Here is a 142,138-nt window from a genome sequence, read left to right on the forward strand (position 1 = left end):
GAGGCAGAAGTTCCCACATAGACACGCACAGCACAGGGGCCTGAGAGGCCTGACGGGCCCCCTAGGGCCACGCGGCAGGAGTGTTGTGTGGGGAAGATGATGGGGGCAGAGGCCAAAGGAGGGAGAGGCCCACAGTGGAAAAACAGATGATTTGAGGTTTAAGGAGATGGGATGGAAGAAGTCAGAAGCCTCTCTGGCTTCTTTCTTTCCCTTTGGGCAAACTGAGGAATCAGGAGTGAAAATTAGACCGTTGTTGCCTGAGGTCTCACATGGTGAGAGGATGTGGCAGACAGAAGAGTGAGAAGCAGACATGACTTAGAAAAGCCATTTCCCCCTTTCAGTCCCTTTCCCCCAGAGTTATTTTTAAATCCATTTCCCTTTTTCTCGGCCAGGGAAAGTAGTCAGGTGCTTCCTCTTTCTCTATTCCCCCATCCTGCTCTCCCCACTGCCCCTCTTTTTTATTTTTCTTTCTCTTCTTTCTCCCTCACACAGTTATGAATTACCTACTTGGTGGCAGGCACTGTAGAAGGCACCAAGGATACAGAGGTCAGAGAACTCTGACCAGCAGATAGACGTTAACAAATACAAGTTTTGAGTAGACTTAGACATATGGACAAGTCTTAGATGTATGCGCAAGTCTTGTGAGAGCCCATAGGATGGAGCAGTGAACTCTGCCCAGGAAGGCTTCTGTTAGGGAAGGTGTCATCCAATGGGTATATTTTGAACCAGATCTTAAAGGCTGCCTAGAGTCTCACCCACTAGAGAAGGGGGAATGCATTTGAAACAGAAAGAAGTGGGGCATGCCATGCCCTGTTTCTCCATAGCAAAGGGGAAGTGGGTATTCCAGAGGTTCTCCAGATAATTCTGTTGCTCTTGCCACCTACCCTCTTCTCTGGAGCCTTCCTGAGGATAATGGCTTTCACTTAATGATTGTATATTCCCACCCTCTACGACTCATCTCTGTCCTTCCTGTCTGCTCTTTCCATTTCTGCTGACTGGACAGCTGAGAGCAAAAAAGGGTCAGTGTGTGTGTGTGTGTGTGTGTGTAGGTCAATTTTCTTTTTCTTTTTTTTTTGAGATGGAGTTTCACTCTGTTGCCCAGGCTGGAGTACAATGGCATGATCTCAGCTCACTGCAACCTCCGCCTCCTGAGTTCAAGTGATTCTCCTGCCTCAGCCTCCCTGAGTAACTGGGATTACAGCTATTACATCTGACTAATTTTGTATTTTTAGTAGAGATGGGGTTTCTCCATGTTGGTCAGGCTGGTCTTGAACTCCTGACCTCAGGTGATCCACCCATCTCAGGTGATCCACCCACCTCGGCCTCCCAAAGTGCTGGGATTACAGGTGTGAGCCACAGTGCCCGGCCTGTGTAGGTCAGTTTTCTATTACCATTGTTTATTAAGATTTTCATGTTTCTAAGGGTGATGATGGAGTCTCCCTTGCACCCTTCTTCATTCTGGCCCCAGAAGTACTTGGCATGTATTTTATTTATTTATTTTTAGATTTTGTTATTTTAGTAAGGTTTTCTCTGTATCTCTATTTAAGATAGACTAGGAATGTAACTGAAAATGAGAAGGGGTAAGTAGGACATATAAGAGATAAGAGAAGGAAGAATAAAGAAAGGGAAGAAGGAAATTGAAGGAGATGAGAAGCTATAAAAATTGGATGAACTTCTATGAACATTTTTTGTGATTTGTATCCAAAGACAGGCTTAAATAAAGACTTCATAGTGACTGAATCTTTCTTATCTGAGTTTCTCTACTATAAAAAGCATTCAAAATAAAATTCCCTGTAATCTGCCTTCTAGGTCTACCACATGATTGAAATCATCTCCCTCCACTGTTACTGTGACCTGCCTCTTACCAAATCTAACAATCTGTGGCCATCTTCATTCTCTTTCATCTTTCTGCAGGAACTGATTGGCTTGAAAACTGGCTCTTACCCTAAAAGTTTCTCTTCTCCTGGCTTTAGAAATAGCACACTGTCCTGGATGGACCTTTTCTTATTTCTCCAATCCAAAATCCAGTAAGCCAGATCAAAGTGTCCAAGGGGGTGTGGCTTCGTCTCTAGTGGAGCTAATAGCCAAGGATCCACAGGTATGTGGATGAGGGTGGTTCATTGCAGAAAGTTCTGACTTTCATTATTTATCTTTAAAATTGAGGGTAGAGTGAGGAGAGAGGAGATCTCTGACTTGAAGGAGGACCCTATTCAATAGTGCATTTGTCAGTGAGAAGGGACTGAATATAGGCAACATAACAGCCTGGGGCCTCAGCCAGGCGGACTAAGAATAAAATAATATCAGGGTAACATTTCAACCCCAGAAGGGAAGTGGAATGAGAAGTAGGAACTGGGATAGAAACCATGCATACAGATTGGGCAACCATGGTGGGGACCTGGCAAGGCTAGTTTGATGACTGTAGAGGCCTGGGGGATTCTTACCTTTGGTGAATCAGAAAATAAGCCAACGTGTTCTAGATGCTCTCTAATAGCTCCCTCAACACTCTTCCCTCAACCCCCTTTGTTGGTGAGGGTGAAATTTCTGATATCTCTCTTATCTTTTCAAGGTTGACTCAGGTACTGGGTAGGACTGGACATGTAGGTTAATATTTAGTACAAGTAAGTGTGTGGGATTCTATGTATCACTTGTCTCCTGTGCCTAGTCCTAGGTTGCTTACATTCTTCCTTTCCTTTGCTTTAAGCTCCCTGTCGGGAAGCTCACCTCTCCTCTATCTCCAACCTTGATGGTTCACCTGGGTTCTAGTCTGTTTTTTTTTCAGTGATTCTCACCTCCATTTAGACGTACCAGCATCATTAGTTCAGATTCATTATGTTTTATTCACACTATCATTTCCCCTGTTTCCTGGACCTGAAGCTTTGGAATCATCTTGAGCTTATTCTCCCTTATCTTTTTTTCTTCACTTGACTCATCATGTAATACTGGACTACTGAAATAAAAACCGACTTAGTGTCTTCTCCCAATCTTTTCTATGTTGAATATAATATATATGGAAAAGTTTTAGCCAGGTATGGTGACACACACCTGTAATCCCAGCTACTTGGGAGGCTGAGGCACGAGAATTGTTTGAACCCGGGAGACGTAGGTTGCAGTGAGCTGAGATCGCGCCACTGCACTCCAGCCTGGTTGACAGAGTGAGACTCTGTCTCAAATTAATAATAATAATAATAATAATGATATATGGAAATTTGATAGCAAGGAAGATTTTAAAAAATAGAAGAGTAAATTTATATGAAAATTTCACTAGCTCTGAAACCAAAAATTACTACTTACCCAGACAGACACTGTGGGTTGTAGCAGCAACAATGTCCAATCAAAAGAATGAAAAACTGCCAGGCACTGTGCTACATGCCCATAGTTCCAGCTGCTCAGAGGGCTGAGGTGAGAGGATCACTTGAGCTCAGGAGTTCGAGTCCAGCCTGGATCACATAGTGAGACCCCTATCTCAAAAAAAAAAAAAAAGAATAAAAGAAAAATTGCATAGAAAGATTATTTAATAGAATTATAGAATGGAGCGGTTTCAGATATCATGTAATTCAAACCTTTTGTTACACAGCTTAGGAAATAAAGGTACGTGGTACACAGTCTAGATAATGAAGAGGAAGGCTTTTCATGAAACTAGTCTCTCATATACATTAGGACCAACAGGCAGGCTAAGACAAACATCGCAGGTGAGGTCTGTAGACAGGACAGTCACAATTACTCTTTCAGGATCACAGACTATATTCTAAATCCTGTCTAGCCCTTGAGATCAAGAAGCCCTAAGTGAAAAAGTGTGAATTTATCACAGCTCCTGGTAAAACACCTACCAAAAAATTTATAGATGGACAGGTACTTATGTGTATATACATACATACATTTATATCATTAGTGGTGAGATTATAGTCTTTTTTCTCTGAGAGAGAAATGATCATGGTATTATTACTATAGCTGATTCAGAATATAATAATCTATATTTCCTATTTGATATGTTTTGGATCTGAGTCCCTGCACATATCTCATGTCAAATTGTAATCCCCAGTGTCAGAGGTAGGGCCTGGTGGGAGGTGATGGGTCATGGGAGTGGTTTCCATGAAGGGTTGAGCCCCATTCCCTTGGTGGTGTTCTTCTGGTAGTGAGTTTTCGTGAGATCTTGTTGTTTAGAAGTGTGTAGCACCTCCCGCCTTGCTCTCTCTCTTACTCTTGCTCCTGCCATGTAAGACGTTTCACGCCTCCTTTGCCTTCTGCCATAATTGGAAACTTCCTGAGGCCTCAGGCCTCCCCAGAAGCAGATCCTGCCATGCTTCCCGTATAGCCTGCAGAACCATGAGCCAATCAAACCTCTTTTCTTTATAAATTACCCAGTCTCGGGTATTTCTTTATAGTAATGTGAGCACAAATACAGTATTAGAAGAATGACAAAAAAAAAAAAAAAAAAAAAAAACCCAAAAAGTATAGCCTTGAAAGTGTACTGAGCTAGATTCAGTAACTTGGCTTCAAGTTTCAATTCAATTGTTGCTTTGGTAATGATGAGTAAGTCCTTTAACCAGTTTGAATTCCAAGTTTTACCCCATAAAATAAGCACCATAACGGTATTGTAAACACCACAGTGTTATTATAGCTCATGAACCCCAGAGCTTGGGATAGTCCTAAGGACCTCTAGGCACATTTGGAAAAGTGTGCCTTGGTTATCTATAAATCAAGGTCCTAGGACACATCCTTTTAGATCAGAGAGCTAAATGATGCCAAACAAGGAGGCCAGTGTACTGTAGTGATAGGCTCCGAGACCATGAGTACCGTACAGAAGGTTATCAGCTACTCCAGCCTGATGTACTCCTGAGACAGGGAAGTAGATTTATCTGGATTCCAACTGAGGCCAAGGCATATAGTTAGAGAGCTATGTATCAGTTAGTTGGTGTTTTGTTTTGTTTTGTTTTGTTTTGTTTGAGACAGAGTCTTGCTCTGTCTCCCAGGCTGGAGTGCAGTGGCTCTGTCTGTGCTCACTGCAACCTCCACCTGCCGGGTTCAAGTGATACTCCAACCTCAGCCTCCCGAGTAGCTGGGATTATAGGCACATGCCTGGCTAATCTTTGTATTTTTAGTAGAGACAGGGTTTCACCGTGTTGCCCAGGCTGGTCTTGAACTCCTGACCTCAAGTGATCCGCCCACCTCAGCCTCCCAAAGTGCTAGGATTACAGGAGTGAGCCACCACGCCCAGCCTATATATCAGTTTGACTAATTGCCAGGTAGACAGTCTAAACCCCAATAGAGACTTTTCAAGCAAACTGTCACTGATGAAAGCCAACCTTTTCATTACAGAGTAAGAACTGCTTGTTTTATTTTTTATTTTTTTTGAGACAGAGTCTTACTCTGTCACCCAGGATGGAATGCAGTGGTGCGATCTCGGCTCACTGCAACCTCTGCCTCCCGGATTCAAGTGATTCTCCTGCCTCAGCCTCCAGAGTAGCTGGGATTACAGGAGTCTGCCACTATGCCTGGCTAATTTTTGTATTTTTAGTAGAGACGGGATTTTACCATCTTGTCCAAGCCAGTCTTGAACTCCTGACCTCAGGTGATCCACCTGCCTCAGCCTCCCAAAGTGCTGGGATTACAGGTGTGAACCACTGTGCCCAGCCTAGAACTGCTTGTTTTAGATGATAGTTATTGTTTGTGCTAGCTATATGCCAGGTGGTATGCTAAGTGCTTTACGTATATTATCTAATTTGAATGACAATGCAGCCCATAAAAAGTGGGTGCTATTATTATTCCCACATTATAGATGAGAAAACTAGAAGATTAGAGGAGTTAACTCACCCAAACTCACACAACAGTTTGTAAATGTTCAGCATGTATTTAAACTGGTAGAAGGACTTTATTATGCCCCTCTCTGATGTAGCTCCATCTCCACTTGAGTGGCAAGCTTTATCCATGAAACTCATACATGGACTCTACAAGTGGGAGCAATGAGTGCGTATAAGTGCCACTGGAGTTTTGGAGACATGGTCTTCAAAAATTAACATCCAATTGCTGTAACGCAAATAGCTGTGAATTTAAAAGACGCTCAGCCAGAGCAAGGGATAGTGGATTCTTCCTTCCAACAGTTTTTTTCACTTATTAGGATGTATTGAGCTGCAGATTGTTATGAAAATGAGACAGGAGGTGAGACTTTTCAAATGGAGAACCTAACCTGGCCCCTTTGCCACATCAGCATCATGTGATCTTACTGCAGACTCAAGGACCACTCTCTGGCCCCAATGAGGGTTGATGAGATTATTAACCTTATTTTCTTCTACAGCTTAGGTCACACTGCTAGTCAGTAGCAGAGGAGGATTTAAACATTGATCCATTGGACCAGGTGTGGTGGCACATATTTCAAGACCCTTGTCTCAAAAAAAAAAATAAAAAAAAATAAAAAATAAACACAGATCTGTTGGACTCCAGAATGCATGTTTAAACAACCGTATTTAATATATAATATATTATCTGGCCTGGTATGGTGGCTCACTCCTGTAACCCCAACACTTTGGGAGGCAGAGGCGGGCGGATCACCTGAGGTCAGGAGTTCAAGGCTAGCCAGGACAACATGGTGAAACCTTGTCTCTACTAAAAAGACAAAAAATTAGCCAACCGTGGTGGCAGCTGCCTGTAATTCCAGCTACTCGGGAGGCTGAGGCAGGAGAATTCTCGAACCCGGGAGGCAGAGGTTGCAGTGAGCAGAGATCATGCCACTGCACTCTAGCCTGGGCAACAAAAGCGAAATTCCATCTCAAAAAAAAAAAAAAAAAAAAAAAAAAATATATATATATATATATATAAATCTATCTTCATCCATATCTTGTATTGCAGCCAAGTATTCCAGTTCTTCCTTGAGTATTTGAATTCCCATATTTTTTACATTCTTCCTACAAAGGCATTAAAATGTTCTAAGTTCACTATTTTTTTTTCTTTTTTGAGATGGAGTCTCTTTCTGTCACCAGGCTGGAGTGCAGTGGCGCGATCTCAGCTCACTGCAACCTCTGCCTTCCCAGGTTCAAGCAAGTCTCCTGTCTCAGCCTCCCGAGTAGGTGGGACTACAGGTACATGCCACCATGCCCAGCTAGTTTTTGTATTTTTAGTAGAGACGGGGTTTCACCATGTTGGCCAGGATGGTCTTGATCTCTTGACCTCGTGATCCGCCCACCTTGGCCTCCCAAAGTGTTGGGATTACAGGCGTGAGCCACCATGCCTGGACTTTTTTTTTTTTTTTTTGACACGGAGTTTCACTCTTGTTGCCTAGGCTGGAGTGCAGTGGCATGATCTCGGCTCACTGCAACCTCCGCCTCCCAGTTTCAAGTGATTCTCCTGTCTCAGCCTCCCAAGTAGCTGGGATTACAGGCACGCACCCCCACATCTGGCTAATTTTGTATTTTTATTACAGACGGGGTTTTACCATGTTGGCCAGGCTGATCTCAAACTCCTGACCTCAGGTGATCTGCCTGCCTCTGCCTTCCAAAGTGCTGGGATTACAGGTATGAGCCACTGCACCCAGCTCCAAGTTCACTATTTTGAAATCCAAATTTTACTTCCAATTACCCCTGCCTCATCCCATCCAAAAGCAGGACTCAAATCCTTTTTGAGATCAGGTGTCCTGTTTTTGTCACCAAAAAAAAAAAAAAAAAAAAAAAAAAAAATGGGATGATGACAGAGTACCCTGATGTAAACTGTCTTATATTTCGCAGGCCTAGTGTACCAGTTATCATTTACTGCTCAAAACTCTGTGACTTAAAACAACAACCATTTAATCATATCTCACAATTTTATGTGTAACTGACTTCACTAAATTTAGGCAGGGTTCCACTGGATGATTCTTCTGTTTCATGTGTCATTAGTGGAAGTTGATAGACAATTGGTAGATGAACTGATCTGAAGGGCTTAAGACAGCTTCTTTCTCCACCATGGCACCAGACAGGGCACATATCTGGTGTCCTGGTGTAGATGGCTAAAAGGCTGAGCTCAGTTGAGTGTGTTAATTGAAACACCTTCATGTGGCCTCTTTAGAGTGGCAGTCTTAGGGTAGTTGGATTCACGTGGCAGCTCAGGGGTTCCCAAGGGAGAGTTCCAGAGTCCTGGAGGAAGTTCAAGATTCCTTTGACCTAGCCTCAGAAGTCCCAGAATGCAACTGCTGCCACATTATATTGGTCAAGCAAGTGACCAGGTCAGCTCAGTTTCAAGAAGTAAGAAATTAGACTCTGCCTCTCAATGGGAGGGGAAGCAAAGAATTTGTGGCCTATTTTAACCTACCGTACCTGATTAGGGAGACTAGTCAGTGAGGAATATCCTTGAAGAAAGATGAAGAAAGAGGCCAGGCATGGTGGCTCATGCCTATAATCCCAGCACATTGGGAAGTTGAGGCGGGCGGATCACCTGAGGTCAGAAGTTCGAGACCAGCCTGGCCAAGATGGTGAAACCCCATCTCTACTAAAAATACAAAAAATAAGCCGGGCGTGGTTGTGGGTACCTGTAATCCCAGCTACTTGGGAGGCTGAGGCAGAAGAACTGCTTGAACCCAGGAGGCAGAGGTTGTAGTGAACCAAGATTGTGCCACTGCACTCCAGAGTGGGCGACACAGCAAGACTCTGTCTCAAAAAAAAAAAAAAAAAAAAGAAGAAGAAATACATTGGCGAATATCAACAGACCAGAGGCCAAATGCAGGGTTGTTTTGATTCAGAAGAGTCAGAAGGGAGAAGATACTGAGGTTCTTGTAATCTGCTTTCAGATGGCCCAGAGGGGCTTGTCTGAGGTGACAAGTGGCTATCCAGTAAGTGTGTTCTTGTCCACATATCATGGCTTGTGTGATGCTTTAAGTTGTGGTGGTTTGGTCAAACAAACACATACTGTGAATCCAAAGGTAATCATTCACAAAAAAGAAAAACATCAGGTAAAACCAATGGCTTTTCCACTTCCCACTGGTCACTCCCCTCCCAGTTTATCAGAGGCCTGCCCTTCCCAGTTCAAAGTCCATCTCTCCAGGGAGTTGCTCCAGATCCTTGCCCTCACCTGTAATACCCTATAGTTTGTTTCTGAGTCCATTATAGCACTTCTCATTATCTGCCTTGTATTTTTGTGACTTCTACATGTGTCTATCTCTACAAGATGATGAAGCCTTGAGAAGAAGGCATGTTGTATACATTTTACCCATGTACTAGCACTATTCTTTGACAGGGGATTAGCAGATGTTTGTTGATCAAAGTAGAGGAGGTCAATGAGCGTGCAAGAAAACTGACCACAAGTGAGCAATTTTAATAGGTGGTAGGACCCTTCCCAAAAGGGAAGACTGAGGAGGTGGCACTCCTTGGTCCCAGAGACAAATCAGTCTGGATACTACCCTCATCAGTTGGCCATTGCAGCTCAATGCTACTGATCAACAGGAAGGTGGTGTAGGCGTATATGCAGGAGAAAGTGAATGGTCCTTTAAGAACTTGCAAATAGGGAAAGCAAGACAGTTCTGTGAGTGAAGTGAATTCATTCCAGTGGGAAGTGGCACATCTTCCCTGCCCTGGTATAGTTATCCGATTGGCAAAACTCCTGATTTGTTCGAATGACAGCAATCTGAAGAAAGATTGCTTCAACTCAAGGGAATGGCTAACTTAGGAAAGCATGATTCAAAGAAGCAAATATTGGCAATATGACTAGCGCTTCCTACGGGTATGAAAAGCTGAATGTGAACATTGTGAACATCTTGCCAATTGGAAGGTTTTCTCTGTTGCAAGGCAGAGATGGTTCATCTGGCTCCTCAAAACACAGCTGAAATGTCCTTTAGGGATCATTCAGTGGCTGTGTGATTGGAACAGAATATCTGGGAATTGGGCCAAATTTTTAATTTATATATGCAATTCAAGTGTGACAGGTGCATTATTTACTACCCACCTCTGCCATGTGGTAGGTAGTAACTATCTCTCCCATTTAGGTAATCATCCTAGATTAATAGTTTTTAAAATGTTTACCTCAGATCAGAGATAAGAGTCACGATTACCTGAGAAACTGCTGGAAATGCAAATTTTCAGGTTCCATCTCAGACCTACCTACTAAATCAGAAATTTTCAAAAGAGATGAGCAACAATATTTGTTTCAATCAGAGCTTTTTTTTTTTTTTTTTTTTTTGGAGACAGGGTCTTGCTTTGTCACCCAGGTTGCAGTGGCACGAACACAGCTTACTGCTGCCTTGACTTCCTAAACTCAAGCAATCCTCTTGCCTCAGCTCCACAAGTAACTAGGACTACAGGTGTGCGCCACCATGCCTAGCTAAATATTTTTTTTCTTTTGGCATTTTTTGTAGAGACAGGGTTTCACCATTTTGCCCAGGCTGTTCTCAAACTCCTGAGCTCAAGTGATCTGCCCACTCGGCCTCCCAGAGTGCTGGGATTATAGGCATGAGCCACCACGCCCTGCCTAATCAGGGGTTCTTAAATTTAAGCATGTACCAAAACCAACTGGAGAGCTTGTTAAAAATACAAATCACTGGGCCCTGACCTCAGTGTCTGGAAATATAGATTCTCAGGTTCCACTTCACTTGTCTGGATCAGTGTTTCTCAAACTTCAATGTGAGTGGAAATCACCTGGAAATATTGTTAAAAGATTGATTCAGTTGATCTGGGGTAAAGCCTGGGAGTCTGCATTTCTAACAAGGTGATGTTGGTGTTGTGGTCCACAATTCCATACTTCGATCAGTGAGACCCTCGAGCACAAGTTCCTAAACTTTTCTGCACATTAGTATCACCTGATGTGTCCATCCATTTGTGCTACTATACCAAAATACCTGAGACTGGGTAATTTTATAGATAATATAAATTTATTTCTCATAATTCTGGAGGCTGGGAAGTCCAAGATCAAGGCACTAGCATTTGGTGTCTGGTGAGAACATACCTTCTTGCTGCATCTTCTCATGGCAGAAAGTGGAAGGGCAAACAAAGGAGTGATTGCTGGTTTCTTCTAGCCCTTCTATAAGGCTGCAAATTCCATTCGTAAGGGCTCTGCTCTCATGACTTAATCTCTCCTAAAGACCCCAACCCTTAATATTATCACATTGCAGATCGAGTTTCAACGTGAATTTTGGGGGACACAATCAGACCGTAGCACCTAGAAAACTTCAAAAACTACTGATGCCTGGGTCCTGCTCTGGGTGATTGTGATTTAATTGGTCTGGGGTGTGGCCCAGACTTTGGAATTTATAAAAGATCTCCAGGTAGTTCCAATGTACAGGCCTTGCTGGCCTTGAATCTCTTTGCTGCTTCAGGAAACCAGAAAGTAAATCTAGATCCTCAAAGCCAATCAGGAAGCCATCACCAACTGCCTTCCCTCCTGTATCGCCAGTCTTCTCAGGTCTGATATTTATGGGAATATGATGGAAGGACTTGCATATGCTGTTCTTTCACTGGTGGGGCAGGTGTTTCCCATGGAGAGTCACAGACTATGAGGCGTTGAGGTTGGGATTATTATCTAAGGTATATTCTATGGGAAGAGGCCTTATAAAGTTGGCCTTCAGAAGAAAGGCCCTATATGGACTCCTCCAATCCCTCCCCTCACTTCCTTCTCCTCAATATGCTCCCACTGTAGTCACCTCACATAACCCTTTCTTTCAGGTTTCCTAGCTCTTGTGTTCCCTCACCAAACTCCTCTCTTTCTCCTATAAACAAATCGCTAGTGATGGTTTTTTATGTGAGTGGCACTGCTCTTTAGGGGGTGTTTTTGGCTTTCACAATAATTAGGATGATTTTACACATGTAAATGAGTAGGGCCCAGGATAGCTCAACATTCAGGAACTGTTTAGGACACTACCACACAATGAGTGACATTTCTGCATCTTTAACTTTGAATAACTTGCTAGTCATTCATGTAGTTGAAAACTTGTTTTAATTAGGATCTAACTTAATTTTTTTTTTTTTTGAGTTGCAGTTTTGCTCGTCACCCAGGCTGGAATGCAGTGGTGTGCTCTCGGTTCACTGCAACCTCCACCTCTTGGGTTCAAGCGATTCTCCTGCCTCAGTCTCCCGAGTAGCTGGGATTACAGGTGCCTGCCACCACGCCCGGCTAGTTTTTGTATTTTTAGTGGAGATGAGGTTTCACCATGTTGGCCAGGCTGGTCTCAAACTCCTGACCTCAGGTAATCTGCCCACCTTGGCCTCCCAAAGTGCTGGGATTACAGGCGTGAGCCACCGTGCCCAGCCATACTTTAATTTTAAATATAAACACAAGGCATTTTATGCATAGTTTTAAAAAATACACACTAAACTTTCCAGGGATGCAACTGCCATGAAAATCATGGGTAGATCATATCATGTTTTGTTTGAAAATCTGCCAAAAGTTATTTAGTATTTTGGAAAATCATACCACATCAGTAATTCTGTTCATGGTATTTGAATCACCATTATAATGCCTGTATCATTTTGCATTTGTAGCTGTTACATTCCAGGTGATTTTATATAGAGATGCATATATCCGAGTACCACATTGTGTCTTCTTGAATGTTATGCACAAGCAGTTATGTATCTAAACACATAGTATTTGATTATAAGTCATATTCCTTCTACTATTCATTTTATCTCCCATCCAAGTACTAACCAAGCCTGACCCTGCTTAGCTTCCAAGATCAGACAAGATCGGGTGCGTTCAGGGTGGTATGGCTGTAGATTCCTTTGTATCTCTTTAAGAGATTTTATTAATCTTTTAGGCCAGGCATGGTGGCTCATGCCTGTAATCCCAGCACTTTGGGAGGCCAAGGTAGGAGGACTGTTTGAGCCCTGGAGGTTGAGACCAGACTGGGCAACATAGCAAAACCCTGTCTCTATTTTTTGTCTTTAAATTTTTGTTTAAAATTGTGTGTGGAGATAAGTTACATTTTTTTATGATTATGTTTCAGGAAAATAAAAGGAGCATTAAAATATGTGTTATAAAAAGGAAATGTTTTAGTTCAGGTTGCTATAACAAATTATCATAGACTGGGTGGTTTAAACAACAAATATTATTTCTCACAGTTCTAGAGAATGGAAGTCCAAGATCAGATTGCCAGCTTGGTCTGCTTCTGAAGATGAGAGCCTTCCTTGGGATTGCAGATGGCTGTTTTCTTGTATCCTCATATCGTGGAAAAAGAGCTAGCTAGCTCTTCCGTCTTTCCTTATAAGGCCACCAATTCCATTTATGAGTATTCTAAACTCCATGACCTAATGACCTCCCAGAGATCACACCCTAAAGACCATCGCATTGGGATTAGCGTTTCAATATATAAATTTTGGGGAGACACAAACATAAAGACCATTGCAGGGAGTGTTGGGACTGATGGGGTGGGTGGCAATGGAGGTTTCTAAGGAAGGAAAGTGGTACTGGCTCAGTTAACAGAGGATAGAATATCCTCAATTCTGAGCCGAAGCTCAGCTGTTACCTTAGACTCAAGGGTACCTCTCTAAGGAAAGCAATGATATTTTCCAGAAGACAGCTAATCTGCTTTATAGGCAGAAAGCATATTTCTCCTGCTACTATGTTTGGTCCTGTCTTTATGAAGCTAGCATTATTAACCTAAGGGTCACTTGTCTCTTTCCTAAGCCTGGTTCCATCTTCCCGGAAAGGGTTCAGCATTAATCATTCAGGATGGCTCCAGATAGATTCTGTGTGATCCACCTATCTCTCTTCTAATCAACAGGAGGGGAGGGACTTGCTCTCAGTTCAGCGAACTTGGATTGACTGACGTCTACACTTGGTTACAGGCGGTTGCTTTGGACTTTCCCTCTCCTTTTAAGGAGTTCCTCAAAGGAACTTTAGGATGAATTGAGTCTGACCGTCTTTGATGCTAGGAAGGAGAAGTGTACAGATAGGCAGCGAACATGCTAAAATCTTTTCCAAGAAACGGTGGTTGAAGAGATAATAGGAGAAAAAAGACGAAAATTAGCCAAAGGAGACGAATTTGGTAGGGAGGAAGCCCTAGGGACAGGAGAAAACAGCACCAGAAAGGGAAAAGAAGAGAAACAACAACAAACTAAACTCGGGTCCCAGAAAAGGCTGCAGGGGTCCTGGGCATTCGCGTCGCCGTCCTGGCATGTCGTCGGGCCCGGCCCTCGGCTCGCTGCCCCTCCAGCAGCTACCGCGCCCCGCCGGGGCCCGAGAGTCTCCGCCCGCACTGTCTCTTCCAAGATCCGCATCCGGCTCCTCCCCCGGCTGCCACCCTTCCCACTGGCAGAACCCAGAGCGAAGTTTCTGCTTCCTGCTGCGGGAATTGGACGCCCCAGGTCAGGCACCCAGGGTCTCCAGCCCCAGTCTAAGGTAGGGCCCGAGCGCAGGCAGAATTTGCCCTGGCCCTGGGTCTAGGGCTCTGGGCTCTGAGGCTGAGAGCCGGGTGGGAAGGGCCTGGCGGGGCCGGTTAGGAACCACCCGAGACTCAGCTAGGGGTGCATCCACCCTGCTCCTCCCGGCCCCGGCGGCTCCGGGAAGGGGAGGGAGTGTACACTGCGTGAAAGGGGAGGTGAGAAAGGAGGACAAGGCTGAAGGAGAGGGAGGGACAGGAAGAGAGACCACGTGACAATCATCCCCTCTTACTTCGTTGCTCTGTGTGCCCACTGAAAGGGGACAGTGGCTGTCACCAACAAATGGTAGTATGAGAACCGTTTGTAATAATAGAAACCCAGACTGTGCTTAAATGTGCTAGACTACCATACAGCCACTTGAAGACTGAGGTGGAGGCCGGGCGCGGTGGTTCACGCCTGTAATCCCAGCACTTTGGGGGTGCGGAGGTGGGGGATCACCTGAGGTCAGGAGTTTGAGACCAGCCTGGCCAACATGGTGAAACCACTCTCTACTGAAAATACAAAAAATTAGCCGGGCATGGCGGTGGGCGCCTGTAATCCCAGTTACTCGGGAGGCTAAGGCAGGAGAATCGCTTGAACTCGGGAGGCAGAGATTGCAGTGAGCTGAACCACAGAGCCAGACTCCACCTCAAAAAAAAAAAAAAAAAAAAAAAAAAAAATGGAGTGAGGTGGGTATTAATGTGTTAACACGGCAAGGTCTCTGAGATATACTAAGCGCAGAATGGAGTCTAACTTATGATCCTGTTTAAAGCAAAAGCAGAAGCAGCGGTGATGGTGAAGGCATATATTTGTATAGTCATAGAAACTGTGAAACTGTTAGTATAAAACTGTTAGCAATGTTTACTTCCAGAGAAGGGAACTAGAGATGGAAGTGGGGATGGAACTTTTATTTTCATTTGTGGTTCAGCTGAATCTCCTTTCAAAAACTCCAGGGTGGCAAAAAAATAAATAAATAAATAAAATGAGCAACATAGTGAGACTGCCCTTTTTAGGATAGGACAGTCTCACTATGTTGCTCAAATAAACTGTCCTTATTTTTCTGTTATTTTTGGTTTGAGATCTCTTTAAAAAAAATCTGAGTCAATTCTGAGATTCCCCACTCCTTTCCTTGGGGGCTCATGTAGGGCAACGACATGAGCAAAATGTACAGGGCATAGAAACCATCGTTTTGTATGTGTTTGTCACATTGACGTCCAGTGAGATATTGTTGTCCTTTTTGGCCCTGGATTGTTAGTCATTCAGGTCTTCTTGAAGTGTTCTATACTCCTGTCCCTAAGCTTTTTCACACTAAGTTTAAGTGGTTGACTTAACAATATTATTCCCAAAATATTTACGTATGAATGAGAGATTAGCCTTTGTCCAAATAAATAAGAAAATACATTCTTTTTTTTTTTTTTTTTTTTTTTTAAAAATAGAGGTCTCACTATGTTGCCCAGGCTGGTCCTGAACTCCTGACCTCAAGTGATCCTCCCACCTTAGCCTTCCAAAGTGCTAGGATTATAGGTGTGAGCCACCACACCCGGCCAGAAAATAGGTTCCTGATGGTATAATTCAAGCATTCTGTTAGGCAGAGGTTTCTAATTTGCAGTTTATGGAGATCCTGGGAGGTCCATAAATGGGCTTCATAGACACTCTGAAAATTGAGCACAAAACAGTATATACTCTTATTTTTTCTGTGAAAATCTCCATAGCTTTCACCAGATTCTCAAAAGCCTCTGAATCCCACTGACTAGCAATTGTGGGAACAACGGTTAACAAGGCTAAAAGGGTCTCTCTCCTTAGGAACTTAATGGTCTATTGGGAAGAAAGGCAAACAGGTGATGTGCTGTATGATAGGGGAAGTATGGGTGTTGTGAAAACAAGGAGAAGGCCACCTAAACCAGACTGGGGCTTGGTGTCAGCACAGGCTTTTTGGAGGAATTGATGATGAAACTGAAGCCTGTAGAGTGAGAGGAAAGTAGCATTTGGCCTTGTAAAGGAGGGGTGGTGTTGGTAGAAGAAAGAGTGTTGCAGGGATCTGCCTGTGCAAAGGCCCAGAGTCAAGAGATATCTTGGCAATTAATAAACTAAATAAAATTGGTATGACTGAAGCTTAGAGTGCTGAGAGTTAGATTGGGGTGTTAGTGAGAGATGATGCTGAGAGGTGACCAGAAGTTGGGTTTTGTGTGTGATGCTAAGGATGCAGAGGGGAGCGAGACAAAGGAGCCCTTACCTTAAGGAGTTTTATTTCAGTAAGGAGAAACAATTAGGCTGGGTACGGTGGCTCATGTCTGTAATCCCAGCACTTTGGGAGGCCGAGGTGAATAGATCATGAGGTCAGGAGATCGAGACCATCCTGACCAACATGGTGAAACCCCGTCTCTACTACAAATACAAAAATTAGCTGGGCATGGTGGCCCATACCTGTAATCCCAGCTACCTGGGAGGCTGAGGCAGGAGAATTGCTTGAACCTGGGAAGTCGAGGTTGCAGTGAGCCGAGACTGCGCCACTGCACTCCAGCCTGGCAACAGAGTGAGAATCAGTCTCAAAAAACAAAAAAACAAAAAAACAAAAACAAAGGGGAAACAATTAGCAAGTGGGCTACTAAGAAGCAAACATGCTTTTAAAAAAAAAAAAAAAAAAAGGAGTCGGCCAGGTGCAGTGGCTCATGCCTGTAATCCCAGCACTTTGGGAGGCCGAGGTGGGCAGGTCACAAGGTCAGGAGTTCGAGACCAGCCTGGCCAACATAGTGAAACCCTGTCTTTACTAAAAATACAAAAAAAAAAAAAAACAAAATAAACAAAAACAGCTGGGCGTGGTGGCAGGCACCTGTAATCTCAGCTACTTGGGAGTCTGAGGTAGGAGAATGGCTTGAACCCGGGAGGCAGAGGTTACAGTGAGCCAAGATCATGCCATTGCACTCCAGCCTGGGTGACAGAGCAAGACTCTGTCTCAAAAAAAAAAAAAAAAAAAAAATTGGAGTCTCACTACGTAGCTCAGCCTGGTTTTAAACTCCTGGGCTCAAGTGATCCTCCTGTCTCAGACTTCGAGATTTGCTGGGGTTATAGGCTACCACATCTGGCTCTAGCAGGGAGGTCCTTTAGACATATCTATATACAGTGTGTCACCACATGGATTAGAGGGTTTCAACAAAGGTGGTGGTAGGAGGAATGGAGAGAATTGGATAGATTTGAGAGACACCGAGGGAGTGGAATCAATAGGATTTGGTAGTTTACTGGATAATAATAACAAATAATAATAACTTCTATGTTGAACACTTAGTGCCAGGCAATGCTCAAAGTGCCTAATATTTTTTTCTCATTTATTTCTATAACAACTCTGTGAGGTAAGCATTTTCTTAAGTTTATAAATGTGAAAACCCTAGAGATACAGAGAATTTAAGAATCTTACCCAACCAAGATCCCAGGGTAAAGAAGGATTCAAACTAAAGTCTGTCTCACTTCAAACTCCAGTAGGCAGAGGGGGCAAAGGAAGGGGAATGGATTTGGGGCAGAGATAAGAGAAGGAGAAAGATGATGCATTTAAGATCTGTGGAATCTGGAGCACCTTTGAATCATCCAGAGGGGATGCCCAAGAGGCAAATGGATGAAAGAATATGAAGCTTAGGAGGGAGACCTAGGTCCAGGAATAGATCTGTGAGTCGCCAGCATAGAAATGTTATTTGGAGCCACTTAGTGGGTGAGACTAACCCAGGAAAGTATGTAAAAGGATTAGAATAGAACTCTTTGGAGCATTGATGTTAAGAAATGGCAGAGAAAGAATCCCCAAGAAGATCTAGCCAGAATAGTTTTAAGAAGAAAATCAGGACAGTAGCATCATAGAAAACAAAGGAAGAGAGAGTTTTAACGAGAGAGTAATCAACAATGTCATATTCTACTTGAGGGGTGAAATGAGATAAGGGCTAAGATGTATTTATTTATGGGAGTAACAAAAAGTTCCTTGGTTCCCAAGAGGACTTGTGGACTGGTGGGGACAGAATCCCATTTAGTTGGTTGAAGAGTGAATAGGAGGCAAGGAAGCTGAGGTGGTAAGTATTGACAGCTTGATGAAAGTACCCGTTTCTCTGGAGCTAAGAACCCACAGTCCAGATTATATTGCGAGGCCCCTCTACTAAGTAGGGATTAAACTGATAGTCCTGTAGCGGGGGTCGCGGGGAGGGGGTGGAGTCTCCTTTATCTTCTTATGAGAAGGCATGTCCCTTCTTCTCCAGTCATTCCTTTTTGTTTCTTTTTTAAGAAATATATTTTATTTTTTAAAACTTTGTAGAGATGGGGTTTCACTGTGTTGCCCAGGCTTGCCTCGAACTCCTGGACTCAAGCAATCCTCTTGGCTTAGCTCCCAAAGTGTTGGGATTATAGGCATGAGCCACTGCACCGGCCTTTTCTTAATATCTCTGCTCTTAAGCCTCTGCCTTACCTTTTCCCTACCCCTCTCTCTTAGAATATTCTCTGGATGAACCCAGTCCTAAGAAAAACAACATTCGTTGTTTTCCACTTGCAAATCACTGGCATTATCGGGAGGGCTGTGGCGAAGATATGCTCTCCTACAAATACATGCTCAGTGCAGCCAGGTGCTCATCTCCTGTCTTTCTCTCCTTCTAGGCATATACAAACTGAGTTTCAGCCATGGAAAAACCCCATGGGCATGTGTCTGCCCATCCAGACATCCTCTCCTTGGAGAACCGGTGCCTGGCTATGCTCCCTGACTTACAGCCCATGGAGAAACTACATCAGCATATATCTGCCCACTCAGATATCCTCTCCTTGAAGAATCAGTGCCTAGCCACGCTTCCTGACCTGAAGACCGTAGAAAAACCACATGGGCATGTGTCTGCCCACCCAGACATCCTCTCTTTGGAGAACCGGTGCCTGGCCACGCTTTCTGACCTGAAGACCATGGAGAAACCACATGGACATGTTTCTGCCCACCCAGACATCCTCTCCTTGGAGAACCGGTGCCTGGCCACCGTCCCTAGTCTAAAGAGCACTGTGTCTGCCAGCCACTTGTTCCAGAGTCTACAGATATCTCACATGATGCAAGCTGATTTGTACTGTGTGAACAACAGCAATTGCCTGCTCTCTGAGCCTCCAAGTTGGAGGGCTCAGCATTTCTCTAAGGGACTAGACCTTTCAACCTGCCCTATAGCCCTGAAATCTCTCTCTGCCACAGGAACAGTTCAGGAAGCAACTTTGGTAATAGCTCCAGGCACGCATCTTGACTCCAGCCATGTCTGTTGTGCTCTCTTGTCTCTAGCTTTCAGTGTCTCAGTTTCCCTCTGTGCTGCTCTGTGTCTGGCTATCTTCTCTCCTCAGAGCCTCTCCTAAGATACCCTTTGTTGCAGGACCATCTTCACTGGCATCATTACTTTTATTGCATATCTACTTTGGAGATTTTGTGCAATAGATCAAAAACAATTCCTGTCCTGGCTGGGCGCAGTGGCTCATGCCTGTAATCCCAGCACTTTGGGAGGCCAAGGCAGGTGGAGTCCAGGAGTTCGAGACCAGCCTGGGCAACATGGTGAAACCCCATCTCTACCAAAAATACAAAAATTAGTTGGGTGTGGTGGTGTGCACCTGTAATCCCAGCTACTTGGGAGACTGAGGCACGAAAATTGCTTAAACCCGGGAGGCGAGATCGCATCACTGCACTCCAGCCTGGGCAACAGAGCGAGACTGTCTCAAAAAGATGAAAGCCCAAAAGACCATAACAGAAAACAGTCCCTGTCCTTAGGAAGCCTCTGCTCGGGAGAGCCAGCGTAATGTCACTATAGCAGAGTCAGTTAGGTGCTTTTGAGATCAGGCATGAGATACATCTACTAATTAATTTTCCAACAGCCCTATCAGGGCCTATACCAGAGACCACTTAATTGTGTGTGCATGTGCAAACACATATCCACTTTTACACATCTACATGCCTACATTTAGTATACAATTCAGAATCACTAGATAGACACACATTGCTTCTGTATATACTTGTGTTTCGGGTTGAGGGACAAGGCTAATCTGAACTTTTTCTGTCTCTGCCAATTACAAACTATGTAATCTTGGGCAACCTCTTTAGAGCTTTAATTTCCTCACCTTTAAAATGAATTTAATGAAAATCTACTTCATTACAACTACTGCCATCTTAACATTCATTTAGGGCTTTGCATTTTGCAGAGTCACACATACATGTATCACTCCATTTAATTTCCCAGAGGCCCTATCAGATAGGTGGTAGTGAATGAGAGAAAGCTGAGGTTCAGAGAGGCTAAGCAGCCCAAGACTGCTGGGGGATTAATATAGGGCTTTGCCCTTTTTCTTCTGACCCCCAAAACATCTTACTAATATCCTAAAAGGTGTGTGAAGAGCCCCATGCTCCCAGATTGTGACATCAATGAAGAGATGAAAGCAGGGGCAGATTATGAAGCATGTGGGCGAAGGCTCTGAAGGTTGAGTAGAGCAAGGTGGTGTGTGAGAGCAGTAAGTCAGGACACATCAGTGCTGGCGTGTGAAGGGAGAGGGAGAGGAGATTAGAGGTGCTATTAATGGAGATTTAGACTTTTCCCATGTCCTGGTGCTGCCTTCAGATCCATCTGGGTTTGAGGGTCTGTGGATACATGCTGTGATTCATAACTGCCACTACTATCCCCAGGGTCGTTGGTTTGATTCAGAAGAGAAGAAAGGGGCAGAGACCCAAATGCCTTCTTACAGTCTGAGCTTGGGAGAGGAGGAGGAGGAGGTGGAGGATCTGGCCTTGAAGCTCACCTCTGGAGACTCTGAATCTCATCCAGAGCCTACTGACCAGGTCCTTCAGGAAAAGAAGGTAAAAGTTCGAGAGTTGGGGAAAGGTTAATGGTGTGGAGGGGAGGTTGGGGGTGGAGTACTTGAACCAGGTCCCCTCCCCAGTTGGAAGGGGAAGGTAGGGATACAACCCAGCTCTTATTTCTCACTTCCTAATGCCCTTTTCTTTCTTTTCTTTTTTCTTTTCCTTTCCTTTCCTTTCCTTTCCCTTTCTCCCTCTCTCTCTCTCTCTGTCTCTGTCTCTCTCTCTCTCCCTCTCCCTCTCTCTTTCTCTCTCTCTCTCCTTCTTTCCTTTTTGAGATGGAGTCTCGCTGTGTCGCCTAGGCTGGAGTGCAATGGCACGATCTCAGCTCATTGCAACCTCTGCCTCCTGGCTTCAAGTTATTCTCCTGCCTCAGCCTCCAGGGTAGCTGGAATTACAGGCATGCGCCGCCGTGCCTGGCTAATTTTTGGGTCTTCAGTAGAGATGGGGTTTCGCCATGTTGGCCAGGCTGCTCTTGAGCTCCTGACCTCAGGTGATCTGCCTGCCTCGGTCTCCCAGAGTGCTGGGATTACAGACGTGAGCCACCATGCCTGGTCCTAGTCCCCTTTTCTAAGTTCTCAATTGGACTCCACATCTCGGGTCCATTCTCTCTGTCCTTGATTTTGTAAGTTAGTCTGCATGGATGCTTAAGTTGGTCCTTATTACCTGTCTTCTCATTTCTTCCCTCTCTTTCTCAATTCCAAGATGGCTCTATTGAGTTTGCTGTGCTCTACTCTGGTCTCAGAAGTAAACATGAAAGATGCATCTGACCCCACCCTGGCTGCCATTTTTGAAAACTGTCGTGAACTTGCACCCCTGGAGCCTGAGTTTATCCTCAAGGTATTGTGATGTGAAGGAGGGGATGGGGGTGTAAAGCTAGCAGACAGGGAGTGTGGTTACGGTGTGTGGAGGGATGGTGACTAGCCTCATGCTGAGGATGGGAGGAGCTTCTCTGAGGAAGAATTTCTGGGTGAGTCTGAGGCCTAGTCCCTGTGGTTCAGTGAAGAGTGGGGAAAGAGTATACTAGGCTTGGTTTGTTAGTAAGTGTCCATTCTCTCAAGGAGCTTATAGTATTGTTAGGGAAGCAAAATACTTTTCCAAATATCATACAAATACAGCTGGAATATTACATAGTGAACATTTCTGAAGCAGAGAAGAGCGGTGTGAGAAATATCTTCTATGATGCTTTAGAAAATGGCAGGTTTAATGAATGATTTGAACCCTGGATAACTTTTTGGTAGATATTGATGCAGGAGGTCTTCCAAAGAAGGAAAAGGCCTGGTTGACTTGCAAGGCAGTCAGTAGACTCAGAAGAAGACATGCTGGAAAGGTGGGTAAGGGACAGAATATGGAGGACTTAGAATGCCAAGTCAGGCAGCCTGGGCTTCGTATTTTGTGGACAATGTGGAGGGCTCAGGAAAGGTTTTATACAGGCACACTCGATCAGCAAGTAAGTTCAGGGCAGAAAGCTACGGGAGGAGTGGCTGAGATTCTAGTCCTCTTACGTTGTGTCCTAGGCATCTTTGTATGCCAGGCAGCAGCTGAACGTCCGGAATGTGGCCAATAAAATCTTGGCCATTGCTGCCTTCTTACCGGCGTGCCGCCCCCACCTGCGACGATATTTCTGTGCCATTGTCCAGCTGCCTTCTGACTGGATCCAGGTGGCTGAGCTTTACCAGGTATGGTGCTCATTTCCCTGAGCTTGGGCCTTCCCTTGGTTCCTTCTCTTATGCTCACTGCATCCTTGGAGAAAATTCTCAGGCAGTTTGGCTTCCCCTCATTTTCCTCAGCATTGGTGCCCAGACAGGACAGCTTCTCCCTCTACTAGGCTGGGTTGCCCAACATGGAGAAGATGATTGAGAAGGACTGGATCAAAGTTTGAGGAAAAAAATGGTCTTATTTTGGACCTCATGCTTTTTTTTTTTTTTTTTTTTTTTTTTCGAGTTTCACTCTTGTTGCCCAGGCTGGAGTACAATGGTGTGATCTTGGCTCACTGCAACCTCCGTCTCCCGGGTTCAAGTGATTCTCCTGCCTCAGCCTCCTGAGTAGCTGGGATTACAGGTGTGCACTACCACGCCTGGCTAGGTTTTGTGTTGTTAGTAGAGATGGGGTTTCACCATCATGGCCAGGCTGATCTTGAACTCCTGACCTCAGGTGATCCACTGGCCTTGGCCTCCCTAAGTGCTGGGATTACAGGTGTAAAGGCGAGCCACCCCGCCCAGCCTGGACCTCATGTTTCTAATGAAGAAATGAAAATCAGTACCACAGAAATTGTGATTTTGGAGCTAGGGCTGGGAAGTTGCTCGCTTTTCTGTGCTCTCATATATCTCCATGAAGTGGCCTCGTTTTGTTTTGGAGGCTTGATTTGGGTCTTGCTTCTAATGGTCTCCTCTCTCTTTGACAGAGCCTGGCTGAGGGAGATGAGAATAAGCTGGTGCCCCTGCCCGCCTGTCTCCGTGCTGCTATGACGGACAAATTTGCCCAGTTTGACGAGTACCAGCTGGCTAAGTATAACCCTCGGAAGCACCGGGCCAAGAGACACCCCCGCAGGCCACCCCGCTCTCCAGTCAGTCACTGCCCCAGCCCTTGACCCACGCCCCTTTTCTCCGGGAAGGGCAGGACAAGGGAGTATGCTGATGCTGGGGAGTCCTACACCAGGAGCAAAGAGAGTCAGAGAAACTCAGGGCAGCGGGGTAGAGCTCGGGTGCATACGGTGCAGGGCAGGCTTCTTTTCTAGCTGGCTTCCTTTTTGGTAGAGATGCACCTTCAGGGCTACTGACTGGGTTTCTTCAGGGACAGCCTCCATTTCCCTTTTTGAAACTGCTTCTCCTGTCCCTACAGAGGATGGAGCCTCCATTTTCTCGCAGACCTTTTCCAAGGTACATGGTGTTTCTTAGAGATGAGCAGAAAAAGGTGAGTTCCTTCTTCGGGGGTTGTATATGTGCATGTACAATCTTTTCTGGAATAATATTTAGGAACAAAATTCCATTGGGATTAAAAATACTTTCTGCCTTGGAATTCTTGGCTGTGATTGTGGGTAAGGTTCTGAGAGCACTGGGAAAGGCATGTGGTTTTATGTTTTTTCACTTCACTCTCCTTGGTATTGTACTTTTTCTTTTTGAAACAGAGCACACACTGTTGCCCAGACTGAAGTGCTGCAATGGCGCGGTCTTGGCTCACTACAACCTCCACCTCCCAGGCTCAAGCGATTCTCCTGCCTCAGCCTCCTGAGTAGCTGGGACTACAGGCGTGTGCCACCAAGCCCAGCTAATTTTTGTATTTTTAGTAGAGACGGGGTTTCACCATGTTGACCAGGCTGGTCTCGAACTCCTGACCTCGTGATCCACCCGCCTTGACCTCCCAAAGTGCTGGGATTACAGACGTGAACCACTGCGCCCAGCCAGTATTGTACTTTACTGCCAGGTGACATGTCAGTAAAGTTGGATAAGTGAGTTAAAAACATTATGAAATATTTACCTTTCACAGGACGTTTTAAAAACAAACCAAACAAAATCTTTTTTTACTTTCATACAAATAAGGTATTGTACTTAGCAGTTAAGAGCATAGAATCTAGATTCAGGTCACCTGGGTTTGCATCTTCCGTCCACCCCTTACTGGCTATGAGACTTTGGTCAAATGATTTAACCTCTCTTGCCTCAGTTTTCTCATGTATTAGATGAGAATAAAGCAAAACCTACATTGTTGGATTGTTATAAAGATTAAATAAGTTAGTATATTTAAAGTATTTCTAGCAATTCCTGGCAGTAAATAAGTGTTAGCTATCACTACCATCATCATTATTAAAACAGAGGATTAGGAAAATATATATTAGCGTTACAAGAAAGAACACATTCTCCATTGGTCAACTCGTCTTTTCATCCCATTAACATATCCTAAATTTAGTTCTTTTACCATAGAAGATTCTGAAAGCTACCTACTTTTAGTTTTTATTTATTTATTTGTTTTTGAGACAGAGTCTCGCTCTATAGCCCAGGCTGGAATGCAGTGGTGCTATCTTGGCTTACTGCAATCTCTACCTCCTGGGTTCAAGCAATTCTCTTGCCTCAGCCTCCCAAGTAGTTGGGAGTACAGATGTGCACCACCACACCCAGCTAATTTTTTTTTTTTTTTTTTAGTAGAGAGGGCGTTTCACCATGTTGGTCAGACTGGTCTCGAACTCCTGACCTCCTACTCCTCCCTCCCGAGTAGCTGGGATTCAAATGATCCACCTGCCTGGGCCTCCCAAAGTGCTAGGGTTACAGGCATGAGCCACCACACCCGGCCTACTTTTAGTTTTTAAACTCCTCGTAACCTGCATTGTGCTTGTTTCTTCATTTATCTATTAGAGTCTCCGTGATTTAAATCGGAGCTGATTTTCTCTTTCCCCTCCTCTACAAACAAAGCTGTCCTATGTTCATTCTATCCCCACCTTGTTTCTCACAAGCCAGTCATCCCATGTTGACCGCTTGTGTGAATGAAACGGTGACCCCAAAGAGCTGCCATCCTGTACTCACCATGGGAACTCTTGTTGCCAGAGATTTGTATCCTCTATTCCTACTCCTTGGCCAAATCTATTTTGAGGAAAGAAATTACCACATAGGGATAGGATGGTTTTACAATCTGTTTTACTGAAGAAAGTTCCCATGGTCATGGATGAAAGGACCCCTGTGGGACTTGGGGATGTTTCCACAGTTTGAGAAGGCCTATGATACAGTGTCAGAGAAAAAGAATCCTCCAAGGTTCACCCTGAAGAAGCTGGTTCAGCGACTGCACATCCACGAGCCTGCGCAGCACGTTCAAGCCCTGCTGGGTTACAGGTGAGGAGCTCCACCCTGAGCATGCATTCCGTCTAAATTCCGTAACTTTTCAACATCCATGGCCCCTATCCCAGTGGTTCTGAAACCCAGCAACATGACTTTAGGCAGATATGCCCTGTAGACATGACTGGCTTTCCAATTGCTGGCTTTCATTTTCTGACTCACCTGTAAACATGACTCACCTTTCTTTTCTGAGTTCTTTTCTTGCCGACTCTGAAATGATAGACCTCTTTCTTGCCTGTCCTCAGATACCCCTCCAACCTACAGCTCTTTTCTCGAAGTCGCCTTCCCGGGCCTTGGGATTCTAGCAGAGCTGGGAAGAGGATGAAGCTGTCTAGGCCAGAGACCTGGGAGCGGGAGCTGAGCCTACGGGGGAACAAAGCGTCGGTCTGGGAGGAACTCATTGGTAGAGTGACCTTGACCATCACATTCCCTCTTCTTCCCCATTTATGCCTCCACATTTTAGAGCCTCACTAGAATGAGGCTGTGGAATGATGAAGTTATTGTTTTGCCTGGTAGTTGTATTACTGAAAATGACTTGATTTATAAGGTCTGCCATTGACTACACCAAAGTAAACAGTGGTACCTGCTTTGAGTAATGTTGGCATCATCCATCATTGTACCAGATGTAGTTAGGTGATGCACAAGTTTTTATCAACATACGACAAAAGTACCTTCTCTCTGATTGTGCTTGTATCAATATCTCTGTAACTCATTCCAAAAAAGGTAGGACTGGCACATGGCATGTTGGAATCTGTACAGAAACTCTTATTGCATTTAGGACATGGAAGTTTTAGGTAATTTGCCCACACTGATACAGGAAAAAAAAAAATTCAGATAAAGGAGGACCAAGTTATCTTTCTCTGTTTTTTTTTTTTTTTTTTGGTCTACTTTTAACGATAGCAGGCTGTTTCTTTCATTTTTTACTTTATAAAATTTTTACTTTTTTTAAAAAAAATTTTAGAGACAAGGTCTTTCTAATGTTGCCCAGGCTGGTCTCAAACTCATGGCCTCAAGCAATTCTCCTACCTTGGCCTCCCAAAGTGTTGGAATTACAGGCATGAGCCACTGCACCCACACACACACCCACACACACTCACACACACACACCTGCCCCCAATTGACAGCCTCTTCCCTGATAGTTGAAACCACATGGGGTGGAGTAGAATAAAGGGGCCTGGATAGAAGCTGATATATATAGATAATTCTTTTTTTTTTTTCTTTTTGAGATGGAGTTTTGCTCTTTTTGCCCAGGCCGGAATGCAATGGTGCAATCTTGGCTCACTGCAACCTCCACGCCCTGCCTCAGCCTCCTGAGTAGCTGGGATTACAGGTGCACGCCAACACGCCCAGCTAATTTTGTATTTTTAGTAAAGACGGGGTTTCACCATGTTGGCTCAGCTGGTCTTGAACTCCTGACCTCCAGTAATCCACCTGCCTCGGCCTCCCAAAGTGCTGGGATTATAGGCGTGAGCCACTGCGCCCGGCCATATGAAGATAATTCTATATGCACCCATCTCCACTTCCTCCCTCTGGTTGAGAACCATTGTCCCTGAATATGTAAGGACCTGTAAATTTATTCTTTTAATATCATTTATCCTGGTTGAGGCAGATGCCCATAGTCTAATCCCATGGTGGCTAGAGTCTCTTTTTTTAATCATATACTACAAAAACAATTTTTACGATACACCAGAATATATGTATATGTACCTTTTTTTTTTTTTTTAGAAACAGGGCCTCACTTTGTTGCTAAGGCTGGTCTTCAATTGCTGGGATTACAGATGTAAGCCACTGTGCCCAGCCAAAAATAAATATAAATAAATAAAAGGAAATATAAAAAAAAAGATGTAAGTATGAAATATAAGATAAAAATGTGATTGGGTATACAGAACCCTTTTTGGAGACCACAGATCTCATTAATAACTCATTAACATTTTTTGGAATGAAATTAGTGAATTTTGCAATCTGAAGGATAAATGTCCAGTTTATTTTCTAATATCACCAGTATGATATTGGACTTACTTTCTCATCAGAAATGATCTAGAAAACCTTTTATACATAGTAACAGTTGAAAAAACTTGAGTCGACAATGGATGCAATAGTTCATTTACAGTACATATACAACCTAATTGTTCTGTACAGTTTGTGAATCAGAATTATGACCGGAGGCCAGGCACCATGGCTCACGCCTGTAATCCCAGCACTTTGGGAGGCTGGGGCGGGCAAATCGCTTGAGCTCAGGAGTTCGAGATCAGCCTGAGCAACATGGTGAAACCCCGCCTCTACCAAAAATACAAAAATTAGCTGAGCATGGTGGTTGATGTCTGTGGTCCCAGCTGCTTGGTAGGTTGAGGCAGGAGGATTGCTTGAGCCTGGGAGGTGGAGGTTGCAGTGAGCCAAGGTTGTGCCACTGGGTGACAGAGTGAGACTCCATCTCAAAAATAAGAAAAAGAATTATGACTGGAGAATCCCAAGACTTCCAGAGGGCTAAAAGCTTCCAGCTATAATTCAAATGAGACTTAGATCCCCTTTACAAAGGGAACACCGTTTACGTGATGGAAGCTGCTGATGGTGTGGGCTGGTGCACCAGCACAGTGTGGGACTGACAGACCTGGCCTCTAAAGTGGTTCGAATGCACCTCTGTCCAGGAAAAGAAAATCACACTTCCTATTTATGTTTACTTTTATCTAAAAGAAAAAAAATTTCCCAATATTTAGCATGCAGATTGAACCCACATAGTCACTCAGTCCATATGATACAGTGTTACCTGTTATGTGTAATAGTTGAGGTTTTCTGAGCATCCACAATCTGAGGGCATTAATGGCACCCCTTCACTCTTTTTTTTTTTTTTAATTTTGGTTTCTACATAATTTGATCTATAGCAATTTTTCTTTCAATTGTAGATGGATTTGGAATTATATTATTCAGTATTAACCGAACTAACCCTTTAAAATTGATATAACCCTTAAAAATATTATTATTAAGAAATGATGGCCTGGGCATGGTGGCTCACGCCTATAATTCCAGCACTTTGGGAGGCCGAGGCAGGCAGATCACTCGAGATCAGGAGTTCAAGACCAGCCTGGCCAACATGGTGAAACCCCATCTCTACTAAAAATACAAAATTAGCCAGGTGTGGTGGTGGGCACCTGTAATCCCAGCTACTTGGGAGGCTGAGGCAGGACAATTACTTGAATCCAGGAAGCAGAGGTTGCAGTGAGCTGAGATCGTGCCACTGCACTCCAGCCTGGGTGACAGAGTGAGACTCCGTCTCAAAAAAAAAAAAAAAAGAGAAAAGAAACTATGGCTTGAAGATAATAATAACACAGGGACAAGTGAACAATAAGAAAGTGACAGAGATCAGAGGTGAAATTCTATCTCCAGTGCAAATCTTTTTCACCTATATTTAAGCAAAAAAGTAATGACTAATCAAATATAAGAAATTGGTTAAAAAACTTAAAAATTATGAAGACTATTTGAAATATAGATTTACATTCATATAAATGGTGAACTTTGTTTTTTTTTCCCGAGACAGAGTCTTGCTTTGTCACCCAGGCTGCGGTGCAGTGGCATGATCTCAGTTCACTGCAACCTTCGCCTTTTGGTTTCAAGCAATTCTCCTGACGCAGCCTTCCAAGTGGCTGGGATTAAAGGCACCTGACACCACGCCTGGCTAATTTTTGTGTTTTTGTAGAGATGGGGTTTCATAAATGGTGAACCTTCTTTTAAGTGGATATTGTGCCTTGAAATATTAACTAATGAATGTACTACATTATGTTAGTATATACTTCATAAATCAACTTACACTATGAAATTTCTCTTTTGGCCATCTAAAAAGTTTAGAAACCTTTGCTCTAGACTAGAGAATACATTTTGCCAGTTGAACCCAATCTTAGGGCTAGAGCCAACAGATACAGTGGTAACATAAGTTGTTTATTGAAACAGCCATCCCATAAACAGTGTTGCATAAATTTTGTTCCAAACTTCAGGCCAACCCTGTTTTTAATCTTTCTAAGCCTTTAAAACATTTTGAGTAGAGGAGATTGTATGTGAATTCCTCACTTCCTCTATCTTGGACTTTCTACATGCCTGGTCTCTGAACTTCTTGCTCTGGTCTCTGACCTCTCTCTAATTATCCCTCATTTGCTTTTTTTTTTTTTTTTTGAGACAGTCTTGCTATGTTGCCCAGCCTGGACTCCAATTCCAGGGTCCTGGGCTCAAGTGATCCTTCTGTCTCAGCCTCCTTGGCAGCTGAGATTATAGGTGCATGCCACTGTGCCTGGCCTCTTTATTTGTTTTTCTCACTCTGTGCCCCACATTCCACAGAAAATGGGAAGCTTCCCTTCATGGCCATGCTTCGGAACCTGTGCAACCTGCTGCGGGTTGGAATCAGTGCCCGCCACCATGAGCTCATTCTGCAGAGACTCCAGCATGCGGTATGTGTGAGGGGCTGGTAGCCATGGGGCCCAGCAACTAGATGTGCATGTGGACAGGCCACTGCTGCTTTGGAGGCCAGGCTTTTTCACGTGGCAGAGGAAGGTATGGCCACCAAGTTGTTTCCATGTGGGCTGTAAGTAGGTCTGGAAATACAGATAGGTTGAGGGAGATAAGTTTGGGGGTTCAGTACATCCTTTGAGAAGTTACAATAGAGTATAAGAACTTTCATTTTAATTTTCTGAGCTCCGTGACTTACCAGGAAGAGACGCTTCTGTGATGTAACTGATTTCAGAAGGAGTCTTTATTTTTTATTTATAGAGATGGAGTTTTGCCATGTTGGCAAGGCTGGTCTCGAACTCGTGAGCCCAGACAGTCCACCGGTCTCAGGCTCCCAAAGTGCTGGGATTACAGGCGTGAGCCACCACACCCCGCCCAGAGGGAGTCTTAAAAGAAACAGGGCTCTTTCTGTTACTTTCTCTTCTTTTGTTACCTCTTCTCACACCCTAAAATGATGACTTTTTTCTTTCTTCTTCTTATCCCTTTTCTATATCTCTTGTCTAAGTTCATTTTGTCCTTCTGTGCCTTCTCATAAAGCTAATAGAGTGGACCCCTGAAGCCCCCCATACTCCCGGCTCCTCTGCTCATGACCCCTCCCTCCCTTGCTTTCTAGAAGTCGGTGATCCACAGTCGGCAGTTTCCATTCAGATTTCTTAATGCCCATGATTCCATTGATGCCCTTGAGGCTCAACTCAGAAACCAAGGTATTCTCCCCCTTCTTCCAACTCCTGTTTGCCTCTCATATCTGACAATAAATGAAGCAGCAGCACCAATATTTTCAGCCTCTTGCCTTGCAGTCTCAGGGTGTGTTGGGGTAGGGGGCAGAAGTCAGGCACTTGCGAGCCCCAAGGGTTGGGGCTCAGGCCACATTACTGGTAGGAAAAGATGAGGGAATGGAAGCTGCCTAACTGAGAAATTTACCTGTCATACAGCATTGCCCTTTCCTTCTAATACAACACTGATGAGGCGGATACTGACTAGAAGTGACAAGAACCGTCCCAGGCGGAGGTTTCTTTGCCACCTAAGCTGTCAGCAGCTTCGGACAGTAATGAGGGTACCTGTGATGTATGAGAAGCTTAAGAGGGAGAAGCTGAGAGTACACAAGGCCAGGTATGTATGCACTATCTGGGAGCCAAGGGTGGGCAATCGGGGCTACCCTGGTACAGGCTAGAAGTCATCTGGGAAGCCCAGCTGTTTTTCTGTAAAGATTTGCTTGTCAGTCATCGCAATGGCTCAGAACTGCCTGGTTTTTTGCACAGCACACCTTGTCTTTAACATTGTCCGAAAGAGAGATCATGAAACGAAATCTACTCCTGGACCTCCACTCTATTATCTGTGATTGTTGTATTGGTTTATGTGGATTCCTTTTAGTTATGCTGATCTATGGTGGTGTATGCTGGTGTCCTCTCTACTTCTGCTCTGATTCATGATTTTCTTTCTTTTTCTTTTCTGTGACATGTTTGTTTTTCTTTCTGTTTCTATCTCTTTCTGTATTTTTTGACCCATTCATCTTTTTTGTTTTTGTTGTGTGTGTGTGCGTGTGTGTGTGTGTGTGTGTGTATTTTGACATCCACACAAAGATAGTTACCATCAGCAGGCTCAGACAGATGTACAATCTGTTTTGTAGGCGTGATGAAGTCTCAGCTGTCTTTTTAAGTGGTTCATCAGTATCTTTCACTTTTTTTTTTATTATTATTATACTTTGAGTTCTAGGGTACATGTGCATAACGTGCAGGTTTGTTACATATGTATACTTGTGCCATGTTGGTCTGCTGCACCCATCAACTCGTCATTTACATCAGGTATAACTCCCAATGCGATCCCTCCCCCCTCCCCCCTCCCCATGATAGGCCCCGGTGTGTGATGTTCCCCTTCCCGAGTCCAAGTGATCTCATTGTTCAGTTCCCACCTATGAGTGAGAACATGCGGTGTTTGGTTTTCTGTTCTTGTGATAGTTTGCTAAGAATGATGGTTTCCAGCTGCATCCGTGTCCCTACAAAGGACACGAGCTCATCCTTTTTTATGGCTGCATAGTATTCCATGGTGTATATGTGCCACATTTTCTTAATCCAGTCTGTCACTGATGGACATTTGGGTTGATTCCAAGTCTTTGCTATTGTCTTTCACTTATTTTTATTCAAAACAAACACAGGACTCACTTAATCTTCTAGAGGGCTCAGTAACCGGGAATCTCCTGAAACAGTAGCTGAACAGAGGGCCATTTAAGAGTCAAGCCTGGCCAGGTGTGGTGGCTCACGCCTGTAATCCCAGCACTTTGGGAGGCCGAGGCAGGTGGATCACGAGGCAGGCGGATCATGAGGTCAGGAGTTTGAGACCAGCCTGGCCAACATGGTGAAACCCCCTCTCTACTAAAAATACAAAAATTAGCCAGGCGTGGTGGCGGGTGCCCGTAATCCCAGCTACTTGGGAGACTAAGGCAGGAGAATCACTTGAACCTGGGAGGCGGAGGTTGCTGTGAGCCGAGATCGTGCCACTGCACTCCAGCCTGGGCAGCAAGAGCGAGACTGTGTCTCAAAAAAAAAAAAAAAAAAAAAAAGCCCAAGGGGCCAGTCCAAATGATATTCTTGTACTGACCAATGTGGTAGCCACTAGCCACATGTGGCTGTTTAGCAGTTGAATATGCTAGTGAAGTCTGAGTTGAGATATGCTAGGTTTTGAAGGCAGTCTGAAAAAAGAATATGAAATAGTCATAATTTTTGTATTAATTACAGGCTGACATGAAAATATTTTCATATATTGGGTTAAATAAAAAGCAGTATTAAATTAATTTTAGCCAGGTGCAGGTGCTTGCACCTGTAGTCCCACCTACTTGGGAGGCTGAGGTGGCAGGATCTCTTGAGCTCAGGAATTTGAGGCTGCAGTGAGCTATGATCATGCCACTGCACAGACTAGGCAACAGAGGAAAACCCTGTCCCCCCTTTTTTTTTTTGAGATAGGATTTTATACCCATCTCCCAGGCTGGAGTGCAGTGGCACAATCTCAGCTCACTGCAACCTCTACCTCTCGGCTCAAGTGATTCTCCTGCCTCAGCCTCTCAAGTAGCTGGGATTATAGGCACACACCACTGTACCCAGCTATTTTTTATATTTTTTGTAGAGTTGGGGTTTTACCATGTTGCCTAGGCTGGTTTCAAACCCCTGAACTCAAGCAATCCAACCACCTTGGCCTCCCAAACCAAAGTGCTGAGATTATAGGCATAAGCCAAGGACCCTGTCTCTCTTTTTTTTTTTAATTGAGGCAGAGTCTCACTTCGTCACCCAGGCTGGTGTGATCTCGGCTCACTGCAACCTCTGCCTCCCCTGTTCAAGTGATTCTCGTGCCTCAGACTCCCAAGTAGCTGGGATTACAGGCACATGCCACCACACCCCACTAATTTTTGTATTTTCAGTCGAGACAGGGTTTCATCATGTTGGCCAGGCTGCTGTCAAACTCCTGACCTCAAGTGATCCATCCGCCTCGGCCTCCCAAAGTACTGGGATTACAGGTGTGAGCCACCATGCCCATCTTGTCTCTTAAAGAAAAGAAAAATTAATTTCACCAGTTTATTTTTACTGTTTAAAATGTGACTATTAGAAAATTATATGTGTATAATTGAAGTTTAATTTGATTTAATTGTAATTTAATTCTATTGGATAGCGCTGGGAAGACTACTGATTTTGCTAGATTAAAAAACTAGTATAAAAAACTTTATGCGCACAAGTAATAAAAATAAAATAGACTTACATAAAACTGTTTGTCAGATTCAGTGATTATCTAGATTTTATTAAATTTTCTTTCTTTTTTTTTTTTTCCCCGAGACGGAGTCTTGCTCTGTCGCCCAGGTGACAGAGATCGCAGTGGCGCGACCTCGGCTCACCGCAAGCTCCACCTCCCGGGTTCACGGCATCCTCCTGCCTCAGCCTCCGGAGTAGCTGGGACTGCAGGCGCCCGCCACCACGCCCAGCTAATTTTTTTGTATATTTTTTTAGTAGAGATGGGGTTTCACCGTGTTAGCCAGGATGGTCTCGATCTCTGGACCTTGTAATCTGCCCACCTTGGCCTCCCAAAGTACTGGGATTATAGGCGTGAGCCACCGTGCCCGGCCTACATTTACTTTACTGATCTTTTTTCCTTTTTCTTTTCTTTTGAAGATATTTTTAAAACAAATGTCAAATAATAAGACACATTTTATTTCACCTTTCCTTATTTCGTGTGTGTTTCTTTAAAAAGGGACATTTTTAATACAATAAGAATGTCGTTAATATACCTGACAAAACTAAAAATAATTCCCTGGTAAAATCATCTGTTATTTAGTCCATATTCAAATTTTCCAATTGTTTAAAAATATCATTTCACAGTTTTATTCAAATCAAGATCTAAACAAGGTATACACATTACATTTGGTTGTTAAGTCTCTTATGTCACTTTTAATCTTTTATTGTTCTTATGCCATTGAGCTACTATGAAAACCAGGTTCAGGGACCCCACAGAATATCCCATATTCTGGATTTCCCTCCTTCTTCATGATGTCATCTAACTTGTTTTTCTATTTCATGTTCACTGGGCATTAGCTCTAAAGGCTTGAACAGATTTAGATTTTTTTTTTTTCAAGTAGTTCATAGGTGATCCTATATATGTACTATTTAAGTGGGACTACTACTCAGTAATGCTGATATTGATCAGCGCTTTTAGGTAGTAATAGCCTCATCTCTCAACAGTCGTTAATGGCTCATCCTTTGGTGATCTTTGCATGAACCAATTGTTTCATTGGTGGTTGCAGAATGAGGGTTTTATCATTCCTCAATATTTTTTAACTGGAATTTAAAAAAAACAGCCTCCCAGGGTAACTAAACAACTATATTTATTTAGTTACCCTGAAATAGATTGTATGGGAAAGGTGGGATGAATATTCAATTTATTCTCCTTAAAATGTCAGTTTTCAGAGTAAGGAGTTAGCATTTGTTTTTTAAAATGCTATTTAAAACTATGTAGCCGTTAAATCTTGCTTCATGAAGTAAGAATGGATTCATGTGGTAAGTGTAGCTAGTTGCTCCACAGGTGACTTCCCCTCTCCTACCATGAGTGTGGATTAGAAGAATCCCATAGAACGGGGGCTTAGGGAAGCTCTGTCTCAGTCCTCTACACCAGAAATGGAGTGGGCTGTGGAAGGGGGTGTGGTGCTTGAGGGAGGGAGAAGACTCAATACTTAGTGGCAAGTTCTCATCTCCCCGTCTGCCTCTAAGGGGCAGATAAGTCCCTGAGCCCCTGTGTCTGTGTCTTTCTTGCCTGTAGACAGTGGAAATATGATGGTGAGATGCTGAACAGGTACCGACAGGCCCTGGAGACGGCTGTGAACCTCTCTGTGAAGCACAGCCTGCCCCTGCTGCCAGGCCGCACCATCTTGGTCTATCTGACAGATGCTAATGCAGACAGGCTCTGTCCAAAGAGCAACCCACAAGGGGTAAGAAAGTAAAAAGCATCCTCCAAGGGGTTGGGTTGGCAGGATGCTGGGGATCCTGAGTGGTATCCTGTTCCCAGAGCTGGTTTTCCCAGGCAAGCACTCCGACTGAAATAAATGATAAGAATTTGCTTCCAAGTATCAGTCCTCAGTTCCTAGGGACAATTCCTAGGATGCTGTTTCAACCAGGTTTATGGATTATAATACTAACATTTCCCCTTTGGCTGGTACTTGGTACTCTCTAAATTTCCATCCACCAAAATATGTCTCACTTTCATCTCACTACATCCCAGGGTTGAACTTGGGCAGGGATCCTGGCTCCTCTCTTCCTCCCTCCACAGTCAGCTCTTCCTGAGGGCTGCTGAAGCTGCCCCCTCCTAACTTGGGATTTTACACCTTTTCTTATTCCCTCAAACTAGTGGAAGGGTTTGGCCTCCAGGGCTGGCTGGGCAAGGGTGAATTCCAAAGCAGAGGAGCTTTATTTCCCCTGACACTTGTCCAATCAGCCTCCACTGAACTATGCGCTGCTGTTGATTGGGATGATGATCACGAGGGCCGAGCAGATGGATGTCATGCTGTGTGGAGGTGACACTCTGAAGACTGCAGTGCTTAAGGCAGATGAAGGCATCCTGAAGACTGCCATCAGGCTCCAGGCTCAAGTCCAGGTCAGATACTCAACACCCACCGTCCAAAAATACATGAAGAACACAGGCCTGGGAATAGCCCAGATATTTGGTAAAGGCACAGATCTACACAGTTCTGAGGATTTCCCAAGCAGACTGCAAGACTGCAGTGTTTGTTGCTTACTGTGCAACCACATAACATGAAGTCTCTTTCCTTCAGGAGTTCGATGAAAATGGTGAATGGTCCCTGAATACTTTTGGGAAATACCTGCTGTCTCTGGCTGGCCAAAGGGTTCCTGTGAGTATTAATCCCTGAGAAACCCTCTCCCTCCCCCACATTTTCCTCTACAACTGATATATTTCATTTCTTGACCTTTAAAGCTGACTTCTCCAACCACATAAAATAGTCAGATCAGCTCTCTACTGGCTACAACCCCCTACTCAGTGGTGTGCTGGTAAATATTCAACAACCAGCTGCCTAGAAAAATAAGCCTCGGTTAATAGCATCTGCTAAATTTCCATGGTGTGAACAGTCCTACCATGGCTGATTTCAAGCTACCAACATGATGCTACTGAACACAGAGTTGGGAAAAGATGCTCAGGAGCACACTGCTGTGTGGTATTCTCACAATCCTGATACAGTAGATGTAAATAAGCACGAGCAGATAGTAGTAAAATGTAGTAAAATTATTAGGAAGTTATGCATTTTGAGTATTTATTACATTTGTTTTATTTTCTTATTTTTATTTTTTGAGACAGGATCTCACTCCGTTGCCCAGGCTGGAGTGAAGTGGCTCGATTATAGCTCACTGCAAAAAACTTCTGGGCTCAAGTGATTCTCCTGCCTCAGCCGCCCAAGTAGCTGGGACTACTGGTGTGTGTCAACATGCCCAGCCACATTTGTTTTAAATATAACTTATTTAATTTTTTAAATGTATACAATTTAATGTTTAATAATGTCCATCTTTAACAACTGCCCACAAAATTCCTAAAAACTTAACAATCAGCTCTCTTGAGCCTGAATGAGCCAGCTACAGTATACCAGTGCCCCACTCCAACCTCCACTTTGATGTCCCCTGATGTCCCCTGTAAGTTAAAATGTAGTGGCTTCCCGCATTCTATGTGCTCTCAGGGGAGGTACTCCTCTCAGAGTTCTCCTAATCCTCCTGTCCTCAGAAAGCTCGTATCTTAATGTCCTGGGTTCTCTAGCATCCCTTCTCTAGCATCTTCTCCCCTTTCATCTTACAGGTGGACAGGGTCATCCTCTTTGGCCAAAGCATGGATGAAGGAATGATAAATGTGGCCAAACAGCTTTACTGGCAGCATGTGAATTCCAAGTGCCTCTTTGTTGGTATCCTCCTGAGAAGAGTACAATACCTGTAAGGGTGCTTATACTTCCTGCCCAGTGTCAGAAATTAGTGGTCTACATTTCCTCTCTACGCCTGCCAAAGCATAGGACACTCCCACTTGACAGGGATCTCCCCAACTCTGCCTTCTTACCTCTGTTGCACTTCGGGTGGACATTTTAGCCTAACTCTGTACCCCTCCGTGAGAGTCTACCCTAGCCCTAGCCTACCACATACCCCTATTAAAGGTGTAGAAGTGGGGTTTTCATCTTGGGATGTTAGTGGGCAGTGACTGTGTTCCAGGTATTGTTTGTGATGGTTAGTGACTGCTTCTTCCTCTGCCAGGTCACCAGATTTGAATCCCAATGATGTGACACTCTCAGGCTGCACTGATGGGATACTGAAGTGAGTATAGAATGGATACTAAAGGGTTGGAGACTTTGGTAGGAAGTTTTTAGGGGATTATCTCTACTCCAGTCACTTTTTTTTTGAGAGAGTTTCACTCTGTCGCTCAGGCTGGAGTACAGTGGTACAATCTCGGCTCACTGCAACCTCCATCTCCCGGGTTCAAGCGATCCTCCTGCCTCAGCCTCCCAAGTAACTGGAACTACAGGCATGTGCCACCATGCCCAGCTAATTTTTGTATTTTAGTAGAGATGGGGTTTCACCATGTTGGCCAGGCTTGTCCTGAATTCCTGACCTCATGATCCACCCACCTCCGCCTCCCAAAGTGTTGGGATTACAGGTGTGAGCCACCGTGCCTGGCTCTAGTCACTTCTTTTTTAAAGTAAGATAGTTCACTCCTCTTTTACAGCCATCCAGGCATAGCAGCAACACAGTGTCAAAGGGACCTGGGCACTTTCTCTCTTACTGCTGCATGATCCTCAAATACTCAACTTCTACCACATGATTCAATATGTCAGCTTCAGCTCCAGCCATCTTGGTATTCAGCCAAGTTTGTATTATATTATATCCAGTAGGAAAGAAGAAAATGGACATAGGAGATTTCACTATCAAGAGATGGCCATGTCACTGCGGCTTCTGTTCAATTCTTGATCCACAGAAAATTACATTTATTTAAGCTAAATTATAGAAATCTTTTCACATTTTGTTTTTCTCTTTCCATCCTTGCCTTCTTATGTACTTGTTTTCTCCCCTGCCTTTTCCTTTGGATACCATCCATTTCCCTCAACTCCTATTAGGAAGCCTCAGACACATTCCTCCTTCTCCAGGGAGCCTTTATGACTGGCACAGAGCTGCTCAAGCCCAGACTGGGATGGCTTTAAGTTTTACACCTTACCCTAGCCCATTGCCCCTGGCCCAACAGCAAGTTTATGATTACCATGCACAGCAGGAGGTGCTAGAGTTGGGTTTCTTTTTTCCTTCATTCCTATGGTTCTGCATCCTCATTTATTTTAAGTCTGTGTAAACTGCTTATGGTCATCTTCTTAAGGAGCTTCACTTAACTGGTGACCAAACCTAGACGTATCTTTTTCCCCCTGCCCTTTTTGGGAGACCTCACTGATTTTGACTCTTGTTATTTATGTCAGGTTCATCGCAGAGCATGGGGCCTCCCATCTTTTGGAACATGTGGGCCAAATGGACAAAATATTCAAGATTCCACCACCCCCAGGAAAGACAGGGGTCCAGTCTCTCCGGCCACTGGAAGAGGACACTCCAAGCCCCTTGGCTCCTATTTCCCAGCAAGGGTCAGTCTGTGTTTCTATGCCTTTGTGAATTGGGAGAGGCTGCAGTCAAACCCGGAGAAACTCTGGGGCTGAAATTCTAGCTGGTGAGGCGCCGCTTGTTCTCTTCATGAAGGTACGCTTCCTCTTTCTCAGGCAGGGGTTTCTCTACCACAGGGAGTTGTCAGGTTGTGAGCAAGCCCTTCCTTTCTCTACTGAGGAAAGGAAGTCAGATTACAAAGACGACGGCAGACATCATGGCCATATGGCCAGGGTGTAGGCAGAGGGCTTAGGAGTACAGGTTCTGGCTTTTTCATTGTGGCTTTGCCAAATAGTAGTTTGAATCTGGCCTAGTTGCTTAATCTCTTAAAGCTATAGTTTCTTGCCGGGCGCGGTGGCTCATGCCTGTAATCCCAGCACTTTGGGAGGTCGAGGCGGGAGGATCACCTGAGGTCGGGAGTTCAAGACCAGTCTGACCAACATGGAGAAACCCCCGTCTCTACTAAAAATACAAAATTAGCTGGGTGTGGTGGCACATGCCTGTAACCCCAGCTACTGGGGAGGCTGAGGCGGGAGAATCACTTGAACCCTGGAGGCAGAGGTTGTGGTGAGCTGAGATTGTGCCATAGTACTCCAGCCTGGGCAACAAGAGCAAAACTCTGTCTTAAACAAACAACAACAAAAAACCAAAACCTAGTTTCTTGATTGCTAAAATGGAGATAATGATAGTGCTTACCTCACAGTGTTGTCATGAACAAACAGTAAATACATAATAATGATTACAAGAAAAAGGAGAGGTATACAAGAAATAGCAAGTGGGCTTTAAATTCCAGGGGCCTGCAGTTGAGACCACTAGCACGTGCTTCTCTGAAGGCCTGCTGGGCGCCTGTCTGCTGTCTGTCGTACCTGGCTCATGCTCAGTGCTAAAGGGTGATCACAGCAGTGTCTGGATTAGGTGATGGGGCTCATCCCTAGACTGAGCCCAACCCTCTGCTTATCCCCAGATGGCGCAGCATCCGGCTTTTTATTTCATCCACTTTCCGAGACATGCATGGGGAGCGGGACCTGCTGCTGAGGTCTGTGCTGCCAGCACTGCAGGCCCGAGCGGCCCCTCACCGTATCAGCCTTCACGGAATTGACCTCCGCTGGGGCGTCACTGAGGAGGAGACCCGAAGGAACAGGTGTGGGGGCTGCAGAGAAGAGGGGCTGGGTTGGGGATGAGGGGCTTGAGTGGTGGACCTGAGGTGGGCAGGGTTGGGGCTGCAAGAATGGATGAGGGTGAAGGCGGGAGTCACTCCTTGGATAGTAACAAGAGCAGCCTACCTTCTCTTTTCTCAGTTGTGAGCCAGGGCCCTGTCTCCCTATTTGTGCCTATGTTCCCTGATACCACGCCCCCAGTGACTCCCACATGTCCCTATAACCATGCCTACAGACAACTGGAAGTGTGCCTTGGGGAGGTGGAGAACGCACAGCTGTTTGTGGGGATTCTGGGCTCCCGTTATGGATACATTCCCCCCAGCTACAACCTTCCTGACCATCCACACTTCCACTGGGTAAGGCAGACAGGTTTGGAGGAGGGCTGGGGAGGAAGCAAAGGTTGGGGCAGAGGCCGTGAGAAGCCACATTCTGTCAGAAACCCTGGGACTATGAACAGGCAGGTCCTTGAGACTTGAAGAGAAATATAGGCTGAAGATACTGCAAGTGACCATGCTCTAGATGAGAAAAGTCCTTTAAGAAGTGCCTCTGGGGTTGGCCAAGAGCAAAAGTAAGAGGGTAGGTCTGTTTAGGTGTTGCCATCAGATAGATCTGGGTACTGATCTCCCTTCTGTCATCTACAAGTTGTGTGGCTTTGTGGAATGCAGCTTACTCTCACCTAGCCTCAATTTCCCTATATTAAAGAGAAGCAATGACATTTACATTGGAGGGTGACTATGAGAATTAAAAGTCTGTAACAGGGCCTGGTGCGGTGGCTCATGCCTGTAATCCCAGCACTTTGGGAGACCAAGGCAGGTGGATCACCTGAGGTCAGGAGTTCGAGACCAGCCTGGCCAACATGGCAAAACCCCGTCTCTACTAAAAATACAAAAATTAGCTGGGCGTGGTGGTGGGTGCCTGTAATCCCAGCTACTCGGGAGGCTGAGGCAGGAGAATTGCTTGAACCCAGGAGGCGGAGGTTGCAGTGAGCCGAGATTACGCCATTGCACTCCAACCTGGGTGACAAGAACAAAACTCAGTCTCAAAAAACCAAAAAAACAAAAACAAAAGTCTGTAACAGAATACTCAATACATGACAGGCATTCAATGAATGTTAGCTAATAGTGCCTTGTTCCAGAAAATAAAATTAAATAAATAAAAAACATTAGCTATTAGCTATATTTTATTGCTTGCGCCTGGAGGAAGGGAGAGAGGAACATCACAGATTCAGGAGGCCTGGGGCCTTGGCAGGTCTGGAGGGAGGGTCATTGTGGCCTAGGACTAAACCCACGGTCTCTGCCCTCCCCACAGGCCCAGCAGTACCCTTCAGGGCGCTCTGTCACAGAGATGGAGGTGATGCAGTTCCTGAACCGGAGCCAACGTCTGCAGCCCTCTGCCCAAGCTCTCATCTACTTCCGGGATTCCAGCTTCCTCAGGTACTCTCTGTTGCCTGCAGGTTGGGGCTCCTTCCCCAGAAGGTCAGACAGGCTAGTCTTCTCTCCTCAGTATTCAGAGTATAGAAGGGGAGTGCTATGAGGCAGAAACAGGACTCAGCATGCCTTTGCAGCCCCACATCAGCCTTGGTGCTGGAGTCAGGAGATCTCTACTTGAGGAGCTTCAGGAAATTCCAGCTATGTCTGGTGGTTGGTGGAGGGAGGCTGGCTGGGGTCTGAGTCTGTTCCAACTTTTGGGGTCTTTGGTGGTCAGCTCTGTGCCAGATGCCTGGAAATCTGACTTTGTTTCTGAGTCTGAAGAGGCCGCATGTCGGATCTCAGAACTGAAGAGCTGCTTAAGCAGACAGAAAGGGATTACCTGCCGCAGGTGAGCTGAGGGAGGTAGGGCGCACCTGTACAGAGATGTGGTGAGAGGAGCCAGGCCTGCTCTGACCTGGTTGTGCTTGATTTGCCCACAGGTACCGCTGTGAGTGGGGGGGTGTGGCAGCTGGCAGGCCCTATGTTGGCGGGCTGGAGGAGTTTGGTCAGTTGGTTCTGCAGGATGTGTGGAATACGATCCAGAAGCTCTACCTGCAGGTCAGCAGAAGCACTGGTGACCCGAGGCGTGCAGAGGGACATGGGGTGGTCTGGGTTGTCGTGGGTAGGAAGTAACTTGGTGGGGCCTCTGTGAGTTTTAGCCTGGGGGTCCTGAGGAGCATGGCACCATGGATAGTCACTGACCCATTTACCCTCAGCCTGGGGCTCTGCTGGAGCAGCCAGTATCCATCCCAGACGATGACTTGGTCCAGGCCACCTTCCAGCAGCTGCAGAAGCCACCCAGTACTGCCCGGCCACGCCTTCTTCAGGACACAGTGCAGCAGCTGATGCTGCACCATGGGAGGCTGAGCCTGGTGACGGGGCAGTCAGGACAGGGCAAGACAGCCTTCCTGGTACAGAGTCTCAGGGGCCTGGGCAGGAGGGAGGGAAGGCTATGTGGGCTAAGGAGGTAAGGCACAGGGAACTCAAGCATGTAAAATGTGACCATGTTTTCTGTTCCTGTCACATGCAGGCATCTCTTGTGTCAGCCCTGCAGGCTCCTGATGGGGCCAAGGTGGCACCATTAGTCTTCTTCCACTTTTCCGGGGCTCGTCCTGACCAGGGTCTTGCCCTCACTCTGCTCAGACGCCTCTGTACCTATCTGCGTGGCCAACTAAAAGAGCCAGGTGCCCTCCCCAACACCTACCGGTGGGTATCCCCCAATGAGCCCAGCCTTGTTGACGTCCACGGTGCCACCCCTGCTTTTCTCTCTCTCCCACTGACCCTGACTTCATCTCCATGTACAGAAGCCTGGTGTGGGAGCTGCAGCAGAGACTGCTGCCCAAGTCTGCTGAGTCCCTGCATCCTGGCCAGACGCTGGTCCTGATCATCGATGGGGCTGATAGGTTGGTGGACCAGAATGGGCAGCTGATTTCAGACTGGATCCCAAAGAAGCTTCCCCGGGTGAGTGTGAGAAGGAGGTGGGTGTGGGGAGGCAGGCTGGGGAGAAGGAGGGGTACAGCAGGGAGGAGAGGGGCCTCTCCAATGTGGTTCTCCTTTTCTTTCTACCTTCCTTTCCTTTTGCCCAAATATCACAGTGTGTACACCTGGTGCTGAGTGTGTCTAGGGATGCAGGCCTAGGGGAGACCCTTGAGCAGAGCCAGGGTGCCCACGTGGTGGCCTTGGGGCCTCTGGAGGCCTCTGCTCGGGCCCGGCTGGTGAGAGAGGAACTGGCCCTGTATGGGAAGCGGCTGGAGGAGTCACCGTTTAACAACCAGGTTGGGTTCTAGGCCAGGGCTGGTGGGTGTGTGGGGTGAATCTGGGAACTATGAGGACCTGAGCTGCTGAGGCTGCTAGCTGCCTTGAACAGACCTGCTCCTTTGTTTTCTCAGAAATTCTGTCCATGGGAAGTTGTTAATAAGAAAATTGTGGTTCCTGATAATGTCCCCCAGCCCTCTTCCCCTGGTGAATGGCCTTCCCGGGGTCTCTTGGGGTGAGGGGATGAGTGAAGTGGTTTTTGTGGGGTGGGCTGAGCCACAGGGATTTTCTGGCAGGGCTGGCTGGGCAGAGCAGTGTAGGAGGGGGATGGTTATGTCCTGGGGTGATGCCATGGACCTGGTGCCTGCTGGGGACTCTCAGAGGAGGAGCTGCCTGGCAGAGGGGCTGGTGCTTGGGCAGAGGGCTGGCTGTGGGCAGCCCTCCTGGACCCCACCCTGAGTCCTGAGTCTTGTCAGATGCGACTGCTGCTGGTGAAGCGAGAATCAGGCCGGCCGCTCTACCTGCGCTTGGTCACCGATCATCTGAGGCTCTTCACACTGTATGAGCAGGTCGGTTCTTCTCACCTTCCAAGTCCCAGTCACCACTTCCCATTCTCTCTTCAGCTGCTTTGTCTCATCCCTATCCCATGTCCTTTGCTGTCTTGTGATCACCTACTCCCCATCCTCACCTCACACCTCGCCTCACCTCTCTCCCACCGTTTTCTTTACTTTTTCATTCCTCCCCACTGTCCTCATGCTGCCCCTTCCCTATCCCACAACCCAAGCTGCTTCTCCTCCCGCCACACTGAACGAGGCTGTCCTCCCGCCATCCTAGGTGTCTGAGAGACTCCGGACTCTGCCTGCCACTGTCCCCTTGCTGCTGCAGCACATCCTGAGCACACTGGAACAGGAACACGGGCCTGATGTCCTTCCCCAGGCGTTGACCACCCTAGAGGTCACACGGAGTGGTCAGTGCTTGGGGTGGGTGGGTTGGGATGTTGAGGGCCAAGGTTTGGATTACATTGGTTCTACTGGGTTCTCAGCAGGCAGTGCAAGGAGAGACTGGGTGGGGTGGGGGGTGGGGGACACTCTGTGGTTAGGTGAGGGCCTCAGAGAGCTTGAGTTTTCAGGTTTGACTGTGGACCAGCTGCATGGAGTGCTGAGTGTGTGGCGGACACTACCCAAGGGGACTAAGAGCTGGGAAGAAGCAGTGGCTGCTGGTAACAGTGGAGACCCCTACCCCATGGGCCCGTTTGCCTACCTCGTCCAGAGTCTGCGCAGGTACAGGTGCCCCGCTGAGCTCCTGCTGACCTCTCTATGCCTTCCCTTCTTTGAGCCAGGGCCCTGTGTATAGCTTCAACGTCTGGCTCCCAGACCATGAATGGGCTACTGCTCCAGCTGCTCCAGTTTCCACTATTCGAGAGGGGCATAGGAGCCCACTGCTGTGCCAGGGTGCTCACTGACAGGCCTCTTCCTTCTCCTCTCTCTCTTCCTCACATGAGGACAGTTTGCTAGGGGAGGGCCCTCTGGAGCACCCTGGTGCCCGGCTATGCCTCCCTGATGGGCCCCTGAGAACAGCAGCTAAACGTCGTTATGGGAAGAGGCCAGGGCAAGCGGACACGGCACACATCCTCATTGCAGGTGATTGCAGCCCAAGTCAGCCTGGGCACTGAGTGTGGAGCTTGGGCTTGGAGGCCAGGACCACCCACTGTGCTCCCATCTGCTGGCCAGCTCACCTACTGCCCTTGGGAATGATGCAAGGCTGAGCCTTTCTCAATATCTGTTCATGCAGCTCAGCTCTGGAAGACATGTGACGCTGATGCCTCAGGCACCTTCCGAAGTTGCCCTCCTGAGGCTCTAGTAGACCTGCCTTACCACCTGGTTAGTTCCTAGACCCCATAGACACCTTTCCCAAAGTGAGTGCTTTGGCTGTTCTGAGACCCCTCTCCCCCTTACCATCTCCACCATCACTGCTGCCATTACCCCTCCCAAACTCCCTTGACCTCTTTCCTTTCAGTTTTCCTGCCCTTCTTCTTCAAGTCCTTTGTCCCAGCTCAGATCCTATCTCTGTATTCAGGTTCTGAGACTAAACTCTCCCTTCTCACCAGCCCTTTCACATCCCTAATGAATCCAATCTGACCTTCTCAGCTCCAGAGCGGGAACCGTGGACTTCTTTCGAAGTTTCTTACCAACATCCATGTGGTGGCTGCACACTTGGAATTGGGTCTGGTCTCTCGGCTCTTGGAGACCCATGCCCTCTATGGTGAGACGATTCACTGGCTGGATTCTTTCCTGAGATATGGGACTCCTGGGTGTGCTTATGGGGGCCCTGCTCAGGGTTGGGGCGGGGGTGTGGGTGTCAGGGAAAAAAGATTCAAATTTCCATTTCAAGTTGAAAATGCCAAGAGGGTGAGCATGTGACTCTCAGGAGACCTTTCACCTCGGTCTCTTGGACCAGAGATTCTTCAATTTTATTTAGTTAGCATCAAACTATCTAGGAAACTGTTCAAATTACAGATCCTTGGGTCTCCATATTCTGGTTCCCTAGGTTTGGAGTGGGGCCCGAAGCTTTGTACTTTTAACAGATATTCCTGATATAGGGCCAGAGGGCCACACTTGGAGACTTACTATTGTAGACACACCATATGGTTTTATTTGGTGCTGGGGTTAATGGGGTCTAGCTGGCTCCCCGGTGAGATTCTGCCACTCTTTTATAGCTTCTTCAGTCCCCAAAGAGGAACAAAAGCTCCCCGAGGCTGATGTTGCAGTGTTTCGCACCTTCCTGAGGCAGCAGGCTTCAATCCTCAGCCAGTACCCCCAGCTCCTGCCCCAGCAAGCAGCCAACCAGCCCCTGGACTCACCTCTTTGCCAGCAAGCCCCGCTGCTCTCCCAGAGATGGCACCTCCAACACACACTACGATGGCTTAATAAACCCCAGACCATGAAAAATCAGCAAAGGTAAGACCTTGACCCCAGACCCTAGTAAGCCCACCAGAGATCTAGCTGCAGCTCTTTCTGAAACTGAAGAATAAGGATGACCAGAAACACTGGGAGAGGGGGATCCAGGCACAGAAGCACAGAAATCAACTCCTGTTTGCATTCCCTCTTTTATTTCCTCCCTTTCTTCCTACTCTTTCTCTAGCTCCAGCCTGTCTCTGGCAGTTTCCTCATCCCCTACTGCTGTGGCTTTCTCCACCAATGGGCAAAGAGCAGCTGTTGGCACTGCCAATGGGACAGTTTACCTGTTGGACCTGAGAACTTGGCAGGTATGACAATCAAGGACGGGCAGAATTTACCCTCTGAAAATCTGTGCAGACTGCCCTGAAGCCCTAGATGAGCCACACACCTGTTATCACTCTGATTGATTCAGCAACTTTACTGCCTGCACATCAGCTCAAAGGGCTTCATCAAGAAATCAATCACACAGCGAATATTTGCTGCACACCTTCCATTTAAGGCACTGTACTAAGCGTGGCAAGAAACACAGGACTTGGGACATTGTCATTGCCCACCAAGTGGTCAGTTTTGTTGGGAGATAAGACATACAAGGTGAAAAAAGGAACCAAAACATAGCCATGTAATATAATTAAGACCTGAGTGACCTGTGCAGTTATGGGAGGGCATAGGGTAGAGAAGGGCAAGCATTCTTGTTTGAACAAGGAACCTGAGCAAAGACACAGGGGGAGAATGTTCGCTGTAAATTGCTGGGAATTATGGCAGCACAAAGTGCTTATGGGAGGCTAATAGTACATTGGGCTGGAGAGGTGAGTCCTAGAACCATGGCCTCTTTCTATCCTCTTTCCAACCATATCATCCCCTACCCCATGTAATCCCATTTTCTCAAGTCCATCAAAATCTTCTGTAACTTGGGGAATAGGTATGGGGTTTGGAGTGGGGGAGAAAATGTGGCCCTACTTGGATCATGAGGCCCCCACTTGAACGTGTGCTTGACTTGCAACATAGAGAGCCAAGGACTCATGGCCTTTGTGTCTTGGCCTTCTTTTTGGGTGGGGCCTGGAGTGGTGGGACTTGAAGGGTCAAGGGGATGGCCGGAGCCGACTTTCTCACCCACTGTCACAGGAGGAGAAGTCTCTGGTGAGTGGCTGTGATGGAATCTCTGCTTGTTTGTTCCTCTCCGATGATACACTCTTTCTTACTGCCTTTGACGGACTCCTGGAGCTCTGGGACCTGCAGCATGGTTGTCGGTAGGGGGTCCTCTCCGTTTGTCTTGGAGTGAGGGCCTTCCCCATTTGTTGGAAGCCCCAGGAGAAGGAAATGAGGAGGGAGCTGATGGCCAGGGGGCCCAGAGGACTGACTTCATCTTCCTGGGATAGGGTGCTGCAGACCAAGGCCCACCAGTACCAAATCACTGGCTGTTGCCTGAGCCCAGACCGCCGGCAGCTAGCCACTGTGTGCTTGGGAGGATGCCTAAAGGTAAGACTTGGGGACTGCAGTGGTCAGAGTGGCCCTGAGCCATGACTCACCCTCGTGAGGTTGTTCTCTCAGTGTGGCAGAGGCTGCTGACTGCTTGGCCAGAGAAGGCCTTCCTTGCTGAAGGCAGGGGAACTGGACAAGGTTGCTCTTGGAGGTCTGGAACTGAGAAGTTCAGGCATCTCTGTTCAGCATCCTGATTCCTCCTCTCTCTCCCTCAGCTGTGGGACACAGTCCGTGGGCAGCTGGCCTTCCAGCACACCTACCCCAAGCCCCTGAACTGTGTTGCCTTTCACCCAGAGGGGCAGGTAATAGCCACAGGCAGCTGGGCTGGCAGCATCAGCTTCTTCCAGGTGGATGGGCTCAAAGTCACCAAGGTAAGAAGGTCCAGTGTGGCTCTGGGGCGAAGCACAGGAGGACAGGAGTGGAGGGTGGCAGACGACAGACAACAGCATACTGGGTGACTTTAGGATTGTGCTGAGAGCAGGTCTTCAAGTTTCCATTTCTACCTCCGTGTGTAGGACCTGGGGGCACCTGGAGCCTCTGTCCGTACCTTGGCCTTCAATGTGCCTGGTGGGGTTGTGGCTGTGGGCCGGCTGGACAGTATGGTGGAGCTGTGGGCCTGGAGAGAAGGGGCACGGCTGGCTACCTTCCCTGCCCACCATGGCTTTGTTGCTGCTGCGCTTTTCCTGCATGCGGGTTGCCAGTTACTGACGGCTGGAGAGGATGGCAAGGTCAGCTTGCAGAGAGGAGGAGTAGCAAAGGCAAAGAATATCTGGGTGGGGGTGGGGGTCCTTTGTTGAGGAGGCTGTGGAGGAGCTTGGATGGCAGGAGCCACAGGGAGAGGGGTGCCACTGTGTGCAGGGGCAGCTCTCATGAGAGGAGTCTCTGGAAGGAGGACTTTAATGGGGGTGGCTATAACTCAAAGCAGGGAGGAGGACCGGGTGGTGGAGGTGGTATCCTTAAGCCCTTTTCTTGGTTCCCAGGTTCAGGTATGGTCAGGGTCTCTGGGTCGGCCCCATGGGGACCTGGGTTCCCTTCCTCTCTCTCCTGCCCTCTCCGTGGCACTCAGCCCAGATGGTGATCAGGTGGCTGTTGGGTATCGAGCAGATGGCATTAGGATCTACAAAATCTCTTCAGGTACTGACGGGGGAATGGGTGGGTTTTTGAACCTTTAGAAAGAGCACAGCCCCTGCCCCCCAACCCTTCCCAAGTATCTTACTCCCTTGTTCTCTCTCATTCTCTAGGTTCCCAGGGGGCTCAGGGTCAGGCACTGGATGTGGCAGTATCCGCCCTGGCCTGGCTAAGCCCCAAGGTGTTGGTGAGTGGAGCAGAAGACGGGTCCTTGCAGGGCTGGGCACTCAAGGAATGCTCCCTTCAGTCCCTCTGGCTCCTGTCCAGATTCCAGAAGCCTGTGCTAGGACTGGCCACTTCCCAGGAGCTCTTGGCTTCTGCCTCAGGTACTACTGGACAGTGGGCAGGGTTAACAAATCACTGTTCTTTTTATTTTTATTTATTTTTATTTTTTTTAAGATAGAGCTTCACTCTTGTTGCCCAGGCTAGAGTGCAGTGGTGCAATCTCGGCTCACTGCAACTTCTGCCTCCTGGGTTCAAGCAATTCTCCCATCTCAGCCTCCCGAGTAGCTGGGTTTATAGCCATGCACCACCATGCCCAGCTAATTTTGTATTTTTAGTAAAGACGGAGTTTCACCTTGTTGGTCATGCTGGTCTTGAACTCCTGACCTTAGGTGATCCACCCACCTCGGCCTCCCAAAGTGCTGGGATTACAGGCATGAGCCGTCACGCCTGGCCCACAAATCACTGTTCCTTTTAAAGACACTAATACCTTTCTCCAAGTTGTATGTATATGTGTATGAAAATACACATGTGCGATTTTGTTTTACAACTTTTAAAGTGCTTTTGAATGCACTTATCTTGCATAATCTGTTTAGACTGTTTGTACTCGTTCCTTCACCCTCATTCTGGGACCTCTAAACTCCCAGTAATCCTTTGAGTTTCTGCCCCTTGGGAGAGTGTGCTGTGTAAAGGGATAGGTTTCCCTTAGAAGGAGAGAGAGAGAGATGTTGAGGTGAAAATGTAGAAAGGCCTAGGCCCTCTCTACGTGGGAGAACTGGGCCTCACAGGTCGTGAGGTGGAAGTGACACTGGACACTTGAGAAGAGGAGGGGTCTGGAGCGGCTGCTGTGGGAGTACAGTTAGAGAAGCAGAGACAAGGAACCATGTTCCTGGCCTGAGCTGTGGAGCTGGAGCTGGGAGTGCCGGGCATTCCTGTCCTATGTACACACTTGCTGATGACCCTTGTCCAGGGCCTCTCTGCAGCCTTATGACTCCCTGCATCTCTCCCATGGAGCTGTGCCTTGGGCGTCACCCTTAGCCCACAAGGCTGCTCCTGTCTTTGGCCTCCCAGGGCCTGTCTGGCTTCCTCTTTCAGGAAGCTGTTCCCTCTCTCTTTTTCCAATGCAGAGGATTTCACAGTGCGGCTGTGGCCAAGGCAGCTGCTGACGCTGCCGCACAAGGCAGAAGACTTTCCCGGTGGCACTGAGCTGCGGGGACATGAGGGCCCTGTGAGCTGCTGTAGTTTCAGCACTGATGGAGGCAGCCTGGCCACCGGGGGCTGGGATCGGGTGAGCTGCAGAAGGATGCAACCCTGGGGTCCCATAGCCCCTCTAGTTCCTAGATTTCTTAACAACAAGCCATTTCCTGTTGCTTCCTCCTGCTTTTTGTTTTGCCAAATCTAGTATAGATCTGTCTACCTGTGCTTCCTTGCGCCCCCTCTTTCCTTGAAATTTCTTGCCTGAAATGGCCCCAGGGTTCCCATCCCTCCTTTGGTCCTGATTGCTCCCTCTCCTTGGGGCCTATTCAGAGTCTCCTCTGCTGGGATGTGCGGACACCCAAAGCCCCTATTTTGATCCACTCCTTCCCCGCCTGTCACCGTGACTGGGTCACTGGCTGTGCCTGGACCAAAGATAACCTACTGGTGAGTAAAGGGCCAAGGGTGGCACAGAGCCCAGCTGGGTTCCTGGGGCAAGACAACACTCCCCACCTCATCCTTCTTCTGGCACCCATTAAGAATAGTAATAGCTAATATTTGTCAAACTTGATATGTGCCAACCATTGAAGTAAGCTCTTTTCATATATTGCTTCACTTAATCTTTACAACACCCTGTAAAGTAGATACTCCTTTTATCTCTATTTTACAGACAAGGAAATTGAACTCAGAACATTTCCAAGGTCAGTGATGAAGCTGAGCCAGTGAACTCTCTAATAAGAAAGCCCAGGGCCGGGCGCGGTGGCTCACACCTGTAATCCCAGCACTTTGGGAGGCTGAGGCGAGTGGATCACAGGGTCAGGAGTTCAAGACCAGCCGACCAACATGGAGAAACCCCGTCTCTACTAAAAATACAAAATTAGCCGGGCGTGGTGGTGCATGCCTGTAATCCCAGCTACTCAGGAGGCTGAGGCAGGAGAATCATTTGAACCCAGAAGGCACTCCAGCCTGGGCAACAAGAACGAAACTTCATCTCAAAATAATAATAATAATAATAATATGGACAATAGCTGATATTTATTATATGTTCACTGTGTGCCAGGCAGCATGCTAAGTCTTTTTTTTTTTTTTTTTGAGGTAGAGTTTTGCTCTTGTCGCCCAGGCTGGAGTGCAGTGGTGCGATCTCTGCTCACTGTAATCTCCACCTCCCAGGTTCGAATGATTCTCCTGCCTCAGCCTCCTGAGTAGCTGAGATTATAGGCGCCCACCACCACGCCCAGCTAATTTTTTGTATTTTTAGTAGAGACGGGGTTTGCCCATGTTGGCCAGGCTGGTCTCGAACTCCTGACCTCAGGTGATCCATCTGCCTTGGCCTCCCAGAGTGCTGGGATTATAGGCGTGAGTCGTTTATGTAGATGCACTCAGCCCCAAACCATGATATCAGATAGGTACATTATCATTATACTCATCAAATAGTTGAGAAACCCAAGGCTCAGAAAGAGAAACAGACCACAAAGCAGAAAGTAATGAGTGGCAGAGCTAGGATTTGAACCCAGGAGAACCCAGGCCCTTCATTACATGGCTTACTGCCTTCCACCCTACATTATAGACATACAAAAATGCTGGAGGGATGCTAATAATCCCACTCCTCTGACTTCTGACTCTGCAGATATCCTGCTCCAGTGATGGCTCTGTGGGGCTCTGGGACCCAGAGTCGGGACAGCGGCTTGGTCAGTTCCTGGGGCATCAGAGTGCTGTGAGCGCTGTGGCGGCTGTGGTGAGAAGGCAATGGAGATCCTACTGTGGAGGGTCTCTGGAAGGGCTAAGGGGGCTTTGAGAGACTGGGTGCATTGAGTACATAATCTCAGAGGCAAAATGAGCATAAAGAATGAGATACCTGGAGATTAGGCAACACAGTGAGACCCCCCATCTCTATAAAAAATAAAAATAAAAATTAGCTGGGTACCATGGTGCATGCCTGTAGTTCTAGCTACTCAGGAGGCTGAGGAGAGAGATCACTTGAGCCCAGGAGTTCAAGGCTATAGTAAGCTGTGATCACCATTGTGCTCCAGACTCTAGTGTGACAGAGTGGGACCCTATCTTTTAAAAAAAAAAAAAAAAAAAAAAAAAAGGAGAAAAAGAAAATGAGATACTTGGGAGTGGATTATGGTGTTGAGGCTAAGGGTTGGTGTAAAGGGAGACAGGAGAGCATGAAAACACAGCCTCTTGGTATCGTGAACTTGAGCCACCCAACCCCACTGTCCTGAGCCACCCAACCCCACTGTTCCTGAGTTCTCCTCCCTCGTTGACATCTTCCATGCTCCTAATGCTCAGCCCACACCTCTGTGGAGGGAGTTCTGTTTCCCATGTCCTGCTCAATATGACTCTGCTCTGATCTCGTGCTCTGGGGGCAGGAGGAGCACGTGGTGTCTGTGGGCCGGGATGGGACCTTGAAAGTGTGGGACCATCAAGGTGTGGAGCTCACCAGCATCCCTGCTCACTCAGGACCCATTAGCCACTGTGCAGCTGCCATGGAGCCCCGTGCAGGTAACAAAACGTCAGCCACCTCCCCTTCCCTGCTGCTGCTGCTTTTCTGCCCTGCTCCGTCCCTTCTTCTGACTCAGTCTCTGTGTCTTATCAGCTGGACAGCCTGGGTCAGAGCTTCTGGTGGTGACCATCGGGCTAGATGGGGCCACACGGTTATGGCATCCACTCTTGGTGAGTTCCTGAAAGGACCAGGATCAAGGGAGGTGGGGAAAGTATGTGGAATAACCTTCTATTGTGCCCACTCCCATGAGCCCATCTCTATCCCTTGCTCCTAGGTGTCCCAAACCCACACCTTCCTGGGACACAGTGGCCCAGTCCGTGCTGCTGCTGTTTCAGAAACCTCAGGCCTCCTGCTGACTGCCTCTGAGGATGGTTCTGTACGGCTCTGGCAGGTTCCTAAGGAAGCAGGTGAGTGAGGTTTGGAGAGAGGGTGTGTTACTGGTACAAAAAAAGGTCGAGGGTGACCTGGTATCTCTTATCCCAGCAGTATCCCAGCTCCTAATGAAACACTTCCTTTCTTCTCCAGATGACACATGTATACCAAGGAGTTCTGCAGCCATCACTGCTATGGCTTGGGCACCAGATGGTTCCATGGCAGTATCTGGAAATCAAGCTGGGGAACTAATCTTGTGGCAGGAAGCCAAGGCTGTGGCCACAGCACAGGTGAGTCGATGTACCCTTAGTTCTTTGTGTGAATTCTACCCTGGCTGTGTATTACTGGGCATTAGAGGTTGCATATCTGCCTGGGAGGGAAACGATGGTGCAACCTGGCTCATCAGAAGCACTGAATTGAACTTGTGTGTACACCAGGCTCCAGGCCACATTGGTGCTCTGATCTGGTCCTCGGCACGCACCTTTTTTGTCCTCAGTGCTGATGAGAAAATCAGCGAGTGGCAAGTGAAACTGCGGAAGGGTTCAGCACCCGGAAATTTCAGGTGAAACAGGCTGATGGGTTAATGGGATAGAAACAGCAGTCTCCTCACTCCTGGCATTTTACTCAAATTACTGCACTTCTGCTTCGGAAGTAGGCCAACTGGATGTTAGTTACTGAGTGGGACATTATTTTCTGCTTCTGTCCATGGCAATGTAAATGAGTAATTCTCAGGTGCCTACTTGATGCCAAGCTCTGGGCCAGACAGTATGAACCAGTTACAGATGAAATTCATTCTTTAATTAAGGAAGCTCGACTGACTAGTGCCATAATGAAGATACATGTGCACACACACACACACACACACACACACGCATACACACATATTCCTGGGGCTTCAAAATTTGAGAAATTGTGGGAAGGAGTTGTTGGTATTTAAAGCTGGACACTTACAGAATGAGTAGGAGTTTTCTGGACCAGTAAGAGAAGGGAACAGTGCCAGTGTTTCAGGAAGAAGGAACATGTACAGAAGATACGGAGATATTAGAGTGTATGTTCTCGGTATAGCCAGCTCCTCGGATTCCTGGTGGCAGTAAGGGAAATGAAATTGAAAAGATAAACTGGGGTCAGGCTATACAGGGCACAGTGCTAAGAATTTGAGTGGAATAATGATCTGGATTTTATTAAGAGAACTCTGGTGGCAGTATGGAAGATGGATGGTAGTAGAGAGATACCAAAAGTAAGGAGATCACTTTACACCTGTAGCTATAGCCTAGGAAAGACATAATGTGGGCCTGACCTGGGCCGTGGAGACAAGAAGGGGAGATACAGATTTAGGCATGTATTGCATCTACAGGCCTTAATGATGAGTTGGAAGTAGAGAGGGAAGGAAAAGTCAAGAATGTTAGAGATTCCTAGTTTGAGCAAGTAATGGGATGGCACTGATGAATACTAATGTTAAAAAAAAACCAGAAAGTGGAACAGGATTTTCAGGGAAGGTGATACATTTTGCTTTATCCTTAATTCCTGAGGAATTCATGTGGGATTGAGGAGGCCAAGAGAGGTTAACTAAAATAGGATCTTTCTCTGTCCATGTACTTTTTTGAGCTAGTCTTCACCTGAACCGAATTCTACAGGAGGACTTAGGGGTGCTGACAAGTCTGGGTTGGGCTCCTGATGGTCACTTTCTCATCTTGGCCAAAGCGGATTTGAAGTTACTTTGCATGAAGCCAGGGGATGCTCCTTCTGAAATCTGGTAAGATCAAAAATGCCATTTCCTCCCGAGCTGGGGAGAAAGGAAATGTGAGTTAGTGGTTATCCTGAGGTTGAGTCTAACTTAGAAGAAAACACTAGAGTCTTAAAGAGGGGTGTTCTTCTCTTTACCTCTCTGAAAATCCTGGGCTCAACCTATTCCCTTCTTACAAACCAGGAGCAGCTATACAGAAAATCCTATGATATTGTCCACCCACAAGGAGTATGGCGTATTTGTCCTGCAGCCCAAGGATCCTGGAGTTCTTTCTTTCTTGGTAAGTCCTATTTGAGTGTGTGTTAAAGCAAACATTCATCTAGGATCAGTATTTTTACACCTTAGGGCCCATCATGGAGGATAGGGGAAGGGAAAGGCAGTTGGCTGCAAATCCTCCTATCCTCCTTCAACTGGAGTAGTTCTAATTTAGGACATTGTGTATTGGGTTCCCACGTAAGATTTCATTGGTACAAGAAAGGACTCTACCATTTTAAAAAGCCGTGGGAAACCATAAACCTAGAAGTTTTCTCAATTGTATTTTTTCCCATGTCTCTCTTGTCTTGCCCCCATGAATATTAGCATCTCGAGGGCAAGGACTATGTCTTGTTTTTGTCATCATACTTATCAGTTACTTAATAGATGTTCAACACTTTTTGGACTGAGTGTGCCAAAGCTAGCTGTTCACTTCACATTGCAGGTTCCTGGGAGCCCCTTGTTACTGGGAAGGTTAGTAAATCCTGATCTGCTACCTACTAAAGTTATCTACTAAAGCTTATTCATGACCCAGTGATTCCACTCCTAAATATATACCCAAGAGAAAGGAGTACATATGTTCCGCAAAGCCTGGTACAAGAATCTTCGTGGTAGCTTTATTCATCATAACTAAATATTAATAAATAGAAAGGGGATAAATAATTTGTGGCATTTATACAATGGACTGCTACATGACAAAACAATTAATGTGATACTGCATGCTGATGAATGGAATAATACAGACATATGTCATAGACATTATTCTGGGCAAAGGAAACCAGTTACAAAGGAGTACATGCTATATGATGTCACCTAAATGAAGTTCAAGAACAAGCAAGACTAATTTCAGTTGACAGACATTAGAATATTGTTAGCTTTTGTGGTGATGGTCTGGTATTGATGGGGAAGGGACATAAGGGCAATTTTCTGGGGTGATGGAAATGCTCTACATCTTGATCTACGGGGTGACTGCATGGATGGATGCATGTGTAAAAGTACATTTCGATGTACATTTAAGATTTGTGCACTTAGCCAGGTGCAGTGGCTCACAACTGTAATCCCAGCACTTTGGGAGGCCAAGGCCGGTGGATAACCTGAGGCCAGGAGTTCGAGACCAGCCTGGCCCACATGGTGAAACCCCGTCTCTACTAAAAATACAAAAATCAGCTGGGTGTGGTGGCACGAGCCTACAATCCCAGCTACTTGGGACGCTGAGGCAGAATGGCTTGAACCCGGGAGGCGGAGATTACAGTGAACCAAGATTGTGCCACTGCACTCCAGCCTGGGCAACAGAGCGACGCTCCATCTCAAAAAAAAAAAGAAAGAAAAAGAAAAAAAGAAAAAGATTTGTGTACTTGATTGTATCTAAGTTATAGTTAAAAAAAAAAAAAAAATCCTGACCAGCCCAGAGCAGAAAACGGTTGCTTTGTCTGGTACAAGTTGACTCGTATGGGTAGGCTAAACAAAATTACCTATCCTTTCACAGAGGCAAAAGGAATCAGGAGAGTTTGAAGAGAGGCTGAACTTCGATATAAACTTAGAGAATCCTAGTAGGACCCTAATATCGATAACTCAAGCCAAACCTGAATCTGGTGAGTGGTAACAGGAGGACCTGAGGAGCCAGGAGATGGCCCAGGGTGGATGGCAGATCCCTCAAGGCCCGAGACTTGGCTCTAATTCTGTCCTTAAAATGGCAGAGTCCTCATTTTTGTGTGCCAGCTCTGATGGGATGCTATGGAACCTGGCCAAATGCAGCCCAGAAGGAGAATGGACCACAGGTAACATCTGGCAGAAAAAAGCAAACATTCCTGAAACCCAAACTCCAGGGGCAGACCCATCTACCTGCAGGGAATCTGACGCCAGCATGGATAGTGAGCCAACATCACAGCTAAAGACACGGCAGCGTAGAAAGGTGAGTTTGAAGGAAGGGTCAGAAATACTAGGGGAGGGCTGGGCGCGGTGGCTCACGCCTATAATCCCAGCACTATGGGAGGCCGAGGCGGGAGGATCACGAGGTCAGGAGATCAAGAGCATCCTGGCTAACACGGTGAAACCCCATCTCTACTAAAAAATACAAAAAATTAGCTGGGCGTGGTGGTGGGTGGTTGCAGTCCCAGTTACTCGGGAGGCCGAGGCAGGAGAATGGTGTGCACCTGGGAGGTGGAACTTGCAGTGAGCTGAGATCGCACCACTGCACTCCAGCCTGGGCGACAGAGCGAGACTCCATCTGAAAAAAAAGAAAAAAAGAAAAAAGAAATACTAGGGGAGGAGGGCTCTAGTTCTGACACAGCTCACTGTGATGCTTCTCTGAGGAGGGGCCCCTGAGAACTCACCATCCTGCTCTCCCCTTTCTTCTTTGAGATTCACTCGGGCTCTGTCACAGCCCTTCATGTGCTACCTGAGTTGCTGGTGACAGCTTCAAAGGACAGAGATGTTAAGCTATGGGAGAGACCCAGTATGCAGCTGGTAAGTGTGTGTGTGTGTGTGAGGGTGTGTGCGCACACCTATCCCAAAGGGATGTCACAAGACAGCAAACTTAGAGTAAGAAAGGGCAAAAGATCAAAATTCTGTTTTCTTCAATCACTTGCAATGTATGACTAACCTGTTTCTAAATAAAAGGCATTAATGTGAGAAAAAATAAGTTAGTAAGGAGGCCCTAGGCTTGTAGCCCTGACCTCCCCCATTTTTGTTCCCATTGTAGCTGGGCCTGTTCCGATGCGAAGGGTCAGTGAGCTGCCTGGAACCTTGGCTGGGCACTAACTCCACCCTGCAGCTTGCCGTGGGAGATGTGCAGGGCAATGTGTACTTTCTGAACTGGGAATGAAGATGTGGGGAAAAATGATACCCCTTGTGCTAGAGATGCAAAGCCTGAAGACACTGGTAGCTTTTAATAATTATAAAATTAATAATTTCTTAACAATTATAAAAATGAAGTGTCAAAAAATCTCAAGTGTGGGCCTGTGTTCTCATGTGGATTTAGACAGGAGGATATTCTGTGTATATGTATATGTACATTCTAATGTGTGTCTCTTCTAATTTAACATTAATCCTTACTAGAACCACAAGAAAGTGAATGAAATCTTTAGTAGGTACTCTTTTGAAGCTAGGTTTTAGAATTCTTGCATCACTTGCGGACCCTAGGACCTTAGGAGGCCATTCTTGCCAGGAGGAGGAATGAGAGTGATGTTGGCCAACATTCAATTTGAACACAGCATGGAAGACCTTTCAGTTCATCGAGAAAGAATGAGGGAGGGAGAATAAGTCAGTCACGCATCAAGGCATTTAGAAAGAGCTATGTTTCTGTCACAGAGACAACCCTTTTCTCAGAACTACCCAGACAAGGCCGGGCGTGGTGGCTCACGCTTGTAATCCTAGCACTTTGGGAAGCCGAGGTGGGCGGATCATGAGGTCAGGAGGTCAAGACCATGCTGGCTAATACGGTGAAACCCCCACTCTACTAAAAAATACAAAAAATTAGCCAGGCGTGGTGGCAGGCGCCTGTAGTCCCAGCTACTTGGAAGGCTGAGGCGGGAGAATAGCATGAACCCAGGAGACGGAGCTTACAGTGAGCCAATATCATGCCACTGCACTCCAGCCTGGGCGACAGTGCAAGATTCCATCTGGAAAAAAGAAAAAAAAAAGAAAAAGAAACTACCCAGATGAGAGGTGAGGAGCCAAGCCATTGAAAGCGGAACAAACCTTCTGGTTTTCCCAACTTCTGACACGACTTTCAAACTTTAGTCAATATGGTAACTGACATTCTCAGAAGAGATCACACAAAAGTGTCTTACTCTCAAATTGAAATTCACAAAGATTAAAACGAATTGAGAGATGGCACAGTCATAGCCATGAACTCTGATTTTCTTAAGTAAAAAACTTTTTTTTTTTTTTTTTTTTTTTGAGACAGTCTGGCTCTGTCACCCAGGCTGGAGTGCAGCGGCACGATCTCGGCTCAGTGCAACCTCTGTCTCCTGGGTCCAAGCGATTCTCCTGCCTCAGCCGCCCGAGTAGCTGGGATTACAGGTGCCCACCATCACGCCCAGCTAATTTTTGTATTTTAGTAGAGACGAAGTTTCACCATGTTGGCCAGGTGGGTCTCAAACTCCTGACCTCAGGTGATCTGCACACCTCAGCCTCCCAAAGTTCTGGGATTACAGGCATGAGCCATTATGCCTGGCCCATAAAATAACTTTATTATATTCCTAAAATTCAGTCATATGAAAGAGTCTGTTGAGCAGGTTAGGCTTTGCTTAACTTTCCTCCTCCCTGTCACTCCAGCCTTGGCTGGGGTGTTTTATAGAATTTTCAGAGCGTGGAAGACAGACAACTGGAGCTTCCTCCTGCCCTTGGCCCATGCTTTTAGGAGAGCGAAAGGCAAAAGATTGAAACCAGTGACTTTAGTTTCCTCAGGCCCTTTCTTTCTAAGGGTTAAAGAAGAAGGAAATGTCTTCTGTAGCCAAGAATTCAAGGACTTGTAGAAGACAAGTGAAGGCTATTACAGGGATTTTGTCCTGGTTTGGTGGGTTTATCTCGGAGAAATACCACTACACTCTGGTCTAGAAATGAGTTTTGAAGACTTGGGGAGTTAAAGGGCACTGAGTTTTGCTCTCACTGAACCCTGATTCCAGGTTTTACATGGAGAAATCACCTGAGGGACTTGACTTTATTTCTATCCAATGCCCTGGTTTCCATCCTGACTAGAGGATGATGACATCAGCTGATAGGCCATGCTACTGTCTTCTCTCATGTGCTTCATGCCAAGCCTCGAAATATACCTCTGGACCATCATTTCCACATCTACTTTGTGACTAGAAGTCCTAGTTATGGTATTTTGAAATTTACGATCCATAATCCTTGCCAGAAATCCTGCAGAGTAGCATGGCATGGCATCATCCTGGTCATTGATTTCAATCTTTTGCCTTTTGCTCCCCTAAAAGCATGGGCCAATGGCAGGAGGAAGCTCTATTTGTCTGTCTTCCATGCTCTGAAAATTATATAAAAGCATCCCAGCTAAGGCTGGAGTGAAGGGGATGGGGAAAGTTAAGCAAAGGCTAACTTGCCCAATAGGCTCAATAGATTCAGTCTTGTTGGCCAGGTCCACTTGAAGGGTTTTTTTCTGTCTCATCTTGGAGACAGACAGTGAGGTCATGGTACAATTGTTATGAGTAAAGTCAAGAACAGATTCTAGGTAAAAGTAATTATGTACCCAAAAGGAGTTGAAGTGAAAATCAATTTAGGTTTACATTTAACATCCTTCAAGTCCTTATCATTAAATGGAGTTTCAGCGTCCCCCAAAGCTGGATGAGTTTTGCAGTTATGACCACTGGATTGTGAGACCATAAGACATTTGAACAATCTTTTATTCTACCCATCTAGAAAAGCATCTTTTTTATATACCAAATTTTTACACATATATCCACATCTGATTTTGAAATCTAGAGCAGAAGTACTCAAAGTTTGGTTCATGGACTAGTGCCAGTTCACAAATTGTTAATGTTTCATAATGAGGTAAGTATAGAAGTTGAGAGTAACCATTTAGAAACTGTATAGGAATTTTAAAAGTAATATCTGACAAATTTAATAATAAAAATGGAGGCTTGTGTTTTGTGTGCTTTTTAATTTCATTTTCTTAATAATCCATTTTGATTATATTTTATGAAATACTGTTCCATGACAGGTAAGAAATTAAAACAGGCCAGGCATGGTGGCTCACGCCTGTAATCCCAGCACTTTGGGAGGCTGAGGCGGGTGGATCACCTGAGGTCTGGAGTTCCAGACAAGCCTGGCCAATATGGTGAAACCCCGTCTCTACTAAAAATACAAAAAATTAGCTGGGCGTGGTGGCGGGCACCTATAATCCCAGCTACTTGGGAGGCTGAGGCAGGAGAATTGCTTGAACTCGGGGTGGTGGAGGTTGCAGTGAGCTGAGATCGCACCATTGCACTCCAGGCTGGGCAATAAGAGTGAAACTCGGTCAAAAAAAAAAAAAAAAAAAAAAGAGAGAGGGAGAGAGGGAGGAAGGAAGGAAGGACGAAAAAAGACAAAGGAACAATTAGTCCTTCCTCTCAGGTTTGAGAAGCACTACTCTAGAGAGACTGGGTAACAGCAGCAAAAAGCATGGACTTGGAATAAGACTGAGTTCAAATCTCCACGCCTCCTTTTCCCCATTTGTACAACAGCCATAATAATGGAACTTACTTCATGGGAGTGTTTTAAGGACTAAATGAGTTAAGGTGTAAAACATGGAACAGTGACACTTACGTGGTAAGTGTTCAGTAAGTGCTAACTTGACTGTTCTTTTTGTTATCTAGCAGTACAAGTATCACCTCATTATTCTTTCTCATAAATGTCTTATTTATTAGTATATATTTAATCAATCAGAAAATCTGGACTGAATTTTTCAGTTTTCAAAAAAATGTGAAACTAGTATTCTTTCTAAGTTCAGGGGTACAAGTGCAGGTTTGTTATATAGGTAAACTTGTGTCATGGAGGTTTGTTGTATGGTTTATTTCATCACCCAGGTATTAAGCCTAGTACCCATTGGTTGTTTTTCTTGATCTTCTCCCTCCTCTCACCCTCCAAATACCTAATCTTCTCATCCAGAACGATGGGTATGTTTCTTTGTCAGTTAAAATATCAAAGTTATGCTATCATAGCAACCCCAAAATTTCAACAACTTAAAATAGCAAAGATTTATTTCTAAATCATGCCACATGGCCCATTAAGGGTCAGCGAGAAGCCCTGCTCTACTTTGCTCATACTTTGAGATCTGTGCTTCACGTGGCAAGTAACTCTTAAATCTTCTACATGGAAATAAAACACATCACTTCCACTCATATTTCATAAATACAAGCAAAGCAAGTCACATGGCCATACCTAATGTCAAGGGATGGGGAGGAAGTATCCTACGATGTGTCTGAAGAACCAGGAACCAATACACAGATAGCATCCCCAAAGAACATATCTGTGTTGGTGCTTTCCCACTAGAATGGCTCTTAATCCTTCTTTTTTAATAATGTAAGATTTAGGCTGGGCACAGTGGCTCACGCCTGTAATCCCAGCACTTTGGGAGGCCAAGGTGGGCAGACCACCTGAGATCAGGAATTCAAGACCAGCCTGGCCAGCATGGTGAAACCCTGTCTCTATTAAAAATACAAAAATTAGCTGGGCATGGTGGCATGCACCTGTAATCCCAGCTACTCTGGAGGCTGAGGCAGGAGAATCGCTTGAACTCTGGAGGTGGAGATTGCAGTGAGCCGAGATCGCACCATTGCACTGCAGCCTCAGCAACAAGAGCAAAATTCTGTCTCAAAAAAATTAAAAGAAATATAAGATTTACAGAAGAGTTGCAAAGATAGTACCAAGTGTTCCTCGATACCCTTCACCCAGCTTCTTCTAATGTTAACATCTTACATAACCATGCTGCGTTTATCAAAACTAGGAAATTAACATTTGTTAATTAAATTACAACGAAGTTAATTAACAAATGTTAATTAAATTACAGTCAGGATTTGGATTTGCCCATTTTTTCCGCTAATGACTTTGTTTTGTTCCAGAAGCCAGTCTAGGATCCCACATTGCATTTAGTCATCGCGTTTTCTTAGTCTCCTCCAACTGTGACAGCTTTTCAGTCTTCAAAATCTTGACACTTTTAAAAAATAAATAAATTTATTTATTTATTCTTGAGACAGGGTCTCAGTCTGTTGCCCAAGCTGGAGTGTGGTGGTGCAATCACAGCTCACCGCAACCTAGGCCTCTAGGGCTCAGTGATCCTCCTGCCCCAGTCTCCCGAGTATTGCACCACTGCACTCCAGCCTGGGTAACAAGAGTGATGAAGAATGTTGTAGAATGTTCTTCAATTTGCTTTTAGTCTGTTTTCACACTGCTATAAGGAACTGCCCGAGACTGGGTAATTTATAAAGGAAAGAGGTTTGACTCACAGTTCACCATGGCTGAGGAGGCTTCAGGAAACTTAACAGTTATAGAGAAAGGTGAAGGGGAAGCCCTTCTTCACAGGGTGGCAGGAAGAAGTGCCGAGCGAAGCAGGAAGAGCCCCTTATAAAACCATCAGATCTTGTGAGAACTATCACAAGAATAGCATGGGGGAAACGGCCCCCATGATTCAGTTACCTCCACCTGGTCTCTCCCTTGAAATGTGGGGATTCTGGGGATTACAATTCAAGATGAGATTTGGGTGGGGACACAAAGCCTAACCATATCAGGATCTGATCTGGACTTTAGTACTTCTTAGATGGGGCAGGGTATGTAAAAACTCATTCTACTTTTTTCCTTTCCTCCTCATGATGTATTCAGACTTAGTGACAGTCCTCCAAGGGCTTCCCAAATTTTTGGACATGTGATGAGTCCTAGTGTTGAGTAGTGGGAGACTGGGCTGCAGTGGATAAATTGGAAAAAGGCAAGTGAATACATATGGATGGGAAAGAAAAAAACAGCTTAGCCTTTGTTGCCTCTACCCTTCCTGCGATAACACTCACCAAATTACAGTTTGCAGAAAAATTGAATTAAACAGGTAAAAGCATTTGCGCCCCCATTAGTGTCCCTTGATGCACAGATGCCATTAAGAATAGGACACTGAATAACCCTCAGAACAATGAGTACTTTCTGTCCTGAAAATGGAGATCTACTAACGTCAGAAGAAATATGTTCTTGGAGAAATAAAGCCCGAAGAAGCCAGTGGTAGACTTGTACAGTTTTTATTTACAAAATATCTCAAAATTCACAAGTATACCACTGCTTATTTTCTTGCTTGAAGATCAGATCTCTGGTTTATTTAATATCAACATTCACCACAGCTGCAGGAAATTAAACTGAACCTTTAACAGGTACCGCATACGGACCTGGTTGGGGTTATAGACAATATATTCATTGTAGTTGAGGGTATAACCATCTGGATTCAGAATTCCTGTGTCACTTGCTGGTCCTAATGGCACTGTACTCCCATTCCTGCCAAATGGAAAAAAAGTGTGTCAACATCAGTCTCTGGTTCAGAAGCTGGAATAGAGAACATAGTCTTATCCAGCCAAAAGGAGTCTTCTAGCCCTCCTGGTTCTGAGTACTTACAGGGTGACGAAGTGGGCAGAACTGGGAGCCATCTTGCCCAGCCCCTTGGTGCTGTGTTTACCTTGAAGCAATCCTTCGGCCTTAGGATTGGCCTCTAGTAGTTCATTACACTGACCTAGAGCTACCTGCAAAGCAAAAAGCCTTTGAATTCCCATATCCTACTAAGAATTAGATGGCTCCAAAGCCAAACAGAAAATCCCATCAGTACTTTTTTCCCCCTACTCCAGCAGAGGAATCCAATGTACCAGAAATTGTACTTGGTCCTCTCTCAAGTTATCCCAGGTAAACTTCTTGGTTCTGGGGTCAAACTTTTCTCATTGGAAAAAAACTGGAATAAACTAGAGATCACAGACATACTCCTGCCTCACCTCTGATAAGAGCAGCAGTCCTATATTCTTTAGGTGAGAGGCAAAGCAGTAATTGGCACTCTTGGAAGACATGTCAGCAAAGTAGATTCCTTTCCCAAACTGAAATATATAAATGAATACCAAGGTCAGCTTCTAACCCAATGTGTTAGAGAGAAAGTACATACCACTGACCCTGTTTTTCCATTCCCTTAAACACAATATAGACCCTTCTCCATTTCCCCTCACAATTCTGTTCTAGAGAGGGTAGAAGCACCTGTGAATTTCTGCCTTCTGAGGGAAAGGTGAGGTATCTTCAGGAATTTAAAGAAAGAGGGACACAGTAAGAGATGACAATGTTATCAGTGAGCTGGCTTAACTCTTGGGGAGGCGAACCACCTAATCCTAATCTAGGAAAAAAAGCACTGGGAACATTACTGTATCCTTTTCCCCTGTGCACCTAACAGAGTTCAATTTCACTCACCATGTAACCTGTGATGGGAGCTTCAGGTGGGGCAATTCGAAGCCCATGGCTCAAGATTCCCACCCAGTTACTCAGCCTGGAACCATGCCATAGAAGCATCCTAAGGAAAAGCCAGTATTATTGTACTCTGTTGTTCTGCACAGATAGGTCATAAGCATAAAAAAGCTGACACCTTCCTCTGACTCCCTCTTATAAGTTCTATAGCTGCACTTTTGGGCAAGGAGTGTCTTTCCAAACCCAAAGTTAGACTCAGACCTGTTATGAAGGTCCTCTCTGAAGGCTTCTTTCTCACCCTCCTTCTCTACTTCAAACAAATCCAGCAAGGTCATGGTATAGTCGCTGTGTGTGGGAGCATGGGTAGATTGTAGGTACTGGGAAATCACCTGTGAAAAATAAGACAAAAAGGCCAATGTGGACTCTACAAGAGACTGAGCTGAACTGAAGAATTTGGGGATTCTGATATAACTTGGCACACCTTTCTGCTCCCAAACAGTCTTACAAGGCAGCTAGGAAAAGCTTGGCCTTCCCAAATCCCTAGTACATAAAAAGTCTGCCCTAATTGACAATTTGCTCTTGACCAGAAGTAGTTAGAGATCAGTGGGATGGGGGAGGTGGTCTTAAGGGTGCAAGAGTATGAAAATAAATTATCATTTTTCTTACTTTGAACTCATAACTTTCATGGTCAAGAGGGCGCAAGGCACAATGTAGGTTTCTATAGTGTTGGTCCAATGGGTGTTCTGGGCTTTGTAGCTCTGTTTTCACCAGCTTAATAGCAATTTCAATGTCTCCCAAAGCCTGAGATGAGATATAGAATTAATGTGGGAGGAAACTGGTATAAGGGATATAATACTTCTCAATTCATACATATCTCACCTCTAGTAATTGTATTTTTTCTGACAGTTCCTTCTGTGTCCGGATTAGTGGAGGAGTACGGAGTCTAAGAACAGAGATATAACCCATAATGAGCTTTCTGACATGTGGCTAAAAGGCACATGACTAAAAATAGAAAATGACAGCTAGGTCCTTTAGAAAACAGGTATGAGAAACAGGTTTTCCATTTGAGAGAGAAAGAGATCTGTAAAGAGATCTTAACTTCCAAATATATAAAATATTAAATATATACTCGGTATAAGATGAACTACGTGGATTTTGACTTTTGAGACTAGAGTTAGAATTCTTTTTTTATCAAATCATTTTAAAATTAATATCAACAAGGAACAGTTTGGATATAGTTCTATCTCAGTAGACCTGTTGACCACTCAGGGTTATTTCTAGGTCACAGGGCTCTATAAAGCAATAAAAGAAATAGAAATAGGATGAAAACCAGAAAACAGAATCAACAAATGTAAAATGTTATTTTGTCTATCTAATATCACTTGAGTTCACAGAAATGGTGTTTGTGTGGTTTTAGTCACCTCAAATAGGAAAAGGGGGTGATGTGCCTGAAGGTGTTTTACTTGGTGGTTGGATAGCTAGACCCATTCTCTCTTGGGTTGGTAACTTCCACTTTGTCAGAGAATATGGCTGTGGTCAAGCCAGGAGATTGCATCCCCTATTTGTAAGCTGATTAAATAGGCTACCTATGTATCATTTTGTTTCTGTATGTATTCAAGATGATCATTTTCTTAGGAATAAAAGATTCAGAAGATTATAGCTGCTGCTGATAGATACAGGGGATATGTATAGGTAGAAGAACAAAGTGAAGTAACAGCACAGGCCTTACCCAAAGTCATGCGGAATCCTGGTGTAGAATTCATTGCATGCTTCCATGAGAGGTCGTCCATGCTGGCCAGCCCGAATACAATCCTCAATCTTCTTAAGAGACTGGTAACCTGCCTTGATTTGTGCCACTGTCAGCTTCCCTGCAGGCCCAGTCAGAGATCAGACTCCAAACGAGGATCCCAGCTAGTGAACTGTACTTACGTCCTTGCCTAAAAAAGACTTTCACCTTTCAACTTTTTTTTTTTCTTTTTTTGGGATGGGGTCTCACTCCTGTTGCCCAGGCTGAGTGCCGTGACATGAACACAGCTTAATGCAGCTCAACTTCCTGGGCTCGGGTGATCCTCCCACCTCAGCTTCCCAAGTAGCTGCATCACAGGCACACATCACCATGCCTGGCTAATTTTTATATTTTTAGTAGAGATGGGGTCTCGCCATGTTGCCCAGGCTGGTTTCAAACTCCTGGGCTCAAGCAATTCACCTGCCTTGGCCTCCCTATAAGTGTTGGGATTATAGGCATGACCCACCACACCCAGCCTCAACTTTCAAAATAGTTCCTCCTCCCTCCATACAACCTGTCACCCCAAACCCCATTTTCTTCATTCAGTACTATCAGCAAGCTTTAAATCATAATGATAATAAAATATCCATTAAAGGAACTAGGAATTATGAGGAGAGAATGCACAAGAAAATGTGAAGTCCTACCAAGTGGGGCTTTCTTGGTATTATACTTCATTTCCATCATCATTTCTTCCATGGCCTGAACATTACAGATTAACTTTATTAACTCCTGTACCCGAAGATCCAGCTGTGACTCTGGCTTCAAGGGAGATTTAAGAGATTCCTCTTTCTTTGTTTCCTCTTCATCCTATAGCAAAAAACAAACAAACAAAAGAAAATCTAAGAAATCATCTCTAGATTCCTTATAACACTCAATATTATACAATGTAAATGCTTTGTGAAGTTTTTATATTACATTGTCTAGGAAATAATGACAAGCAAGGAAAAAAAGGCTGTACAGGTTCGGTACAGAAGCAATTTCTTTTTTCAAATATTTTTGATCCTCAGTTCATTGAATCCATAGATACAGAGGGTTAACCATACTAGTTCTGCCTCCCACATTTTACAACTCAGAATAAGTCTAGGAAAAAAAGGCTTTCCTCATTATGTCAGTGTATAAAGATAGCTATTATGGCTCAGATCTTCCCATCTTAAAAAAGACTAAAACTTCTCCATTTTTTTGGATATGTGACTGTTTCAGGACACTTTCAGAATCCTGGTACACCTCAGTTTATCTAAATTAATTTTTTTATGGTGGTATATATCCAGAAGTGAAGAGAAATTTAAATGTAATTGTTTAATCAGTTTGATTTTTTATTACTCCTCTCTTGGTCCTAACAATAAACTTCTGGAAATAGGGCCTAAGATTTTATAAGAACCTTAGTAGGCCCAGTGTGGTAGCTCACGCCTGTAATCCCAGCACTTTGGGAAGCTGAGGCGGGTGGATCACCCAAGGTCATGAGTTCAAGACCAGACTGGCCAACATGGTGAAACCCCGTCTCTACTAAAAATACAAAACACATTAGCCGGGCATGGTGGCAGGCACCTGTAATCCCAGCTACTTGAGAGGCAGAGGCAGGAGAATCGCTTGAACCCAGGAGCTGGAGGTTGCAGTGAGCCAAGACTGAGCCATTACACTCCAACCTGGGCAACAAGAATGAAACTCCATCTCAAAAAAAAAAAGAACCTTAGTAAATAACAGCCGAGAGTAGAAAGGCACATTCTATCCTCATTCTTACTGTCCCTTCGGGATTACAAAGATCAGTGAGAACACCCCTGAGGTGAGAAGTAGAAAGGACTCAAGATATCCTGGCCTGTCCCAGTCTAGGAATGATCTCAGCTATTCTGCTTTATCCTGAGTAAGAAGAAACAGGAGTAGGTGTGGTGCCTCATGCCTGTAATCTCAGGACTTTGGGAGGCCAAGACAGGAGGACTGCTTGAGCACAGGAATTTGAGACCAGCCTAGGCAACATAGTGAAACCTTATCTTTACAAAAAAAAAAAAAAAAAAAAAAATCAGCTGGGCAGAGTGGCACGTGCCTGTAGTCCCTGATACTGAGGAGGCTGAGGTAGGAGGATCACTTGAGCCTAGGGATCTTGAGGCTGCAGTAAGCCATGATTGTGCCACTGCACTCCAGCCTGGGCAACAGAGCACAATTTTGCCTCTAAAAAATAAAATAAAATAAAAAAAGAAGATGGGTTTCCTCCGAAAAGTATAGTGAGAGTTACCTGAGTATTGGTGGCATAGTCCATCTGTAGCATATCATATTTTCCAGGCACCTTCTCAAACTTTTCTCGATCTTCCCAATTATTTTTTGTTTTGTCAAGGAATCTGTAGAGTCCAAAGTGTAAGACAACCTTACAAATAAAGGTCTACTATGAAGAAGGACTTACAACTGTTTCCTTAGACAGAAAATCTCCAAATAATTTATTTTCCACCACTGAGCTCCTTTACACGTCACCTTTCCATAAATCAAAATTAGTCTAATTCTAAGTGAGGACACTAAATAGATAAAAAAGCTCTGGAGACAAGTGGAATTTAAAAAATGGGGAAAAACAATGCTTGTCCTTCCCAAACACCACAAAAGCCATTGAGATTTTAAACAAAAGATATCCATCTAATCCCTTTCCCTGAAAGAAACATGTTCCTAAATTCTTCAGAAAGTTCTTCATCTATATCAGAGTTAAAGTTTTAAAAACTCTAACTGAATATTCTTTTTTCTTTCTTTCTTTCTTTTTTTTTTGGGAGAGTCAGGGGTCTCGCTTTGTTGCCCAGGCTGGTCTCAAACTCCTAGCTTTAAGCAATGCTCCTGCCTCAGCCTCCCAAAGTGCTGGGATTTAAGGCATGAGCCACCGTGCTCAGCCCCTAGCTGAATATTCTCTACCCTATGATAGTCTCCACTTATCCCAAATTTCCTAAATTTGTCAGCCATGTGTTAAATATATTATTTTGTTTTTAGTGACTTTCAAAGTTCTAGTTTGATTTAATCACTAAGGATGCAGTTTGGTGTTTCGACCACAGAATGTCAGGGTGAAAAGACATTAACATTTAGGCCAAATCACACCTATAAAAGGAAAAGCTTTTTATAAGCCACACACTTATAAAATTCTTAGAGAAGGCAGGGCACGGTGGCTCATGCCTATATTCCCAGTACTTTGGGAGGCCAAGGCAGGTGGATCACCTGAGGTCAGGGGTTTGAGACCAGCCTGGCCTACATTGCGAAACCCTGTCTCTATTAAAAAATACAAAAATTAGCTGGGTGTGGTGGTGGGCACCTGTAATCCCAGCTACTCGGGATGCTGAGGCAGGAGAATTGCTTAAACCCAGGAGGCGGAGGTTGCAGTGAGCTGAAGTTGTGCCATTGCACTCCAGCCTGGGCCAACAAGAGCGAAACTCTGTCTAAATCAAAATTCTTAGAGTAGATACATCTAAGAAGAGGGTATATTTTCTTGTAGTCACTTTTTAGCACTCACTTCTTCTCAAAGATTTCCTTGGCCTTGTTGAGATTGCCTGAACAAGCCACCAGGCTGTGCTGTCCCATTTTCCCAACTGCAAAGTAAATGCCACACGTAAGATAATTTCCTAATAGTAACAGGCCAGCTCTCCAAGGTCTCTCTGTTTAACATCTGACAAACAGGCAGGAAAGGGAGAAGGGAAAGGTGAAAGGATTTAGGGAACTAATCATGTTGATGCAAGTTACCTGCTAACAGCGATAGTCTATGAGCACTACTAGCAGTTCAACTATAGAAGACTTTTCAGCCTCAATGGGCTGCTCTTAGTTTTTCACTCTAAGGAGGATGCCTGCCATTCCCCAATTTCAAGATGCTCAACTTGTTCCTAAGCCTCTCCCAGACTTCAGAGCCTCTACTGACCCAATTTAAACCCAGAGAATCCTTTGGCCACCCACTAAGCTACTTCTGGCTTTCTGAATGCCAACTCATAAAATCTCAATAAAAATCATTACCTCGGCCCCATCTCATCCAAACACTGAAGTTCCTCTGGGCATCATCTTCTAATAGCTGAATCAGATAGTACTTGTTGTTGTTGAACTGGAGATTGGTCTATGTTGAGTGAACACAAAAACAAAAAAAGCAGAGTTTTGCAAATGGAAAGCACATAAACCAATAACTCATCCCTCATCACAGGTGCCAGTTGATTAAAGATATAAAGAAGAAATAGGGCTTATACATTAAACTTTGGATTCTTAGGAATTAAAATGGGAGCCTAGAAGCTTCCTAAACCCTCTATCCAACCTCAAATATCCTACATTGAATGGCTCCTCCTGTTTTTTCCTGCCTCAGCTCCCTATTTAGATATTTTCTAAGCTATCTGTGTTTTCCAGCTCCCAATCCACTCCCAATAATTATTTCCCAAATGAAAACAATTTTGATGCTCCAAAGGTCTAAAACTGTTACGCTCAACTGTTAAATGACTTACTCCTTGACAGTTCTACTCACAACTTTTGTTTGTCAGTTGCAGAAATTTGACAATGAGCTGAGAGCAGTGCAATACTGGGAGGGGACAAGGGATATGCAAAACCACTGCCTCATCTGTCCCATACCTAACCTGACCTGACTTGGAGATACTGAGAGAGAATATGGCCAGTATCTAAAAAGAGTTATCTGTAAGTAAATCACTCAGAGTGAAGAGAGAGAGAAGTCCATGATAAGGCACAGCAGCTGGTGTTGTATGGCTAAGCGCTGGATATGGAGGCATTCTTCTTTGTTAAGCATGCTGCCTCTTCCTACTCCTATCTCCTGCTTGCTCACATTCTAAAGCCACTGTATGACCTTAGCCCACTGGTGAAAAAAAAAGGTCATTAGGTGTTAGAACAAAAAGGAGCCTAAGATAATTTTTTTTTTTTTTTGAGACGGAGTCTTGCTCTGTCGCCCAGGCTGGAGTACAGTGGTACAATCTCCGCTCACTGCTACCTCCGTGTCCCAGGTTCAAGCAATTTCTCGTGCCTCAGTCTTCCTAGTAGCTGCAGGTGCACGCCACCGAGCCAGACTAATTTTGTATTTTTAGAGACGGAGTTTCAACATGTTGGCTAGGCTGGTCTTGAACTCCTGATTCAAGTGATCTGCCTGCCTCAGCCTCCCAAAGTGCTGGGATTACAGGCATGAGCCACCACGCCTGGCTTAATATTTTCTTTTCCTTTAAAAAATGTATATGGTCTTTGTTTTTGTTTTTGTTTTTTTGAGACAGGGTTTCCCTCTGTCACCCAGGCTGAAGTGCAATGGCTCAATCACAGCTCACTGCAGCATCAACCTCCCAGGCTCAAGCAATCCTCCCACCTCAGCCTCCAAAGTAGCTGGCCCATGCCCAGGTGTTTTTGTATTTTTTTGTAGAGACAAGATTTCACCATGTTGCCCAGGCTAATCTTGAACTCCTGACCTGAAGTGATTCTCCAGCCTTGGCCTCCGAAAGTGCTATGATGACAGGCATGAGCCACCATACCTGGCCACCTTAAGGTATTTTCCTTTTTTGAGACGGAGTTTTGCTCTTGTTGCCCAGGCTGGAGTGCCATGGTGCGATCTTGGCTCACTGCAACCTGTGCCTCCCGGGTTCAAGCGATTCTCGTGCCTCAAGCTCCCAAGTAGCTGGGATTACAGGCATGTGCCACCACACCTAATTCTGTATTTTTAGTAGAGATGGGATTTCTCCATGTTGGGCAGGCTGGTCTCGAACTCCTGACATCAGGTGATCTGCCCACCTCAGCCTCCCAAAGTATTGGAATTACAGGCGTGAGCCACTGTGCCCAGCCAACCTTAAGGTATTTTCTATCTGCCTGTGGTATTTTAAGTAGAAAAAATAGTAACAAAGAAATACTAGTTAGTTGTTAAAATTACGTATGTTGGATCAGTAAATTCAAATATGAAGTCATATCCAGGAAATATATTAATGAGGCAAATGTATTATCTACTCAAAACACAAAGATAAACAAGAGAAAAAGTTTGATTAAAAAGAAAGCTGGGCTTGGGGACAGATGCATGTAGTCCCAGCTACTTGGGAGGCTGAGGTTGGAGGATCACATGAGGCCACAAGTTCAAGGCCAGGCCAGCCTGAGCAACATAGCAAGACACTGTCTCTTAAAAAAAAAAAAAAAATTTTTAAATGAAAAATTAATAAATTTAACTATAGAAAAAATTTAAAGCTTCAATATGGGCAAAAAGTATACTACAAAGAAAACCAAAAGGTAAATGACAAATCTGGAAAACATATAAGCGATTTATGTTACAGACAAACGGCTATTCTCCATATTATATAAAGTTCCTTGAAACCAGTAAGAAAAGGACAAACACCTTTTTAGAAAATGTGCAAAACAGCTTGTCCCAGTGGCTCATCTCTGTAATTCCAGTGCCTCATGAGGACAAGGCAGGAGGATCATTTGAGGCCAAGAATTCAAGACCACCTATTCAACATAGTGAGATTCTCATCTCCATAAAAAATTTAAAAATTAGTCAGGCTTCGTGGCATGTGCCTGAAGTCCTAGCTACTCAGGAAGCTTAGGTGGGAGGATTGCTGGAGCCCAGAAGTTCAAGGTTGCCGTGGGCTTTGACTGCACCAACTGCACTCCAGCCTGGGTGACAGAACAAGATCCTGTCTCTTAAAAAAAAAAAAGTGCAAAAGGATATGAACAGAGAGTTAACAGTTATAAAAGTTTTTTATAAGCCACACACTTAGAAAATTCTTAGAGAAGGCAGGGCACGGTAGCTCACGCCTGTAATCCCAGCATTGGGAGGCCAAGGCAGGTGGATCGCCTGAGGTCAAGGGTTCGAGACCAGCCTGGCCAACATGGTGAAACCCCATCTCTATTAAAAATGCAAAAATTAGCTGGGCATGGTGGTGGGCACCTGTAATCCCAGCTACTTGGGAGGCTGAGACAGGAGAATCACTTAAACCCAGGAGACGGAGATTGCAGTGAGCCGAGATCGCACCACTGCACTCCAGCCTGGGCGACAGAGCAAGACTCTGTCTGAAAAAATATATATATATAAAAAAATATACATATATTATATATAAAATATGTGTAAAATATATATTATATATTACCTATATAAAAATATATAATATATACAAATTATATATTATATATATTTATATATGATATAGACATATATTCATGTCACATATATGATATATATGATATACAATATATATTTATATCACATATGATATAGGCATATATGATATATTCATATCATATATGATATATATCATGTACCTATATCATATATATGATACATATCACATGATATATGATATATATTCATATCATATATGTGATGTTTATAAATATATGACATATATGTATATATAATATATGTATATATTTATATATTATATATTTATATATACATATATATTTTTATATATTTATATGTGTATATAAAGGACTTTAGGCAAGGCATGCTGGTTCACACCTGTAATCCGAGCACTTTGGGAGGCTGAGGCGGGTAGAGCACTTGAGGTCACGAGTTCAAGACCAGCCTGGTCAACATGGCAAAACTTGTCTCTACTAAAATACAAAAAATTAGCTGGGTATGGTGGTGCATGGCTGTAACCCCAGCTACTCGGGAGCCTGAGGCAGGAGAACTGCTTGAACCCGGGAGGCAGAGGTTACAGTAAGCCGAGATTGTGCCACTGTACTCCAGCCTGGGAGATGAAGTGAGACTCCATCTCAAAAAGAAAAAACAAAATTAAAAAAAAAAAAGAACTTTAAAGATTTGAGCACTGGGATTCTATCATCAATAATTATCAAGAAGACAGTCTCATAAATATAATGGTTCCACCTCTTCTACCTCTTACCTGATTTAGCATGACATCATAGACATTACTTCCTTCACAATACACATGAGCCTAGAAAGAGAGAGAAAAAATCAACATTAGTATAGGTTCAGCCCTGAGATCCTAAATGAGGCTGTAAATTTTCTTATGGCTCAAGTTGTCATTCTACAGCAACATCAACATTCATCTTCCAGCAAAGAATTGCAAACCTATGTTCTACCAGTAACCTGGGTGTAACCTTACTATAAATGAAAACATGCTTCCTTTTTTTAACAATACAAAAGATTCTAACTGAGTTAGACTGGGCATGGTGGTTCACGCCTGCAATCCCAGCATTTTGGGAGGCTGAGGTGGGCAGATCACTTGAGGTCAGGAGTTCGAGATGAGCTTGGCCAACACAGTCAAGCCCCGTCTGAACTAAAAATATAAAAATTAGCCCAGGCTGGGCGTGGTGGTGGGTACCTGTAATCACAGCTACTTGGGAGGCTGAGGCAAGAGAATTACTTGAACCCAGGAAGTGGAGGTTGCAGTGAGCTGAGATCACACCACTGTACTCCAGGCTGGGTGACAGAGTGAGACTCCATCTCAAAAAAAAAAAAAAAAAAAAAAAGATTCTGAGTTAAAGAAAACTTACTCCAGAGGTAGCCTTCTTTTTTCCCCATTCATCAGTAACTCATACCATTCCAGGGTACAGTTTCTCATTAGAACAAGAAAACACTTTTCCTTTAACAATGATACCATTTTCTGGTTTAAAAAGAGAATGAGGTGTAGAAAGCTGATGGCAATCACAGAAGGTACGCATGTCATACATTTTGTATATTTGTCTCCTTCCAAATCTCACACTGAATTATAATCCTCAGTACTGGAGGTGGGGCCTGGTGGGAAGTGATTCGATCATGAATGGTTTAGCACCACTCTCTTGCTGCTGTCCTCTTGATAGTGAATTCACACAACATTTGGTAGTTTAAAAGCATGTGACACCTCCCCCACTCTCTCTCTGTGACACCTCCTCCAATCTCTCTCTCTCCCGCCCTTGCTTTTGCCATGTGAAGTGCCTATTCCGGCTTCACCTTCTGCCATGAGTAAAAGCTTCCTAAGGTCTCTTGAGGAGCAGATACTGCTATGCTTCCTGTACAGCCTCCAGGAACCTCTTTTCTTATAAAGTACCTAGTCTCAGGTATTTCTTTATAGCAATGCAAGAATGGTCTAACACACCATGTTTAAAAACGCCCTGATTATTAACCCCAAGCCTTACCACTCCTATCTCTTGCCATTAGAGAAAACTAATCACTCATCATATTTTGGAGAGGATTCCTGAAATGATACGAACAGCATCGCAGACAGGAGTCCTTATAACAAAGGATGCTCTCTGAGACATCCACGGACTAAAGATTGGTCCAGAGTGTCTTACCTTCCCCACCTTGGCTGTACATTCTGGGTCCACAGGAACTTTGCCCTTTAACAGCAAGGCCTTCACAGATTCTGAGGAAAGACAGATAGGTACTACTTTATGGGAATCAAAAACAGCTGTTGTGGTTAAACAGAAACTTGTGAGAATTAACTTTGTCCTCCCAACCAATCCTGGTCTTTCCTTAGGCCTCAGTCCATCTCAAATACATGAAAATGAAGATTCAAGGCAGTAGATTAGTGCTGTGGTATGCCCAAAGGATAGAGAAATTAATTCTATCCTGAAAGAAGGAAGAAATAAGAGTTGAAATAACAAGATATCATCCCCAGATCCACTCCTACCAGAAACCCTCTTGCTGGCCCATGACCTCCCTGGCGTACCATCTTGCTTGTCTTCTGTCCTGTCCTCATTAGCGTTTCCTCCAGTCACAGGCATCTTTTTTGACCCCTGTCTCTGGCATCTGCGAGTTTTCTTGGCAGGGGAAGAGTCTTCTGGAGCCAAGTTGCCATTATTAACTCTTTTCCTTTCATTTAATGCTACAAAATTTGGAAATGAGCAAAGAATGAGTACACCTGAAAACGTGTAGATTTTAAGGATTGAAAAAAATCCTTTAAATAAATGGTTTAAGATCATTCTTTCTCTTTTCTTTCTTTTTTTTTTTTTCCAAGGTGGAGTCTCACTCTGTCGCCCAAGCTGGAGTGCAGTGGTACAATTTCCGCTCACTGCAACCTCTGCCTCCTGGGTTCAAGTGATTCTCATGCCTCAGCCTCCCAAGTAGTTTGGATTACAGGCGTTCGCCGCCATGCCCGGCTAATTTTTGTATTTTTAGTAGAGACAGGGTTTCACTATGTTGGCCAGGCTGGTCTCAAACTCGTGACCTCAAGTGATCTGCCCTCCTCGGCCTCCCAAAGTGCGGGATTACAGGCCTGAGCCACCGCACCCCGCCGGTTTAAGATAATTTTCTAAGTTTACAAAGAGGCAATAAAAACTGTCACCACACTACCCTTGTGTAACAGTCTGTGTAATTCTTCCTAAATTGCTATTCTAGCCAAATGAAATAAAACAAAATAAAAGGGAGCCCCAGGAGTCTTGTAAACTCATAGACTGAGGCCTGCTTATCTGTTTTGTTTACTTGTGTCCCAATGTCCCCCAAATACCCAACTCATACATGAGGCGGTATGGGATAAAGGTTAGTAAACTGCTCAAGGGTCTGTGCCTAATTTAGAGCCTAGCTCTGCTGCTTTTATCTGTGGAAACTTGTAGAAGTGTTTGATCTCTTCCTACTTCACTTGCTCCAATATTAGAACATTGTACAATACTGTACTTCTAGAGAAGTACACTAGTACTTAATTTATAGGGTGGACCTATGCACTTAAGAACATTATACACATAATACCGTATCTCAATAGGTCTAGACTCGCATTTTACCCTCTGGAACTGGGCTCCATCTTAGAATGGATGGCATAAGCAGTGAATCATAGTTCACCATTTTCAGTGCTTATCCTTTCTTGTGTATAAAATAATGGTGTGCCTCACAATTACTTTTTGTAAATTGTATGACATTAGGTATTAACAACAGTACTGGCATATTAGTTGTTACAGCTCTGCAAGGCTTTATGCACAATTATGTCATCCCCAAAGCTCTGAAAACCTAAATTTACAAAATTTAGCACCCAAACTGGTTTGGTAGCCAAGTGCAGGTTATGGGGAGGTGGAAGATGAAGGGGGTCACAGTAGGTGGCATCGTTCCTTTTCTGACTCCTCGCTTCCGCATTCCCTCCCCCGATACTGAGCTCCGAACCTCTCGCTCTGCCTCCGCGGGTGCTCCGTCGTCGCCGCGCCGCCATGGAATTCGAACGCTGACGTCATCAACCCGCTCCAAGGAATCGCGGGCCCAGTGTCACTACGCGGGAACACCCAGCGCGCGTGCGCCCTGGCAGGAAGATGACTGTGAGGGACAGGGGGTGTGTCGCCCTACAATATTTGCATGTCGCTGTGTCTTCTGGGAAGTCACCATAACCGAGAAATGTCTTTGAGTATGGGAATCTTATAAGTTCTGTGTGGGACCACCTTTCCCCATAGGGCGGAGGGAAGCTCATCAGTGGGGCCACGAGCTGAGTGCGTCCTGTCACTCCACTCCCATGTCCCTTGGGAAGGTCTGAGACTAGGGCCAGAGGCGGCCCTAACAGGGCTCTCCCTGATCTTCGGGGAGGTGAGTTCCCAGAGAATGGGGCTCCGCGCGAGGTCAGACTGGGCAGGAGATGCCGTGGACCCCGCCCTTCGGGGAGGGGCCCGGCGGATGCCTCCTTTGCCGGAGCTTGGAACAGACTCACGGCCGGCGAAGTGAGTTCAATGGCTGAGGTGAGGTACCCCGGAGGGGACCTCATAACCCAATTCAGACTACTCTCCCCCGCCCATTTTTGAAAAAAAAAAACAAACAAAATCACAACCAGGCCGGGCGCGGTGGCTCACGCCTGTAATCCCAGCACTTTGGAAGGCCGAGGCGGGCAGATCACAAGGTCAGAAGATCGAGACCATCCTGGCTAACGCGGTGAAACCCCGTCTCTACTGAAAAAAGAAACAAAAACAAAAAATTAGCCGGGCGTGGTGGTGGGCGCCTGTAGTCCCAGCTACTCGGGAGGCTGAGTACCATTCTATGAGGTGTGAACCATTCTCCAGCCTCGGTGACAGAGTGGTCTTAAAAAAAAAATGGTTGAGGCTGAGGTAGAGAATGCTGTGAACCCGGGAGGCGGAGCTTGCAGTGAGCCGAGATCGCGCCAGTGCACTCCAGCCTGGGTGACAGACTCGTCTTAAAAAAAAAAAAAAAAAAAAAAACCGAGTGGAATGTGAAAAAGTTCTGTGAAACTGCAAAAACCCTTTGGGAACAGAGGGTACCATGGGGCAGGAAGCCCACGAAAATGCTAATTGGTCTTCTGGTTCTTGATGAGATTGGGTGAGGGGCGCCCAAATGTTTGGCTGCATAAGAATCACCAAGTATGGGGACTGCATACTTAAGCAAATTCCCCACCCTAGACCTTCTCATTCAATAAGCATGTATTAACAAAATCACTGGGTAATCCTGATTTTGGCACCAATATCATTTAGAAACATATTGTTAGGATAGAATAGTACCTGTTATAGACCAACCTGAGCAAAATAGCGAAACCTCGTCCCTATTAAAAAAAAAAAAAAAAAAAAAAGAGTAAAAAATTAACCAGGCGTGGTCGCAGGCGCCTGTAGTCCCAGCTACTTGGGAGGCTGAGGCACAAGAGTCGCTTGAACCCGGGAGGCGGAGGTTGCAGTGAGCCGAGATCGCGCCACTGAACTCCAGCCTGGGTGACAGAGTGAGACTCCGTCTGGAAAAAAAAAAAAAAAAGAGAGAGAGGGAGAAAATTGATACATTTTATTTTTTTCATCAAAAGATGTAAAGTTTAAAAAAGAAAAAACCCAAAATCTCATTAATTGCGTGTAATTTGATTATGAATATTTTAAAAGTTAGAAAAAACTACACGATAAAAATTTTACCTTACTACAAAGCCTAGCAAGACTGATAGAAAATAGCATATGAAATAAATTTCATGTTTATAAAAGAGCTTCAAACAACTATAAATAAAATTTTTTGATAAGGTAGCATTTATAATAACACCAAAGCATATCAAGTAGTTGGAAATAAATCTAACAAAATGTAGGTGCTCGATAAATGTTTGTTGGATAGGATTGCTTAAACTGTTTCAGTGGTACAAAGCCTGTTACATCTGACTTAATTATGGCACAAATAAATTAGACTAGGTCTTAAAGGAAATACTTTGGAGATAGAAAAAATATAATGTAACCCTTTATGAAATGAAAATTTCTTTAAAAAGCTAATACTTAGTAGAACTTTCTTGTGTACTAGAGGCTGAGCTAAATGCTTTACATGCATAACCTCATTTAATCTTCCTAAGAATAATAGCCGGAATTTATTTAGTTCTTACTATGCTATGAGCTTTATATACATTATTTAATTCTCACAACAACCTCATGAGGCATATGTTATTTATCTCCATTTTATAGTTGAGGAAACTGAGCTTTAGAAAAATTTAATTTATTCAAGATCACACAATGTATTGCTAGGGCTACTATAATTACATACTACAGACAGGATAGCTGTCTGTAAACAATAAATTTATTTTGTCATAATTCTGGCGGCCAGAGGCCCAAGATAAAGGTCTTGACACGGTTGATTTCTTCTAAGGCCTGCCTCCCTCTCTCCTTGGCTTGCAGATGGATGCTGTCTTTCCTCGGTGTGCGTCAATGTCCTAATCTCCTTTATTTTTAATTTTTAAAATTAAAAATTAAATTTTTTTTTTTTAGGCTCTCCCCATAACGCGCCACTGCACTCCAGCCTGGGTGACAAGAGTGAGACTCTGTCTCAAAAACAAAAACAAAAAAAACCTGGAAGAAACCAACAAATTTATTTTCATAATTAAAACCAAAACCTCTATAGATAAGTGGATGAAAGATATTAATAAACAGTTTGCATATGATAAATAAGTACATGGAAAAGATATTCAGGCTCACATAGTATGAAAAATGCAAATTAATTTTCGACAGGACAATTGGCCTACTCTCTTCATATTATAATAAGAAAAAAAAATTGTTAGGACTGTTCTAGAGTAAAGGAGACATTTGAAGCATAACAATCAAATGCAATGTTTGGATGTTGGTTTGAACAAACCAGCAATAAATGGAGATATGTGGATATGGACTGAAAATTGGGTTATTTTAGGGAATTATTTATTAGATATTATAATGGTGTTCTAGTTATGTTTAAAATAATTACTAGAATAATGATATTCTAGTTATGTTTAAAATAATGATATTCTATTTATGATTTTAAAATATCCTTTAGGGCAGGTGTGGTGGCTCATGCCTGTAATCTCAGCACTCAGATCCTCAGGCAGGAGGATTGCTTGAGCCCAGGAGTTCAAGACCAGCCTGGGCAACATGGCGAAACCTGACTCTACAAGTACAAAAATTAGCTGGATAATTTATCACTTGAGCCTGAGAGGTCAAGGCTGCCGTGAGCTGTGATCATGCCACTGTATTCCAGCCCGGGTGATAGAGTAAGACCCTTTCTCAAAAAGGAAAAAAAAAGTTCTTTTAAAAAAGCATGCTACAGTGTTTTCTGATAAGACATCAGGTTATCTAGAATTACTTTATTTTTACAGATGGAGTCTCACTCTGTTGCCCAGGCTGGAGTGCAGTGGTGTGATCTCAGCTCACCGCAACCTCTGCCTCCAGGTTTCAAGCAATTCCCCGCTTCAGCCTCCTGAGGTGCTGGGCCTACAGGCACCCGCCACCATGCCCAGCTAAGTTTTGTATTTTTAACAGAGACAGAGTTTTGCCATGTTAGCCAGGCTTCTCTCAAACTCCTGCGCTCAAGCGATTCACCCACCTCAGCCTCCCAAAATGCTGGGATTACAGGCGTGAGCCACGTTGCTCAGTCTGGAATTACTTTAAAATACTTCAACCAAATAAATCAAGTGAAGCAAATAGGGCAAAATAAAGGCAATTGTTAATTTCTAGCTAATGTGCATATAGATGTCCATTATACTCCTCTCTTTGCTTTTGTATATGGTTAAAATTGCTATAGTAGAAAGAAAAATATTAAGGAAAAAAATGACAAATTAGTCTGTTGTTCTAAAGAGAAAAGCCAACTGTGCAAATCAATTCCTGACTTTTGTAAAAATTTAAATATCTGTAGTTTAGATTGACATATCATAATGACAGGAAAATGGATTTATCAAACTAAACATAAAAGCTGCATAACTTTTGGGAAAGTCTCCTTTTTTTTCAAAAAATAAAATCTATCTGAAAAGCAGAAATTTATGATAACCAAGTTTAAAAAAATAGGCCACCCCTTTTTTTTCTTAAGCTCCCATGATTCGAAAACAAATAGGCCTCTTAAATAGAAAAGAACTCTTCCTAATGACTAGTTGTTTGGTTTTGTATCACATTGGACTAAGCAATTAGCATCCATATCTGAATAAAGAATAATTTAATTTGTACCTAAGATTATGGCCTGAAGCAATATATAAATATATAGGATTTATTTTCTTTATTTGGGTCCCAAGAAGGTATAGAAACAGGATCCAGTAACATTTCTGAAACCCTAGGAAAAATAGTCTGAGAATACATAAAATGTAATAAGGAGAAATAGCAGATCATGCAACTAGAAAGTATACTGGAGTCAATCACCATTTACATGAGAAGTGTCCCAGAATGCTTTTGCACAGCATTTTGAGGCAGATATTTTCATCACCACTCAGGTGAATAACTGCTGACAAGAGGGTGGTTATTTGCTGAGGAGGTCACCCTGCAGGAACCCAGCATTTGTTAGCACTCATTCTACCTGGAGTCCATTTGATTCCTATGTACCAATAAATATGACCATGACATGGACTTTAGATCTCTCCTTAGGATGACTTCTCAATATCGGGGTTGAGAACTGTACCAAGGATTTTTTAAAATGTGATTAAATATGTAGAATATTATGTCTCTTATTATTGATAACAAAAGGAGTCCTTTTAATTAGGGATCAGCACTTTGACTAGCATAAGAAATTGTAGCAAATTGACCGGGCATGGTGGCTCACGCCTGTAATCCCAGCACTTTGGGAGGCTGAGGTGGGCAGATCATGAGGTCAGGAGTTCGAGACCAACCTGGCCAACACAGTGAAACCCTGCCTCTACTAAAAATACAAAAATTGACTGGGCATGGGGCGGGCGCCTGTAGTTCCAGCTACTCAGGAGGCTGAGGCGGGAGAATTGCTTGAACCTGGGAGGTGGATGTTTCAGTGAGCTGAGATTGCGCCACTGTACTCCAGCCTCGGTGACAGAGCGAGACTCCATCTCAAAAAAAAAAAAAAAAAAATTATAGCAAATTAAATATACTATAAACTTTATTATCTTTATTGTCCTCTCAAATGAAACTAGCTCAGAAAAAGGGTATATACATACACATACATATATATACACACACGTAGACATATATACATATATATACACACACACACACACACACACATAGGTTTTCATCCACAGTTCCTGGCTCATAGCTTCCATAGATCAGATCTTGTTATAATATTGGGGTGCGTTAGGCCTTAGAAGCAGGCCTCAGGAAGCAGAATATTTCTCTCTGAGCTTCTTTTGCTCTCCTTTCACCTGCTCAAGGCAGGACTTTAATCTTCCCCTGCATTTCTGATTGTGGGTCATAAGACCTCATTTCAGAAGGGGTTCTGTCCCACACCCTGGAGGAAGGAATGCTGCACAGAGAGGCCAAGAAGAATCCAAACAGATAGGCCTTGCTGGGTTTCCCCATTTGGTGTATTAGTGTTAAACCATACCTTTTTGTCCAATCACATTTCTATATGATGGTCAGTCATGCCTATCCAATGTAATCTTCCTAAAAGGCCCAAGAGGACAGGGTTCAGAGAACTTCGGCATAGCTAAATGCATGGAAGCTTACAGGAAGGTGAAGAAGAGCTCATCCATGTGCCGGGAGGGTGGCACTCCTCAACTCCAGGGGATCAGAAGTGCCTGTGCTTGGGATATTTCTAGACCTCACCCTATGTTATCTCTCCATCTGGCTATTTATTTGTATCCTTTAAAGTATCCTTTATAATAAACAGGGAAATGTAAGTGCTGCCTTGAGTTCTGTGAGCTCCTCTAGCAAATTAATCAAACCCAAAGAGGGGCTGTGGAAACCCCAACTTGAAGCCAGTGGGTCAGAAGTTCTAGAAGCCTGGAACTGTGACTGTTAGGAAGGAGAGGGAGCCTTATGGGACTGAGCTCTCAACCTGTGGTTTCTGAGACAGTCTCTAGGTAGGCAAAGGTTTCAGAATGGAATTGAATTGGAGGACACCCGGCTGGTGTCTATTGCAGAACTGATTGCTTGCACACATTTGGTTGCAGAAGTCTTCTGTGTTGATTGTTGTTGTGGTATGAGAACAGAGGAAGAACAGTTTGTTTTTCCAGTATCACACAAAGAAACAAAGAGATATGTCCATTTTTATGGATGGTCATGCAAAAGTATGATTGGAAGACAAAACATATGATCTAATGGTAATAAACTGGAGAGGGTGAACTTAGCAAGGCCTGTTTGTTTAGTTTCTTCTTGGCATTCCTGTGTGACATTTCTTCCCTCTGGGTATAGGGCCAGACACCTGCCATATGAGAATCTCCAGGGAAGAAGGAAAGGAGAAGGTCAGAGAGTGACCTTCCTAAGTTTTATAGCCTGCTTCAAGGAAGAAAGGGTGAGGGAAATTCTAGTTTCTACGGCCTGCTTTAGTGGAGAAAGCAGGAAAGAAAGTCAGAGTGACTTTCCTGCTCTGCTGTTTTCTCATTTTCCAAGGTGCCATATTTTGGGGGTAGCATTTACTATGCTCCATCATTGACTAGGGTGACTTTAGAAATTGGATTTTTTTCCAGAGTGACAAAAACAAATTTTGGTTCTATTGTCTTCCTAAGTATACACAAATTTCTAAGACTTTGTGTCTTGTTTTTCTTCTCCTTTTCTTGTCTCTCTCTTTTTTTTGTTTTTGTTTTTGTTTTTGTTTTTAGGGAAATGCTCTCTTACCTAATCTCTCCATTTCTCCATTTGCCCCTGCCAGAGTGATCGACAGATTCTTGCTCAGATTGGAGGGTGTCCTAGGATGTGGAACTTTCAGTGCTAACACTGAAAAAATCTCCAGGCAAAGAATGAGTTGATCACCCTACTGTAGCAGCCAGACTGATCCTTTAAAACGGAAGTTAGGGCTAAGCATGGTAGTTCAGGCCTGTAATCCCAGCACTTTGGGAGGTCAAGGTGGGAGGGTCACTTGGGTCCAGAAGTTCAAGAACAGCCTGGGCAACATTGGAGACCTCATCTCTACAAAAAATAAAAAAATTAGCCAGGCATGGTAGTGCACCTCTGTGGTCTCAGATACTCAGGAGGCTGAGGTGAGAGGACTGCTTGAACCCAGGGGGTCAAGGCTGCAGCAAGTCTTGATCCCATCATTGCACTCCAGTCTGGGCAACAGGGTAAGACCCTATCTGAAAAATAAGATAAATTTAAAAATAAATAAATAAAATGAAGGTTAGATCATGTTAGATTTTTGTTCCAATGGCTCCCCATCTCAAATGCTGTGGCTTGACCAGGTTCTATATGATCTGTCTCTTACCCCAGTGCTTTGATTTCGTCTACTACTATTTTTCCCTTTGCTCAGTCCTGTTAGGCACTCTGGCCTCCTTCCACTTTGTCTCAAACATACCAGTCCCCCTTCTCCCTATAGGCTTCTGTTCTCTCTACCTGGTCTACTCTTCTTCCAGCTAACATGATCGATCCCTGACTTCCTTCAGGTCTTTGTTCAAATGTCATCTTCTTAGTAGCAGTGGTGCCTTCCTTGATATAAATAACATCACTCCCACCATCACTTGTAACCTCTTACTCTGCTTTATTTTTTTCCAGAGTACTAATTACAACCTAACATATATTTGTTTAATTTTTAGGATATCTGACTCTCTCCACTAGACTGTAAGCTCCAAGTGAGCCAGGGCTTTGTGTATTTTGTTTACTGCTCTATAACCAATGCCTAGAACAGTACCTAGCTTTCAATGGTATTTGTTGAATGAGATACTAAATAAGACAGTGTGTCAAGGAGCAAGGGATGTGACTAAAAAAGAATGTGGGTTCTGAAGGAAAGGTGAGACTTTATTGAACTTCACTCTCTTGAGGATTTTTTTTCCTACCTTATTCAAAGAGGTGGATCTTGAGAGTTGTTTAGAAAAGAAATTCAGAATCAAAAAGATCAGTAATTGAAGGAACCTAATAAGATTTTAAAAGCTTTGAAATTCCACAAGTATGGTTTATTATATTGCCTGATGTTATAAATAAATTTCCAAATTTATTTATTATTTATTTGCCAATTTCCCAAAAGTGATCAGCAAAGCTGTGGATTAGGAACACCATTTCAAGGAATTTGCATACACATCTTCAGGAATAGCTAGGAAAGGGGATGTTGATGAGAGCCTTCTACTTTGCTACAACTTTCGGAGGAAAGGATATTCAAGAGATATTAATTTAAAATGGAGAGAGTTCTGAGACCTATTAAAAGGGGGAAAGTAGTAGCTCAGAGTTGGAGTAGGAGGTGTTGAACATGTAGAAGGCCCAGTCTCTGGAGTCCTAGGTTCAACCTGGGGGTAGGCATTCAATGTGGTATCCATTTAGCCTTTGAAGCCTGTACTTTGCTGCCTTAGGGGGTTGGGGTCTCCTACTTTTCTCTTTTCCCCTCTAAATTGAAACCTATTCTTGGATCTCTATCATTGTTTTGTGGAGAGGTACTGTTTTATTTTTTAAACACGAACACATTCTTCTTGTAAAACATTGCAGATATTCAAAACCAAAAAGCTCCTTCCTTAATTCCCTCAATCCTGCTCCTAGGAATAACCTGTTATCAGTTTGGTGTGTCTCTTTCCAGACTGTTTGCTTTTCATTCACTTGCAAAGATGTGCACATACAGAATTATTCCATTTTGCCTTTTTTGTGGGGAGGGGGGAATGTTACAGAAATGTGAGCATATTACATGGTGTTATTCTTGGCTATTTTCACTTCACATGCATTGGAGATGTTTTCATGTCAGTATATGCAGATTTACTTCATTCTGTTTAACTACTGGGTAGTATCTCATACAATGGTTGTATCATTTAAAAAATTTTGTGGGTGTATAATAGGTGTATATATTTATGGGGTACATGAGATATTTATTTATTTTTTTATTTGAGACTGAGTCTCGCTGTCACCCAGGCTGGAGTGCAATGGCACGATCTCAGCTCACTGCAACCTCCGCCTCCTGGGTTCAAGTGATTCTCCTGCCTCAGCCTCCTGAGTAGCTGGGATTACAGGCATGTGCTACCACGCCCGGCTAATTTTTGTATATTTTAGTAGAGACAGGGTTTCACCATGTTGGTCATGCTGGTCTTGAACTCCTGACCTTGTGATCCACCCACTTTGGCCTCCCAAAGTGCTGAGATGACAGGCGTGAGCCACCACGCCCGGCATATGAGATGTTTTAATATAGATGTGCAATGTGAAAGAAACACACCCTGGAGAATGGGGTACCATCCCCTGAAACCTTTATCCATGGACACTCTTTCAGTTATTTTAAAATGTACAATTAAGTCATTATTGACTACAGTCACCCTATTGTGCTATCAAATAGTAGGTTTTATTCATTTTTTAAAATGATTTTTTGTACCCATTAACCACCCCTACCACTAAGGAATAGTTGTATCATGATTTAATGATCTTCTTTGAATAGACATGGGTGTTTCTAACTGTTTTGCTGTCATAACCAGTGCTACAAGGAACATCCTTCCTTGAACATGCCCCTTTGAGCACAATATTTCTCCAGGGTGGATAACCAAATGTGAACTTGCAAAGGAGATGCTTAATTTTTAAGTACAGAAAAATGGCTGTTCTCAGTTCTTCATTTTGACTAAATTATAAATGAAATTTTTAAAGAGTGCTACCTTTCAGCAAAAGAAACTACCGTCAGAGTGAACAGGCAACCTACAGAATGGGAGAAAATTTTGGCAATCTACTCATCTGACAAAGAACTAATATCCAGAACCTACAAAGAACTCAAACAAATTTACAAGAAAAAAACAAACAACCCCATCAAAAAGTGGGCAAAGGATATGAACAGACACTTCTCAAAAGAAGACATTCATACAGCCAACAGACACATGAAAAAATGCTCATCATCACTGGCCATCAGAGAAATGCAAATAAAACCACAATGAGATACCATCTCACACCAGTTAGAATGGCAATCATTAAAAAGTCAAGAAACAACAGGTGCTGGAGAGGATGTGGAGAAATAGGAACACTTTAACACTGTTGATGGGATTGTAAACTAGTTCAACCATTGTGGAAAACAGTGTGGTGATTCCTCAAGGATCTAGAACTAGAAGTACCATATGACCCAGCCATCCCATTACTGGGTATATACCCAAAGGATTATAAATCATGCTGCTATAAAGACACATGCACACATATGTTTATTGTGGCACTATTCACAATAGCAAAGACTTGGAATCAACCCAAATGTCCATCAGTGTCAGACTGGATTAAGAAAATGTGGCACATATACACCATGGAATACTATGCAGCTATAGAAAAGGATGAGTTCATGTCCTTTGCAGGGACATGGATGCAGCTGGAAACCATCATTCTCAGCAAACTATCGCAAGAATAGAAAACCAAACACTGCATGTTCTCACTCATAGGTGGGAATTGAACAATGAGATTACTTGGACATGTGAAGGGGAACATCACACACCGGGGCCTATTGTGGGGAGGGGGATGGGGGGAGGGATGGCATTGGGAGTTATACCTGATATAAATGACGAGTTGATGGGTGCTGATGAGTTGATGGGTGCAGCACACCAATGTGGCACATGTATACATATGTAACAATCCTGCACGTTGTGCACATGTACCCTAGAACTTAAAGTATATATAAAAAAAAGAGTGCTACCTTTTCCAAGAGTTTACTCACTGCAGCAGTGATAACATCTCTTTTTTCCTTTTTTTAAATTTATTTTTTATTTCAATAGGTTTTTAGGGAGCAGGTGGTATTTGGTTACATGAGTAAGTTCTTTAGTGGTGATTTCTGAGATTTTAGTGCACCCATCACCCGAGCAGTGTATACTGTACTCAGTGTGTAGTCTTTTATCCCTCACCCCCACCACCCTTTCAGTGATAACATCCTTAAACGATAGTCATTCAGTCCGTGTTCTCCAAAGGGTGAGCCTCAAATCTACCGGAAGTACCTGAGGGTGCTTATTAAAATACATATTCCTGAGTCCCACCCACTGATTTAGAATCTCTGAAGGTATGTCCCAGGAATCTACTTTTTTTTTTTGAGATAGGGTCTCATTCTGTTGCCCAGGCTGGAGTGCAGTGGTGTTAACACAGCTCACTACAACCTCTACCTTCTGGGCTCATGCTCTCTCCCATCTCAGCCTACCTTAGTAGCTGGGACTACAGAGGCATCACCACTCTTGGCAATTTTTTATTTTTATTTTTTGTAGAGACAGTTGTTTTACCATGCTGTCCAGGCTGCTCTCAAACTCTTGGGCTCAAGCAATCCTTCTGCCTCCATCTACCAAGTGTTGGGATTACAGATGTAACCTACTGCGCCTGGCCCCAGGAATCTATCTACTTTTAAACAATTTCAAAGTTATTTTACAGAGCACAAATTTTTGATGTTACCAGCTGAAGAGAATTTCATAATGGATTGTTATGAGTATTAAAACCTGGAATGCAGAATATCATAAAGAGATGTTAGATATTTAATGGGAATTTGAAAATAATATTGTACTTTCTAAGGTTTTCTGAAATCATACAATAGGAGGCAGTGTAATGTGGTGGTTGAGTTTGGGCTCTCAAGTTGGATGGCTGCTGTCTCTGTTTTCTGTTGCTTATAACAGAATACCTGAAACTGGGTCACTTAATTATTAGTTTGTTTGTTTTTTAGTTAATTTATTTTTTGGAGACAAAGTCTTGCTCTGTCTCCCAGGCTGGAGTATAGTGGCGCAATCTTGGCTCACTGCAACCTATACCTCCTTAGTTCAAGCGATTCTCCTGCCTCAGCCTCCCAAGTAGCTGGGATTACAGGTGTGCACCACCATGCCTGGCTAATTTTTTTGTATTTTTAGTAGAGATGGGGTTTCACCATGTTGGCCAAACTGGTCTCGAACTCCTGGCTTCAAGAGATCTGACCGCTTCGGCCTCCAAAAGTGCTGGGATTACAGGTGTGAGCCATCGCACCGGGCCTGGGTTATTTATTTATTTATTTAGTTTTTGAGACAGGGCCTCACTCTGTCACTCAGGCTGGAGTGCCGTGGCACAGTCTTGGTTCACTACAACCTCCGCTTCCCAGGTTCAAGTGATCGATCCTCCCACCTCAGCTTCCTGAGTAGCTGGGACTACAAGCCCATACCACCATACCCAGCTAATTTTTGTATTTTTAGTAGAGATAGGGTTTTGCTATGCTGGTTAGGCTGTGGGTAATTTATTTTAAAAAAGAAATTTATTTTTTGCAGTTATGGATGCTGTGAAGTCCAAGGTTAAGGGACTGCCTCTGGGTTGCATCTGAACTTCTTGCTGGAGGGGACTCCCTGTGATGTTCCAAGGCATGGCAGGAAATCACATGGCCAGGAGGCTGAGACTGCTAACATGCTACCCTTAAGTCTCTTTTCCTTTTCTTTAAAGCCACTAGTTCCCCTCCCATGATAACCTATTAATCCATGAATAGATTAATTTATTCATGAGGGCAGAGCCCTCATAATCCAGTCACCTCTTGAAGGCCCCACTTCTAATGAGGATTAAGTTTCAGCCATTTTAGGGATTAAATTTCAACGTGAACTTTGAAGGGGACATTCAAACCATAATAACTGAGATCTGAATCCTGACTTTACCACTTGCTAAACAGACAAATTTCTTAATCTCTATAACTCTGTTTCTTTTTTTTTTTTTTTTTTTTTGGTAAAATAGTTATAATGAAAGTGCTTACATTCTTGGGTTAATGTGAAGATTAAACAACGTAATGAATATAAAGTGCTTATAAAGTGCTGGTTTATAGTAAACATTCAAGAAATGTTTTGACTCTAGAGGTTACAATAAATCAATTATGAAGCAACAAAGTAGCGTTTGATGCTAAATGTTGGGAAATTTGGGGCAGGTAAACTCTTAAGTGGATAGGAATAGGTAATTTCTAGTAAGGTGGAAGCAGGGTGGATAGGATGAAATGATTAAAAAATGAGAACTACTATGAGTTAGAGTTGTATCATTTCTTCATATACCTTTAATTTTTATACTTCAAATATTTGCACATTACATGTATATTTGTATATATAACATATATTTGTATATGTATTCCCTATTATATATTATATTAGTATTTATTAAGAATAATGATGAATATTGTGCCAGGGAGTCCTCTAATTATGGCTTAAAAAGACATCTTTCAGCTTGGGGCAACATGGCGAAACCCCGTCTCTACAAAAAATACAAAAATTAGCTGGGTGTGGTGGTGCATGCCTGTAGTCCCAGCTACTTAGTGGGGTACTGAGGCAGGAGGATCACTTGAACCCGAGAGGTCAAGGCTGCAGTGAGTCGAGATTGCACCACTGCACTCCAGCCTGGGACACAAAGTGAGACCCTGTTTCAACAACAACAAAAAAAATTTTTTTAACAGACTAAGAACCTATACTTTAACTGGAGGGCAATGTGAGGAGTCAAAATAATTGATTAATCAATTATTTTGTCTTTTTATGTCTTCAGCACTGAAAGTCATTGTTTTGGTCTGGAGATGTGTAAAACGTACACTTTGCTCTCTAGTTGTTTATAGTCTACTTGGGAAGATAAACCTAACAAGAAATATGTAATAACAATAATAACAGCTAACATTGTTGAGTACTGTGTACCGGGCATTGTACTGAGTACATTATATAAATTATTTTACTTAATCCTCACAACAATCAGAGTAGGAAGATTTCATCTTTTTTCCCTCTTTTTATAGTTGAGGGAACTGAGGCTTAGATGTGTGCAAATAAGTGGCAAGTTCAGATTCAAAATCAGCTAAATTTTATTTGAAACCTAAAACACTTAACCATCTACTGTTTTTCTACTAAGCCTGTTAGTTCGAAGATTACCTGAAGGTAAATTTTATCAGGCCAGCTTTGGATCTGGGGGGAAAAATGAAGGTAAATTTTAACTTGAATCATCTAGACTGTTTATAATGGAATCTGTTGCCTAGCATAAATTAACCATGTTGAGGTCACAAAGGATACGAAATTACTCTTAAGGGATGAAAATTCTTTGGAATAGAATACAGTAGGCCCACGCAAACAAGAATGTGTATAAAATTAGCCTGTTTTTGCCTAAGTACATTAACTCAAAAGGAAACTTGGTTTAAGAAGTTCACTCTAAAAATAGTGCAAGAAGCATCACTGGTCCATAGAGAGGGGTGGAGTGGGTTACGTCATTTCAGCACCTTTTAAGGTAAAGGAGGAGGGAATCCTCTTGAACTCATTAGCCAATCAGGTTCTGAAGACACTTCCCAAGGCGACTTCCTGTCTCTCCACTTTCTTTCCCTCTCCGTTTTGGTGGGCTGGTGAGTGTGCACTTAATTTTGCTCTCTAATTGTTTTGAATTTCTCTTCCATTTGAGTTATATACCCAGGTGGCAGGCCTTTATTTCAAATCCGCATTGCAGTGTGTGTGAGTCGCAAGGAGGTTAATGTCGGCTGTGTGGAGGTTGGGAGAAGGCAGTGAAATGCTCTGCCTGGCTTGTTTCCACGTGGGCCTCTGCAGTACCGGGTTTGCCTTCCATCTCCGTGTCCTGGTGACCCAGAAACAATAGACTGTGCTTCATGTGCATAGTGCGTCTGTTCTTGGAAAACGCCGACTTCATTTTGCTTTGAGGGAAAGATATTATCATCCCAATGCTGTTTTGATTTATATCTCTCTAGGTGAGGTCAGATCTCGGGAGAAGGCGTTCAGCTCAGTAGATTTTAATTCTCCGGTGAGTGTCTAGAGGGCCCAGGTCCTTACTGGGTTTGTGGAAACTGTAGCGGACCTTGTCTTTACCCTGGCCTTTGCTCAGATCATTTCGGCTTTCTTGGTGAACCTGGACAGCAAACTCTGAAGACAGATAAGCCCTAAGAGGAGCTGCTAATTTTTAATGTTGCCATTGTGGTGTGTCCTTAAAAGCTATGGAACAAGATCAGGGACCTTAGTTTAGGGCAAGCCTCTAGATTCAAATTCCAGCGCCACAGTTTACAGCTCTGGTGACCTTGGGAGAAGCAGTGAGCCATTACGAGGCTTAGCTTTCCAAGATCAGATAAAATATAGAAAAACTAGGCTCTAGTTGGTATGTAATAAATGTTAGGTACCTTTAGAAGTAAGCAGTACTTATTTATTTACAGTAAGTATTTTGGATATCTGTTTTCTCATAAAAAGTTTTGCCTAGTGACCTTGAATGTAATTTCACTGAATTCCTTTCTTTTGATACATGTTAATTTTTATATGATATATGTGTGGGAAATCCATACAGGCAGAACGTGTGAGAAAGACAAATAATAAACCAGTTAATCGAATGTAGTAATAGGTATTTGTAGGCCTCCCATAATTTTCATAATTCTCAAGCATTGTTAAAATTTATTTTTTGGGGCGTGGTGGCGCAAGCCTGTAATCCCAGCTACTCGGGAGGCTGAGGCAGGAGAGTCGCTTGAACCCGGGAGGTGGAGGTTGCGGTGAGCCGAGATGGCGCCATTGCACTCCGGCATGGGCAATAAGAGTGAAACTCTGTCTCCAAAAAAAAAAAAAAAAAAAATATATATATATATATATATATTTTGAATACTATATATATATTTTTTGAATACATATATACATATATATTTTTTGAATAGGTAATACATTCATATGATTCAAAATTCAAAAGATATCAAAGTTTCTTATCCCCTTCCCTAAGCCATCCAATTCCTCTCCCTCATAACAGTGTTACTAAGATATTTTATGCATATAAGCAGATATGTGTGGGTATCCTTCCCTTTTACTGTACCTACTCTACTATGTGTCTTACTTTTTCCACTTAAGTTCCATGAGTAGAGTGTCCACATTCCTTATAATGGTCACATAGTATTCTTTAAAAATTATTTTTTTTAAAAGATATATTTTTTGTTTCAGTAGATTTTCTGAGTAAACTAACTCCATCTCAAAAAAATAAAAAAATAAATAAAAAATAAAAGACCCATTATCTTGGAGTTGGAAAGGCCCTTATGAGTACTATATGAGTGACCTTTCTGGCTTCTGGGTTATTGTGAGAAGTGTGACTTCTTGTTGTTAAATTTGTTTTTATTGTAGATTCATGGGGTGCATGTGCAGGTTTGTTACAGGGTATATATTGCATGATGCTGAGGTTTGGGCTTCTATTGATTCTGCCATCTAGGTAGTAAACATTGTACCCAATAGGAAGTTTTTCAGTTCTTGCCCCTCTCTTTCCTTTCCTCCTTTTGGAGTACCTAGTGTCTATTGTTCCCAACCTTATGTCCCTGTGAACCCAGTATTTAGCTCCCTACCCAAGATTTAACTCCCACTTATAAGTGAGAACATGCGATACTTGGTTTTCTGTTTCTGCGTAAATTTGTTTAGGATAATGGCCTCCAGCAGCATCCAACAGCTCCAGTTGCTGCAAAGGACATGTTTTTTTTTTTTTTTTTTTTTTTTTTATGGCTGTGGAAAAGTGTGAAATTTTTAGGCAGAATATTTGCCTTTCTACTCACTAGCTGGTTGAGCTTGGGCAAGACATAAAAATAACATATTAAACATTTAACACCATGCCAGCTACAGTGCAAAGTGTATTTATTACCTCGGTCTTCACAGAGGTTTTAAGAGGTATGTAGTATTTGTTCTCATTTTAAAGAGGGGACAGCTGAGGTTTAGAGAAGTTCCATAACTTACCCATGGGCACAGCAAATACATGAGAGAGCCAGGATTAAAATCTAGTTTTGTATGATTTCAAAATCTATTATTTTAGGGAATATTAATTAGTGCAACTATTATGGAAAATAGTATGGAAATTTCTCAAAAAAATTAAAAATAGAGCTACCATATAATCCAGAAATCCCATTTCTGGGTATATTCAAAGGAAATAAAATTAGTGTGTCAGAGATATCTATACTCCCATGTTCATTGCATCATTATTCACAAAAGCCAAGATGTGGAATTGACCTAAGGGTCCATCAGTAGATGAATGGATAAAGCAAATATGATACATATGTACAGTGGAATACTATTCTGCCTTAAAAAGGAAGGAAACTCTGATAGTGAGTGGGAATTAAAACTTGGAGTCTGTTCTGATAGCAGTACCTTATATAACTATCTCTAAAGGAAAACTATGCCAAGCTATCAGTTTAGTATTTACTTCGTATGAACAAAATTTTGTGTTTTCATTTTGTTTCAGGTTGAAGATGAAATCCACTGAGGAGGGAAGTCCAGCACCCTGTGTGCCAGTCCAGAACCGGCCCGTCTGTAGACCCCCTGAAAATCATGGGCTTGGATTTGGATATTCTCAATAGAAAGGGTTAAAGGCTGATGGGACCTAAAGCCTGGTACTTGAATTTTGATCACATAAGCTGCCTTAAGTTCTCTTTATTACACGTATGTGTGTCTTTTCTATCTAAAAAGCCTAGCCTAGAGATTCTTTGAGTTACCATTGTATCCTGTAATGCTAGGTGGCACTGAGTAAATTGGAATAGAGTCAAATGGAATGGTAATGAAATCTTAACACAAGTATCTGCTGATTTAGTATCAATTTGTAGTTTGTATTAGGCCTTCATGAAGCATCTGTTCACACATATAAAATGTACCTTTTGGCAATGAACACTAGTACTCTGACGTGATTACTGCCCACAGTCAACAAAATGCTGGGATCATTGATTGTTTATGGAGCATTTCCAAAATACTTAGTAAATACGAAATGTCCTTTGTATGTTGGAATGACACTTGTTGAAGCATGCATGACTAGAATCCTGCAGGGGGCAGGTATCCCATATTTAGCATCAGGATTTATGTGCCAGGCTTTGTGCTATGTGTCAAAGCAAAAAGACCAGGCCTCTTGCAATCTGGGTTTTGTTTGTGAGTTGAGATTAATAGAGAAGTTGTTCCTTTCAACCTATAATTATTATCCTGTAAGAATACTTAGATCAAGTATTTTTTTTTTTATTTCCTTTTTTAAAAAATTGATTTTAGGTTTGGAGAGATCAAGGAGTTTTAAGGTAGACATTGTTAAAACTGTAGAAACCTTTCACACCATGTCTTGCTTCTTGTCTTCATTCTCTTAGTTAACCTTGAATCCTGCTGATCTGAAAACATTTTACATAGTTAAAGCATTATAGAAATGTAGGGCAAGGAAGGAGTAAAATAACATTTTGATCATATCTGTCTGAGATATTTAAAATGCTTCAGTTTCTTTCCAACCTTCTGAGCTAGCTAGCATGTCACTGCATTACATTTTAAAGCAAACCATCTTTAGCTCTGCTTATTTTCTGTAGGACATACCATGGTGAAGTGAAAAGAGTATGGAGTTTTGATGGAATTGAATTTAAATCCTAGCCCTTACTAGTTAGGTGACCTTAGGAAATTTATGTAATTTTTCTGAGCCTCAATTTTCCTTGTAAATAGGGGGTTATAAAATTTAAATGATACAAATTCTATGCAGCTTGACAGATAGGATTTCCAAAGAATGATAGCCACTGCTTTCTTTCTGTCAGCTTATTTTAGACCCATTCTTAAAGGCACTGATGTCCAGCCTTCTGTTATGATGGGATGTTCTATGTTTATACTGCCAATATAGCTATTGAGTAATGAAAATGTGAGTAGGGTAATGGAGAAATTTAATTTTTAACTCTAAGTGGTTGCTTATTGGACATGCAACTTTAAGGTCCACTTATGACCCACTGTTTTTGCTTCATGAAGCCTTCCTTGACCAATCCTACTTTTTTTCTTAACCTTACTTGCTTTCTACCACTTATTTGGTGGTATGTTAATTTCTGTGAGTCTTTCTGGCTAGATTGTATCTGAGGTTATGGATTTTTAAATCTCCACATTGCTGCATGAAAAAGAACACAGTGATAAAAGTATAACTAGTATTTTTAGCTAACAAGTTTTAGATGATCATTATAAGTAAATAAAAAAATTTTCTAGCTAGTAATTAGGTGAAGAGTAGCGAATAGTGTGAAGGTTGCCTGCAAAGATGAACTGCGCATCTAGTATGTATTTGACCTTAAAGTTCAGATTACACTCAAATGCTGGAAGAGGAAATTAAAGCAAACCTCTTTCTTACGTTGCCATCTTGTGGCGGACTTGGGTTCCAAATGTTACTAATTCAATTTTCCTGTGTAAAGGGAAGAGTTTCTTCAGATTATTTTGACAAAGGATTACGAAGAGTAAAGGTTAAATACAATCCAGCATTGGCTCAAATGAAATTGAAACATGCTTTGAAAAAACTGACTATTTTGGATTATTTTCTTAGCTGAATCTTACAAGTTCTTGACTCCTTTCTCTTGCGTAACTGTTTTCTTACTGTGAGACTGTTGACCTTTATAGCCTTTCAGAAGTTGGTTAGACTATTGTGCAGTTTTATCCAAACTTGTAAATTTATACAAAATTAAGCTTGTGTACAGGTCCTGCTCTGTTTTTTTTTTTGTTTTTTTTTTTTTCTTGAGACAGGTCTTACTCTGTTGTCTAGGGTGGAGTACGGTGGCATGATCACAGCTCACTGTAACCTTGAACTCCTGATCCTGCCCTATTTGATATTGAGCTTGGGCATTTGGTGACATTCTCCGAAAATGAGTCAATAGTTTATATTAATGAATGGAGAGTTAAATAAAGGATGAACAGTTACTCTAAATTTTCTTGTGACTTGGTGTAGAACATGCTGGTGTGAGTTGTCATGTAATCATAACCTTTGTGAATTTATTTTTTAAAAATTTTCCAGAAATGATCCTAGGTAATTGATAGATCCTGTGGTTCAACTGGATTTCTAGATAGAAGCTGGATTCATGTGATGCCAGAGGTAAGAGTAAGAGCAAAATCTTCATTTTTACCTCATTTGGATTTCTAATCACCTAGCAAGACTTGGGACTCAGTGTTATTAGTGGATGGAATTTGGCAATTGAAAAAAATCCCCAGTTCTAACCTTAAGAGAATTTTCCTGTTTAGGGATAAGGAGCCAGTGCTGGTTTGCCCTTCCCCAGTCATTTACAGTTTGCCATGATGAAATGCATGTTAAGTCCGTGTTTCAGCTGATCAGCCTGATTAAACGCATGCTCTGAGCAGACTAAAGCTAGGGGCAAACACCTGCAATTGAATTCTGCTTGTGGAAATTAATACTGGGATTTAGTCTGTAATCCCAAGTGATTCTTAAACCTTAATAAATTATGAATTTATATATAATAAATTTATATAAATAATAAGTTAGGAATTTGAGACTAATTTATTGTGCTTTGATCTTTTGTGATATCTCTATAATCCCAAAAAATCACTTTTGTGAGTTAGAACTAGGGTCAGGAATCCTTAATCTAAAAGTTCAAACACTACAGAAAAAGCACTGGCAACTGGTATAATTCTATAGGCAATTTAGCCTGGCAGTTTTAAACCAATCACTATTTTATCAGTCTATACATATAGATTAAGGGAAACACAGAGTTGGTTAAATCAATTTTGCGAAGATACAATACAACACTATATAGTCACTTAAAAGTTATGATACAGGTTTATGTTTATTGAAATAGAATGATATTCATGACACATGAAAAACATTATAGAGCAATGTGTTTCTGCTTAAATATTTTTATATGCATATGTTTGCTTAAGAAATCGGAAAGGATATATATACTAAAATACTAGCGGTTATTTTCTCTAGAATTGAGTTCTGCAAGTAATCTTGTATTATTATAAACCTATTTTCTAATTTTATTGTATTCATGTATTGTAATATTTTAAAAGTTATTTTAAGTAACTTAGGACAAGCTTATATTCTTTACCCATGCCTGCGTTTTCAGCAGAGAATTAGGTAGAAAGAAGGGTGAAATACGGGAAATACAAACAACTCAAAGTAATATCAGGACTTGAAATAATTTTTTAGCTTTTGTTGTCTTTTGCAGAAGTAAAATTTCGAGAGACTGAAACCAGATCTGAGTCTCACTGTTCCAGTCTGGACCTCTTTGGTGCTGTAAATCCTGGATATACAGTAGATGATTACTACATTTTTCTTTTATGGTAAGGCTTACGTTGATATTGAGAAGCTTTGACATATATATGAGTCTTTGAAAATTCAGGTTTGTGACTTCATGGCCAGCTGCTAAGGTGCTATAAGTTTCATTTTTTAAAAGTCAGTTGAGGCCAGGTGTGGTGGCTCATGCCCATAATCCTAGCACTTTGGGTGGCCAAGGTGGATGGATTGTCTGAGCACAGGAGTTTGAGACCAGACTGGCCAACATGGCAAACCCCATCTCTACTAAAAAAATACAAAAAATTAGCTGGGCGTGGTGGTGTGCGCCTGTAGTCCCAGCTACTCAGGAGGCTGAGGCAGGATAATTGCTTGCACCCAGGAGGCAGAAATTGCAGTGAGCAGAGATAGTGCAGCTGTACTCCAGCCTGGGTGACAGTGAGATTCCATCTCCAAAAAAACAAAAACAAAAACAAAAACAAAAAAGTCAATTAAAGATGTTGAGAAGTAGCATAGTATAGTATATATATGGGTTCTGGAGTCAGACTGGGTTCAAACTCATGCTCTCTATCACTTCACCAGTTATGCAGTATTGGCAAGTTTCCTAATTATCTGTGTCTTAGTTTTATATTTTATATTTATATTTTAGAGAATGGCAATAGTATTTGACTCAGGGTGGTTATTTTGAAGATTAAATTAGTAAGGGTGTGGGTAAAGCATATGATAAATGCTCAGTTTGATGTTAACTATTTTGTCTTCAGAATCCATGTTTATATTTCTCTTAGATTCTGTACTACCTGGCAATTTTTGACATCTGCATAATAGATTGACGAAAATTCTTTGTTTTGGCCTGACGTGATGGCTCACGCCTGTAATCCTAGCACTTTGGGAGGCGAAGTGGGCAGATCTCCTGAGGTCAGGAGTTCAAGACCAGCCTGGCTAACATGGTGAAACCTTGTTTCTACCTAAAATACAAAAATTAGCTGGGTGTGGTGGTGTGCACCTGTAATCCCAGCTACTCGGGAGGCTGAGGCAGGAGAATCGCTTGAACTTGGGAGGCAAAGGTTGCAGTGAGCTGAGATCGTATCACTGCACTCTAGCCTAGGTGACAGAGCTAGACTTCATCTCCAAAAAAAAAAAAACGAGGAAATTCTTTGTTTTTATTGCTTATATATCTTTCTGTTAATTAGACTACCCCTCATTACCTTCACCCTGCCCCTCAAAACTTAATTAAGTTCTAGAATTAGTCACAGGCACTATAGTGTGTATCTTTATATAATTGTTGGAATAACATTTTCTTTAGTTGATTAATCTTGATTTTGGTACTAACTTTTTATCTAGTTCCTCATTTTGCCTTGCCGAATCAATTGATCCTTAATGATCTCTTCTAGTTCTTACTTAGATGTAATGATTCCTATCTTATAAGAGTCTCTTGATGTCTTATTTTTTTTTGAGACAAGGTCTCACTTCATTGCCCAGGCTGGACTGCAGTGGCACAATCAGGGCTCACTGAAGCCCCAGCTTCCCAGCCTCAGGTGATTCTCTCACCTCAGGCTCCCAAGTAGCTGGGACCACAGGCCACCATGCCTGGCTAATTTTTTGTATTTTTTGTAGAGATGGGGTTTTGCCATGTTGCCCAGGTTGGGATGTCTTTATTTTTTATAAACGTTTCTTAAATTAATGTGGTTGGAGGTAAACTTTGATGGCTGTTCCTCTCACTGCTTGGAGCCTTAGGCAGTGGGATTTTGATCCATCATATATCAAAAATGGCTTATCTTCACTCAGGGCACCATGAGGATGGGCTGGCTGTCCGTTAGTGCCTTCTGATTTTTGCGGAGTCAAACAATTACTAAACGGGTGGTGATTCTAGATTAAGAAAATATACCTGTGATTAAAAAAATAAAAGAAGCAGCCTAGTTTCAAAACATGAGCATATAGTAATTAGATAGCTCTCATCTAGCGCTATGAAAGAAAGCCAGTTGGTTCTGGGAGTTACTGAAACATTATACTATAAAGTCATTCATGTTCAAATTTTAAATGGTTTACTTGGTTTTCTAGAGTGGTTGCTCACACAAGTCAGGGCAGTTTTAAAAATACACTTTTTGGTTGGGTGCGGTGGCTCACACCTGTAATACCAGCACTTTAGGAAGCTGACGTGGATGGATCACCTGAGGTCAGGAGTTCAAGACCAGCCTGGCCAACATGGTGAAACCCTGTCTCTACTAAAAATACAAAAATTAGCCGGGCATAGTGGTGCGCACCTGTAGTCCCAGCTACTTGGGAAGCTGAGGCAAGAGAATCGCTTGAACCTGGGAGGTGGAGATTGCAGTAAGCCAAGATTGTGCCACTGCACTCCAACCTGGGTGATAGAGTGAGATACTCCATCTCAAAAAAAAAAAAAATTATACATATAACTTTTCTTTGCAGTATGAAGATAGATAATTCTTCAAGTTAAAGATGGACTTTTCTCACCAGAAATGGCTTTATGGAATCAATTTGCAAAAATGTAAGAGGTGGCAAAGGAAAGAATAAAATAATATTTTCATTTTCTTCCGTCATTCTTAGATCCTTTGGTAGATTGTAAACTCCATGAAAGCAGGATACCTTCTTTTCCCCTAAGACCTGGCCCAGAAGAGATACCAAAAAAATATTTGCTTATATACTAACCTAGTCTCTGGGTGTGGGAGCCATAGAGGGTTCAGGGTGGGGCGGGGGGAAAGGTGGGGGAAGCCCTGATTGACAAAACACGGCGGTTTCCAAAAGGAATTCTTGGCATGTGTACTCAAGGAGACACGTATAGAACGTTCACTGTGGTATTGTTTTTAATTGTAAAACCTGGAATCAATGCCTATTATAAGAATGACTGCCAAAACCAATCTATTTATGTGAGGAATAGATATATAAAAGCTTACTGGTATTTAAAAATCTTTTATTGTTAATATTTTATTTACAATCTTACTTGATATTTATCATTGACTTAAATTGCACATACCATTCAGGTATGGTTAAAAACTCATTTCTGCTTCATGTTGAAATATTCTCAATTGTTTTGGCTAAAGTATACTGTCCTATATGCTGTGTTTACATCCATGATGGTATATTTAAATACAAGGGGTACAAAATAAAAATCCAAGTATTGAAAGTCTGGTATACTTCACTGTTTTTGTAATGAGATTTAATACTCATGCTTATACCAGAATCTCACAAATGGTATGCAACTGTAATAACTTGTGTTGGCCAGAATATGAAACCTATTCTTTAGATTAAGATTCTTGAAATTGCTTCATCAATAATATACAGTTCATGAATATTCAGTAGTTTGTCTAAAAATAGTAAACAAATGAGTTAAACCATCATAAATTACAAGAAATAGGTCTTCAGGTTGTCAGACTTTTCTGTCTGTTGCAAATCTCAACTTTTGGCTATAAAAACAAGGTATCAAAACAAACAGGAAGTTACTTCTGTGTGTTCAAATATAGCACAACTACCACTTGAAACTCAATGCCTTTTCTCCTTCATTATAATATCTTCAGACTGCTTTTCTCTATATAGATTCTCATGGAAAGTATTTCTTTTCTTTTCTTTTTTTTTGAGATGGAGTTTTGCTCTTGTTGCCCAGGCTGGAGTGCAATGGCATGATCTCGGCTCACCGCAACCTCCACCTTCCAGGTTCAAGCTATTCTCCTGCCTCAGCCTCCTGAGTAGCTGGGACAGGCATGCACCACCACTCCCAGCTAATTTTTGTATTTTTAGTAGAGACGGGGTTTCTCCACGTTGGTCAGGCTGGTCTCGAACTCCCAACCTCAGGTGATCTGCCCATCTCGGCCTCCCAAAGTGCCAGCACTTATAGGTGTGAGCCATTGCGCCTGGCCTGATTCTCATGGAAAGTATTTCATATCTATAATTTTTTTTTTGTTTGTTTGAGATGGAGTCTGACTTTGTTGCCTAGACTGGAGTGCAGTGGTGCAATCTCGGCTCACTGCAACCTCCGCCTCCCGGGTTCAGGCTATTCTCCTGCCTCAACCTCCTGAGTAGCTGGGATTACAGGTGCCCACCACCATACCCAGCTAATTTTTGTGTTTTTTCGTAGAGATGGGGTTTGATCATATTAGCCAGGCTGGACTCCTGACCTCAGATGATCCACCTGCCTTGGCCTCCCAAAGAGCTGGAATATGATTTTGTTATTTTGAGTAGTTTTGTCTTTGTGGTTGGTTGCCTTGTTTTGTATAGTCAATAAATATGATTAAATATCATTCTAAAAGCAATGAAATACAACATTCCTAATATTTTGATGCATATTTTATCCCTTACATGGTAAATATAACCTAGGAATGTTATAGACTAGACTACCACTCCATCAAATAGTGAAGTTGTTGGAATGTTTGCTTTCTTGAATGTTGTGGTCACTCTGGCCTTCACAACTCTTATTGTAAGTTATTCAGACTCTTTATGTTGGGAAGAATGAGTTAAGTTGTATGTATGAAAAGCAAAACTTTAAAACTATTGAAAAGCAAGAGTGTGATGTTGGAGTAGACATAAGTACAAAAAGGGAAAGTTGATACATTTGTGTACACTAAAATTCAAATTTATGTTTGCATGCCATATTACTGTTAAATGACTCCATATAAATTAAGAAAATCATCAAAGGATGTGAACAGGCAAATCACAGATGAGGATCCCTGAGTAGTCATTCAGATGAAAAAATGCTCACTCTTATGAGTAATGAAAGAGTTGTACATTAAAACAACACTGAGATACCATTTCACTGTCATCAGATAGACAACAATGAAATAAAATAAAACAACTTGACATGTCTGCATGTTGCTGACTTTATAGCACTGGGCTCTTGTATACTTTGCTGGTGGCAGTGAAATTTATGCCTTTACTTTGGAGAGTGGTTTGGCAACATTTAGTTAATTTGAAGTTGCTTATATACTAACCCAGTCTCTGGGTGTTATATTCTAGAGGAATTTTTGGCATGTGTACTCAAGGAGACATGTACAGAATGTTCATTGCAGTATTGTTTTTAATTGTAAAAACCCACAATCAATGTCTATTAGAAGAATGGATAAATTGTAGCATATTTGCAGTACATGGTGTTAAAATGAATTAATGTTAAGTATGTATTAACTTAGATACATCTCCAGGAAGTGATCATGGTGCAGTACAAAGGCTAGGATCACAAAGTTAGGTACTAGTCAAATTAGAATATTTTGCATTTTTCAACTTTAAATGAGTTGTACTTTTTTTTGTATTAATATTTCTACATTTGGCATAGTTAAAACCAGAATTCACACAAAAGCCTCGAACAGCCAAAAACAGATGTTAGGGAGTACATGGTTCACACATGAAGATTTCATTTTTTTGAAACTGGTTTATACCAGAATTAAGTTACCACTTTAAAGTTATCAGAATATATTTTAGGAAATGTACAAAGGCTTAATTACTCTGAACCAGTTGACAAACCTTGTAGGAAGTTGCACAGTTTTTGACAGTTTTTTGTTTGAAGGAAAAAGATTTGATATTATGGTTTTGGCATTACTCAGAAAGGGGTTTGCAGGGCTTGATGTCCACTGTGTGGCTAATTGCATCTGTTACTAATTCATAATAGGGTCACAACATCTGGAAGGATGGCTACAAAAGAGGGTATAAGGCTGGGCATGGTGGCGCACGCCTGTAATCCCAGCACGTTGGGAGGCCGAGGTGGGTGGATCACTTGAGGTCAAGAGTTTGAAACCAGCTTGGCCAACATGGCGAGACCCTGTGTCTACTAAAAATACAAAAATTTGCTGGGTGTGGTGGCAGGCGCCTGTAATCCCAGCTACTCGGGAGGCTGAGGCAGGAGAATCGCCTGAACCTGGAAGGTGGAGGTTGAAGTAAGCCGAGATCATATCACAGCACTCCAGCCTGGGCGACAGAGTGAGACCCTATCTGGAAAAGAAAAAAAAGCTTCATTAAGGTTTATATTCTGAGGACCCTTCTAGCTTTCCTCTTCAGGTTAATTTTTAATCTGAATTCTAACATCCATATAGATCAAGCAGAAAATAATTACCTACAGCAGCTGCTATAGGTAATGCCTGGACCTGCCAGCAGTTCCAGGAGAGCACGCAGGTAGGTCACCTCAAAGTTGTGACCCTCAATACTACCGCTTAATTTTTTTTTTTTTTTAAATGGAGTGTGGCTCTTGTTGCCCTGGCTGGAGTGCAATGGTGCGATCTCGGCTCACTGCAACCTTTGCCTCCCGGGTTCAAGTGATTCTCCTGCCTCAGCCTCCGGAGTAGCTGGGATTACAGGTGTCCGCCACCACGCCCAGCTAATTTTTGTATTTTAGTAGAGACGGGGTTTCATCATGTTGGCCACGCTGGTCTTGAACTCCACACCTCAGGTGATCCGCTCACCTCAGCCTGCCAAAGTGTTGGGATTACAGGCGTGAGCCACCGCGCCCAGCCCACTATCGCTTAATGTAAAGCCCTGTAATGCATGTTTGCAATGCAGACTCAAAGAAAATTATAACTTCCTTAAATATGTATAGAGGATGTGTGAGAGCTGGAAAGATGTCTAGTCCAAGGTGGATAAAAAACAAAATGGTAGATTACCCCAACTTGGAGGTGCCAGCTGTCCAATTACAGCTGTCACACTGTTTCTGGGAATTTCTCCTGATTCTTAGAAAGCCGGAGCTGCCAGCCGCACCTCCACAGGGCCTGGCAGGTCCCAGGATGCTTCGGGGCAACCCTACGCACGCGCGCTCTGGTGTAGTTCCCTGAAGCACTCGCGCGCAGAGAATCCTGGAATCTTCGCTTGTGGAGCTGTGGAGGCAACGGAGTTTTTCCGCGCTTTTTCTTTCAGCCTCAGATTAAGTATCATTTGTTATTATTATTTTCTCTACTGAGCGCGGAAAGCTGACTGAAAATTCCAGAGTGTAATTTCTGTGGGGCTGTTTCTCTAAAACTTGGCCCTCACGCAGCTTGTACAGCCATTAGATAGGCGTTTACTCCCAGCTGGTGGAAGATTCGAATTAGCTGCGCCTCTCTTGCCTGAGCGAGGGCTCAGCTTTAAAGCTTCCCAGCTTCCCTGCTTCGCCTCTGCCCCCTACTCTGCCGGACGTAAAATAGGCCTCTTAACTGTGGCTGCCAGGTGACACACCTGAGGAAACTCACTGAGCGGGGCTACTGGGATAAAGGTGTCCAAGTGTTCCTTTCTGTCGACCCGGAGGGCCAAGGCAACTTTTTTTTTTTTTTTTTTTTTCTGAGGTGGAGTCTCGCTCTGTCGCCGGCTGGAGTGCAATGGCGCGATCTCGGCTCACTGCAACCTCCGCCTCCGGGTTCAAACGATTCTCCTGCCTTAGCCTCCTAAATAGTTGGGACTACAGGCGCACGCCACCACGCCAGGCTAATTTTTTTGTATTTTTGGTAGAGACGGGATTTCACCATGTTAGTCAGGCTGGTGTTGAACTCCTGACCTCGTGATCCGTCTGCCTCGGCCTCCCAAAGTGCTGGGATTATACAGGGGTGAGCCACTGCGCCCGGCCTATATATTGGTTTTGAGACAGATTCTTGCTCTGTCGCCCAGGCTGGAGTGCAGTGGCGCGATCTCCGTTCACTGCGACCTCTGCCTCCCGGATTCAAGTGATTCTCCTGCCTCAGCCTCCCTAGTAGCTGCGACTACAGGCTTGAGCCACCACGCCTGGCTAATTTTTGTATTTTTAATAGAGACTGGGTTTCCCCATGTTGGCCGGGCTGGTCTCGAACTCCTGACCTGCCTGCCTTGGCCTCCCAAAGTGCTGGGATTATAGGCGTGAGCCACTGCCCATGGCCCACGTATATATTATTTTTGACTTTAGCAAGATCTGTAACCACCTTTGTCTTTACCTTTATCCTTAAAGTGTTAGAACACCGGACAAACAAGGAGCACAATTAATATTATTGAGTAACTGAAATCAATATATCAATTATACTAAATACAAGGAATATAATAAAATGTGCAGTATTTTATAATAAAAACATGCATGTTATATTTATTTTTTACTTGTTATTTATTTTATTTTTATTGCAATTTAACTTGCCTTTTTATTTACCCCTTATTAGGACTCTCTTCAGCTTCTGGAGACCTCACTATCCTATTATGTCTTTGTGTGAAGACATGCTGCTTTGTAATTATCGAAAGTGTCGCATCAAACTCTCCGGCTATGCATGGGTCACTGCCTGCTCTCACATCTTCTGTGATCAGCATGGCAGTGGTGAGTTTAGTCGCTCACCAGCTATCTGTCCTGCCTGCAACAGTACCCTTTCTGGAAAGCTAGATATTGTCCGCACAGAACTCAGTCCATCAGAGGAATATAAAGCTATGGTATTGGCAGGACTGCGACCAGAGATCGTGTTGGACATTAGCTCCCGAGCACTGGCCTTCTGGACATATCAGGTTAGTGCTTAGTCTAGTTTATCTTGAACATATAATTTCAGGCATTTGTGGGAGCTTCTAGTGTCTTGTCTTCATTATTTTATATTTATTTTTTATGAGTATATGAGAAACTGTCTTATTAGCTTGTTTTGTTTTCAATAATGTTTATTGTTGAAAATCAAAAGGAAGAAAATTAAAGCACTCATAATTCCATCACTCAGATATAACCATTGTTGATATTTTGGGTACACACACACGCGCACACACACACACACTCTGTCTTCTGTATAAAAGTAAGATAACACACACACTGTTTTATTGTTAGAGTTGACAATATATTATATCTGGTATATATTTTTCTTTCTTTTGAGATGGGGTTTTCTTGTGTTGCCCAGGGTAGTCTCTAACTCCTGGGTTCAAGCCATTCTTCTGCCTCAGCCTCCTGAGTAGCCTATGCTCCACTGGGTGTGAATATCTTGTTAAATATTTTTTAGTTAACTATTCTATAATCATATTTTAATGGTTATATTGTTTTTAGCATAATTTATTTCCAAGTTATTAAAATACTATGATAAGCATTCTTATCAAATAACACATCCTTAACTTCTTCCCTTTATGATTTCTACTTTTAGTATTTCCTTTGAAAGACCTCCCTGTGGATAACTTTAAGCATGTCCTTGAATGTATTGTTATATCTTACATATACTCTTATACTTATTAAGGATGTTTGTCATCTGTCAAGTAACTTTTTATTATATTTTTCTGGGTAAGTTGTTTCTCTTACATGCTCCTGTATTTTTCAACTCCTTTGGTTAAATACCAAATAGTGTTTTTGCTGGCTTATGTGGTAAGAGTATGTTTATTTTTGTAAGCAACTGCCAAATTGTCTTCCAAAGTGGCTGTACCGTTTTATATTGCCAGCAGCAATGAGTGAGAACCTGTTGCTCCACATCTTTGCCAGAAGTTGGTATTGTCCATGTTCTGGATCTTGGCTATTTTAATAGGTATATAGTGGTATCTCATTTTAATTTCCATGTCTCTGATGACATACGATGTGGAGCATCTTTTCATATGCTTTTTTGCCTTTTTTTTTGGTGAGGTGTATATGAAGTTTTTGGTCTATTTTTAAATTTTTTTAATTGTTGAGTTTTAAGTGTTCTTTGTATCCTTACTGCGTTTGAAGTATTCTTTGATCCTTTCTCAGAGCTATCTTTTGCAAATATACTCTCCTGATCCGTGGCTTGTCATTTCATTCTCTTACAGGGTCTTTCACAGAGCAGAGATTTTTAACTTTAATGAAGTCCTGCTTATCAATTTTCTCTTTCATGGATTATACCTTTGGTATATTTTAAAAGTTACTGCCAAATCCAAGATCATCTAGATTTTATCCTATGTTATCTTCTGGGAGTTTTATAGTTTTGCATTTTACATTTAAGTCTGTAAACCATTTTGAGTTTATTTTTGCGAAAAGCGTAAGATCTGTCTAGATTCATTGGGTCCTCAATTTTTTTCTGGCTATTCACCAGAGACTCTTAGTTACTTGCCTCTTGGGCCTTCCTGACATGGCTGCTTGCTTCCTCAAAGCCAGCAAGGGAGTGTGTCTCGTAGTAAGACAGACCTTATAGTCTTAGGTAATATACTTACAAAGTGACAACCTGTCACATTTTATGTAGTATTGTAGTCACAGGTCCTGCCCACATGCAAGGTGATAGGGAGTTACACAAGGGTGTATGTACCAGGAGACAATGATAATTTGGGGTTGTCTTAGAGTCTGTTCTTCATGCTCTGGATGACTTGAAAAATGGGATTATATTTCTTAAAAACCTTTGGAAAACATGTCACTTGTTAAAGTAAGACAAATACTCAGTTCTTTTGGTGGTATAAAGTTAGTGGTTTGAGAGTATTCTTCCAGACTTTTTTTCTATGCATTTAATAACATAACTTATTATTTTCTGTGCCTCATTGTGTATCCTGATTGCTTCTTAAACTGGGTTCTAAATGTTAAAATAACATCCCTATATAAGCATCTTTCTTTTCCTTTTGTGTTTGTATAATATTTTACAATGTATAACTTTGTACCCCATACCTTAAAAATCTTTTTTCTTTTGGAACCAGGTACATCAGGAACGTCTTTATCAAGAATACAATTTCAGCAAGGCTGAGGGCCATCTGAAACAGATGGAGAAGATATATACTCAGCAAATACAAAGCAAGGATGTAGAATTGACCTCTATGAAAGGGGAGGTCACCTCCATGAAGAAAGTACTAGAAGAATACAAGAAAAAGTTCAGTGACATCTCTGAGAAACTTATGGAGCGCAATCGTCAGTATCAAAAGCTCCAAGGCCTCTATGATAGCCTTAGGTTACGAAACATCACTATTGCTAACCATGAAGGCACCCTTGAACCATCCATGATTGCACAGTCTGGTGTTCTTGGCTTCCCCTTAGGTAAGAAAGGACATGTGATATCCAGTGTCTATTCTTTAAATCAATGATTTTTTATACTGCTCTGCCCACTTCCAAGCATTCAGTGGAGATGATAAGGGTCTTGAGTTGTGGTAGGCTATGAATTCTTCACCCATGTTTCAACCTGTACATCATTGCTTTTATCTATTGTATTTGCTTACATTTAAATTAAAGCTTTAATTTGAGCAGAGTTAATCTCTGCAAAATGAAAGTTTGCAAATTGCTGCATTAAATTAAAAGCTACATAGTTGTAGTGATAATAATATTAACTGTCATTTATTGATTCCTAAGTGCTAGGCACTGTTTTAAGTGTTTTATATAAATTCATATAATTTACAAAACTTTATGAAGTAAGTATTATTATCCTTTTATACAGATGAGAAAGCTGAGGCACAGAAAGTTAAGTAATTTGGTCAATATCACTAACCTGTTTTCAGAGCCTATACTCTTAACCATTTGCTATCCTCCAAGAAGGCCATGTTTCGATTTTTTTCACCTGCCAATACTGATTGTACAGTTCTTAAGTTGTCAGTTTGGTTGTTTTGTTCTTTTGTTTAATCATTTTTCCATTTATCAAATATTTATCTAATATGTTTTATGTACCAGGTTGTTAGGTATGATCCTAACTAATGAAGATATAAAGATTATCCAAATAGGATTCTTTCTTTCTGGAAATCACAATCTAGCATGATTCCATCTCTTGTCTGCTTGTTAGGTGCCTTGCAGATGAAATTAATCTCATATCTTCCTGCGCTCTCTCCTTTATACTACTGTTTATGCAACAAAATCCAGTAGGTTTTTGCTGTGCTATTAATGGAAATTGTTTTTGGCATACAAAAAAGTGAAGCTTCTTGTGCTGGACTTTCCTAATACTCATTTTTGGATATTTACTATAGGCTGAGGAAGAAGATTTAATAGGGGAGGAGATGATGTCTTAGAAAAATTGTGAGGTGGTCAGGTGCGGCCCAGCGCTTTGGGAGGTTGAGGTGGGAGAATCACTTGAGCCCAGGAGTTTGAGACCAGCCTGGGCAATATAGTGAGACCGTGTCTCTACAAAAAAAAGGTGGGGAGCAGGTATGAGATGATGAGATGAGGAATATCAGATATAAGAATAAAAACCTAAATATCTGCTTAACTTTCAGTTTTACTTACATAATGTAATTTAGTCAGAGTTACTGTAAATGGCATTATAGATATCTTTTTCTTGTCACTGTCCACTTGTCTTATTTTTTTCATATTCACCAGTTCTTTCCCATTCCTTTTTTTGTACACAGTTAACCTCTTTATCTCCTGCTACCACTGTTAGCTTGAAGGATATATAGTCAGCATTTTCCTTTAGTTATTTGATCCTTTAAAACCTGTAAAAGCCAAGGAAGGGTTCAGTGGAAGTAGTTAAATGTTCATTTAATCAGATCTATTATCTGCTTTGTCTTAATCCTATGCTAATTGATATTGGGTCATGGTATATGCCAATATTTCATCGTTATATTTTTTCTAGAACGTTTATTGCAATGTTTTTTAAAAAGATTATTCTTAACCTGGGGCAAAAGATTTTATATGTCTGTTTTTTTCTAAGACAAATACTGGAGGAAAAAAAATATATTCATATATATATATATATTTGATGATTCCTCTGAAGTAGATTATGTAGATAACAAATGAATAAAATTATGTTTTTCCCTTTTTTCCCCCACTAGGTAACAACTCCAGGTTTCCTTTGGATAATACACCTGTTCGAAATCGGGGCGATGGAGATGGAGATTTTCAGTTCAAACCATTTTTTGTGGGTTCTCCCACAGCACCTGAACCCAGCAACAGCTTTTTTAGTTTTGCCTCTCCAAGTCGTGAATTAGAGCAGCAGCAAGTTTCTAGCAGGGCCTTCAAAGTAAAAAGAATTTGAGCCACGCATGGTGTCACACACCTGTGATCCCTGCTACTTAGGAGGTTGAGGCTGGGAGGATCCCTTGAGCCCAGGAGTCTGAGGCTATAGTGATCTAAGATCATGCCACTGCACTCCAGCTTGGGCAACAGAGTGAGACCCTGTTTCTAAAAAAATAAAGATAATTTAGCTAACTTTGCAGAATGTTTCTATGTTCCTCTTTAGTGATTTCATTTAGCAAATCTTTTTCCTAGTTAGGACTCCTCAGCTTCTCTGTGCTTTTAAATCTCTGAAGTTGTCTTCACATTATCGATATAACAAACTCATTGGCAGTGGGGAGTGGTTTAGAGTCTGGTTTCTTTGTTTCTATTATTTAAAGCATAAGCATTTTATTAATCTAAATTCCATTGTGAACTGCTGAATTTTCATCCCTGGTGGGAAGGTCACAATAGTATTTGTTTCAATAGATAACTGTTTCTCCCTGGGCTGTTTCTGACTGAGCTGTGTTGTTTATGCCTTAAGTACCTGTGTTATATGCTACATGTCGCTTTGAATTCTGGTATTTATGCATATCTGTATATGTAAGTATGTTAATGTACACTGATATTTTGCTGTATTTGTCAGTATGTTTATGTGAAAATTTTGGTCTTGGAAAATGGTGGGTGATGTGTGGCTTGTTATTTGGGTATGTGTATTTATTTGTATATATTTATGTATTTACCTTCATGTTAACTTGTTTGGAGGTGTGCTTATGTCAGTGAACGAGAGTGAACGAGAGTACAATTTGATGCATGTATGTTCAGTCCCTATTTGTATTTAAAATAACTCACATTGATAGTTATTTTTTAAAGTTAATTTTTTTGGTGTTTACAGTTGGCCCTCTGTATCCACAGGTTCTGCTTCTGCAGATTCAGCCAACCATATATCAAAAATATTTGAGAAAAAATTAATAATATAACAATAAAAAATACAAATTAAAAATACTGTATAATTATTTGGATAGCATTTACATTGTAGGTATTATAAATCATTTAGAGGTGATTTGAAGTATTTGGGAGAATCTGTAGGTTATATGCAAATACCATGCCATTTTATAAAAGTGACATGAGCATCCAAGGATTTTGGTATCCATGAGGGTTCCTGGAACCAATCCCCCAAAGATACCAAAGGAAGACTGTATTTTAAAATAAAGCTACTTCTTTACCTTTTTGTCAGCTGTTGCCTTGGGTTTACTTATTTAGGAATGCACTTCTGCAGAAAGTTTACCAATGTGTTATTGATCTCAAGAGACTGTATTAAAATAATTTACAAGATTTATTCATTGTTTTCCTTTAGTGAGCATTTCTGACTATTATTATGGAAATTAAATTCTGTTTAATTACGCATATATTTATTTAAAATGTACAGCCATGATAGAAATTTTGAAGGACTTCTCAGTAACTTTATGTCTTACTAGAGGAAAGACTTGAAAGCATACTGGCTGGGGAGGCAGAAGATCTGGATTCTGGTTTCTACTTAGTTTAAACTTTCTTGGACTTTGTATCTGTAGAATGAAGGATTGAATTAAGTTATCCTTACAGCCTTTTCTAACTCTTAAATTTTAGGATTGATTCTTAATGGTTTAGGATTTGTTAACAGTGGAATTACCCTAAATGCCAAATCCCATTGTTTTTTAGGTAATAAAAATTATACTGAAATCATTTGAAGATAGTTTATGTTTAGTCATTGTAGAAAGGCAATTAAATACCCCTGCTTTACATAATTGAAAAGCAAGTAGTGTTTCCTTCAATAGGAATATAGAGTATAAAATCTCTTAAAAATTATTCTTAGTGTGCACCAAAGTTATTTATTACTGTTTTTTTGAGATGGAGTCTTGCTGTGTCACCCAGGCTGGAGTGCAGTGGCAGCATCTTGGCCCACTGCAACCTCCACCTCTTGGGTTCAAGTGGCTTCGCCTTGGCCTCCCAAATAGCTGGAATTGCAGGTGCACGCCACCACACCTGGCTAATTTTTGTATCTTTAGTAGAGACAGGGTTTCACCACATTGGCCAGCCTGGTCTTGAACTCCTGACCTCAAGTGATCCGCCCGCCTTGGCCTCCCAAATAGCTGGAATTGCAGGTGCACGCCACTGAGCCCAGCCGCATGTGCACCAAAGTTAAAATGTCTGAGAAAGAGGATGAAAAATTTTACAGTTTTAGGGCTGTGGTGGCTCACGCCTGTAATCCTAGCTCTTCGGGAGGCCGAGGCTGGTGGATCACTTGATCAGGAGATCGAGACCATCCTGGCTAACACGGTGAAACCCCATCTCTACTAAAAATACACACAAAAAATTAGCCAGGCGTGGTGGCATGCGCCTGTAGTCCCACTGTAGTCCCAGCGACTCTGGAGGCTGAGGCAGGAGAATCGCTTGAACTCGGAGGCAGAGGTTGCAGTGAACTGAGATCGTGCCATTGCCCTCCAGCCTGGGCTACACAGTGAGACTTTTTTCTCACTGTGTCTCAAAAAAAAAGTTTTAAAACATCCCTCCCTATTTTATAGCTAATGACATAGATTTTATAGGTTACAATACAAACTATTTCCTTTATGTTGGAAAATGATTTGAGGAAATGATTTTATGTATATTCATGATTTCTGCCTTGAACGTTTTGCTTCTTTGTTAGGTTCATAGAATCAACTTGAAGCTGTAATTAAAACTAAAAAAGTAAAGCAAAACTGTCAGGAATATTACATGACACTTTAAAAGATTTATTCACAAGTTTAATATATTCACAAGGTACAAACTTGAAAGTTACAAAAAAGGCATAGAGTGAAAAGTCTATCCCTAGTCACTCATTTTTGCTCCAGCCGCTCACTTCTGCTCTTTGTAAGCAATAGTGTTGCCAGTGTCTTGTGTCCTTCCAGAGACTATGTAGAAGCAAATAATTTTTTATTTAAAAATTATATTTATATTTGAATAGGTGATACATATAGATGGCAAGAAAATTCAAAAGCGCAGGCAGTGAAAATTTTCTTCGCTTACCCACAGTTCCCCAGTTTCTGTTTCCCTCTGCAGTCATTGTTTCTTATATATCCTTCTGGATGTTGTCTATAAATATGGAGGCATTATTAGTGTACAGCATGGTGGTTTTTATGAGCCATCCCAAGTGTAGTATTTATTAGGATAGTGCATTAAAATGATAAAATTAATCATACATAGAAAGTTATTGCAAAGTTTGGAAAAGATTGAGTCAAGTAGCCATTGTACTACATGGCTTTAAAAATTTCAAACAACACAGGTGTGCACTTCTTAAACTCTCTTCTTCATGGAGTATTATAATCTTAGTATAAATAAGTAGGAAGATATGAAACAAGAATATAGAAATTAAGCTGAGGACATTTTGTTTCCAGTATCTGGGAAAGAAACAAGTTTATGAACTCAAAAGTGATTGCAGAGCATCTATGTGCTGTAGGAAATAGTTAAGTTGATTTGAAGCAAAGCCCTTCGTGGGCAGAAAAGCCTCCAGAGCGCCAGGTGTCGCTGTGGTTCCGCGATGAGAGAGGGCGTGCGTCTCTGTGGTTATAAAGTTGGGGGTGGAGTGGCCGGGAGATGATGGCTGATGAAGAGGAAGAAGTGAAGCCGATCTTGCAGAAATTGCAGGTGGGGCCTTAGATTAAAATCTGTATGTGTTTTTGTTACTCCGAATGAAGCAGGGAGTCCAGTTTATGTAGTGCCCGCGAATTCCCCGGCACACACGCGAAGCTGCGTGCGTCTGTGCGGTTACTATAACAACCCTCGAGGGTGCAGCCGCAGCCAGCGAGGGAGCCTCCCAGTGTGTTGGAACCTCCTGCTGTCTACCTGACTGCGGTTAATTTCAGTCCTGTATGGAAGAGGATTTGTTGCTCCTAACTATTCATGTACATTTTAAGAGAGGACGTTGTTTTCTCGATTCATCCATAACGAATAGCATATACATGTGTATGGCAGATCTGCATGAACTATTATCACATGTTGTTTTGATACCTACAAAAGCCATTTAACACCTTTCTGCTTTGAATTTGGCAACAGTCACACTGATGACCTGCACTGCAAGTGTCCTGGTTACTCCCCTTAGGATTTCAGTTTTGATTTCTTTCAACATGTGTAGTTCCACTTTGGGGTCTGATGCAGAGGGGTCCAGACTCCACGTAGTCGACAGATGACTGTGCTTCTGAGTAAGACTAGGCTTTTGGGCTTGGTAGGGAGGCGTTAACTAATTGCTTGGCTGTTTGCCTTTAAGGCCCCACGATTTTCCTTAAACCTCAGGAACTCAGTTCTTCGTTCTAAGACAGCCTGTAACTTAAATATTAGAACTACGACAGGCTTGTAACTTGCCTAAAGGTGTTTAACGCACAAATTTAAATATTGGTGAAATTTCTTTGTTCTTGAGTAGCTTAAAATAGTAACTAACACTTTTTAGTGTTCCGACTGATTTGGATTAACTTCATTTTATTCCCTAATTGTGACTGACTGAAATCAAAGAATCAATTCTGGTTCTATATTAGAAACATTATTGGTGTATATACGTTTGTATATGTACAGAAAAGAATCTGAAAAGGTATACAAATCAGTGGTTATCACTGAGGTTGTTTGGGGGAATTTTTTACTTTCTGTTTTTTACATGTATCTATTTGAATTTTAACAACTTACATGTATTGATTTTGCCATGAGAAAATAAGTTTCTAAAAACGTTCAGTCCAGAGGAAAACAAAACCAAACAAGTTCTTGAATGTTTGCTTTAACAACTAAAACCAATCATTAAGCCCCCCTCTAAAACTCTTAATTTGCAGCCATGTTGATTTCAGGACAAAAGGAAATTGGTTGTAATTTTTTATGAGAATTGTCTTTTCCTAGGTTCATTTGTGGTAAATGTCCTAAGCAGCTTGGGAGAGGATACTTTGGTTATGTTGGGGTGGGGTCGGTGCAGGAATGGAATAAAGGAGTGAAGTAGAGAAGAGGAAAAGGATTAGATAATGGTGTTGCTGTTCATGGAGATGGTGGTAAACTTTGATTTCATTGTTATAGACATTTTAGTGTAAAAGGAATGTATAAAAGGATATTTCTCAAAGTGTGTTTTACAGTTTCATTACAATCATCTGGGGTGCCTGTTAAAAATGTAGAATTTTGAGTTCTGCTAAACTGTTAAAATCAGAGTCTCTGCAGGCTGGGTCTTGGATATACTACAATAAAATTTGAAAAGCATTACTGCAGAGGGTGCTAGTCTGTTCTCTTCATTCTGGATAGGATTTTAAATTAAGTATAGCACATATGTATTTGTTAGAACAGGGGTAGTTAGTTAGTTAATTGAATCAAGTATAGTGAATGAGAGCCTATTATGTCCCAAGTCCTGTTCTGGTGCTCAGGTGTAGCTCGAAACAAAACAGAATGAAGTCCTTTCCATCGTGGAGGTTACATTTCAGTGATGGAGGCAGACAATAGACAATTAATGATAGGCCACATGATTTTAAATAAGTATGAAGAAAAATAAGAGTATGATTTAACAGTAGACGAGAGAAGGAAGATATTCATTTGGTTTGAGTAATTAGGGAAAACCTCTCTGGAATTGATATTTGATCTAAGATCTAAATGATGATGAGGAATAAGTTATGCAGAGATCTGGAGAAAGTGTCCAGGCATAAGGAAAAGCATGTGTAAGGGCTTCCGGGTGGGCTGAGCTTGATGGGTTTGAGAAACTGCATGAAGGCCACTCTGGCTTGAGTATCATAGGAGAGAGAGTGCTGAGAAGTGAAGTTTGTGTCAGGTTGGGTGGTGGTAGTTCAGCTCATAGTCTTCTAGGCCATGATAAGGACTTGGATTTTATTCTGTCTGCAATGGGAAACTATTTGAAGGTTTGTGATACGATGTACATTTTTTATAAGATCACTCCCACTACAGTGAGGAGAATGAGAGAGAACAGAAACAAGATGACTGGTTAAGAAGCTCTTGCATTCCGGGCAAGTAATGAAGCTGATGTAATCCAGGAGTGGTCATAGTGGGACGGAGTCAGGTGGGTGAATTCAGGATATGTTGTGAAGACCGTTGATTAGACTCGATGGGAAGTGATTATATATTTCTGCTGCTATCTGTTCAGTTTCAGGAAAGAATAGGGTATCTCTTGTCCAAAATACTTAGGACTAGAAGTTTTTTGGATTTCAGATCTTTTTGCATTTTGGAATATCTGCATATACGTAATGAGATAACTTGGGGATGGGACCCAAATCTAAATATGAAACTTGGTGACTTATGCCTGTAGTTCTAGCATTTTGGAAGGCTGAGGTAGGGGGATTGCTTGAAATCAGGAGTTTGAGACCAGCCTGGGTAACCTACGAGGCTGTCTCTCTTTTTTTTTTTTGAGACTCTGTTGCCAGGCTGGAGTGCAGTGGCGCGATCTCGGCTCACTGCAGCCTCTGTCTCCCAGATTCAAGCAATTCTCCTGCCTTAGCCTCCCAAGTAGGTGGGACTACAGGTGTGCGCCACCATGCCTGGCTAATTTTTGCATTTTTAGTAGAGACTGGGTTTCACCATGTTGACCAGGATGGTTTCGATCTCTTCGTGATCTGTCTGCCTGGGCCTACCAAAGTGCTGGGATTACAGGCGTGAACCACCGTGCCTGGTGACCCTGTCTTTTAAAAAAGAAAAAAAAAAATTGTTTCATTTACACTTTATACACATAGGCTGAAAGTAATTTGATTCAATATTTTTAATAATTTTGTGCCTGAAACAATGCTTTGACTGCATTTTGACTGTGTGTCAGGTGTGGAATATTCTACTTGTGGTGACAGCATTTCAAAAGTTTCGGATTTTGGAGGATTTCAGATTTTTGGATTAGGGATGCTTGACCTGTAGTGGAAAAGCTTTGCCTCATCTGACAGGAAGACTCAGAGGCATTTAAGAGGAAAGAGAATATTTACTTGTAAAAAATCCAAGACACCCAGAAGATGACTTGACAAAAAATTCGAACTAAACAAAACCACAATAAGCATTTAAAATAACAAAATGCTGCAAAAATACCAAAGTTACCAAGTTCAAATTGGTATGTTTGTGGTGGAAAACAATGACTCTCTAACATGTTTATTATATTCACAAAGGTTGTATTGTATTTTCAGATATCAGCATATGAAAAATCAGCGATAAAATGGTTTTAGTTGAGAAGTCCAACTTTAAGGGTAAATTTCAAAGTGTTATTCTTTGAGGACCAGGACCATATAGAATGATCTTACTAACTTTTGGTTTATCTTAAGTTGCAATGTTTCCCTCCTCATGACTGTGGTATGTGAAGTGTTTAGTCATATTAGAAGCCCTGCTGGGGCAGGGAGAGAAAACAGTCATCACAGTACAGACACTGGCATGCGACAACATGGGACCATGAGAGCTGGCCTGGGGTACTGGCTGCTTTTCCTCTTGATTTGTGGCATTTTAGTAAACCTGTCCACTTGCCTATTGTGCCATTCCTAGGTGAGATAAGAGAATTGGTCTTTCTAGACCAAGAGACGGTATGGCTAGCCAATTTCAAGTTTCCCTGTCCAGTGCTCTCTCCACTTAATGGTTCCATTGTCATACTTTTTAGGAACTAGTGGATCAGCTCTATTCATTTCGAGACTGCTATTTTGAGACACATAGTGTTGAGGATGCTGGGAGGAAGCAACAGGATGTGCAGAAGGAGATGGAGAAGACCCTACAGCAGATGGAAGAAGTAGTGGGTATGAGCCCTAGAGACTGTGCAACCCCCCATCCTTCAGTGAAATGTGATCGACCTTTACTCCTTCCTTGTAGACTCTTTGGTATCCTATCTGTTACTGCTATAGGGTACTACAATGTAATATTACTTCTCAGGGCCCCTGTGCAACCTTTCATTCCCTAAGCTACTTTTTCTAAAATTTGATTATAGCAAATGGCATGAAATGAAAGAGCATACTTACTGGAACTATTGCAGTAATTTGACTTTCTGCCTCTAATTTCTTTTACTTTCAAATCCACTTATATAACACGATGGCCATGGTCATCTTCCTAAATCATTACTTCATGCATTTAACCTGATCCTCTTGTCTGCCTTTTGACTCGCTGAAGTCTAAACCCCTTAACCTGGTATTTAAGTGTCCATTGTTTTACTCTGTTTTCTAACCTGATCGCTGACTAATTACTTGTAGAGGAACTTTCTGTTTCATCCAGGTTGAACCATTTATTCTCCCTTGAACATGGCCACATGTACTTTTGATTCTGTGTCTTTGTTTATGTCATTTTCTAATCTGGAGGGTCTTTTCTTTCTCTCTGTCTTTTGTTTTAATGATAGCTATTTGTCCTGACTCCTCTTGACTTGTTAAAGCCCATTCACTGGGCTAATGCTCTATGCTCTTTTTCGTGGTTTTAATTTTCCATGTTTATGCTTTGTCTTCATCTAGATTGTAAATCCCTCTAGGAAAATTAGCAACCGAGCTGATCCTTGTAGATAGGGGCCCAAAAAACAGATGGCAGAAGCTCTAGAAATAGTGCTTTCTTTGTTGCCCAATTAGCTAATATAGCACTCTGCTTATGGTGAGCTTGCAATAAATGGTTTGTTGATAAATATTTTCCTCAACTCTTTTTATTCCTAAAACTGACTTGGAGTTATTTTTTGAGAGAAAGTGCCCTGGTCTTTAACTGTAAGATTGCTTGTTTTTTTCCCACTTTATCTTTTTTTCTTCCTCTTAGGTTCTGTCCAGGGCAAGGCGCAAGTTCTGATGCTAACTGGGAAAGCACTAAATGTGACTCCTGACTATAGCCCTAAGGCTGAGGAGCTTCTGTCAAAGGCTGTGAAGCTGGAGCCCAAGCTGGTGGAAGCCTGGAACCAGCTGGGTGAGGTGTACTGGAAAAAAGGGGATGTTGCAGCTGCCCACACCTGCTTCTCAGGAGCCCTTACCCATGTGAGCTGCCCCCTATCCTTTTGGAAAGCACAGATGGGAAGGATGAATTTCTTTGGTTCTATGAGTTTTCCTAGGACATGAATACCAGAGTAGAACTGAAATTGAACTAGGACGGAATCAGGAGGGAGGAAAGGTCGGAGAGCAGACCTGAATGAGGAAAATAGAGGCAGAGTCCTGGGAAAGGAAGATGATGATGGGATCAGGTTCAGGGGGAGAAAGGAAGTGAAGAAAAGTTAGCAACTAAGCTGATCCTTGTAGATGGGGGTTGAAGATACAGATGGCAGCAAGAATTTAGATGAAAAAATTAAGCCTGAGTGTGGTAGCTTATACTTGTAATCCTAGCACTTTGAGAGGCTGAGGCAGGAGGATCACTGGAGCTCAGGATTTTGAGACCAGCCTAGGCAACATGGTGAGACCTTGTCTCTAAAAAAAAAAAAAATAATAATAATACTAATAGTAATAATAAAACATATATATATACATATATATATATGCCAGATGTGGTGACCATCATGCCTGTAATCCCAGCACTTTGGGAGGCCGAGGTGGGCAGATCGTTTGAGGTCACAAGTTTGAGACCAGCCTGGCCAACATGATGAAACGCCACCTCTACCAAATACACAAAAATTACCTGGGCATGGTTGCACGTGCCTGTAATCCCAGTTACTCAGGAGGCTGAGGCACAGGAATCACTTGAACCCAGGAGGTGGAGGTTGCTGTGAGCCAAGATCGTGCCACTGCACTCCATCCTGGGTGACAGAGTGAGACCCTATCTCAAAAAGAAAAATATGGCCAGGTGCGGTGGCTCACCCCCGCCCGTAATCTTAGCACTTTGGGAGGCTGAGGTGGGCAGATCACTTGGGGTCAGGAGTTCGAGACCAGCCTGGCCAACATGGTGAAACCCTGTCTCTACTAAAAATACCAAAATTAGCCGGGCATGGTGGTAAATACCTGTAGTCCCAGCTACTTGGGAAGCTGAGGCAGGAGAATGACTTGAACTCGGGAGGCAAAGGTTGCAGTGAGCTGAGATTGCGCCATTGCACTTCAGCCTGGGCGACAGAGCAAGACTCCACCTCAAACCAAACCAAACCAAAACAAAACAAAAAATTTGAAAAAGTAAAAAATTAGATTTAGAAGATTGAATTCAGAATACATCTGGGAAGGGGAGGTAGAATCGGGAAGATTGAGTATGTGCCTTTTCTATTTGCAGTGCAGGAACAAAGTCTCCTTGCAAAACCTGTCAATGGTGCTTCGCCAGCTGCGGACTGGCACTGAAGATGAACATTCTCACCATGTCATGGACAGTGTCCGACAGGCTAAGCTGGCTGTTCAGATGGATGTCCATGATGGCCGCTCCTGGTGTGAGTGCTCTCAAAAGATATCCAACAGGGTTCTAGAGCAGATGTTTTCAATCAGAGCAACATTTGCAGTCCATCTTTTGAGTCTGCCTCTGAGGTTTAAGCCAGGGCATCTTTGTTTTGAAGACACACGAAAGACATTTTGGTGAACTGCTTTTCTAGGACCTCTTCGATCTTTTGATCCTAGTTTTCACATAAGCAAGGCAGGGCTTTTGTACGGTCTGTTCAAATTTCAGTTTGGGGACCTTGTTGCTCTATTGTAGGGGAATTTTGGGTATACTAAGTATTGTGTTGTTCTTGATTTGGGTTTCATGTGGGACCTCTCAAATATACTTTCAAGAATGATCAAAATAAGTCATATCTTGAACTTGGACTCTGAGATGATTCGTCACTGTGTTTCTCTTTCAGATATCCTTGGGAATTCATATCTTTCCCTTTACTTCTCTACTGGCCAGAACCCAAAGATCTCCCAGCAAGCCCTCAGTGCCTATGCCCAAGCAGTAAGTACTTATGGTCACCAGGCCAGATGAATAGGCAACAACAGAAGCAGAAGCGTTGTTCAGTCTTCTCTGTGGCCCTTTAGCAAGCATCACAGGCAGTGGCAGTGTTTGCTGGCATCTCATTTGTGTGATTTTGCAAAGATGTGTCTGCAGAGATGACTGACTTCTTATAACGTGAGTGTGAGGAACCACTTGCATTGTGGTGCGTTGATGCTGGATAGCTCCTTAACCTGTCTGGGTTTCTTACACACATACATAACCAAATCACAGAGCTGCCTCAACGTGTTCATCTTTCTTAATGAGAAGAAAGTTATTAAAATAATGCTTATTAATATTTTTGTACCTTCTTTTTTTTTTTTTGAGACGGAGTCTCACTCTGTCGCCCAGGCTGGAGTGCAGTGGCCAGATCTCAGCTCACTGCAAGCTCCGCCTCCCAGGTTCCCGCCATTCTCCTGCCTCAGCCTCCTGAGTAGCTGGGACTACAGGCGCCCGCCACCTCACCCGGCTAGTTTTTTTGTATTTTTTAGTAGAGACGGGGTTTCACCGTGTTAGCCAGGATGGTCTCGATCTCCTGACCTCGTGATCCGCCCATCTCGGCCCTCCAAAGTGCTGGGATTACAGGCTTGAGCCACCGCGCCTGGCCACATTCATTTTAAAGAACAATGAAAAACTTATACTTCAGTGTAAATTAAGTGCTATTCCCAAATTAACCCTTAGATAATATGGCTCTGGATTTCCCATGGGCTGAAAGAGAAAACAATGTGTAGCTTGTTCTGTGTCATTTCCTAGGAATTAAGTGAATTAGATTATTTAGGTTTTCAAGAAATTTATTTAGGTTTTCAAGCATTTTTGTATTGATAGGCATTTGCATAGGGCTTTCCCTTAGACTTTGAGTGCCTTTTTTCTCATTATTAGAATTGGCTTCTGACTTCACAGTGGTCCTCTGAGCACTTTTTATTTAGCTCTCATATTTACCTTTCTTCTTTTGCTTCTCTTGATACAGAGAATTGCTTTTTAACTTATCATTACTTACTCTGCTCCATGTGGTAGAATAAAGAACACAGCTACTGTATGTTCATGTTTGCAATTCAGGGACTGTCCTTTTAAATTTGTTTTTCTCCCACTCCTGCCACTCTCCCCGCAACTCTAAGTTTAAACTGCCTTTTTTCAATCATGGAACTTTTAGAGCAATTATATTTTACTCTGATTTCTTAATTTGGTGAATGTTTACATTTTAAAGAGTAGTATGGTGTATTCCTTCAACATTTTATATTTGGCTTCTGCTAAATAGTCGCTTTTTAATCTTTTTTTGTTGTTGTTGAGAAGGAGTCTCACTCTGCTACCCAGGCTGGAGTGCAGTGGCACGATCTTGGCTCACTGCAACCTCCGTCTCCCAGGTTCAAGTGATTCTCCTACCTCAGCCTCTTGAGTAGCTGGTATTACAGGCGTGCGCCACCATGCCCAGCTAATTTTTGTATTTTTAGTAGAGACAGGGTTTCACCATGTTGGCCAGGATGGTCTCAATCTCTTGACCTCGTGATCTGCCCACCTCGGCTTTCCAAAATGCTGGGATTACAGGCCTGAGCCACTGTGCCCGGGCCACATATTTCATTTATATAAAGATTTATTCTATCTTTGCAATGCTACATGGATAAATTACAATAATATTTTAAAGTCTTACACATACAAAAACACTTATATCCCTAAGGTTTTAGGGACTAAGATACCCACACTTGTTACACAGTAACTGCTTCTGTGGTATAAATTACATTTTGGCAAGGAAGAAACTTCCATTTCTCTAGGAAGAGGAGGTGTAGGACATGTTGGGCATGTTAGTCCTTAACATTGAGACAGGATCCCCTGATAATCTTTTTATCCCATTATAGGAGAAGGTTGACAGAAAAGCTTCTAGCAATCCTGACCTTCATTTGAACAGGGCGACGGTAAGACCTTTGGGGTATAGTCATCTGAGGGTCAAATAAATAAGACACCTAGGTCTTAGCTTGTGAGGATAACGGAGTGTGCATAGGGACACAGACTGGGTACAGACTGCGAGAGGAAAGCCGTGCTGTTCTATAAACAGCTAGCTCGGTTTGGCTTCAGTATCTGGTGTAGTCACTGGAGGGAAAGGAGAAGGGGCTGAGGAGGTAGAAGAATATGTAGACAATGGGGGCATCTTTCAGAAGACTTCTGAAATGTTAAGTAAATATAAAGGTCAAGTGACCCAAGGTATACAACTTAACTATTTTAGAGTTTGGAAATTAGCTTCTTTAAAATGATTCCATCTTTGGGATTGTGATCATCTTGGCTAGGAAGAAGGATATAAGGTGTTACCAGCTCTTGAGGCTGTTTATTATAGCACAGGAAAATAACCAGGAAGGAAAACAGTTTATTTCTCTAGATTCCTAGTCCATGGTGCCATTATTCCCTCGGGATAGTTTGTTTGGATATACTTATAATTGGGATATACTTCTTGTACAGTTGCATAAATACGAAGAGAGCTATGGGGAGGCCCTGGAGGGCTTCTCTCGGGCTGCTGCCCTGGACCCTGCCTGGCCAGAGCCCCGGCAACGAGAGCAACAACTTCTGGAATTCCTGGATAGATTAACCAGCCTCCTTGAGAGTAAGGTAAACATGTCTAAAGGGCTGAATTCTACTTTTTTTTTTTTTTTTGCTGTGGGTCAATAAAATAAGAATAAATAGGTTTAGGAGGTCGTGACCCTATAGAAGTGGGTGGGAGGGAAGGATTAGAGTCTCAAGGAAGGCGACTAGTTTCCAGCTTCTTACCTATTTCCTCTTCTTTGTAGGGAAAGGTGAAGACCAAAAAGCTGCAGAGCATGCTGGGAAGCTTGCGCCCAGCCCATCTAGGCCCTTGCGGTGATGGGCACTACCAGTCAGCCTCTGGGCAGAAAGTGACCCTGGAGCTCAAGCCACTGAGTACGCTTCAGCCTGGGGTGAACAGTGGTGCCGTCATCCTGGGAAAGGTGGTGTTTAGCCTTACCACAGAAGAGAAAGTCCCCTTGTGAGTTTCTCTTGGATTTCCCCCGTTTTACCCTTTTGAACTAATTGCTGTCACTTCCTGTTCTTTCCCTGGCAGTTGAGGAGATTGTCAGTGGTCACAGATTTGTGACTTCTGATTTCCTTCTGTGACTGTCCCATGGGCAGATATTGCCTAGGTGATGTTTAACAATCTTTTGATCAGAGGCTTTTGTAGATTCTGTCACTGCCCGTTTTTTATCCCTGAGTTTGGTGCTATGTGGGTTCCTATATCCATAGTTGAAATTTGGCAGGACTTTTTTTTTATAAGACAGAAACCTCAAAATTCTTCTGTCCCTTTGCATTTTCATGATCATAGAAGTTGAAGGAGGACAAATTCTTAGTCCTGTTTGTACTTAGGTGTACTTAGGCAGTTCTGAAAAGTGAGCTTTGAGTTATAATTTAAAGTCTGGTTGGGAGATTGTCTTAGATGTCATTCAACAAATATTTGTTGAGTGTGTAGTATATGTGTCATAGGGAGTGAGAAAAAAGAAATGTCAGGCCGGGCGCGGTGGCTCAAGCCTGTAATCCCAGCACTTTGGGAGGCCGAGACGGGCGGATCACGAGGTCAGGAGATCGAGACCATCCTGGCTAACACGGTGAAACCCAGTCTCTACTAAAAAATACAAAAAACTAGCCGGGCGAGGTGGCGGGCGCCTATAGTCCCAGCTACTCGGGAGGTTGAGGCCAGAGAATGGCGTGAACCCGGGAGGCGGAGCTTGCAGTGAGCTGAGATCTGGCCACTGCACTCCAGCCTGGGCGACTGAGCGAGACTCCGTCTCAAAAAAAAAAAAAAAAAGAAATGTCAAGGACCCAGGTGCAGGTGCTGCTAGCAGCGGAGGAAATGAATTAAGAATATTTATTTAGAAAATTTTTGGATCTTGAAAAGTTAGGGTTTAGTGAGTGCCACCACTCCTTGGTCCTTCACTCACTTCCTAATCCCTGGTTGACTGCTTTCCCCTTTCTCTTTTCTACTGAAATTATTATTTTCCTAGGATCACCATTGTCTTTCTAGGCACTGGATCCAGCAACTTCTATTGCGTGGTTCCAAAACATTCTGACTTATCTGTAACTATTGCCTTTCACAGTTGCCTTCTGTTCCATCTAAACGGAAATATTCACAATTCCCATTATATGGCCCAGCTTTCTCCATGGCGTTTTCTAGGGGTTTGTGTGTTTGATGAGTTGAAGGGCAAAAAGGTAGCTGAGAACAGTTTAGTTAACTAGAGCAAATCCTAGAGCTGAGAAGAATTTGAAAGGGATATAGACAAAGGTAGGTTTTAGAAGACCTTGAGAACAAATAGATATTTTGCCACTCCTTGGTTTCTCTTTTTCTGCCCAGCTTTTAAATCTTAGATTCTCAGGACTCTATTTTTGTTTTTTTCCTTTTTTTCTCTTTATACCAGGATGGCCTATAGTTGCCAACTTTGATCACTTGTCAGTGGTTGCCTGACATACTATGTAGAAGGATTCCGAGGCTTTGACTGGATTCATCAGGAGAGTGCTTTGCTTGATTGCAATGTTTCCTGTGAATTCAGGTGTGTCACGTGATGGCATGAGTGTGATTCTTCTCCATCCTGTCTATAGATCATCTTGCCTTGTGATGTCGTATAAACCCAAGGCTTTGGCAGCCTCCTATATGCTCACAGATGTATCTCCAGCCCAAGCTTCATTTCCAAGTGTTGGATCCCTATAACCAACTGCCTCTGGGTTCCAATAAGAAATCTCTAACTCAGTAGTTCAGTATTACTCACCTAAATCTTTCTCTGTAAATCTGTTTCTCCTCCCTGGATTCCTTGTGAATGAATGGTATCACCTCTCAGTCACTTGATTAAGACTTTTGGAAGAATAGGCTTCTCCATTCTTCAAAAAGATTTGCCTTTTTTGTCCTATAGACTTGACTTCTCTGTGTTTACCACCTTAATTCACCCCTTTATCACTTCTCCAAATAGGTCTCCCTGATTCTCTGGTTTCCTCCAGTGTTCCACAGTGCTGCCAGAGAAATGTTTCTTAGATGTAAATCTGACCATTGCTACTACTTATTTAAGATTCCTTGCTGGTACTATATGTAGCTTTTGGGATAAAGTGTGAACTACTTAGCTTAGCATACAAAGTCCTTCATGATTTGCTTCCTACTTCTCTTTCCATTATCTTCTGTCTCTTTCCCACCTGTGCCTTTTGTTTCAACCACGGAACAATTTTGTTGGTTTTAGAACAGCTGTTTTCATGCCTCTGTGTCTTGCATACAGTTACTCTGCCTGGATAATCTCTAGCTTCTTCTTGACATGGCTAACATCCTCTTCTGCCTCTAACATTTTGTTTCAAAAATTTTCAAACATACAGCTAAGTTGAAAGAATTTTACATTGAACATTTGTGTTCTCAATCACTTATATTCTTCCATTAACATTTTATTTTACTTAGCTTATTATGTATCGGTCTGTTTATCCTGCTGTCAGAGTAAATTGCAGAGATCAATATACTTTACATACTTTAGCATGCAGTCATTAACTGAGTTCAGTATTTCAATTTTTTCTTTTTATGTAAAATTTACATACAATGAAATGTGCAATTTTAAGTGTACATTTCATAGCTTTTAACAAATGGAAAATATCTGTATAACCCAAACAGAGATCATTACCACCATTCTGGGAAGTTCCCTCATGTTCCCTCCAAGGCAATCTCTGTTCCTGTCCCCTCAGAGGTTTTTAAAATTTTTACTGAGGATTAATTTTTCTATTTTAACCCAGCTGGTTTTTTACCCTTTAAGATTCACTTCGAGTATCACCTCTTCCAGGAAATCTTTCCTGCTTTCCAATTTTGACTTAGATAGTTCTCCTCTGGGCTCCCACAGTCCAATCTGTGGCTTCACTGAATTCAGCACAAGGGAAAAGCTATTCTAGCACCCATCACACTTTACTGTAAGTGATGACTTCATTGTTTGACTCCTGCTAGACTATAGGTCATTCATAGCTGGATTGGTATCTTACTGCTAAATACAATGCTTGGCACATATGTAATGTGTGGTGAAAGTCTGTGGAATTAAACTACACAGACAGTGATGGTTAGAGGCTTTGGTTAAGAGCATGATAGTTGGCCGGGCGCGGTGGCTCACGCCTGTAATCCCAGCATTTTGGCAGGCCGAGATGGGCGGATCACGAGGTCAGGAGATTGAGACCATCCTGGCTAACACAGTGAAACCCCGTCTCTACTAAAAATACAAAAACAAACAAACAAACAAAACAAAACTAGCTGGGCATAGTGGCGGGTGCCTATAGTCCCAGCTACTGGGGAGGCTGAGGCAGGAGAATGGCATGAACCTGGGAGGCGGAGCTTGCAGTGAGCCGAGATCACGCCACTGCACTCCAGCCTGGGCGACTGAGCAAGACTCCATCTCAAAACAAGCAAACAAACAAAAAAACCAAAAAAGAGTATGATAGTTAAATTGATAGATCAGGAATAATGTTACAATTGTAACATTTTGGTCTAGTTCTTCATTAATATTTGTTGAATGGCTTCAGTGTGCTTTGTCCTAAGTTCTTAGCAAAGTGACAGATTGATGAGTTTCAGAAAAATGAAGACTCAGACGTACAAAGTGTGGAGGATGGTACCTCTCATAGGTTTTCTGAGTAACTGAGAAAAAGCATTTGTTTATTTTGTTAGTATTTTATTTTTAAACTTTAATTAAATTAAATTTTATATTTTATTTTAATTACCTGTCACTGACTTTAAGTCCAGTATTTTGCTAGTATTTTTAAACCACTCTTTCTGCTCTTCTTTCCTGCCTGCATACCTTTTTGTTGTCCTCTCTCCTAATCTATCTTTACCTGGCAGTACATTTGGCCTGGTAGATTCAGATGGACCTTGCTATGCAGTGATGGTGTACAATATAGTGCAGAGCTGGGGAGTGCTCATTGGAGACTCTGTAGCCATCCCTGAGCCTAACCTGCGTCTTCACCGAATTCAGCACAAAGGAAAGGTGAGTGATGGCGAGGATTCTCTTCCAACTCATAGGCTCTAAAAGTAGAACCAAGCTTATCTTTTTATAAAAGATATAGAAATATTTATATGTGAGTATGTGTGTAGGTTATGTGTATATATATTTGTGTGTATATGTTTTATATATAGTTTTTTACTAAAAAGGTAAGCTGGTAAGCAAAAAAATAAAAAAATGGAGTGAAATATTATCACTCAGGTGTTATATTATCACTCAGATGTTACTACTTTTTAACTGTTACTGTTAACAGTTTGGTGTATATACCTGAAGTCTTTTTTCTTTTCATAAATATATACACGTATATTTATATCTATATTTTAAATCATGAGTGGGATATTATATGCAAATGTTTGTGAATGTTTCCAATGTTTTTACATATTTCACACATTGAGTAGACAGGGGATGATGAAGATGGTAATGATAGTTAACATTTATTTAACACTTAATTGAGTGCCAGACACTGTGCTAAGAGTTTTTATTGCCTGCCTTGCCCCATTCAATTCTTACAAAAACCTTATGAATGTAGATATTTAACCACTGTTTAACCATTTAGATCAGGGGTTGGCAAAGCCCATGGACCAAATCTGGCTCACTGCTTGTTTTTATTAAGAATGGTTTTTAGGCTGGGCATGGTGGCTCATGCCTAAAATCCCAGCACTTTTGGAAGGCCAAGGTGGGAGGATCACTTGAGCCCAGGAGTTTAAGACCAACCTGGGCAACACATAGTGAGACCCTGTCTCTACAAAAAGTTGTTTAAAAACTTAGCCAGGTATTGCAGCACATGCCTGTAGTCCCAGCTACTGAGGAGGTTGAAGTGAGAGAACCACTTTATCCCAGGAATTTGAGGCTACAGTAAGCCATCATTGTCTCATTGTATGCCAGCCTGGGTGATAGAGAAAGTCTTTGCCTCAAAAAAAAAAAAAAAAAAAAAAAAAAAAAAAAAGAAAAAGAGAATGGTTTCTGTGTTCTTAAATGAAAAAATTGACAGAAGCATAATATTTTGTGATGTGTGAAAATTACAGGAAATTCCGATTTCAGTGTCCACAAATAAAGCTTTATTGGAACACAGCCACACTCATTTGCTTACTATTGTCTGTGGCTGTTTTTGCACTGTGGTGTCAGAGGTGACTTGTTCCGTAACAGAGACCATTTGACCTACAAAGCCTAAAATATTTACTATCTGGCCCTTTACAGAAAGACTTTGATGACCTCAGATCTAGATTAGTACTTTTATAATAGAAAAAAAATTAGAAACACAGTGAGGATTTTTATATCTTTGCTTGTATCTGTGATTATTTCCTTAAATGAATTTCTAATGCAGAGTCCTGGGTCCAAAGGGTATGCAGAATTCAGATGCTTTTGATACATATTGCCAAATATTTCTTTGGAAAATGGTACTAGTTAGTTGTCACTACCAACAGGGATGTAAATAAGTGTTTCTCTAGTTTTTTTCTCAAGTCTGGTTGGAAACCTTTGAAAAGTTGTTTTCTAATTTTACATGAAAAATATAGTGTGAATATTTTAATTTGTATTTCTTGTTTAAATTGCCGTTTTTTTGTGTCACTTGTCGATATTTCTGTGAAGACTTAAAAAAATTGGTTTATGAGAACTTTTAAATTTACTTGGACTTAAAAGAGCCTACCTCTCATTGCCATATTGGATGAAGATTATTTAACATGTTTTACAACTTAAAATACACTTGAACTGATAAAGTGAGCTGATATCCTTTTTGTTATTAGGAAAACGGCTACATTCTGTTACATATTCTATTTCCTCCTCTTGATATAAAAAAGAGAAGTAACTTTAATTTGTATTTGGTGGATTAAATTAGGACCTTATAAACAATTTGGACTGAGATTTTCTCAGGATTCCCACTGGCTCTGGCTGGCTGCTGTGTGTATCTAGTTAATTATCAGGAAACACCGTGGGAAAAGGCAGATTCTGTGCGAGCTGGTTGCATTCTTTTGTTAGGCAATGCCAGGAACTTGCCTTTTTTGAATCAGAGAGCTGTCTTATTCTTGTAGTGGCACTGCATGACCTTACATGCTCCATGTTTTCCTTCTGAAGACTGAAAACTTTGGGAAAATTTCATCCCCTTTGTTAGCTCAGTTTTGTCTGATGTGAGATGAAAGTAGAGGGAGTATGCAGTGGGGGAGGTGGTGCAGAAAGTTGCAAGTGGTGTATCCCCATGCTAGAGCTTTTTCCATCTTGGAATCTGTAATGAACCTTTGTCTGTCTTTTCTAGGACTATTCCTTTTCCAGTGTTCGAGTGGAGACGCCCCTCCTGCTGGTGGTGAATGGGAAGCCTCAGGGATCCAGCAGCCAGGCTGTTGCTACAGTGGCATCGCGACCACAGTGTGAATGACCTTCTTTGACTTGTGTGCTCAACAGGGACTGGAGGAGAGGGGCCAAGGCCCTGTGCAGTTGGTCCAGCCACATCCAGTGATTCAGCAGGAATGGGAGGAATGTTTTAAATGAACTTTCCTTTTCCCTGCCTGTATTACGCTTCATATCTCTTCTCTCTCCTCTGTCCTCATCATGTTCCAGCTCTCTCCAGGGCCACATACTCTTCTGGCGTATCTCTGCTGTCTCTTCCACTGCTCTCTATGTTTTAAGCAAAGAGCATGGAATTGGTAGAAGTCTTGGGATCTTGCCATGGGACACAGTCCCCAAGGTTCCTGTTGTTGCCTCCTTCCTAAGTCTCATATGTATATATCAGTTCAGTATTTATTGCTAAAGGAAGGGGCTTAATTTTATAATGGCTTTGTTTTTAGCAATTTTTATTGTTATTTTTAAAATTTAGGTCCTTCCTCTTCTTTGGGGCTGGAACAGAATAAATTTGTTTGGAACAAAAAATACCATGTAGTTTGGCCTGCTTTATTCTCCCTAGGCTTGTATTCTTGGTTTTAGGATCACTTCAATTTATGGGAGTAATAATCCCGTTTTTTTCTTTATACAAAGTAGTTTATTTCTCTCCCAGTTAAAAGAATTCCGACAATAGACAGCCCAGGGCAGGAATGGCAACTCCACAAAGTTGCTAGAGACCAGCTTTCTTCCATTTTCCCATTCTGTCATTCCCTAGGGGTGGTCTTCACTGTGGTCCAAGATGACAGAACAATACTGTTCTAATAGTGTTACTAGGCTGAAGGATCAGAGAGAGTTAGATGGATATTCAGTTTCTTTAGAGTCTAGTGACATGTTTTATAACAGTTTATCGTAATATCCTTGTGGTAAAATGGAGAATTGTGAGTGAGGATTAATAACCAATTGAATTAGCTGGGTATGGTGACTCACGCCTGTAATCCCAGCACTTTGGGAGTCCGAAGTGGGTGGATCACGAGGTCAGGAGTTCAAGACCAGCCTGGCCAAGATGGTGAAACTCTGTCTCTACTAAAAATACAAAAATTAGCCGGCGTGGTGGCAGGCATCTGTAATCACAGCTACTGGGGAGGCTGGGGCAGAGAATTGCTTGAACCTGGGAGGTGGAGTTGCAGTGAGCCAAGATCACGCCACTGCACCCCAGCCTGGGCGACAGAGCAAGACTCCGTCTCAAACAACAACAATAAATAACTGAATGGCTATAATATATAAATGTATACAGATGAATTCAGAAGACTTCTAGTGAAATGACTCAGATCTTTGTTCTTGGTCCAGTACTGTTCAGTTTTTTATCAGTACCTTGAATATCATTGATGACTCATTAAATTTATAAAGAATACAGAGGCCTCCTCAGAGAATGGATGATAGTAACCCATTGATGAGAAAAGTTTATCTATCTATCTATCTATCTATCTATCTATCTAATCTATCTGAGAAGTCATAAAGGCTGAGTCTAATAAGATAAAATTTTCAGTCCATTCTTTTGGTTCAAAAAGGCTAACTTTCTCAGGTATAGCTTCAACATCATGTATGAAAATTACTAAGAATTTTAGTAGATAAGCTAAAGTCAGTATGAGTAACCAGTCTGATATAGTTTGTAAAAACACTGTGAACTGCACCAAAAAAACTTGTGGTAGCAAGAGACAGTTTTTATTACAAGTACTGTCTGTTATACCACATATTGAGTGTTAATTTAGTTTTGGGTGTCATTTTGAGGCCTACAGTCATAGAAGAGTGATTAGGAGCTTGTGGGGCATAAAAATATCTTGAGAAATGACTGAAAGCAACTAGGGAAGATGGGGATAGTAGTGTGTGTAAGCATTTGAGGCAGTAGAGATGTGGGACCCAAGTACTGTTCCCGTTTTACTCAAGTTCTGAGATGAGTTGACATGTTCTGTGTAGGGCTAGAGAGTAGAAAAATGGCCAGTAAGTGGTAGCCAGAGAGAATCAGTGCATACAAACAAGTAAGTATGCAAAATTTGTACATATGGTTTCAGGAATAACTAGAATACCCATAAAATTTCCACCTGCTTTAAAAACTAGAACATCATTGATAACTTAGAAGCCCTTGTGTACCTCTCCGTGATCTCATTTGTCTTCACAGCTATATAATATCTCATTGTATGATTATACCATAATTTGTTCATCCTATTGTTAAAGGATATTTGGGTTTCCAGTTTTTCGTTTTTTACTATCAAAGCACTACATTATTAATACTCTTGTAGATGTCTTGATATGTAAGTGCAACAGTTTCTTCTACAGCAATGGTTCTTGAAGAGTGGTTCCTGGAACAGCAGCATCAGCATCCCTTAGGACTTCTTTGAAGTGCAAATTCTCAAGCCCCCTACCCAGACTTACTGAATTCAAAACTCTGGGGGAAGAGCCCAGCAATCTGTGTTTAGCAAACCCTCCAGGTGATTCTGATGCACACGAAAGTTTGAGAACCACTGTTCAAGAGTATTGACATAGAATGGAATTGCTGGATCATAGAGTATATACATGTTCAGCTTTTTTGAGAAGCACTAAGCATTTCCAAAGTGTTTATATTAGTTTATGTCTCTACTATCAATAGATGAGTCACCCCAATGCTCCCCATCCTCTTCTGTGCTTGGTATTATCTTATGTTTTAGGTACTGCAAATACAGGAGATTTGAGTATTATTTCCTTGTGGCCTTCATTTGCATTTCTCTGATTATTAATGAGCTTGAGCATCTTTTCGTATATTTACAAGCCACTAATATTTTCTCTCGGTATAATGCCTATTTGTGTCTTTGCACACTTCTGTATTGGATGTCAAATTGATTTATATATTCCCTGTACTAATCTTTTGTCATTTTATGTGCTGTATACAGTTTTATCTTGTTTTTTATTCTATTGGGTCTTTTGCTGAATGGAAGTTCTTAATTTCAATGTCATTGAATTTATTCATCTTTTATGGTAATACGTTTTGTGTTTTAAGAGGTTCTTAGCTCTCCTAAAGTCATAAGGACATTTTCCCTCTATTGTTTTATGAAGTTATATCATTTTGTCCTTTTCTTACAGTATGACTTTATGTTATGATGTATGGATATAATTTTTTTCATATTGAGTAATTAAATAGCCCAGCACTTTTTATTAGAGAATCAATCCTTTCCTTAATGATCTTTAAGGCCCAGTCTGTCTTAAACCAACTTTCTATCTCTCTCTCTCCCTACCTTTCTTTCTGTCCATCCATCCATCCATCCATCCGTCCGTCCGTCCGTCCGTCCGTCCATCCATCCATCCATCCTTCCACCTACCCACAAACACTGATCTTTAAAGCCCAGCCTGTCTTAACCAACTTTCTTGAGTTCTCTATTCTTTTTTTTTTTTTTTTTGAGACAGAGTCTCACTCTGTCACCCAGGCTGGAGTGCAGTGGCGCAATCATAGCTCACTGCGCCTCGACCTCCCAGGCTCAAGCAATCCTCTCGCCTCAGCCTCCCAAGTTGTTGGGACTACAGGCATGTGCCACCATCCTTGGCTAAATTTTTTAAAAGATATTTTTTGTAGAGATAGGGTCTCACCATGTTGCTCAGGCTAGTCTGGAACTCCTGAACTCAGCTGATCTTCCAGGCTCAGCCTCCCACAGTGTTGGGATTACAGGCATGAACCACCATGCCTGGGCCTCTATTCTGATCTGTTCTGCTCTGTTTATTTTTATGCAAGTACTATATTGCCTTATCGTTTTATAAGAAGTCAGTATCTTTGGGAGGCCGAGGTAGGTGGATCACCTGAGGTCGGAAGTTTGAGAGCAGCCTGACCAACATGGAGAAACCCCGTCTCTACTAAAAACACAAAATTAGCCTGGTGTGGCGGTGCATGCCTGTAATCCCAGCTACTCAGGAGGCTGAGGTAGGAGAATTGCTTGAACCCAGGAGGTGGAGGTTGCAGTGAGCCGAGATCACACTATTGCACTCCAGCCTGGGCAACAAAGAGTGAAACTCTGTCTCAAAAAAAGAAAAAAAAAAGTTAGTATCTAATCAGACAAGTTTTTTTATGTTCTTCACAAGTATCCCATTTACACTTTAAAATCAGCTTGTAACTTTTCGTGAAAAATTCCTGGGGACTTTAGTTGGGATTGCATTGAATTTATAGATCAATTTAGGAAGAATAGGCATCCTTCATAATATTGAGTCTTCTTACCATTTTCTTTATGTAAGTCTTCATTGTCTCTTTTTTTTGTGACTACGTGATTTTACTATTTCTGTAGTAGTTGCCAAATAGTGGTATTCTAATTTCGTTCTAATTTGTACATTTGCTAACTGCAATCAGACCCATCAATTTTTTAAATCCCAGTTCTTCCCCTTGAGTTGTACAATCTTAGGGTACAATAGGAAAGAAAAAAATGGTCAGCCCAGAATTTTGTTTGCAGTGAAAATGTGTATCTTTCCCTTTCTCTTTCTTTTCTCTCTTCCTATGATTTCCTTCCATCTGCTTTTGGCCACAGAAGTTGGCCTTGGTTGCTGGGTTACCTTAGTAGTAGAGTTAGAACAGCCTAGAAGGCAGTGCAGTGAGGGAAAAGGTGAACAGAGAAGATGTGTGTTAGTGGTGTATTAGCCAGCACCTAAGGATTCAAATAGCAAGTGGGGAAGTAGTCACATGGAGGCACGTTGGCAGCTAGCCAGCCAGCTAGCATCTGAGGACATGGAGGCGTTAGGAGAATGTGAGATAGAGGCAGGGAACATTGGCTGTGTGGTTATGAGGTTGGATTTTGAAACACATAAGGTATAAAGTATGAACACTCTTGGTGGCTGCATAACATGTTCCATGAGAGGGAATCATATTCCTTGATGAAATTGCCAATATCAGCATGGCATCTGGAGTTGTCTAAGCTGAGCCTAGGACTTCTTGTGTAAAAATACGAGCTTTAGAGGTCTCCCACTGGCCAAATCTGGCACATAAGCATGAAAATAAGTGATTGTAACAAAATGGAGCCCACTGGATAATGTACTAAATGAGGAGTATTTTTGATACGAAGATAAATTTAAAAATAGATAAATGGAGGAGAAGGGAATCCTCCTTCTTAGAGTAGATGTCAACTATAGGATGTCTAGAGCTGCCATTAGGCAATTATCATAGTGTTAGATGGTTCAGATAGGAGTTATATAAAAAAGCTGGTTAGTGGAAATGTGATGAGGAACAGCTTACTGACATTTCCTTAGAATATCTCTTCACAAAATACTATTCAATATAAAGTAAAAAGTGTAAATTAAAGCTGCATAGGGATGGCAGATGCCAACCAGACCAGGTCATTAATGGTTACATCACTGGGGTGGGAGGGATAGCAACTGTGATCCCTGGTGGGAGACACTAAGGGCACAGCACCATTTCTGTATTCTTCCTGTTAAGGGAACGTCGCTGAATCTGGTCATGAGGAATCATCAGAAAGACCCAGTAGAGGATCACTCAATTTCATTTATAGGATATTGAGAGTGAGAAGTGCAAGGAATGATGAAGAACAGTTTGAGATTGGAGAAGAAGAAAATGGTATGACCTCCGAATGCAACACATGTTCCAGGGTGGGGATCCTGTAGCAGAAAGGAAAACAAGACACTATCACCTATGAAGGAAACTTTGAAGGGCATCTGTGGCTCGGGCAGCCATGTTTTGACATTGGTTTTTGACTTAAATGGTAGCATGATTGTGTAGAGAAAATTTTGCCTTGGGGAAAACCACAATGGCAAATTTAGGAGTGGACACCATGCCTGCCCCTTTCATATTTCAGAAAAAAATGAATAAAATGCCATAATATATAAAGCAAAAAGTTATAAAGCAAATGAGGTAAAGAGTTTAACAGTTGAGGAATCTGGGTAAAGGATAAATATCCATACATTTGAAATTATTTCAAATTATTTTAAAAATTAAAAATGATTAATTGGTATTTGCTATGGTCCAAATGTATCCACCAAATTTCATATGCTAAAATTTAATTACCCATGTGATAAGAGGTGGGACCTTCAGGAGGTGATTAAGTTATGAAGACAGAGCTGTCAGGGACGAGAGTATTGTCCTTTTAAAATTCATACCTTTTTTGCCCTTCTGCCTTCTGCCAAGTGAGGATGCAGCAAGACACCAGACACTGAATCTGCCACCTTCATCTTGGACTTAGCCTGCAGAACTGTCAGAAATAAGTTCTTTTTTTTTTTTCTTTTTTAATAAATTATCCACTGTCAGGTATTTTGTTAGCAGAACTAACAAACTATGAAAACATTGCATATTTTTGATTGTCAAAATGAATTTGGATATTGTTAAATATATTTGAATTTCTTGATTTTCCTAAATACAATGTAATGATCTGCATTTTTTTCTCCACCCAGTTTGCTTTTGTTTCCTATTTTTAACATTTGTATAAATGTGAGGAGTACAAGTGCAGTTTTGTTATATGGATGTATTGCTTAGCAGTGAAGCCTGGGCTTTCAGTGTAAACATCACACAATTGGGAACATTGTACCCATTAAGTAATTTCTCATTCTTCACCCCCCTCCTACCTTCCCACCCTTCCAAGTCTCCAGTGACTATTATTCCACACTGTATCCTTGTGGGTACACATTATTTAACTCCCACATATAAGTGGGAACATGCTGTATTTTACTTTCTGAGTTGTTTCATTTAGGATAATGGTCTCCAGTTCCATCTGTGTTGCTGCAAAAGATGATTTCATTCTTTTTTATGGCCAAACAGTATTCCATTATCTGTCTATCTATCTGGATACATATATACATATGTACACAAACACATACCCCACATTTTCTTTATCTGGTCATCCATTGATAGATATTTAGGTTGATTACATGTGTTTGCTATTGTAAATAGTGCTATGAGAGACATAAGTGCAGGTGTCTTTTTGATATCATGATTTCTGTTCCTTTGGGTAGATACCCAGTAGTGGGATTGTTGTGTTGAATGGTAGGTCTATTTTTAGTTCTTTGAGAAATCTCCATACTGTTTTCCATAGAGGTTGTACTAATTTCCATTCCCACCAACAGTATGTAGGAGTTGCCTTTTCTCTATATCTTCTCCAACATGTTATTTGTTTATTTTTTAATAATAGCCATTCTGACTGATATAAGATGATATCCCATTATGGTTTTAATTTGCATTTCTCTGATAATTTGTGAAGTTGGGCATTTTTTCATATGCTTCTTGGCCATTTGTATGTCTTTTCTGAAAAATATCCACTCATTTCCCTTGCCCAGTTTTTAATTGTATTTTTGATTTCTGTTGTTATTGAATTGTTTGAGTTTCTTGTAAATTCTGGATATTGGTCCCCTGTTGGATCATAGTTTACAAATATTTTCCCCCATTCTGCAGGTTGTCTGTTCACTCTGTTGATTCTTTCTTTTGTTGTGCGGGAGCTTTTTAGTTTAATTAAGTCCCATTTGTCTATTTTTTTGTTGTTGTTATTGCTCGTGCTTTGAGGTTTTGGTTATGAATTCTTTAGACCAATGTCCAGAACAGTTTTCCCTGGATTTTCTTCTAGCATTTTTAGAGTTTCAGATCTTACATTTAAGTCTTCAATTCATCCTGAGTTGATTTTTGTATATAGTGAGAGACAGAGATCCAGTTTCATTCTTCTGCATATGGCAATCCAATTTTGCCAGTACTATTTATTATAAAGGGTGTCCTTTTTATCCCATGTATATTTTTGTCAACTTTGTCAAAGATCAGTTGGCTGTAGATATGTGGCTTTATTTCTGGGTTCTCTTTTCTTTTCTTTTTTTTCTTTTTTTTGAGATGGAGTCTCGCTTTGTCACCCAGGCTGGAGTGCGGTGGCGCGATCTCGGCTCACTGCAAGCTCCGCCTCCTGGGTTCACGCCATTCTCCTGCCTCAGCCTCCCAGTAGCTGGGACCACAGGCGCCGCCACCACGCCCGGCTAATTTTTTGTATTTTTAGTAGAGACGGGGTTTCACCGTGTTAGCCAGGATGGTCTTGATCTCCTGACCTCGTGATCCGCCCGCCTCGGCCTCCCAAAGTGCTGGGATTACAGGCGTGAGCCACCGCGCCTGGCCTGGGTTCTCTTTTCTATGTCATTGATCTATGTGTCTATTTTCATACTAATACCATGCTGTTTTGGTTACTATAGCTTTATAATATGATTTGAGGTCAGGTAATGCAATGCCTCCTGCTTTGTTCTCTTTGCTTAGGGTTGCTTTGGCTATTCAAGCTCTTTTTTTTTTTGGTTCTATATGAATTTTAGGATTTTTTTTTCTGGTTCTATGAAAATGACATTGGTAATTTGATAGGAATTGCATTGAATCTGTACATTGCTTTGGGCAATGTGCTTATTCTGATGTTATTCATTCTTCTGCTCCTTGAGCATGGGATATTTTCCTATTTGTGTCATCTACAGTTTCTTTCATCAGTGTTTTGTAGTAAAGATCTTTCGCCTCCTTGGTTAAATATATCCCTAGATATTTTATTTCTTTTTTCTTTTTTTTTTTTTTTTTGAGATGGAGTCTTGCTCATCTCCCAGGCTGGAGAGCAGTGGTGCGATCTTGGCTCACTGCAAGTTCCACCTCCCAGATTCACATCATTCTCCTGTCTCAGCCTCCCGAATAGCTGGTACTACAGGCACCCGCCACCAAGCCCAGCTAATTTTTTGTATTTTTGTATTTTTATTTTTAGCAGAGATGGGGTTTCACCGTGTTAGCCAGGATGCAGATATTTTATTTCTTTGTAGCTATTGTAAATGGGATTGCTTTTTTAGTTTGATTCTCAGCTTGATTGTTATTGGTGTATACAAATGGTACTGATTTTTGTATATTGATTTTGTATCCTGAAACTTTGCTGTATTAGTTTAACAAATCTAAGAGTTTTTAAATAAAAGTATTTAGAGTTTTGTAGGTATAAGATTATATCATCAGTGGACAGAGATATTGGGTTGGTGCAAAAGTAATTGTGGCAAATGGCAAGAACCACAATTACTTTTGCACCAACCCAATAGTTTGACTTCTTGTTTTCCAATTTGGATGCTGATATAGTTTGGATGTTTGTTCCTTCCAAGTCTCATATTGAAATGTCATCCTCAATGTTAGAGGTGGGGCCTGGTGGGAGGTGCTTTTGTGATGGGAGTGGATCCCTTCTGAATGGCTTGGTGCTGTCCTTGAGATAGTGAGGTTTTGTGAAATCTGACTTTTTTTTTTTTTTTTGAGGCGGAGTCTCGCTCTGTCACCCAGGCTGGAGTGCAGTGGTTGGATCTCAGCTCACTGCAAGCACTGCCTCCCGGGTTTATGCCATTCTCCTGCCTCAGCCTCCCCAGTAGCTGGGACTACAGGCGCCTGCCACCTCGTCTGGCTATTTTTTTGTATTTCTTAGTAGAGATGGGGTTTCATGGTGTTAGCCAGGATGGTCTCGATCTCCTGACCTCGTGATCCGCCCGTCTCGGCCTCCCAAAGTGCTGGGATTACAGGCGTGAGCCACTGCGCCCGGCCGTGAAATCTGACTTTTTGAAAGTGTGTGGCACCTCCCCACCATTCTCTGTTCCTGCTTTTGCCATGTGATGTGACTGCTCCTGCTTCACTTTCTGCCATGATTCTAAGGTTTCTGAAGGCTTCACCAGAAGTAGATGCTGGAGCCATGCTGGTACAGCCTTCAGAACTCTAAGTCAATTATACCTCTTTTCTTTATAAATTACCCAGTTTCAGGTATTTCTTTG

At 42.6% G+C, this 142,138-nt stretch overlaps 4 protein-coding genes and 2 non-coding genes across 24 annotated transcripts; 5 read left to right on the plus strand and 1 right to left on the minus strand.

Annotated features, from left to right (window-relative positions):
• The first annotated feature begins 12,961 nt into the window (after positions 1-12,961).
• Positions 12,962-61,431, plus strand: TEP1 (telomerase associated protein 1). Of its 8 annotated transcripts, XM_031668274.1 has the most exons (56): positions 12,967-13,099; positions 14,020-14,286; positions 18,930-19,520; positions 20,962-21,132; positions 21,838-21,972; positions 22,650-22,811; positions 23,537-23,698; positions 23,974-24,045; positions 25,825-25,949; positions 26,198-26,355; positions 30,276-30,385; positions 31,057-31,147; positions 31,376-31,553; positions 35,736-35,904; positions 36,408-36,566; positions 36,745-36,822; positions 37,773-37,903; positions 38,216-38,275; positions 39,421-39,579; positions 40,560-40,736; positions 40,988-41,108; positions 42,061-42,185; positions 42,457-42,570; positions 42,662-42,779; positions 42,938-43,132; positions 43,252-43,427; positions 43,526-43,682; positions 43,817-43,996; positions 44,453-44,545; positions 44,811-44,943; positions 45,106-45,256; positions 45,483-45,616; positions 45,768-45,856; positions 46,124-46,238; positions 46,693-46,933; positions 47,118-47,241; positions 48,056-48,180; positions 48,310-48,409; positions 48,628-48,783; positions 48,928-49,140; positions 49,393-49,546; positions 49,654-49,866; positions 50,890-51,050; positions 51,290-51,403; positions 52,584-52,691; positions 53,329-53,461; positions 53,556-53,632; positions 53,737-53,869; positions 53,988-54,124; positions 54,272-54,396; positions 55,444-55,587; positions 55,762-55,858; positions 57,317-57,422; positions 57,528-57,742; positions 58,192-58,296; positions 58,532-58,780. In XM_031668274.1, exons 3-56 carry the CDS (start codon positions 18,954-18,956, stop codon positions 58,652-58,654), a joined length of 7,869 nt encoding a protein of 2,622 aa, XP_031524134.1. In that variant the 5' UTR covers positions 12,967-13,099; positions 14,020-14,286; positions 18,930-18,953; the 3' UTR covers positions 58,655-58,780. The 8 variants fall into 8 exon arrangements, 6 of the variants coding, with proteins under 6 accessions (XP_031524138.1, XP_017816479.3, XP_031524134.1 ...); XM_031668275.1 differs by having other exon boundaries at positions 12,967-14,252; positions 58,532-61,431; XR_004184975.1 differs by lacking the exons at positions 58,192-58,296; positions 58,532-58,780 and adding an exon at positions 56,276-56,304 and having other exon boundaries at positions 12,964-14,286; positions 57,528-57,737.
• Positions 61,432-64,528: 3,097 nt separating this feature from the next.
• PARP2 (poly(ADP-ribose) polymerase 2) lies at positions 64,529-79,156 on the minus strand. The gene is made up of 16 exons (XM_031668279.1): positions 78,516-79,156; positions 77,095-77,250; positions 76,718-76,788; positions 75,328-75,378; positions 71,483-71,579; positions 70,992-71,067; positions 69,747-69,849; positions 68,164-68,326; positions 67,463-67,601; positions 66,613-66,676; positions 66,400-66,534; positions 65,995-66,122; positions 65,740-65,839; positions 65,280-65,378; positions 64,912-65,036; positions 64,529-64,794 (listed from the first exon to the last, which is right to left on the minus strand). The coding sequence occupies exons 1-16, from the start codon at positions 78,559-78,561 to the stop codon at positions 64,635-64,637; spliced, it is 1,713 nt and encodes a 570-aa protein (XP_031524139.1). The 5' UTR covers positions 78,562-79,156; the 3' UTR covers positions 64,529-64,634.
• A 13,477-nt stretch (positions 79,157-92,633) lies between these two features.
• Positions 92,634-113,489, plus strand: CCNB1IP1 (cyclin B1 interacting protein 1). Of its 9 annotated transcripts, XM_009211029.4 has the most exons (9): positions 92,635-92,915; positions 93,273-93,325; positions 95,768-95,915; positions 98,303-98,380; positions 99,471-99,585; positions 101,963-102,041; positions 107,620-107,953; positions 110,048-110,381; positions 112,097-112,476. In XM_009211029.4, the coding sequence occupies exons 6-9, from the start codon at positions 102,013-102,015 to the stop codon at positions 112,297-112,299; spliced, it is 900 nt and encodes a 299-aa protein (XP_009209293.1). In that variant the 5' UTR covers positions 92,635-92,915; positions 93,273-93,325; positions 95,768-95,915; positions 98,303-98,380; positions 99,471-99,585; positions 101,963-102,012; the 3' UTR covers positions 112,300-112,476. The 9 variants fall into 9 exon arrangements, with proteins under 9 accessions (XP_003901531.1, XP_021796652.1, XP_009209293.1 ...); XM_009211030.4 differs by lacking the exon at positions 93,273-93,325 and having other exon boundaries at positions 112,097-113,489; XM_009211032.4 differs by lacking the exon at positions 93,273-93,325 and having other exon boundaries at positions 95,768-95,964.
• On the plus strand, positions 98,570-98,646 carry LOC116276249. Its single transcript, XR_004185674.1, has one exon. It is a non-coding gene; the product is annotated as a small nucleolar RNA SNORD126 (small nucleolar RNA).
• On the plus strand, positions 101,236-101,383 carry LOC116276236. The gene has a single exon (XR_004185665.1). It is a non-coding gene; the product is annotated as a small nucleolar RNA SNORA79 (small nucleolar RNA).
• A 1,379-nt stretch (positions 113,490-114,868) lies between the features above and the next one.
• Positions 114,869-132,942, plus strand: TTC5 (tetratricopeptide repeat domain 5). 4 transcript variants are annotated; one of them, XM_003901481.5, is made up of 10 exons: positions 114,880-115,916; positions 119,863-119,995; positions 120,984-121,195; positions 122,406-122,556; positions 122,962-123,053; positions 124,940-124,996; positions 125,535-125,681; positions 125,861-126,075; positions 129,922-130,066; positions 132,330-132,940. In XM_003901481.5, exons 1-10 carry the CDS (start codon positions 115,866-115,868, stop codon positions 132,447-132,449), a joined length of 1,323 nt encoding a protein of 440 aa, XP_003901530.4. In that variant the 5' UTR covers positions 114,880-115,865; the 3' UTR covers positions 132,450-132,940. The 4 variants fall into 4 exon arrangements, with proteins under 4 accessions (XP_021796646.2, XP_021796645.2, XP_003901530.4 ...); XM_021940952.2 differs by lacking the exon at positions 114,880-115,916 and adding an exon at positions 115,950-118,302; XM_021940954.2 differs by lacking the exons at positions 129,922-130,066; positions 132,330-132,940 and adding an exon at positions 127,496-129,274 and having other exon boundaries at positions 114,869-115,916.
• The last annotated feature ends 9,196 nt before the right edge of the window (positions 132,943-142,138 follow it).

This window comes from Papio anubis, chromosome 7 (genome assembly GCF_008728515.1).
Source record: "Papio anubis isolate 15944 chromosome 7, Panubis1.0, whole genome shotgun sequence".
In the NCBI taxonomy this organism is placed as follows: domain Eukaryota; kingdom Metazoa; phylum Chordata; class Mammalia; order Primates; family Cercopithecidae; genus Papio; species Papio anubis.

Coding starts and splice junctions, on each gene's coding strand:
- TEP1 (XM_031668275.1), top strand. CDS start 18,954: ATGGAAAAACCCCATGGGCATGTGTCTGCCCATCCAGACATCCTCTCC. Junction 35,905..36,407: donor CAAAGAGCAACCCACAAGGG/GTAAGAAAGTAA, acceptor TTGTCCAATCAG/CCTCCACTGAACTATGCGCT. Junction 46,239..46,692: donor GGAGACCCATGCCCTCTATG/GTGAGACGATTC, acceptor ACTCTTTTATAG/CTTCTTCAGTCCCCAAAGAG.
- PARP2 (XM_031668279.1), bottom strand. CDS start 78,561: ATGGCGGCGCGGCGACGACGGAGCACCCGCGGAGGCAGAGCGAGAG. Junction 69,850..70,991: donor AAGGAAATCTTTGAGAAGAA/GTGAGTGCTAAA, acceptor TGGACTCTACAG/ATTCCTTGACAAAACAAAAA. Junction 66,123..66,399: donor ATGAAAGTTATGAGTTCAAA/GTAAGAAAAATG, acceptor TATTTTTCACAG/GTGATTTCCCAGTACCTACA.
- CCNB1IP1 (XM_009211030.4), top strand. CDS start 102,013: ATGGCTTTATGGAATCAATTTGCAAAAAT. Junction 107,954..110,047: donor TGGCCTTCTGGACATATCAG/GTTAGTGCTTAG, acceptor TTTTGGAACCAG/GTACATCAGGAACGTCTTTA. Junction 110,382..112,096: donor TGTTCTTGGCTTCCCCTTAG/GTAAGAAAGGAC, acceptor TTCCCCCACTAG/GTAACAACTCCAGGTTTCCT.
- TTC5 (XM_003901481.5), top strand. CDS start 115,866: ATGATGGCTGATGAAGAGGAAGAAGTGAAGCCGATCTTGCAGAAATTG. Junction 115,917..119,862: donor CGATCTTGCAGAAATTGCAG/GTGGGGCCTTAG, acceptor CATACTTTTTAG/GAACTAGTGGATCAGCTCTA. Junction 124,997..125,534: donor TTCATTTGAACAGGGCGACG/GTAAGACCTTTG, acceptor CTTCTTGTACAG/TTGCATAAATACGAAGAGAG.